We start from the raw sequence: 121,896 nt of genomic DNA, 5'->3' as shown, positions 1-121,896 counted from the left end.
ATGCTGGAAATACTCAGCAGGTCAGGCAGCATCTGTGGGAGGAGAAGAAGCGTCAACAAGACCCTTCAGTCACACAAAGGGTTCTTCGACCTGTCATGTTGACTCTGTTCCTCTTCCCACAGATGTGGCCTCACCTGCTGAGTATTTTCTGTTTTTGTTTTGCTTGTATTCTGTTTGGAAGTGTAACAGAAATGCAAAAGTCTCAGCTTGATCAGAACATTATCATTACTGCTTAATTTCATTTTCATTTGGAGTTTTACATCTTAAAAATAATGGTGATGAGAACTAGAGGGGTGGAGCTAAAATTTTTCATGACTTGGTGAGGGAATCTGTTATTTAATTCATAGTGGACTAGTGGAAGTGAGCAAGCTCTCTACTTATTGATTCTAGGTCAGTCAGTTACTTCAGTTCTGCTTTCAGGAACTGCACAATTTTTCCTGTAACTCATCAAGATAACACTTCCGTTACTGTGAAGAAAGTCAACTCATCTCATCTGAAATATTGTGGTTTTCAAGTCAGTAGCTCTTCACCTCCAGCTTAGGCTTGGCATCTCTTCTTAAGAGGCAGGAGTTTAATCGAACTTCAGGACGATGATACGGCGAAAAGCTTCCAATGCTTCGGATAAAGAGAAATGCTTAAAGCCCAAGGTACGTTTGACACTGAAGTATTGCACAATATCCTGGCATGCAGAAGGACAAATATCTTTGCTGTGCGATAGTACTCGGGGATTATCTGTGTGGTAAATGGAAGGCATTGAAAATTCAGGGTGTGGATAGCACAGAGGGCATACCTGAAAATGTGAGTGACACCGCACAGATGTTGCCAAAGGTTAAAGTTCTAAGTTTGGTCAATTACGATTCTGTGAAAGGCAGTATCTTGAAAGCAGTTTGATCAGAATCAGAATCAGGTTTATTATCACTGATTTATATGTCATGTTGTTTTGCATCAGCAGTACAGTGCAAAGACACGAAATTACTAAAAATTACAAAATAAATAAGTAAATAAATATTGCAAAAAAGAAAGGAATAACGAAGTAGTGTTCATGAGTTCATGGACTGTTTAGAAGTTTGATGGCAGAGGGGAACAAGCTGTTCCTAAATCATTGAGTGTGGGTTTTCAGGCCCCTGTACCTCCTCCCCGATGGTAGTGACGAGAAGAGGGTATGTCCCGGACGGTGAGGGTCCTCACTGATGGATGCCACCCTTTTGAGGCACCACCTTTTGAAGATGTTCTCGATGGTGGGGAGGGTTGTGCCCATGATGGAGCTGGCTGAGTCTACAACCCTCTGAAGCTTCTTGCAATCCTGTGCATTTAAGCCTCTGTACCAGGCAGTCATACAGCCAGTCAGAATACCCTCCACTGTACATCTATAGAAGTTTGCAAGACATGCCAAATCTCCTCAAACTCCCAACAAAGTACAGCCACTGGCGTGCCTACTTCGTGATTGCTTCAATGTGTTGGGCCCAGGATAGATCTTCTGAGATGTTGACGCCCAGGAACATGAAGCTGCTCACCCTTTCCACTGCTGACCCCTCAATGAGGACTGGTGTGTGTTCTCCTGATTTCCCCTTCTTGAAGTCCAGAATCAATTCCTTGGCCTTGCTGATGTTGAGTGAGAAGTTCTTGTTGCGACACCACCCACCCAGCTGATCTATCTCACTCCTGTACGCCTTCTCGTTGCCACCTGAGATTCTACCAACAACAGTGTGTCATCGGGAAATTTATAGATGGTGTTTGAGCTGTGCTTAATAGAGAGAGTAGAGCTGTGGGCTAAGCACGCATCCTTGAAGTACGCCTGTGTTAATTGTCAGTGAGGATGAGGAATCCCTGGGAATCCCTGTGATAAGCATGTATGAGATTGGATAGGTGCATTGGGAGCAAATAGGTAGGTGTTTAGACATGGGAACCCTACAATAGGAAGGGAATTGAGTCCACTAGAAATATTCTATGGGAAGGGGTTTAATTCATTTGGGAGGAATTTAGTCTACTGGGATTCTAGGAAGATTTAATTTTACAGGAAGAGATTAATCCATTGGGACTCTGCAGTAGGCAAGGGTTTAGTCCACTGGCACTGTACATTGGGAAGGGAGTTAGCCCTCTGGAAATTTGTAATGAAGAGATCTGTAGTCTTCTGATATTCTGAAGCAGCAAGGGATCACTCAGTGGGAAAAGCTGGGACTGAGAAAATTTTTATGCAGAATCCCTGATGATTCAGTGTGTGCAGGTACCATGTGGACTGTGCTTGAAGCACAGTCAGCAGGCATGGCAATCAAACCTCGACACTTGCTCAAGGCCCCTGATCTCACTGGAGCTAAAATAATGCCATGATTGCCACTCATGGTCGTTTTTCCGTGTGCAGAAGTGAACGTGATTGGAAACAGTTCAGCTGTGAGGATTTCCACAGTCCGATAGCATTCCAGTTTTCACCCTTGACCTCATTCTTCTTGGAAGCTGATTCTTAAAACATGCCTCTCTGACAAGCTTTGGTTAGCTGCCCTAACTCATCAGTGGCTCAGAATCAAGTTTTACAGTGTGTTAGTCTATAAATGCAATTTGTTTGCATCATTTTGACTCATACACATGGACTGAACAAACAGAGGAGGGACAGTAGAGTTCTGGGCCTTTAATCCCTTTAGCCCTGGGAGAGGCAGTGTCTTAAACTTAAGAGAGAACAGAATAGAGGAAGTTGGGGGGGGGGGGGGTGGAGGTGGGGGTCGGAATATGAAATATCCACTGCAAAGGGCGTGTATTTCTTGGAATTGGCCTCAGTTTCCACATGTTCTAATTGCCCAATTCTACCCAGCTCTCTGACCAGCATCCAGTCTGTGCGCAGGGTTGTTTGGAAGTACAGTGTCTGGGATAAATGATGACTGACTGTAACATCAGAACACACCAAATATTAGGTCTCACTGTTAGCTCTCTTGTGAAATTTCCTTCTGCGGTATGAAAGGCTTTGGATGAAGCAATAACTTCAAGTTTTTTACCAGACAGAAGCTGTCTGTACATATTAAGAGATCAGAACAAGGCTCCCATGACCTTTCTTCCCTTTTGCTTTTATGCTTCTTTCCGAGGGGTTTGTATCTCCACTACTAGTTGTGGTGAAAGGTTTGGACGAGCACAATGGTTGATGCAGTTTGGTGCAGGGTTTCAGGGAACACATACCTCGTCGGCAGGTGATGAAAGAGATTGCAGAATTTGAGCAATTTTGTATTGCCATGGCTCTGAACATTGTGTATGAATATGTGCCTGTGTGTGTGTGTGTGTGTGTGTGTGTGTGTGTGTGTGTGTGTGTGCGTGCGCGCGCATGTGTTTCTGTGTGTGTGCGTGTATGTGAATATTTGTCTGCACACATGTATGTGTGTAAAAGTACTTCTGGTGTACGATGTGGGTCTGATTTTCTCTGGAGCTCAGAAAGAAAAGAAGACTATTTATAAGGCACTAAAAGTCACAAGTGAAATACTCTCCACTTGTCTGAATTAATGCAGCTCCAGTAGAATTCAAGATGTTTGACACCATCCAGGACAAAGCAGATTGGCACCCACTCCATCACCCCAAACACACACTCGCTCCATCACCATCATCAACCAAATGTACTGGTTGGGCTCCTCCAACAGCACCTCCCAAACTCACCACCTCCATGACCATGAAGGACAAGGTCAGCAGGCATATGGGACCACCTCCATGGGGGACTCCAAGGGGACTTGAAGGTTCCCCTTCAAGTCACACACGATCCTGATTTGCAAATGTATTGCCGTTCCGTCATTGTTGCCGAGTTTAACTCTTTCACCAGGAAGGCTGTAACAGGTTCAGGATGGTAACTCACCAATACCTCCTCAAGGGCAATAAGTGTTGATCTAACATCATTTTCCTACAGCACACAAAATAGTGGCAAAAGTTGGCCATTTGACCCCTGCCATTCAATATGATCATGGTTGATCTACCCCAGACCTCATCTCCACATGGATGATGTTAAGGGAAGACAGGAGAAGCATATGAGGGAGATGGGAATAAATGATGAGAGGTTAGTGGAAGTTTGAGTGGAGCAGAAAGGCCAGTATGGACTGCTTGGCTGAATGGCCTGTTTATGTGCTATATAGGTTTTGGAGAGGGTGCAGAAGAGGTTCACCAGGATGCTGCCTGGATTAGAGGGCATGTGCTATAAGGAGTGGTTGGATGAACTTGGGTTGTTTTCTCTGGAGCAGCAGAGGCTGAGGGGAGACCTGATAAAAGTTTATAAGATTATGAAAGGCATAGATAGACAGTCAGACATTTCGACCCTGGAAAATACTGGAGGGCATGCAGTTAAGGTGAGAAGGTTGAAGATCGGGGCAGGATTTTTTACACAGAGAGTTGGTGCCTGGAATGCACTGTCGGGGTTAGTGGTGGAGGTAGATATGATAGAGGTGTTTAAGAGGTTCTATTAGAAATATGTGCGGGGCAAGTTTTTACACAGAGAGTGGTGGGTGCCTGGAATGTGTTGCCAGGGGTGGTGATGGAGGCAGGTATGATGGAGGCATTTAAGATACTCTGAGATTATCACATGAATATGCAGAGATTGGAGGAAAATGAACAAGATCAGGACTGGTTGAGATGGGTTAGATAGAGGAAAACTATTGGCAGATGACTTAAGCTCCAAGGCGACAGATTTATAATTTTGGGCCATAAGCTTCAAGGTGGAAGTGAGGAAATTCTTTTTCACTCAGAGAGTAGTAAGGATCAGCAACTGACAGCCTGCAAGGCTGGTGGCAACAGAATCAATCAGGAATTATATGGACAAGAGATAAAGAATGGTGTGGATGGCTGTGGGTCAGAGTGGCAGAATTAGAGTGAGAGGATCATTCTCCCGAGAGCTTGCATTGACTCGATGGGCTGATTGGACTCTTTCTGGGCAGTCACAAGTTGACAAATCTCAGATTTTATGATGCTGTAAATCTGAAACAGAAACAAAATGCTGAAACTATACTGGTATTGATGTTGGTTTATTATTGTCACTTGTGCCGAGGTACAGTGAAAAACTTGTCTTGTATACCGATCGTACAGATCAATTCATTACACAGTGCATTGAGGTAGTACAGGGTAAAACAATAACAGAATGCAGAATGAAGTGTTACAGTTACAGAGAAAGTGCAGTGCAGGTCGACAATAAGGTGCAAGGTCATAACGAGGTAGATTGTGAGGTCAAGAGTCCATCTTATCGTACTAGGGAACCGTTCAATAGTCTTATGACAGTGGGATAGAAGCTGTCCTTGAGCCTGGTGGAATGGAGGACAGTCTGTTCCTGTGTAGAGTTTCCAATAATTCAGGTTGCTGTACATACGTAAGACCTGACTGCAAGATGTTAGCCCTGTTTCTCTTCGCACAGCTGATGGCTGAATGTTGCTGCATGCAAGTGTGATAAATGCGCATCTTTTCACACCAGGTTCTTCAAATTGTTTCACAACCGATGAAGCACATCGCTGTTGTAATATAGGATGATTATCAGCCAGTTTGTTCACAGCAAGCTCTCACCAACAATAATGTGCTGCTAGTTCAGATCACTACTTTTAACAACAGAAACAGAGAATGCCAGGAATATTCAGCAAGTCAGGCAGCATCTGTGCAGGAGAAAAAAAGTTATTATTTGAGGTTGATGGCCCTGAAGGGGATTTACTGCTTTTATTTCAGATTTTCAGAATCTGAAGTTTTTTTTAATAACTTGAGAATAAATATTGTCCAGGAAACTAGAGAAATAAAACTGGAGGACATAGGTTTAAGGTAAAGGGTAAAAGATTTAGAGGGGATCTTAGGGCTGCCTTTTTGACCAGAGAGTGGTGAGTAGCTGGAACACACTGCCTGAGAGAGTGGTGGAAGCAGAGTCACTGACAGCATTTAAGAAGTGGAGACACAAGAGACTGCAGATGCTGGAACCTGGAGCAACAATCCAGAGGAACTCAGTGGGTCGAGCAGCATCTGTGGGAGGAAAGGAATTGTCAGGATGCCATCCCTTTCTCCCAGTTTCTCCAGCTACGCCACATCTGCTCTCAAGATGAGGCCTTCCACTCCGTCCTAATGCAGGGTTTCGACCTGAAACGTCAATAATTCCTTTCCTCGCACAGATGCTGCTCGGCCGCTGAGTTCCTCCAGCAGGTTGTTCGTAGCATTTAAGAAATGTCTGGACTAGCTCCTGAATGGCCATGCTCAAAGGCCACGGACCAAATGCTGGAAGATGGGATTAGTATGATGGGTACCCATTGCTCAGTATGGATGCAGCGGGCTGCATGGCCTGTTTCCATGCTGTATGACTCTAACTTCCCAACTCTTCCACAAAATAGCATTTTTGACATCCCCGGAGAGGAAAACCGGGGTCTTGTGTGGTTCTTCTAACTGTGCCGCACTCTTCCATAGAACCGTAGAACCACAGAACACTACAGCACAGAAAACAGGCCATTCAGCCCTTCTAGTCTGTGCTGAAACTTTATTCCGCTAGTCCCATTGACCTGCACCCAGTCCATAACCCTCCAGACCTCTCCTGTCCATGTATCTATCCAATTTATTCTTAAAACTCAGGAGTGAGCCTGCATTTACCACGTCAGATGGCAGCTCGTTCCACACTTCCACCACTCTCTGAGTGAAGAAGTTCCCCCTAATGTTCCCCCTAAACCTTTCCCCTTTCACCCTAAAGCCATGTCCTCTCGTACTTATCTCTCCTAATCTAGGTGGAAAGAGCCTACTCGCATTTACTCTGTTTATACCCCTCATAATTTTGTAAACCTCTATCAAATCTCCCCTCATTCTTCTGCGCTCCAAGGAATAAAGTCCTAACCTGTTCAATCTTTCCCTGTAACTCAACTCCTGAAGACCCGGCAACGTTCTAGTAAATCTTCCCTACACTCTTTCAATCTTACTGATATCCTTCCTATAGTTAGGTGACTAGAACTGCACATAATACTCCGAATTTGGCCTCATCGATGTCTTATACATCCGAGGCTATCAGCCTGGTCTTCATGCCCTGGTGTGGATTTGAGTCTCAGCAGTTAGAGCGCTACCCTCAGAGCCACCCTACGGCTGATCCTTCCTTGTTGCTCTCTAGTTCTGCACACAGGCACTCAGCTCAGGGACATACAAATTTCATTAACAGCTTAGAAAGTGGATGGTGCTCAGGAGCACTCAAGTCCCACTGTGCATTCGTATTCCCTATTCTGTCCCAAAGTCATCGCAAAACTAAGAAAGAGAGAAGAGCACGGTGAAACTGTCACATCACTCAGCAACATCTTGCATACAGTGGTGTGTGAAGTGGAAACTTATCCGAATGGTAACATCGACATTAGATATATGGAGAATCTGGAGAGTTGGTCCCCTTAGAACACAAAGTTAAGGGGTGGTTGGATGGATGGAGATCTTCAAAAACATGAAGGGCTTTAATAAGAGTAAATGAAGATAAACTCCATCAGTTCACTGAGAAGTCTTAATATAACTAGCATAAAAGTGAGGAGTATTTCATTGTGTGAGTCACGATCCGGAGTATACAGCCTGAAAGGGCAGTGGAAGCAGATTCAATAGGAAATACTTAAACACTTGATGAGGTCATTTAGCCCTTTGTGTCTGAGCCCTGGAACATCTTCCCTTTCAAGTATTTATCCAATCTTCTTTTGGAAGTTCCCGTTGAATCTGCTTCCACTGGTCACTCAGCACATTCCAGATCAAAAAATTCTCCTCAAGCTCCTCTCATTCTTCAGCCAATTAGCTTCAAAACATCTGGAATATTGTGTGCAGTTCCAGTCACCACACTTTGGAAAAGATGTGGTCATGATAGAAAGGGTGTAGAAGAGATTCACAAGGATGTTGCTTGGAATGGACGGTTGTGGTTACAAGGAGAGAGTGGATAGGCTGGGATGTTCTCAGGATCAGGGGTGACCCAGGAGAGGTCTATAAAATAATGAGGGGCATAGAAAGGGTAGACGGTCACAGTCTCTTTTCAGGATATAGGAATCTAGAGATAAGATTTCTTTATTAGTCACATGTACACCAAAACACACAGTGAAATGCATCTTTTTTGCGTAGAGTGTTCTGGGGGGCAGCCCGCAAGTGTCGCCACGCTTCCGGCGCCAACATAAGATGCCCACAACTTCCTAACCCGTACGTCATTTTGGAATGTGGGAGGAAACCGGAGCACCTGGAGGAGACCCACGCAGACACGGGGAGAACGTACAAACTCCTTACAGACAGTGGCCGGAATGGAACCCGGGTCGCAGGCGCTGTAATAGTGTTATGCTAACCGCTACACTACCGTGCCTGCAATCTGAAACTAAAGGGCATAGGTTAAAGAGAGAGGGGAAAGATTTAAGGGAGATCTGTGGGGCAACTTTTTCACCCAGACGGTGGGTGGGTGGGTATGTGGACCGAGCTGCCAGAGGAAGCTCGGCTGCTGAGTTCCTCCAACAGATTGTTTGTAGCATTTAAGAAGTGTCTGGACTAGCTCCTGAATGGCCATGCATAAAGGCCATGGACCAAATGCTGGAAGATGGGATTAGTATGATGGGTACCCATTGCTCAGTATGGACACAGTAGGCTGAATGGCCTGTTGCAGTATGACCTGCAGAGGCAGATACAATCACGGTGTTTAAGAAGCATTTAGGCAGATACATGGACAGGAAAGGGACAGAGGGATGTGAGCCAAATGTAGGAAAATGGTATTAGCATAGATAGGCATCTCGGTCGACATGGACAAGTTGGGCCGAAGGGCCTGTTTCCTTGCTGTACAACTTCATGACTCTAATGTGTTCCTGGACTACTGACCTTCCTGCTGTGGGTGTAACCTCTCTCAATCAACTTTCTTCAAAACCTAAATTGAAACATCATTTTTACAAAACCAACCAGATCAAAACCCCTTTCCTGTTGCTTTGAACGCCACCCACAACATTCTGCCACCAGGTCTGATATTTTTAGTGCTGAGACCTTCCATGATGTAATCGGATGCCACTTAACTACCTATCTGTGCCATCTGATTTCACATAAGACTACGTTGTTCATCGCACTGTCCAGGGAACATATAGAGGCCATTCTATTCCACAAGCCATTGAATAAAGCCACAGGTGATTTAGGTTTCAACCAGCACAATGGCTGGGCAGCAGGTAGAGCTGCTACCTCACAGAGCCAGAGATCCAGTTATTGGTATTGGTATTGGCTTATTATTGTTACATTTATCAAGATAGAGTGAAAAGCTTTTGTCTGTGTGCTATCCAGACAGATCATTGTCAAACATAAGTAAATCGAGGTAGTAGGAAATAAAACAGAATGCAGAACATAGTGCAGTGCAAGTAGACAGATAAAGAGCAAGGGCCACAACCAAGGTAGATTGGAAGATCAAGAGTTTATCTATTAGCACATGAGAGGTTCATTCAAGAGTCTGATAACAGCAGGATAGAAGCTGCCCTTGAGCCTGGTGCTACGTGTTCTCAAGCTTTTATATCTTCTGCCCAACAGGAGAGGGAAGAAGAGAGAATGATCTGGGTGGCAGGGGTCCTTGAGGCAGCAGGAAGTGTAGACAGAGTCAGTAGAGGGGAGGCTGGTTTGCGTGATGGACTGGGCTGCGTTCACAACTCTGCAGTTTGTTGCATTCAAGATTCAATCCTGACCTCAGGTACTGTCTGTGTGGAGCTTGCACATTCTCCTTGTGACTGAATGACTGAGACAAGATGAACCAGTGCAGAAAGAGAGCAATGAGCGGTGTCTATGGACGTGAGAAGTTCCACATCTCTTGCTAAGGGAGGAAGCTCATCGTGTAGACTGATTCACTGATCCCTAGATTAAAATCTACAAGAGAAATCTAGATAGAACACCAAAAAGTCTGCATAAATTATACTTGTGGCACAACGGTGCAGCTCGGAAAGCTGCAGCCTCACAGCTCAGGTTCAATCCTGACCTCGGGAGCTCTCTGTGTGGAGTTTGTATGTTCTCCCTGCGATCACATGTGTTTTCCTGGATGCTTTGGTTTCCTCCCACATCCCAAATACATGCTGGTGGGTTAATTGTAAGTTACCACTAGAGAAAATTTCCCCGAGTGTAGGCAAGCGGCAAAAGAATCAAGGGGATATTGACAGGCATGTGAGAGAGAATAAGTTGCAGGGATACAGGGAAATAAGGAGAGAGGGATGGGGTTGCTCTGCTGGGAGTCAGTATGGACCCAATCGGCTGAATGGTCACCATTTGTGTTGTAATGTAAACCGCCCTGACTCTACAATATTAACACTATGCTATTTTTCCTTATGACATAGACAGAGGCAATTTCAGACCACTGAGCCTATGCCAGCTCACCCAGTGATGTTCCCTGTAATCTATTCTCCCCACATCCCCATCAGCAGCTTTACCCCACAAACCCACTTGGGGCTGGAGTTCCAGACTTCCCCTGGCCCCTGTATGACGTTGGCGTCTAATGTAACCAGCTTGAAAACAAAACATTTGCTTCACTAAATGTGCCCCATGGGAGGAAATCCGCCAACTTTACACTGTCTGCTGTATTGTGACACCAGACCCGCCAATGTGATTGACCCTCTGGAATGCCCCAGAAAGCCATTCAGTTCAATTAGGGATGGGAAAGAAGTTCTGGCCACGGTAGCAGTGCCCAGACCTAAAATAACTAAATAAATAGGTTTTAATCCTTTGTTCTGGACTCTCCAAAAGAAAATAGTTTTTCTTCTGAGTTATTTCAGCTTTTAACCATCTTAAATAGTTGGTAGGTCACCCTCAATCTTTGGGCATGCTCTTTGTCTCCTTATAACTCAAGCCTTTCAGTTCTCATTGCCTGATGTTTACAAGGATGTTGCCAGGACTGGAGGGCTTGAGTTATAAGGGGAGACTAGGTAGGCTGGCTCTGTCTTCCCTGGAGCGAAGGAGGCTGAAGTTCGTAAACTCACGAGGGGCATAAAGAAGGTGGATTCTCACAGTCTTTTTCCCCAGGTAGGAGAGTCTAAAACCTGAGGGCATAGGTTTAAGGTGAGTGGGCCAAGGTTTAAAGAAGCAAATTTTTCACACAGAGAGTGGTGAGTATGTGGGACGAGCTGCCAGAGAAATAGTAGAGGTCGCTACAATTGCAACTTTTAAAAGACACATGGACAGGTACACGCATGGGAAAGGTTTAGAGGGATGTGGGCCAAAGGCGGGGAAATGGGACGAGCTTAGGAAGACACCTTGTTGGACATGGATGAGTTGGGCTGAAGGGCCTGTTTCCATGCTGTTTAACTCTATGACTCTCTGGTTCTATGACCAATGAAATGCTACATTGTTGCTGCTACCATTATTCTAATGAGATATTAAACCAAGGCTCCATTGGCCAATTTTGATGGAACTAAAAGAGACCGCATCATTGTTCAAACAGAGACTAACCCTCCCCATGCTGAACTGACCAATATTTATTCTTCACCAATACATGAAAAAACATAACATCTGGTTCCCTAATGTTAGGCGACACTTGGAGTACCGTGTATAGTTCTGGTCACCACACTACAGGAAGGATATGGTAGCAATAGAGAGAGTGCAGAAGAGATTCACCAGGGTGTTAGCTGGAACGGAGGGCTGTAGCTACAAGGAGAGATTCGATCAGCTGGGTGGGTTTGTACTCACTAGTCCAGCACGCAGAGGGGCAACCTTGTACCGGTTTTTAAGATCATGAGGAGCATAGACAGGATAGATAGTCAGAGTCTTTTAACCAGGGTAGGGGAGTCTATAACTACGGGCATAAGTTTAAGGTGAGAGGGGAGAAGTTCAAAGGAGATCTGAGGGGTATTTTTATTGGTGATTATTACCTAGCAAGCTGCCAGAAGAGGTGGTAGGGACAGACACAATTAACTTGGAGTATTGTGTTCTGGTCGCCTCATTATAGAAAGCATGTGGAAGCTTTAGAGATGGTGCAGAGGAGACTTACCAGGATGCTGCCGGGATTGGAGAGCATGTCCTATGAGGATAGGTTGAGTGAGCTAGGGCTTTTCTCTTTGGAGAGAAGGAGGATGAGATGTGACTTGATAGAGGTCGACAAGATGATAAGAGGCATAGATCGAGTGGACAGTCAGAGACTTTTTCCCATGGCGAAAATGGCTCACATTGAGGGGGCATAATTTTAAGGTGAATGGAGGAAGGTATAAGGGGGATGTCATAGGTAAGTTTTTTTACGCAGAGAGTGGTGGCTGTGTGGAACGCACTGCCGGCAGAGGTGGTGGGGGCAGATACATTAGGGACATTTAAGAGACTCTTAGATAGCCACATGAATGATAGAGAAATGAGAGGGAAGGGTTAACATTTGGGAGGGAAGGGTTAGGTAGGTATTAGAGCAGGATAAAATGTCGGCACAACATTGTGGGCCGAAGGGCCTGTACTCTGCTGTAAATGTTCTATGTTCTATCATATTTAAAAGGCATTTGGACAGGTACTTGGAGTGGAACAGATAGAGGGAGACAGGCCTAATGCAGGAAATGGGATCAGTGTAGATCATCACGGTTGTCATGGACAACATTGTCCGAAGAGCCTTCGAATAATGGCCTTCGAACGGTCTCTTTGAGTCCGAAGAGAGTTTAGTGCTGTACAACTCCATGTGTCTCAGACCTAAGAACGTTAGCTGATAATTAATGTAATGCTGCTTGTGGGAGTTTGCCATCCACTAACTGGGTGCTCAGTGGCTGCACTTTAACGATAATTTTTTGATCCTGAACAATTTTGGGAATTCTGGATATGAGAAAAGGTGTTTCTGTCAGTATAAGCTCCTTCCTTCTGGAACAAGAGAGTTTGTATCTCAGGAAGGTTTTGTTCAAAGTGCTTACCGATGCATTCTGAAAGGGTAATAGTTTTCATTCATAAATAAAAAAACAGAAAATGCTAGATAAACTCAGCAGGTCAGGCAGCATCTGTGAAAAGAGCCAGTAACTCTGTTCCTCTTTCTACAGATGCTGCCTGATCTGCTGTGTTTTCCAGTGTTTTCTGTTTTTATTTATGAATGAAATCTATTACTCTTTCAAAATGCATTGGATCTTTTTTGGATTTTTTTTTCATAGCTTTCTTTAAGTCTCTCTCCCTCTCTCTCTCCCTCTCTCACTCCCTCTCTCTCTCCCTCTCTCTCCCTCTCTCTCCTTCTCTTTCTTTCTCTATCCCTCTTTCTCTCCCCTCTCTCTCTTCCTCTCTTTCCCTCTCTCTCCCTCTTTCTCTCTCTCTCTCTCTCCTTAGTGACGAGACAAGGAAAGATTTCCTCAGAGTGCTTTGAATCTTCAAAATCCTCTAGCCAAGAGGACGCTGGAGGCTCCGTCATTGAGAATATTCGAGCCAGCGACTTGTTGATAGCCATCTAGGGTAGAGGAAGTCAGCTAGAATCCTTGCTCTTGATCATTATCTATCGACAGATGGAGAAAATATTACGTGTGTGAATGCACGGATGATAACAATCATCGAATTATCAAAAATTTACAACAGAAAAGGCCATTTGGCCCATTGTGTCTAAGCTGGTCAACAGTTATCCAACCTAATCTCACCTTCCTGTACTATGAATGTAGTCCTGCAGGTGAGTGTTCTTACAGCACATCCCTCCCTGTGCACCACACCTTCTCCCAAGTACAGTTTCAATGTAGTGAGGGTTTCTGCCTCCACCACTCTTTCAGGGACTGACTGCCAGATGCACTGGGTAAAAATATTTTCTTCATCTCACCTCTAATCCTTTAAATACCAATGTCTTTTGGATCTTGTGCTAAGGGGAATAGGATTTTCATCCTCAGTGTATCTGGGTCCCCATATCCTTACACATCTCAGTTAAGTTTCCCCTCAACCTCCTGTGTTCAAAGGTAATAATCCCATTTCATCTATTCTTTTCTCATGGCTAAACTTTTCTAATCCTGGCCACATCCTTGCAAGTATACTCTGCAGCCTTTCCAGCACAATCAGAACTTTCTTGTGTTTTAATGACCAGGACTGTGCTCGGTGTTTAAGCTGTGGTCTGACTACTGTTCTATACCGTTGCAGCAAAACCTGGCTGCTCTTATATGTGATAGCTCAGTCGATAAAGGAAAGCAAACCATATACTTCTTTCTCTTAACCACCTATTTATCTGTTCACGTACATTCCAAGGTTCCTCTCTTCCTCCACACCATTAGATATCCTCCCATTTACTGTATTCCTTTGCCTGTCAGCTGTAATGTTCACCATAGGCTGCCAATGTTCATTATTCAAGGTCTATGTTGATGACACCAACTACACAGCCTTAGCTTACCTTGCATTTGTACCGATGTTAGATTCTTCAAGCTTTCAAATCTGCAATGTATCTTGCAAGAGACCTCATCAAGGGTCTCTGAAATTCAATCTGGTATTGGTATTGGTATCAGTATTGGTTTGCTTTAGTCACATGCACCGAAATACAATGAAAAGCCTTCGCTTGCATGCAATGCCTACATAAGTACATTGAGGTAGTTAAAAGGAAAACAGAATGTAGAGTTACAATTACAAAGAAAGTGCAGTGCACAAAGATAAAGAAAGTGCAAGGACCACGACGAGGTAGATTGGGAGATTAAGAGTTCACCTTTTTTTGTATAAAAGGTTGATTCAAGAGTCTTATAACAGCAGGATAGAAGCTGTCCTTGAGCCTGGTGGTACGTGCTTTCAGGCTTTTGTATCTCCTGCCTGATGGGAGAGGGGAGAATAGAGAATGAGCGGGGTGGGTGGGGTCTTTGATTATGTTGGCTGCTTTCCTGAGGCAGCAGAAAGTGTAGACAGAGTCCATGGAGTGGAGGCTGGTTTCCGTGATGGACTGGGCTGTGTCCACGTCTCTCTGCAATTTCTTACAGTCTTGGGCAGAGCAGTTGCCAAACCAAGCTGTGATGCATCTGGATAGGATGCTTTCTATGGTGCATCTGTAAAAATTGGTGAGGGTCATTGGGGACATGCTGAATTTCCTTAGGCTTCTGAGGAAGCAGAGGTTAGGGAAAAAAGTGGAGCAATGTGACAGATGTGAAGACTGAGAGCAGGCAGAGACTCGATGGGCTGAATGGCCTCTTTCTACGTTGGGTGAAAAAATACCCAGTGGGAGCACCTTTACTACATGGACTGTGGAGTCTCAATAAGGCAAGTTACTTGCGAGAGCCAAGCTTGTGTATGGAATGATTGGCCTGGACGCCACACAAACAAAAACTTTTCGTTGTATTTCAGTACATGTGACAATAATAAACCAGTAAATCAAAATCAGAATCAGATTTATTATCACTGACTAATATGACATGAAATTTGTTGTTTATGCTGCAGCAGCACAGTGCAAAGACATAAAATTAGTATAAATTACAGAAATAAATAAATAGTGCAAAAGAAAAGGAATAACAACGAAGTAGTGTTCATGGACCATTCAGGAATCTGGTGGAGGGGAAGAAGCTGTTCCTGAATCAATGAGTGTGGGTCTTCAGGCTCCTGTACCTCCTCCCCGATGGTAGTAACGAGAAGAGGGCATGTCCTGGACGGTGAGCATCCGTAGTGATGGATGCCAACTTCTTGAGGTACCGCCTCTTGAAGATATCTTTATTAGTCACATGTATATCAAAACACACAGTGAAATGCATCTTTTGTGAAGAGTGTTCTGGGCACCCAGAGGAAACCCACACAGTCACAGGGAGAACGTACAAACTTCTTACAGACAACAGCCAGAATTGAACCTGGGTTGCCGGCGCTGCAATTGCGTTACACTAACCACTACACTACTGTGCCTGCCATGTCCTCGATGGTGGGGAAGGTTGTGCCCGTGATGGAGCTGGATGAGTCTACAACCCTCTGCAGCCTCTTTTGATCCTGTGCATTGGAGCTTCCATACCAGGCAATGATGCAACCAGTCAGTATGCTCTCCACTGTACATCTGTAGAAATTTGCAAGAGTCTTTGTTGACAGATCAAATCTCCTCATATTCCCAATGGAGTAGAGCCAATACCAATACCAAAGTGAATTTCAGAGACTTGTGAGATACAATAAAGCCTTGCTACCAGCCACAACCTCTCAAAGACAGACAAGAAAATTTGGTGGACCTTCGAGAAGGTACTGTAGTTTTATTAAGATATTATGACGGTAAGAATAGTGACAGATGATATAGAATATGATGTGCTCCACCTTATCAGCCACATGAAGCGCAGACAAGCTGAAGACTATAATCTGCTTACATCAACACCCATCCTGTTGTGGTAGTTGGATGACAGGTTAGAATTTTTTGTACGCAAAACGCAAGCACATGATTTTATAAACCTCTATAAAGTCATCCCTCAGCCTCCTACGCTCCAGGGAAAAAACGTCCCAGCCTGTCCGGCCTCTCTTCATTACACCCTCCAGTCCCAGTAACATCTTCAGGAATCTTTTCTGCTTCCTTTTCAACTTAATGACCTCCTTCCTACAGCTTGGCAACCAGAACTGCACACAGTACTCCAAGTGTGGTCTCACCAAAGCCTTGTGCAGTCTTCAGTTTGAATTAGGCATTGGCTCCATGCTGAGGTGGTGAGGATTATCTCTCTCCCCTCACACCACTCACCTACCCTTGAACTTCTGGGACAGCACGTCCCCTCCCTTCACCTCCTGCCCCCCAGTCCAAGGGGATGGATGAGGGGGCTATGCAAGCACAACAGCAACTTGCATTTATTTTTCTTGGTTCACCTGGCAAAACATCCCAAGCCACTCGCCAGCATAGTCACCGACTATAACTGGCCACCAATCCACATGAAGAGGTATTAAGGCAGGTCATCAAAAGCTTCTCCGAAGGGGAAAGTTTTAAGCAGAAACTTTAATCAGTAGTGGAGAGGTTCCTTGGGTTCGAGCAAACAGTGGGTGTGGTTATTGATAGTTGGATGGTTGAAATCAGGGAATGTACATGAGGTGGGAGCTATAGATACTTCGGGGGTTGGAGAGATGGAGGGAATTAAAGATAAGGGCCATCACTATCACTACAATCTGTTGAACTGAATGGCTGGTGCACAGCGATATGACGTACTCAATCAGTTTCCATTACTCTGGTTCCATCAGATAACCAAACTGCGGCCTCAGAACACTCTACTCTTTCTGCATCCTCTTCAGTTTTCCTTCCTGTTGAGACCGATTCTTGCCACCTAGCCTCACAGGTTGTGCCTAAATAAGCAGAACCAACCTCGCCTTCTTCCCCCCTCCCCCCCTCCCCCCCCCCGCCACCCATCCGCCGCCTTGGAATGGGGCAGGAGGTGAGGGGAAGGTTCAAGGGTCTCAGAAGTTCGAGGGTAGGCGAGTTGTGTGAGGGGAGAGGGATGACCCTCACCACCTCAGATGTCAGCATGGATCCAATGCCTAATTGAAGACTGTACGAGGCTTTGGTGAGACCACACTTGGATTATTGTGTGCAGTTCTGGTTGCCGAGCTGTAGAAAGGAGGTCATTAGGGTCGAAAAAGAAGCAGAAAAGATTCCTGAAGATGTTACCGGGACTGGAGGGTGTAATGAAGAGAGACTGGATAGACTGGGACTTTTTTCCCTGGAGGGTAGGAGGTTGAGTGATGACTTTATAGAGGTTTATAAAATCATGAGAGGCATAGGTAAAATGGATGCTCGCAGTCTTTTTCTGAGGATAAGGGAGTCCAAAACTAGAGGGCATAGGTTTAAGGTGAGAGGGGAAAAATTTTAAAGGGACCTGAGGGGCAACTTTTTCACACAGAGGGTGATTGATACATGAAATAAGCTGCTAGAGGAAGCTGAAGACGTGGGTGGAATTTCAACGTTTACAATACATTTGGACAGCTACATGAGTAGAAAAGACAGAGGGATTTGGGCCAAACACAGGCAAATGGGACTAGCTCAGATAGACACCTTGGTCAGCATTGATGAGTTGGGCTGAAGGGCCTGTTTCCGTGCTGTGTGACACTATGACTCAATGACTGCGTTGGAAGCCCCTCATGACTCAGCCCATGCTGATTGGCTGTTAGTTGTTTGCTGGTCTTTGGTGGTACTTTCATCTGATGATGTAGTTACTACATGTGATGGAGCCTTTGGAATACATCTGCACACAGCTGGCAATCTTAACCCAGTGATATTGTCAACTTACCCAAGGGTAGCTGAGATGTTTCAGGCAAGACCTCCAGAAGATGGGCACCACCCTGGACAGAATTCTTCATCATTTGGGTTACATTTAACATTCTAACACAAATTTAACATAAAGATCTTCTCACCTGTGGCCAAAGTTTTCACCCAGTTGGGGAAGTAGATGTCAGATCCGGTTATTTTTGAATCCGCAGGTTCTTCCAGGAGTCCAAGAATGAGTTGAAAACAACTTGGTGCTTCACAAAGTTTCATTGGAAAAGTTTAAAACAGTCACAGAGCACATGGCACTAGCTTTACTAACAGGAGATGAGCTGAGACAAAGAAACTAAAAATGAGCTGGCGGGGAAGGATGGGGGGAAGGGGGTGAGGCAAGAGAGAGATTAACAAAAAACGACGCCCTTTATACCTGAGATAAAAGGTACTCCTTAGCTAACAATAGTCCAATCAGAAAACCTATTGGATACCTGTGGCAAAACCAACCAATGAGAAAACACATATTCACCTGATGGACAAACCAATAAGCTAGGAAGCAGCCGTTCCTTGTGCAGCCACTTGAGGTGTATTAAACACTATACATGTTAAAAAAGACTACTTAAAACAGTTGAATCCAACATGGACATCATAGAACATGGAACAATACAGCACAGGGATTGGCCCTTCAACCCACAATGTCTACACTGAACACGAAGTTGAATTAAACTAAATCTCTTCTGCCCGCACATGATCCACATCCCTCCATTCTCTGCAGATTCATGTGTCTATATAACAGCCTCTTAAACACCACTATCGTATCTGCTTCCACTACCACCCCTGGCAGCCCGTTCCCGGCACCCACCACTCTGTGTGTAAAAAAAACTTGCCCCACACATCTCCTTAAACCTCTCACCTTAAATGCACGTCCCCTAGTAATTGAAACATGAAAGGGTGGTGGAGGCAGAAGCTCTCCCCACATTTAAGCAGCGCCTGAATGCCTTAACCAACAAGGCTACCACTGGGAGCTGGAATGTGACATCGCTCTCAACAGCACTCTTCAACTAGCCTGACCAAGATGGGCTGAAGACCCTCCTCCTGAGTTGTCCTACAAGGGAATGTTGGACAAGTTGGGCTTGAAGCACAAGAGGTGATGTAACTTAAACATGTAAGATCTTGACACGGTGGATGTTAAGAGGATGTTTTCTGTTGTGAAAGAACCAGGAACTAAAGGATTCTCAACAGAGACAAGTCAAAATTTTTCCTCTCAGAAGCTTGAGAGTTTTTGGAAACCTTGTCCTCAAAAGGAAGGAAGAGTCTTTGAATATTTTTGAGGCAGATGCTTAACAAGGAGGGGGTCAGTTCAAAGGAGATGTGCGGGGCAAGTTTTTTTTTACAGAGAGTGCTGGGTGCCAGGAATGTGCTGCCTGGGGTGGTGTTGGAGGCAAGTACGATAGAGACATTAAGAAGGCTCTTAGATGGACATGAATATGCAGAGATTGGAGGGATATGGACATTGTGTAAGCAGAAGGGATTAATTTAGTCAAATGTTTAAGTACTAGTTTAATTAGTTTGGCACATCATCATGGGCCGAAGGTCCTGTTCCTGTGCTGTATGGTGCTAATCAGAATCAGGTTAATTATCACTGACACATGTCGTGAAATTTGTTGTTTTGCAGCAGCAGTACAGTGCAAAGACATAAAAATTACTCTAAGTTACAACAACAAATAAATAGTGCAAAATAAAGGAATAACAAAGTAGTGTTCATGGGTTCATAGACTTCAGAAATCTGATGGCGGAGGGGAAGAAGCTGTTCCTGAAACAGTGAGTGTAGGTCTTCAGGCTCCTGTACCTCCTCCCCGATGGTAGTAAAGTGAAGAGGGCATGTTCCAGCTGGTGAGGGTTCTTAATGATGGATGCTGCCTTTCTGAGGCACCACCTCTTGAAGATGTCCTCAGTAATGGGGAGGGTTGTGCCCGTGATGGAGCTGGCTGTGTCTACAACCCTCTGCAGCTTCTTTTAATCCTGCACATTGGAGCCTCCATACCAGACAGTGATGCAACCAGTCAGAATGCTCTCCACCATACATCTGTAGAAATTTGTGGGAGTCTTTTGTGACATACCAAATCTCCTCAAACCCCTAACGAAGTAGAGCTGCTGGCATGCCTTCTTCGTGATTGCATCAATGTGTTTTGCCCAGGATAGATCCTCTGAGATGTTGACACTTGGGAACTTGAAGCTGCTCACCCTTTCCACTGCTGGCCCCTCAATAAATACTGGTGTGTGTTCTCCCGACTTCCCCTTCCTAAGTCCACAATCAATTCTTTGGTCTTCCTGACACAGTGCGAAGTTGTTGTTGTGACACCACTCACGACACTACTCAACCAGCTGATCTATCTCACTCCTGTACATCTCCTCGTAGCCATCTGCGATCTTACCAACAACAGCGGTGTCGTTGGTGAATTTATAGATGGCATTTGAGCTGTGCCTAGCCACACAGTCATGAGTGTAGAGAGAGTAGAGCAGTGGGCTAAGCAGGCATCCTTGAGGTGCACCCGTGTTGACTGTCAGTGAGAAGAAGATGTTACTACCAATCCACACTGATTGTGGTCTCCCGATAAGGAAGTCGAGGATCCAGTTGCAGAGGGAGGTATACAGGCCCAAGTTTTGAAGCTTGTTGATTAACACTGAGGGGATGATAGTGTTGAACGCTGAGCTGTAATCGATAAACAGAAGCCTGATGTATGTTTGGCTGTTGTCTAGGTGCTCCAAAGCCGAGTGGAGAGCCAGTGAGATTGCGTCTGCTGTAAACCTATAGACCTATGTTCTATGTTCTAAGGAACAGAGTGAAAGGTTACAAGGAATATGGACTTGCAGTGCAGTCAGCCATGATTTTATTGAATGATAGAACAGATTAAGAAGGTCAGTCTACTCCCACTGCTGATCTGTATATTCTCTGACATGGGATGATTCAAGGATTCTTTACCAAGACAAAATGATGAAGAGAACAAAAGGACTTGTCTGATGTGGCCGGAAACTTGTGTGAAGCAGCAGTCTGTCTCTGACCATTTACGCTGTGCATACATGTAACTCTGTTGTATATGTGATGGATTCGCACATGCTGGACTCAAGCCAGTCCTGCATTCACAGCGCACAACCCTAACCACAGCTTCATTTCATGCTTAGACATTTATAGTTATACACCCACCCGGTCAGTGTATGTGTGGGTGAGGAGAGGAGAGGAGAGGTGGGGCTGATTCACAGGCTTGACATTTTAGTCTTTTTGGCTGTTAAAATGAACTCACACCCTCATCAGTGTACAGATATAGAAAGCCATCAGATGTTGTCACACATCTCCAGAAAAGCCTCGCAGCACATTTCATGGAATGAATTGCTTTGAAATGCGCTGACTTGTCAAAGAGGCAGAGAAATGCATTTATAATTTCCGCAGAAATATCGATTTGAGATGGCTGGAGCAAAGGTATTTATAACGATAGTATAGATCGGGAATAAGAAGAGAAAAGAATCCGTTCAGGGCATTGAGCACATTCTGATGTTGCTCCTTCAACTCGTCAAGTGGACAACCAATGTTATCCGCCCATTCCTGCTTCAATCGCCTTTCTGACATTCACCTATCCCAGGAGGTTTGATAAAGGAGAAATCCAAGTGTGGCAGTCTGTACGGTGTTTGTACGTTCTCCCCGTGATTGCGTGGGTTTCCTCCGGGTGCTCCGGTTTCCTCCCACATTCCAAAAGGCGTATGGGTTAGGAAGTTGTTGACATGCTATGTTGGTGCCGGAAGCGTGGTGACACTTGCGGGCTGCCCCCAGCACATTCTCAGACTGTGTTGGTTGTTAACATAAAAAGACGCATTTCACTGTGTGTTTCGATGTACATGTGACTAATAAATAAATATATACATATAATATTGGCATGGAACAGGGGCAAGAGTATTGGTTGCAAGTTATACTTTCCCACCTACATGCCATCCATTGACTTCAGTGGGGAAGCTTGTTGCTAGTCCTCTCTCAGGACCATGGTGTCGGCACATGGATGATCCCTCCCACCTCCGTGATCCCTCCCACCTCCGTCACCCCCCCACCTGTAAAAGAAGAAGAGACATGTTACCATCTTGTCCCTCAGGATGGCCTGAACCATTTCCATCCTGCGATATCTTGAAAGCACAGTCACTGCTGGAATAGATGAACAGTTCATGTATAGCAAGATTCCGTGGATAGTTGTCGATACTCTTCAAAAGTAATTTTGGGTGAGGGATAAATGTTGGCAGGGACATGGGTGAGAACTCCTGTTGGGTTTCCCAAGGGTGCTCCGGTTTCCTTCCACCTCCTGAAGATGTGTCTGTAGGTTATTTTGTTACTGTAAATGTACCCCAGTATAAGTCCGTGGTGGGAGAATTGGGTTGAGAGTTGATGGGCATGTGAGCGAGAATAGATTTTAGGAAAATTCACCATTTTTCCTTATGATCTATAAAGAGACCATTGAGCACATTCCAGTGTTTCTCCTCCAACTCACCAAATAGACAAGCAATCTTATCCAACAAACAATCTGCTGGAGGAACTCAGTGTAGCATCTGTGAGAGGAAAGCAATTGTCGACATTTTGGGTTGAAACCCTGCATTAGGATCATTTGACCTACCTACTCCATTGACTCTGTGCCATTTCTCAATGCAATCCAATCCTACTCTCTGTTTGCCTTGCTATAACCTGTTCTCTCCCCTATGTCCATTAACACCCCCTGATCCTCTCACCTGTTACCTACACTTGGCGGTAATGTACAGTAGTTAATTAACTTATTGACACATTGTTAGGATGTGGCAAGAAACCAGTTGTTTCAATAAAATATGTCATAAGAAAATATATAAAAATATGAGAGGCTATTTCCTCTGGTGGGAGAATCTAGAATTAAACATCATAGTAACGGGACAAGGTTCCTTCTTCTTGGGCAGTTGCTCAGGATCGCGGATGACTTGCTTCTACTCCAGGTCTGTGGGTTCTTTTTTACTTTTTACAATATTTTTATTAATTCCGCAAAGAAAACACAGAGTACATGAAGCAAAAAGGTAAAAGTACTACTAAATACATTGTGTTAAATCGTACTTGAAATTACAATACTCTATATTAATAATCATACATGATAATTAATTAGTAACGAATAAATTGGAATAATTTTATTATAAAAAAAATCTAAAACCACTACCAAGACTGAAGCTGTTTAATAAGAAAAAGGACAAGGAAAAACCCTTGACACATGGCGAAATCAGCCAATATCTGTACTTGAGCCACCAAATCAAAGGTTTTGAAAATAATTCAAAAAAGTTCCCCGCAGCGTTTGAAAATCTAAGTTAGACTCAGAAATTGAACAGCGGATTTTCTCTAAACTTAGGTATGACCTAACATCCCGTAACCATTGAGCATGAATAGGCAGAGTGACTTCCTTCCATTTAAACATCACAGCCCTCCTGGCTATAAGAGAAATAAAAGCCAGAATGTGTAGATCAGAAGCCTCCAAAGTTATATCTTTTTCTCCAACAATCCCAAATAATGCAGTCAAAGGATTAAGTTTGTGGGTTCCGAGGTGACCAACAAGGCCGATGTGGGAACTGCAGACTCTCCCAGGAAAAGGGCAAGAGCTACCTGACAGGAAGGTGGGCAGGTATTTCGGAAGACACGCACTCCTTCTGTCGTTTAGGTGGGGTTCATTGCCCTTTCAAAGTGGAGTTTGGGTTTTCTTTTCATACTGAGTAGATGTTGCTCATCAACTGTGATGCAGGCATGACAGAGCGAGGTCTTGGTGCGGTGGTAAGGAGGAACAAGGTGACTGGAGACTAGACATGCATATTAATGCACACCCATTGGTGGATGCCAGAATGTAATTGGTAATTGGTTTATTATTGTCACATGTACTGAGATTGTTTTGCATGCCATCTAGACAGGTCATTCCAAACATAAGCACACTAAGGTAGTACGAAAGGAAGAACAATAACAGAATGGAGAATATAGTGTTTCAAAGTGCAGTGCAGGTAGACAAATACGATGCAAGGGCCATAATGAGGTAGATAGAGAGATTGAGAGTTCATCTTGATGCATATGTACGCACTCACTCACTCACACAGGGACCATTGCCCCTCGTCTCCCTCCTCCCTCACTCACCCTCCCCTTAACTCCTCATCCACCCTCATTCTTCCTTGTCCCTCTTTGACCTCCACCTGCAGGCGCCCTCCCCTCCGTCCTTACGCTCACCCACCCAGCACCCAGACCTGGCCATTTGTTGGCCCACGGCTCCCAGTTGCACGCGACCACATTCTCCAGTGCACTCCATCTGCTCACCTGGCTCCTTGCTGCAAATGCCCAGCTGGACTCCTGTCAACATTTCTGCTCCTCCACCCACCCTCTCACCAGGATATAGAAGAAGCCATCTAGCAATGCGTTTGGAATCCTCTACCCCAGAGGGTGTGGAACTCAGTCACTGAGCATATTCAAGGTGGAAGTCAATAAATTCTGGGACACTAATGAAATCAGGGGGATCAGACGGAAATTAGACCTGAGGGTACTGAGAGCCGTGATTTGCTGAGCAGTCTTGAGAGCTGAATGGTTTCTACCTGCTGCTGTTCCTGTGTTATTTCTCTCGTCCTTATTTGAAGCACTTCCAGTACAGGTGCTCCCCAGCCTACAAGTCACCTGACTTATGAAAATCCAACTTGATGCAAATTCTCCTGTAGATTCTTAAAGCATTTTTCAAGCTAGTAATAATGATCAAATAATAATAATCATGGTATTAACGGCTGGGTTAGTTTAATTATGGGTCGTGTTAGGGTGATTATTCAACGAAATGAAAGAATTATAGCAGGTGTATGTAGAGCGACATGGTATGTGTAGCCGGAGAAAATGCACGTTTCTGATGTATGGAGAAATTGGCTTACAGACAGGAGCAGAACCCAGGGACTGCCTGTTTATTGAACCACACTGGTATTGTTCTAAAGAGTAAACTTAATTGACGTTTCATATTCCTATAGTCTCAGTCCATGATATATCCTCGTCACCAGCCAGAGCTGATGCCTATAATATCCCCCCAGTCTTAATTCATGACTCCCTCTGCACTTCCAATCACTCTGCCTACTTCTACATACAGCATCAGATGATCTGTATTATCCTGGCCAGAATAAATGATCACAACACATTTTCTATCCCATGCTGTCCCTGCCCTGGGAGTGTGTGACGGGACAGTGTAGAGGGAGCTTCACTCTGTATCTAACTGTCCCTGCCCTGGGAGTGTGTGATGGGACAGTGTAGAGGGAGCTTCACTCTGTATCTAACTGTCCCTGTCCTGGGAGTGTGTGACGGGACAGTGTAGAGGGAGCTTCACTCTGTATCTAACTGTCCCTGCCCTGGGAGTGTGTGATGGGACAATGTAGAGGGAGCTTCACTCTGTATCTAACTGTCCCTGCCCTGGGAGTGTGTGACGGGACAGTGTAGGGGGAGCTTCACTCTGTATCTAACTGTCCCTGCCCTGAGAACATGTGATAGGACCGTGTAGAGGGAGCTCTTTTATAAGAACATAAGAAATAGGAGCAGAAGGAGGCCATCTTGTCCTTCGAGCCTGCTCCGCCATTCAATGAGATCATGGCTGATCTGGCCATGGACTCAGCTCCACCTACCTGCCTTTTCCCCATAACCCTTAATTCCCCTACTGTGCAAAAATCTATCTAACTGTGTCTTAAATATATTTAATGAGGTCGCCTCTACTGCCTCCCTGGGCAGAGAATTCCACAGATTCACTACTCTCTGGGAAAAGCTGTTCCTCCTCATTTCTGTCCATTGCATTGATCTGTGTTCTTCTACCCTTTTGATGCTGAGGCTGATTAACTAACAAGGAGAATGCTTCAGCCTCCGGTGCTGCATCCACACCCTGACAGGCACGTAAATCACAAATAAATAATTAAAATGCTAATGGCTCCTGGAAGAGATGAAACTCATTAAGGTGGTTTCCAAAATGTGCTGAAGGCACTAAAAGCTAAGCATTATCATTGTTAAAAGAGGAGACTAGAATATATCACAGCAATGTTATAACTGATTCCTTCCTGAAGAGCAAGGCTTGCTTTCATATGAATGGCATCGTTTATCTTTCAACCTTTGCCAACACAACTGATTAGTTTTCCACTTGTCACGTTACTGGTTGTGGGAGCTTGCTGTGCAGAAATTAGCTGCTTATTTTCCCAAGTTAAAGCAAAACCTTAACTTCTGAATTATTTCATGGGCTCAAATTATGCCCAGAAGATTAGAAAGTGCTCAGCAATACAAGTACTTTGTCTCTTTATGAGAAATCTCTAAAAGATCCTGAGGGGTCTTGACAGGATAGATGTGGAGAGGGTGTTTCCTCTTGTGAGGGAATCTAGAACTAGGGGGTCACTGCTGAAAAATAAGGTGTAACTCATTTGAGATAAGAGTATTTTTGTTCAGAGGATCTCTTTGGAACTCCCTTCCTCAATGGGAAGTGTACGCAGGATCTTTGATTGTTTTAAAGTAGATAGATTATTGATAAGCAGAGATGAGGGGTTACTGGAGATTGACAGGAATGTGGAGTTGGAGGTTCCAGGCAGACCAACACCGATATTAGTGAATGATAGGGCAGGATTGAGGGGCTGAGGGGTCTACTCCTGCTCCTAGTTCATGTGTTGGTGAGTGCTCATAAAGAAACCCCTGAAAGTGTGCTCTGTTCATAGGGTCCCCAGGCACGTGTCAGTACTTACAGGGGATTATCTTGTCTGTACTAACGAGGTTCCCAGGAATGTGTCAGTACTTATAAAGGGTCCCCAGGAATGTACCTGTATTTACAGGGGGTCCCCAGGAACATGTCAGTTTTTATAGAGAGTCACCAGGAATGTGCCTATATTTAACAGGGAGTCCCTAGGCATGTGTCAGTATTTATAAAGGGTCCCCAGTTGCATATCTATAGTTACAGGGGGTACCCAGGCACGTGTCAGTGTTTACAGAGAGTCCCCAGGAATGTGTCAGTATTTACAGAAGGTCCTCAGGAATGTGCTATATTTACAGGGGGTCCCCAGACATGTGCTAGTATTTATAAAGGGTCCCCACACATGTGTCTGTATTAACAGGGGGTTCCCACCCATCGGTCTATGCTTACAGAGGTCCCCAGGAATGTGTCAGTATTTTTGAGGTCAGAACGGTTACATAAGAAAGATGAAATGGTATCTAGATTCTGGGCAGCAATGACTCAGGTGTCAATGCTGTTGATCCTAACGCCGTGGGAACGAATTTGAAAACGATTCGGTTGTGGTTGTGGTTAAGGCTTTGTAAAAAGAGGTCACATTGCAGTGTGGCCATGACAGATATGAAGCTGATCCTGAGGCAAAGACTTTGTTTCCCCGTTCATTTCCCAACTTGTTACCCTGAGGTGCTGCCTCTTATAGTGACAAGCCACATGCATTCCCTTGGCCCTTGTTCTAGATGCTGAAGTCTACATGGTGACCATTCAGAGGCTAGTTACTTCTGAAATGATCTGCTGTCAGTGAATGAACACAGTTTTCCAAGAAAGCGGTCGCTCTAAATGTCACCCTATGTGTGAGTAACATCTACAAAGAGTGTGGGCCTTTCAATACGCGTGGAGCAATGGAAATACGGGCTGTTAATGTTACTGAGGTGCAGTACAGACGTGGGGACAAGTCGATGCTCAAAGCAGAGAAGGAGGCCAGTTAATCTGACTTGGAATTCCTTCACAGTCACTTGATACACTTTTGCCACACAGACCACAGCCATTCAAGAATGAGGTTCACCACTACTGCCTTCTCCTGGGCAATTAGGGATAGGTAATAACTTCTCCCACATGCAATAAAAGAACAGACAAAAGCCAAAACCTCTGTGCTTTGCAATGATTGTCATGTATTCTAACTGTGTTGGCTGTAAACAGCACTCAGACATCCAAAAAAACATTTTAGGTGATTTAGAAATATAGTCTTTTTTCTATACTTACTCAGACTACATGACCTGGTAATTGGTAATTGGTTTATTATTGTCACATGTACTGAGATACAGTGAAAAGCTTTTGTTTGCGTGCCTTCCAGACGGATCATTCCATGCATACATCAAGGTAGTACAAAAGGAAAACAATAACCGAATGCGGAATATGGTGTTACAGTTACAGAGAAAGTGCAGTGCAGGCAGACAAATAAAGTGCAAGGGCCATGATGAGGTAGATTGAGAGATCAAGAGTTCACCTTTATCATACAAGAGGTCTGTTCAAGAGTCTTATAACAGTGGGATAGAAGCTGTCCTTGACCATGGTGGTACATGTTCTCAAGCTTTTGTATCTTTTGAGTGATGGAAGGGGATAGAAGAGAGAATGACCAGGGTGCGAGTGGTCCTTGATTATGTTGGCTGCTTTCCTGAGGCAGTGAGAAGTGTAGACAGAGTCCATGGAGGGGAAGCTGGTTTCCGTGATAGACTGGGCTGCGTTCACAACTCTGCAATTTCTTGTCGTCTTGGGCAGTATTTAGAGTTCTTCATTGGTTGTAAACAGCACTGAGACATCCATAAAACATTATAGGTAGTTTAGAAATGTAGCTTTATCCATCTCAAGTTACTCTAGTCTACATGACCGGTGTGGTCTAATTGAACATTGAATGGTTCTAAGTGTGCAAAACTGAAAATTTCTTTCCAGACTGCACTGACATTTGAACAGGATACAGCTCGACTGAGAAATACAAAGGCAAGTAGGGCTGATTGGCCAGATTGGTGGTTTAAGACATTCTTACTGCAAGTCCTCTGATATAGTGTGCTGGAAATACTCAGCTGGTCAGGCAGCATCTGTGGAGAAAATATTTGGACATTGCCACATGGCATTTGAGTCTGGAAGGAGAATGAATAAGCACCATTTGGGCAGAGGAACTCTCTCAATTTTCTGAATCTGGTGGCATTTAATGTTCAACGTCTTGGATTCAGTAGCTAGCCAAATGAGATAGTTTCAATGGAGACACAAGAGACTGCAGATGCTGGAGTCTGGAGCATAAACAAACTGCTGGAGAAACTCAGTGGGTCAGGCAGCATCTGTAGAGGGAAATGAATAGTTGATGTTTTGGGTCAAGACCCTTCACCTGGAACTGGATTGTCATCCATTTCCCTCTACGGGTTCTGCCTGACCCTCTGAGATACTTACATAAACCTCGGTAAATGTGACAGTATCAGCTTGGCACTAGAAAAGTGACTGTGTAAAGATGTGGCATTGTCAACACTTAACTGATTCGGGAAACTAAATCTCCATAACTTACCCTGTCTGACCTATAATGTGACTCAGGTCCATATTGCATGACTGCTTTTCAGGAATACGGTGTTCAGTCTTGACTCCGTGAATCTTAAATTGGAAAATTATGGGGTTGAGTGTCCTTCTAGAGCCTTGAACAGGTCTTCACACTGTGGGAGTGCTGCAGTGTTGGACAGGCCAATGTTGCATGTGATTTCAATACATGGTCCAAGCTGTCCTGGCAGGTTTGTCCAAAACAGCCCTGGCGTTATTTTAAGAAACAGCAATATAGTGTCCTGGGCAATATTTATACCTCGGCCAACACACATAGACAGACCATCTGATCTTTATCAACTGATGAAGGGCCCTGATCATCAGGCCCAGTCCTAACAAAGGGTCTCGATCCAAAACATCAACTGTCCATTTGCCACCACAGATGCTGCCTGACCCATTAACTTCTCCAGCAGTTTGTGTGTTGCTCCAGATTTCCAGCATCTGAAGTCTATCTTGTGTCTGACCTTTGTCACCCTGCCCACTGTAACTTGTTGTGAGAAGGATGGTCATGGCATTATCTACTTTACAACAGTGGCTGCACTTCAAAAATATTTTAACTGGGTCTTAAAATGGGATTTAAAGTCAACTTAAAATCAACCTTGTAAAATGTTCATCTTTTTTTCAAGTTCTTTGATTTTTTAATCCTCCCTCTCTCTGTGATCTCCATCAGTCCTACAAGCCCCTAAAATCTCTGCCCTGCTTCAGCTCCTGATAATCCTCGAATCTGAGATTCCACCGTCAATGGTAGTGTCTTCACCAACAAAGCTGTGAGCTCCAGATTTCCCTCCCTAAGCCTCTCCTTATCTCACCTTCCCTAGAAAACCGTACTTAAAACCTCTTTGCTTCTCCTGCAGTTGCCTTATATGCAATGCCTTGGAACATCTCACCACATTCAGCACTCTTATGCAAATACAAGTGGAAATTTTTTTTTCTGGGAGGTTTCCAGAGAACCAAACCAGAGACACTGGCTCAGTTGACTTGCCACGTCTGTCCAATTTTGGGTGTGACAAAAGTCCTTGGTATCATTTAAGGAAGATGCCAAAAATCTACTCAGCCTACCTAAGAGTCATAGAGTCATACACACTGAGACAGTTCCTTGTCTATGCAGACCATCAACCAGTTACACTAATCCTACATTAATCCTATTTTTTAAAATCTCTTCACATTCCCATCAACTTCCTCCAGATTCTACCACTCAGCTACATATTAGGATAATTTAATGGTGAATAAACCAATCTAGCCACATGTCTTTGGGATGCGGGAGGAGACAGGAGCACTCAGGGTAAATCCACAGGTGGTCACAGGGAGAACGTGCAAACTCCACACAGACTCCACTCGAGGTTGGGATTGAACCTGCGTCTCTGCCACTGTGAGGCAACAGGTCTACTAGTTGCTCTACTCTGCCGCCCTGTCACTTTGGCTAAATTCACGGAACGATAGTTACATAGAGATTCAACACACAAAACCCTGGAGGAACTCAGCGGGTCAGGCAGCATCTGTGGAGGGAAATGGACAGTCGATGTTTCGGGTCAAGACCCTTCATCTGGACTGAAGGATAGAGGAGAGATAGCCGGTATAAAATGGTGGGAGGGAAAGGGTGCAGCAAGAGCTAAGAGGTGATAGGTGGATGGGGTGGCGGGGGGGATGGTGATAGGCCAATAGGAAGGGAGAGTGGGAATAGCGGCAGAAGCTGGGAGGTGATAGGCGGAAGTGATAAAGGTCTGAAGATGATGGAATATGATATGAGAGGAAAGTGGCGCATGGACTAAAGGAAGGGAGGTGGGGAGGGCAGATGGGAACAGTGGGGGGGGGGACGGGAACCAGTGGGAGGAGTGTGTAGATGATGGGCAGATGGAGGAGGGGAAAGAGACAGGGTGATGGGGGGGAGGTGGACCAGGACGAGAGAGAAAAGGGACAGAAGGGGAGCAGTTACTGGAAGTTGGAGAACTCAATGTTCACACCGCCAGCTTGTAGAACACCCAAGCGGAATATGAGGTGCCGTTCCTCCAGTTTGCGTTTAACCTCAACTTGGCAGTGGAGGACGCCAAGGACAGATATGGAAATGGAGAGGGGGATTAAAATGGCTGGCAACCGGCCATGTGTCTCCATTATAAAGAGATTATCAGTTGTAAATATATGACAGGCAAAGACTTACCAGATGCCTAATGTGGGCACATACCACCAGACTTAAGGACAGCTTCTACCCCACTGTGATAAGACTATTGAACGGTTCCCTTATACAATGAGATGGACTCTGACCTCACGATCTACCTTGTTGTGACCTTGCACCTTATTGCACTGCACTTCCTCTGTAGCTGTGACACTTTACTCTGTACTGTTATTGTTTTTACCTGTACTACATCAATGCACTCTGGACGAACTCAATGTAACTGCACTGTGTAATGAATTGACCTGTATGATCGGTTTGTAAGACAAGCTTTTCACTGTACCTCGGTACAAGTGACTATAATAAACCAATACCAATAATAGAGATCTTGGTGAGACAGACGGAATTGTCACTAAGATGTCCTGTTCTCTGCATGGGATTTCATCATCGTGCTTAGCCAGAGGGTTTCTGGCTATATTCTGCTCAACTTATTACATCATTCACAGTCTGGAACATGGAACAGAAGGTTAAAGTTTAAAGACAGATGAAGTAAAATATTTCTGAGCTTTAGTTTCTTCTCTCGTTCCCTTGCTCTGTTGCTCACTGTCTCTAGGTAAGGGCAAGCTGGTGAGAAATGTCCAGCGCAGTTCTTGACCTGGCTTATTGCAATGTGAGTGATTTTCAACATGGAACACTAATTCTCCTGACAAGTGGGTGACTCTATGATTCTAAAATCCATGGCCTCCTTAAAATCTGTCCAGTTAGATATTCTGGCACAGAAAATGCCATAAAACGACTCTAATTAGTAATCAACTTAACCTGCTCTGAAGCCTTGGACATGAGTCAAAGTCAAATTCAAGTTTATTGTCATACACACAAGTCCATGTGTGCACGGGTGCAATGAAAAACTTGCTGCCAGCAGCATCACAGGCACATAGCCTTAGTAACACAACATTCACAAGAAAAACATAAATTAAACATAAATTATACAAAATTATACACGAAAGAACACGATTAGAACAAAAAAGAACAAAGTCCACTGCAGTGCGAAGTGGCCACAGTGTTGCTGTAGTGAGGGAGGGACTAAGATTATGCAGGTTGGTTCAAGAACCAAATGGCTGAAAGGAAGTAGCTGTTCCTGAAACTGGTGGTGTGGGACTTTGATACCCGATGGTAGCTGCGAGAGGATGGCATGGCCCAGATGGTGGGGATTCTTGATGATGGATGTTACCTTTCTGAGGCAGTGCCTCCTGTAGATACTACCGATGGTGCGGAAGGATGTGCCTGTGATGTATTGGGCTGAGTCCAGTACTCTTTGCAGTTTTTTATGTTCTTGATAACCATGATTAAAAGGATTAAGTTATGAGGACAGGGTGTGTGGACTAGGCAGGTAGTCAGTTGATGAAGAAGTTTAGGGTGTGATTTGGTGAGAGAGTTACAGATGGTGATAAGACACAGAAGGAGCCTGGGGAACAGTTCAGAATAAAGAACACACCCTGAAAAATCAAGCCAGTCTAATGAAGCACCTCTTAACACAAAAGGTAGTGGGTATCTGGAACTCCTTTCTTAAAAATAATAAGGTTGGTAAGAGTGGGGCTATCAATTAGAAAATTCAGAACCAAGATAAATAGGTTTTCATTAAACAAGGGATATTAAATTCAGTGGAACCAAGAAGGATGGGTGGAGTTAAGATGTAGACCAACAAATCACTACTTGAATGGCAGAAGACCTGAACAGTCCCACCTTGTTGCTATGCTTCTGGGACATTGTTTCCCTTATCACCAATCAACATTTGATTTCTGGTTGATGTACTTGGAGTTGGGTAGAGCTTTGAAGATAAGCAAGAATGTATCGCAGTGTGGAGAATAATTCACCTGGTGCTCCATGCTTTATAAAGATGAGTCACAAAGTTGTATAGTTATACAGCATGGAAAAAGGCCCTTCGGCCCAACTTGTCATAGAAACATAGAAAACTACAGCACAATTCAGGCCCTTCGGCCCACAAAGTTGTGCCGAACATGTCCCTATCTCAGAAATTACTAGGCTTACCCATAGCCCTCTATTTTCCTAAGGTCCATGTACCTATCCAAAAGTCTCTTAAAAGAGCCTATCTTATCCGCCTCCGCCACCGTTGCTGGCAGCCCATTCCACGCATTCTCTGAGTAAAAAACTTATCCCTGACATCTCCTCTGTACCTACTCCCCAGCATCTTAAACCTGTGTCCCCTTGTGGCAACCATTTCAGCCCTGGGAAAAAGCCTCTGACTATCCACACGATCAATGCCTCTCATCATCTTATACACCTCTGTCAGGTCACCTCTCATCCTTGGTTGCTCCAAGGAGAAAAGGCTGAGTTCACTCAACCCGTTTTCATAAGGCATGCTCCCCAATCCAGGCAACATCCTTGTCCATGCTGACCAAGTTGGCTTCCTGAGCTGCTCCCATTTTGCAGCATTTGGCCCATATCTTTCCTATCCATGTACCTGTCTGAATGTCTTTTAAACATTGTAATTGTACCTGCCTCTACCACCTCCTCCGGCAGCTCGTTCCGTATACCCACCACCCTCTTGGTGAAAATATAGCCACTACCTCAACTGAATCTTCCTCAAGGACATGGGTGTTAAAATTAAACTCTGCTTCTTTCAACTTCCAGGGAAAAAAAACACTGCATCTTAGCCAAAAGTGAGAGCCTCTGTGGGAATTAAATGTCTCCAAACCCAATATGGGTGACTCAGTGGCACAGCTGGCAGAGCCGCTGCCTCACAGCTCCAGTGACCTGGGTTCAATCCTGACCTCCAGAGCTGTCTGTGTGGAGTTTGCACATTCTCCCTGTGACCGTGGGGGCTTTCTCCACGTGCTCCGGTTTCCTCCCACATCCCAAAGATGTGTGGGTTGGTAGGTTAATTGGCCGCTGTAAAATGCTCCTCGTGTGTGGGTGAGTGGTAGACTCTGCGGGGAGTTGATGGGAATGTAAGATAAGATTTCTTTATTAGTCTCATGTACATTGAAACATGCAGTGAAATGCATCTTTTGCGTAGAGTGTTCTGGGGGAACCCCGCAAGTGTCGCCAACATAGCATGCCCACAGCTCCTAACCCGTACGCCTTTGGAATGTGGGAGGAAACCGGAGCACCCGGAGGAAACCCACGCAGACACGGGGGAAACTCCTTACAGACGGCGGCTGGAATTGAACCTGGGTCGCTGACCACTACGCTACCGTGCCTGCACTACTGTACTATGAAGGTGTGGGGAGAATAAAATGGGTTAGGGTAGAATTAGTGTAAAAATGGGTGCTTTATTGTTGGCGTGGACTCAGTGGACCAAAGGGCCAGTTTCTGTGCTGCGTGACACTATGATCTAAATCAGAACAACTCATTGGCCACAGACGATAAAAGAAGAGGTTACATCATAGTCAAAGAATGACTCAATTGGCTTTCCACAGTGAGGGGTCATCAGCATCCAGGGACTGCAACCAACTTACACAACAAGCTCCCACATAAAGCAATGTGCTAAAACCAGATTGATTGATTTCCGTTAGGTTTGGTTATTGAGAGATAAATATTAACTCGGTGCACTGGGGAGGACCTCTTGCTCCTCTTTCCGGTCTCTTACGGGATCTTTTATGTCCAGCAGAGAGAGGACTTGGTAAATTGGTAAATTGGTTTATTATTGTCACTGTACCGAGGTACAGTAAAAAACATTGTTTTGCCTGCCATCCATACAGATCATTTCATCACATCAGTACATCGAGATAGTACAAGGGAAAAACAGTAACAGAGAGCAGAATGTAGTGTTACAGTTACAGAGAAAGTGCAGTGCAGGCAGACAATAAGGTGCAAGGCCATAACGAGGTAGATTGTGAGGTCAAGATTCCATTTTATCACATAAGTGGACCGTTCAGTAGTTTTATAGCAGCGGGATAGAAGCTGTCCTTGAGCCTGGTGGTACACACTTTCAGGCCTTTGTATCTTCTGCCTGGTGGTAGGGGAGAGAAAAGAGAACATCCAGGGTGGGTGGGGTCTTTGATTATGTTGGCTGCTTTACCAAGGCAGCCAGAAGTGCAGACACGTGGGGAATTGGTGTTATGTGCACGAGTCCATACCAATAGTGTGGCATTTCCTTCGTGTCTGAGAGTATTCAGGTTACTTTTTGGTGTCTGTTGTCATGTTTGACTTACTGCTGTGAAATGTAGATTGTTATACCTAAATTTGAAAATACTATCCTAGTGGATAGTGAGCCATGAGTTTTCATATTATGAAGGAGAGACTAAGGGAGCTGGGGCTTTACTCCTTGGAGAGAAAGAGGATGAGAGGAGACATGATAGAGGTGTACAAGATATTGAGAGGAATAGATAGAGTGGACAGCCAGCACCTCTTTCCCAGGGCACCAGTGCTCAATACAAGAGGGCATGTCTTTAAAGTAATGGGGGGGAAGTTCAAGGGAGATATCAGAGGAAGGTTTTTTTACCCAGAGAGTGGTTGGGGCATGGAATGCGCTGCCTGGGGCGGTGGTGGAGGCAGGTATGTTGGTCAAATTCAAGAAATTGTTAGATAAGCATATGGAGGAATTTAAAATAGGGGGATATGTGGGAGGAAGGGGTTAGATAGTCTTAGGGGAGGTTTAAAGGTCAGCACAACATTGTGGGCCGAAGGGCCCATATTGTGCTGTGCTGTTCTATGTTCGATGTTCTACATTAGCATCACAAAAATAACTTTAAATTCCAGGCAATGAAAGAAACATCCTTACATTAGTTATCTCACTATTCAGTTTACCAATCTGTGGTGTGAAGAAGTGACATAGCTGGGACACTTCACTGTGACCCAAAGCCCCCAGATGAACGAGTTAATCAGAATAGTCTGTCAGAGACCCTCAGGTCCTATTTAAGGCATTTCCTTCCCACCAAACCCTGAGGAAATAGCACAAAATTCATTACAGCATCACTCTGCAGTTCTGCTTTCTTTATTTTACTTTGAAACAAAACTTGTGCAACTGTACTTGCAGAGCTTTTTATTGAACCTTAGATCCCACGTTTGAGAGAAGGGGAGTTAAAAGTTTTGGGCTGAGAGCTGGATGTAGCTTTCCTTGTCATCTGCTGGGAAAGTGCTGGGAGTGTGATGTCTGCCCTCTCTCTCTGCTGGGAGTATCTTGTCTCCTCCCTCTCTCTCTCTCTCTCTGGAAGTGTGATGTCTGACTCTCTCTCTGCTGGGAGTATCTTGTCTTCTCCTTCTCTCTCTCTCTCTCTCTCTCTCTCTCTATGGGGATTATCTTGTCTCTCCTCTCTCTCTCTATGGGGATTATCTTGTCTCTCCTCTCTCTCTCTCTCTCTCTCTCTCTCTCTCTCTCTCTCTATGGTTGTGTGATGTCTGTACTCTCTCTGCTGAGAAAGTTCTGGCAGTGGGATATTTGCACTTTCTTTGTTGGGACAATACAGGGAATGGATTTCACTCTGTCTGCTAGACCAGTGCTGGGAGCGGGACGTCAACACTCCCTGATGAGACAGCGCTGGAATGCCTTTCCCTCACTACCTCTGCTGGGGACAGTGTTGTGAGGGGGATGTCCGTACACTCCCTGCTGTGTGCGGTGAATTACCAGCAGTCTCTGTGCTGAGGCAGCACAAGTAATATCTGGACCCTTGCTGACTTCTGCACCTCAAGGTTATCTCTGGACAGCTCCAGGGATGAAATGCTTTTTGATCCAAAATGAGGAATTTGTAAATGAGAAGTTTTACAAATTTAAAGCATGTTTTTTCTGGAAGTATAAGAGATTGCTCATCAAAAATAAAAATAAAAGTAGCAGGCAACATTAGTCTAATATTAGTGGAAGAATAAATACCACAATCTATTATTAAGGACGTACTAATGGAAAGTACTAACGGAAAAGTCTGCAGGGGGTCATTAAAGGGAAATCCTGCTTGAATATATTGGATCAACACACAAAACGCTGGAGGAAGTCAGCGGGTCAGGCAGCATCTGTGGAGGGAAATGGACAGTTGACATTTCAGGTCGAGACCCTTCATCTGGACTGGAAAGAGGGGAGAGAGCCGGTATAAAGAAGTGAGGGGAAGGAGTGGAGCAAGAGCTGGTGGGTCCAGGTGAGAGGGAGGGGGTGATAGGCAGGTGAGTGGGGGGGGGGGGGGGAGAGAGTGGGATTGATGTAAGAAGCTGAGAGGTGATATATGGAAGTGACTGAAGAAGATGGAATGTGATAGGAGAGGACAGTGGACCATGGAATAGAGGGAAGGAGGTGGGGAGGGGAACCGGAGGGAGGAATGTGGGGGTGATGGGCAGATTGAGAGGGTGGAGGAGGGGAGAGAGATGGGCTGATGGGGCCAGTGGGCTAAGGGAAAAATAAGTGGGACAGAGGGGAGCAGTTACCAGAAGTTAGAGAAATCAACGTTGATGCTGTCGGGTTGGAGACTATCAAGATGGAATATGAGGTGCTGTTCCTCTAATCTGTGTCTAGCCTCAATTTGTGTCTCCATTAAATATATTGGAGCTTTCTGAGGATGTAATGAATAAATAGTGGACAACTAATGGATGTGGTGTACTTGGACCTTCAAAAGACTTTGGACAGTTTTCCATATGAGAGGTGAATGCAAAAAATTAGTGCATGGGATTGTGGCTAACATACTGACACGGAATTGGTTGACAGACAGGGAACAAGAGTCGGAATAAATGGTCCTTTTTCCAGGTAGCCAGCCAGTGACTAGTGGGGTGATGCACAATGGTTTAGATAAAGAACTAAGTGTAATATCCAGGCGTCCAGATGAAGGGTCTCGATCAGAAACGTCGACTGTCCATTTCCCTCTGTAGATGCTGCCTTCCTCCAGGGCTTTGTGTGTTGCTTCAGATTCCAGTACCTGCAGTCTCTTGTGTCTCCTGGGTGTAATATCTCCCAGGTTTGCAGACAGCACAAAGTTGGGGAAGGGGAGTTGGGGGTTGGAAGACTGAGGGTGGAATATGAGCTGTGAAGAGGATGCAAAGAAATCCATTGGGATCAAGATCAGTTGAGTGAGTGGGCTAACACATGGCTGGTGTACTGTAACTTGAAGACATGTGAGGTTGTCCACTTTGGTCGGAAAAGCAGAAGATCAACCGCATGGTAGAGTCATAGTTATAGAGTCATACAGCATGGAAACAGGCCCTTCAGCCCAACTGGTCCATGCCAACCAGGATGCCCATCTAAGCTAGTCTTGTCTGTCCGCATTTGAACCATATCCCTCTAAACCTTTCTTATCCATATACCTGTCCAAGTGTCTCACATTCTCCTGCCTTCTTCCCGTAACCCTTAACCCCCTTACCAGTCAAGAACCTATCAATCTCTGCCTTAAATACATCCAATGACTTAGCCTCCACCACCCTCTGTGAATTCCACAGATTCACCACCCTCTGGCTGAAGAAATTCCTTATCTCAGTTCCGAGGGACGTCCCTTTTTTCTGACGCTGTGCCGTTGGATCCTAGGCTCTCCCACTAATGGAAACATCCTCTCCGAGTCCACTCTATCCAGACCTTTCAGTATTCAATAGGTTTCAATGAGATCTCCCCTCATCCTTCTGTGAACTCCATTGACTACAGGCCCAGAGACATCAAACACTCCTCATACATTAAGCCTTTCAAACCTGGGATCATCCTCGTGAACCTCCTCTGGACCCTTTCTAGGGCCAGCACATCCTTCCTTAGATACAGGGTCCAAAATTGCTCACACTATTCCAAACACCGTCTGACCAATGCCTTATAAAGCCCCAGAAGTACATCCTTATTAAAATACTGAAGATACTTAAACAGACTGATCCTTGCTAACCTCTTCACCTTCTTCGATTATGTGATGTATATGGAATGAGCTGCCGGAGGAAGTGATAGAGTCAGGTACATTAACAACGTTTAAAAGACATTTGGACAAGTTCATGAATAGGAAAGGTTTAGAGGGATATGGGCCAAATACAGGCAAATGGGACCAGCTCAGGAAGGCACCTTGGTCAGCCTGGACAAGTTGGGATGAAAGACCTGTTTCCATGCTGTATGACTCTGGCCCTTTGGACTCACTTCCATTCTGGTGATGCGGGTTTTGATGTGGCTGATAAGGCTAATATGGGAGGTACACAGTCTTCCACTGGGCAGGCGGTGTCTTATGGAATGGACAGGTAGGTAGTTTGCAAGGTGGTTCACTCCTTCCACTGCTTACATAGGGCTCTAAGATCTGTGGCAGGCAATGAGAAGCAGGTGCTGAGGTCTGCACTCATAGGGTCCTAAGGCACATACATGAGGTCATGGGTGAAGGTTCTGCATGATGTGGACCACACCTCATCTTCTACTTGCTGACAAACTGGCAGTGAGTTCATTAAGCAGCTCGTGAAGCTGTTCCAGAATCAGAATCAGGTTTATCATCACTGACGTATGTCAGTAAATTTGTTGTTTTGCGGCAGCAGTACAGTGTAAGACATAAAGACATAAGCATTACGATAAATCACAAAAATAAATAAATAGTTTATCCCCCCACCACTTCTCATTTCTTTTTTTCCCTTTTCTTTGGAGCAGACTCGATGGGCTGAATGGCCTACTTCTGCTCCTTTATCTTGTGATCTAGTGCAAAAGAAGAATAACGAGGTAGCGTTCATGGGTTCATGAACCGTTCAGAAATCTGATGGCAGAGGGGAAGGAGCTGTTCCTAAGAAGTTGAGTGTGGGTCTTCAGGCTCCTGTACCTCCTCCCCGATGATAGTAACGTGAAGAGGGCATGTCCCGGATGGTGAGGGTCCTTATTGATGGATGCTGCCTTCTTGAGGCACTGCCTCTTGAAGATGTCATCGATGCCAGGGAAGGTTATGTCTGTGATGGAGCTGGCTGAGTCTACAACCCTCTGCAGCTTCTTGCGATCCTGCACATTGGAGCCTTCATACCAGGCAGTGATGCAACCAGTCAGGATGCTCTCCTCCGTACATCTGTAGAAATTTGCAAGAATCTTTGATGACATGCCGAATCTCCTCAAACTCCTAATGAAGTACAGCCGCTGGCGTGCCTTCTTCGTGATTGCATCAATGTGTTGGGCCCAAGATAGGTCCTCTGAGCTTTTCACGCCCAGGAACTTAAAGCTGCTCACCCTTTCCACCGCTGACCCCTCAATGAAGACTGGTGTGTGTTCTCCTGACTTCCCCTTCCTGAAGTCCACAATTAATTCCTTGGTCTTGCTGACGTTGAGTGTGTGTTTTTTGTTGCGACACCACTCAACCAGCCGATCTATCTGACTCCTGTACACTTTTTCATTGCCATCTGAGATTCTACCAACAACAGTGGTGTCATCGGCAAATTTATGGATGGCGTCTGAGCTGTGGCTAGCCACACAGTCATGAGTTGACCAACACAACTCCTCCATCACAAATCCAGTGGGGACTGGTGGCTCAGTTCTCTCCAGATCTGTCCAATAAGAATGTGTGCAAAGTTTTGTGGAAGAACTTAATGGAGGTCAAGTTGGAGAACGCCCATCAGTTGGATGTTCCTAACAGAATGCTAGCCTCCAGCCCCTCTCAGGAGAGAAGTCTCAGGGCTGTGCCAGCTTCCTGTGGAGATCCTCAGGGATTGCTGGGTTGTCCTCAGGAAACAAGCACTCACGGGCCCTGGAGGAAAGCCTGATATCCTTATCTTAATGCTTAGCAGTCAGAGTTATGCTGCCTAAGTGTGTTGATCTCCACCTTTTAAGATATGCTCTCCCTCTTAGCACCACCCCTATCTGGGAGTCTACCTGGGTCCTGTTGAGGAATCCTGGCCAGCAAACCGGCCAAAAGTCACCATTCGGCTCGGATACTGAAGAAAACTGCTTCAACTGCTTTCCTACAAGGGCCAAGCACTGGCCTTAAATCACTTGGTGGTCTCAATGCTGTGGTACAGGTTAATCATTTTTGGATGTACTGCTAAGGCTTTACAAGGCGTTGTCAGACGTTCTTGTGAGAAATTGTGAGAAATTTTGGGCCCTGTATCTAAGGAAGGATGTGCTGGCCCTGGAGAGGGTCCAGAGGAGGTGCACAAGAATGATCTCAGGAATGAAAGGCTTAACATATAAGGAGCATTTGATGTCCCTGGGACTGTAGTTGATAGAGTTCAGAAGAATGAGGTGGGATCTCATTGAAACCTACCGGATGCTGAAAGGCCTGGATACAGCGGACGTGGAGAAGATGTTTCCATTAGTGGGAGAGTCTAGGATCTGGTTGTTGACCTTCTTGCCATTGGAAACATTTTCCCTTAATCTAGTCTGTCTATTGCTCTTAGAATGTAATAAGTTCCAATGAGACCTCCTCTCATTCTTCTAAACTCCAATATAAACCTAACCAACCCAATCTCTCCCCACATGGCAGTTCTGCCATCCCAGGAGCAAAATAAAACAAGTTGCTAGAGGAAGACAGCAGGTCAGGCAGCATCAGAAGAGGGAAGTGAACGGCTGACTTCAAATGTCAACTGTCCATTTCCCTCCACAGATGCTGCCTGACCCACTGAGTTCCTCCAGCAGCTCATTTTTCTTTTCTGCTTTAGATCCCAGTATCTGCAGTCCTTTGTGTCTGCCATCAGTTGAATAAACCTTTGCTGCCTTCGCTCCAAGACAAGAACGTCCTCCCTCAGATAATGAGGGGTTGCACACCAAACTCCAGGTGGTGTCTCACCAACGCCCTGTTCAGCTGCAGCAAGACATCCTTGCTCCTGTACTCAAATCCTCTTGCAATGAAGATCATTTGCTTCCCTAACTGTGACCTAAATGCTTGCTTTCAGTTCTGGATGTGTAAGGACATCCAAGTGTTGTTACACCGTAGCGTAGCGGTTAGCGTAACGCTATTACAGCATCAGCGACCCAGGTTCAATTCCGCCCGCTGTCTGTAAGGAGTTTGTACGTTCTCCCCATGTCTGCGTGGGTTTCCTCTGGGTGCTCTGGTTTCCTCCCACATTCCAAAGACGTACGGATTAGAAAGTTGTGGGCATGCTATGTTGGCGTTGGAAGCGTGGCGACACTTGTGGGCTGCCCCCAGAACACTCTGCGCAAAAGAAGCATTTCACTGTGTGTTTCAATGCACATGTGACTAATAAAGATATCTTATCTTATCTTACCTCTCCTCGTTCCATGGTTCCTGGGATGTTGCGGTTGTATGAGACATCGGTGAGGCCACATTTGGAATATTGTGTTCAGTTCTGGTCACCCCGCTATAGGAAAGATGACATTGAGCTGGAAAGAATGCAGAGGAGATTTACAAGGTTGTTGCTGGGACTCAAGGGACTGAGTTATAGAGAGAGCTTGAGTAGGCTGGGACTTTATTTATTGGAGCATAGGAGAATGAGGGGTTACATCATAGAGGTGTATAAAATCATGAGGGGCATGGGTAGGGTGAATGCCAGATCTGTACCCAATATTCCTGGCATGGTCTCATCAGGGTTCTACATAAGTGGCTAAGTGGGTGGCACTGTGTCTTGGAACCACAGAGTCACAGGTTCAAGCCTCACTTCAGATAGTTGAAAAAGTTTGATGTACCCCAGTGCAGTACTGTGGGAGTTCTGCGTGACCACAGGCACCTCTTCACAGGGAACTTTAAATTGGGGGCACGTTAACTCCCTCACATGAATTTAAAAGGTCTGAAGGCCACTCTTATGAAGAATATCACCAGGATGGCACAGAGACGCAGAAAGAAGAACAACTACTTCAGAGCGCCAGAGACCCCAGTTCAATCCTGACCTCCGGTGCTGTCTGTGTGGAGTTTGGTTAATGTGGGACGAGTGTGAGTGGGTGGTTGATGGTTGGCAGGGACTCGATGGGTTGAAGGAAAGGTATACACCTATTCTGGGTGGACAATTGTTGAGACCTGACACTGAAGGAACTGTCCTGGGTATCCTACACTTGGGCATGAGTACCCAACAGATTACAGGTGGAAAAAAGCTCTCTCTCTCCCAGCAACTAACATCTTGCCGTTCTGTAAACAGCTCCTCTTCAGATTAATTCAAACCTTAATCTTTTTATCAAGCACAGATAAACAATGAAACCTCATTCACTGGAGGAGCACTGTATACATTCCAATAAATGCACACCGACTTTCTTAAAGGTTGTCATATCACCCCACTTAAGAATTTTTCTACTTAGTGCTTTTGACATAGGATAATGTTTTTTCCTGTCCTGGGAATGTTTGATGGGACAGTGTAGAGGGAGCTTCACTCTGTGTCTAACTGTCCCTGCCCTGGGAGTGTGTGATGGGATGGTCCAGAGAGGCTTTCTTCTGTACCCAGCCCACGCTATCCCTGCCCCGGGAGTGTGTGATGGGACAGTGCAGAGGGAGCTTCACTCTGTATCTAACCATCCCTGCCCTGGGAGTGTGTGACGGGACAGCGTAGAGGGAGCTTCACTCTGTGTCTAACGGTCCCTGCCCTGGGAGTGTGTGACGGGACAGTGTAGAGGGAGCTTCATACTGTATCTAACTCTTGCTGTCTTTGCCTTGGGACTGTTTAATGGTACATTATTGGGGGTGATTACTCTGTATTTAAACTAGTGCTGTCCCTGTCCTGGGAATGTTTGTTGGCACAGTGCACATTTCACTCTCCAACAGATAACATGTAATAATTCTGATTAATTCCTACCAACAGATGCTGAGGGAAGTGAGGTAGAATTAATGGAAATTGTGGAGAGTCCATAAAATGATTGGAATGATTCTTGTGTTTGGATTATGTAGCAAACTGAGGTCCAGATATAAAATGCTGGTTCAATCCCTCATTACTAGCCTACACTTCCTGGGGTCTGCCTTGGTAACTGGGCTGAGAAGATCACCCCTAGATTCCAGCTCCTGATCACTGCTGCTTTCAGTCAAAGATCAGTGAAGATCAGTCTTCAAACTTCAGGGTTCAAGTCTTTGATCCAGAAGCAGAACCTCAAAATCCAGACCGAGAATCTGACTGCTGTACAGAAATCACCGTCACTGTCACTGTTTCAGACATGGGGTCAAGTACCAAAGTCCTTTTGAGTGGGTGTGAAAAATCTGAAGGCACTGTTTACAGGGAACTGGAAGGGAGAGGAGCATTCTCTATTACCACACAGTTCTTCCTTCACCATGAATGCACTTCATATAATCATTGTCGGTTTGTTCCTTGTGGGAGCTTGCTGTGCAGCCATATTCCTGAGATTACGCAGTGACTGTAATGTAAAAGGGGCTGTAAAGTGCTGTGGGAGTGAAAGCTAGGAAAAGGGTGCTTTCAAAATGCAGGTGTCCAGACCTAAAGCAACGAGAAAGCAAAGCCTGCTGGGCAGGAGGTACCGAAGCCTGAAGTCCCACACCACCAGGTTCAGGAACAGCTACTTTCCTACAACCATCAGGTTCTTGAACTGACCTGCACAACCTAACCCTACCTCAGCAACGGGACACTACGGACACCTCTTGCACTAACGTGGACTTATCTCTGATTGTGTCTTATTTTTGCCCTAAGTTCTTGTTCTTGAACAGTCTGTTCTTCTCTGTCTTGTACAATTCATGTATAATTTATCCATAATTTACATTATGTGTGTTGTCTGTATGGTATTGGTATTGGTTTATTATTGTCACTTGTACTGAGGTACAGTGAAAAGCTTGTCTTACAAACTTTGTCTTACAAACCATACAAAAGCTTGTATGTACCTGCCTGTGATGCTGCTGCAAGCAGTTTTCCATTGCACCTGTACCTCACTGTACCAGTGCACATGACAATAAACTCGACTTGACTGTGCATCAGTCTTGGTGTGAGGTGTATTCACTTTTGTAATGTCACAAACATGGAAACCAATTGGTGATTGGCAAGGTCTCAAAACAACATTGCTTTAGTAACCAGATACTTCACTTTAGAATTTTGTTGTCTGGATACAGGGGATAGCTGCTGTACAGTGGCATCATCTTTATCTACCAGACAGAACATTGGTCTAATGCCACACCCTCTCGAGAGCCTCGATTCTAAGGACCTTTGTAGGGGAAAAGCCCAATGATGCTTCCTGTTTGTACTCATTGAGAAGGAAGGAAGAGGTTGCATTTGTTTGGCCCTTTTCCTCATTTCAAGATAGCATCGTGGTGACGTCAAAGGAGCAGGAGGTGATGATAAGCAAAAAAGTGAGCAGCAACTGATCCATAACAGGGGACAATGTCTTCGAGTGGGGGCCAGGAGGGAATTGTTGACCAGTGTTAAAAAAAAGTCTAGAAAAGCTAAAATAAAACCTTGGGGAATTTGGCAAAAATTACCCAGAAGTGTCCACTCCTGTGTTGTTAGCTGCATTTCTCTGAGAAAGTATATCCCATCTTTGTTTGTTGAGTGTGAATATTCCAGATCTGTTCTCTGACTGTGTTCATTCCAACATTGTCCTCTGACAATATTGATTCCTGCCTCATTTTCTGAGAGTGCAGATCCCAGTTTTGTTTTCTCAATAGATTAATGCATTGATACCTTACTGTGTATTTCAGCTCGTTTCTCTTCAGTTTTAGTCTTTGAGAATGCTTGTTTCAGCTTTGTTAGCTGAGAGCGCATACGTTCACTTGTTCTCTCAGACTTTTATCTCTGAGTGTGCACATTGCTCTTTGGCTGTGTCTTTTCCAGATTCATTCTCTGTAAACGTACATTCCAAGTTGGTTCTCTGGGAGTGTATCTCACAGTTTTGCCCTCTAAGATTTTATATTGCAACAGAAAACGAGCTGCTGGAGGAACTCAGCAGATCAGGCAGCATCTGTGGAGGGAAATGGACAGTCAACATTCAGGCTGAGACCCTTCATCTGGGTCATATATACAATTGGTTGTACATTGCAGCTTTGGATTCTTAGAGTGCATATTTTAGCTTTATTCTCTGAGTGTATGTATTCCAGCAAGGTGTATATCCAGACATGTTCTCTGAGAGTGTGTTTATTCTGCGCTAGATATCTGACTGATTGTATTTCAGCTTGCGTTTATGCTTTACTGGGAGTGTGGACACCTTCCTCATTTTGTGTGAATGTGTCGTCCTCTGAGAGTGTATCATTATCTAACTGTGTATCTTGCAGCTTTCTCCACTAAGCATGTACATTCCAACATTATTTTCCCTGTTTCCCAGTTTTCTCTCTTTCTCAGTGTGAAATTCGGGTCACCCCATTACAGGAAGGATATGGAGGCTTTGGGAAGGGTACAGAAGAACTTTATTAGGATGCTGCCTAGATTAGAGGGTATGACATATGAGGAGAGCTTGGACAAACTTGGGTTGTTTTCTGTTGGAGGCTTAGGGGAAGTTTGAGGATGTTTGAGTATATGTCATGAGGATAGGTTGAGTGAGCTGGGGCTTTTCTCTTTGGAGATAAGGAGGATGAGAGGTGACTTGATAGAGGTGCACAAGATGATAAGAGGCATAGATCGAGTGGACAGTCAGAGACTTTTTCCCAGGGCACCAATGGCTAACATGAGGGGGGCATAATTTTAAGGAGATTGGAGGAAGGTATAAGGGGGGTGTCAGGGGTAAGTTTTTTACACAGAGAGTGGTGGGTGCGTGGAATGCACTGCCTGCAGAGGTTGTGGGGGCAGGTACATTAAGGATATTTAAGAGACTCTTAGATAGACACATGAATGATAGAGAATTGGGAAGGAAGGGTTAACAATTTGGGAGGGAAGGGCAAGATAAAATGTCAGCACAACATTGTGGGCTGAAGGGCCCTGTACTGTGCTGTAGTGTTCTCTGTTCTATGTTGTAAGTTTATATGAGAGGCATAAATAGGGTAGACAGCCAGAATCTTTTCCCCAGGGTAGAAATGTCAAATCCTTGAAGACATTCATTTAAGGTAAGAGGGGGAAAGTTTAAAGGAGATGTGTGGGGCAAGTTTTTTACACAGAGAGTGGGTGGTTCCTGGAACGGGCTGCCTGGGTTGGTGGTGGAGGCAGATTTGATGGTGGCATTTAAGAGGCTTTTAGATAGACACATGAACATGCAGGAAATGGAGGGATATGGATCATGTGCAGGCAGAAGAGATTTAGTTTCATTTGGCATCGTGGTTGGGGCAGACATCGGGCCTGTTCCTGTGCTGTACTGTTCTGTGTTCTATGATAGAGGGTCTTAGACCCAAAACACTATTCCTCTTTCCACAGACGCTGCCAGAACATTTTTGTTCAGATTTGTGGCATCTTCTTTTTGTTTGATTTCATTTATGCCAGCGTTGTTCTTTGACACTGTAATTTTCAGCATGGTTCCCTGAGTGAATATATCCTTGCTTTGTGCTGTGAGAGTGTATAACCCATCCTAGTTGTCTGGGAGTATTCTGTCGTCTTTGTTCCCTGGGAGTGCTTATCACAGCTTCGTTCCCTAAAACTGTATATTCTTGCTTTATTATCCATGTTCTTTTTAAAAGTCAGCAACACACAAGATGCTGGAGGAACTCAGCGGGTCAGGCAGCATCTGTGGAGGGAAATGGAGAGTCGTCATCTGGGGCCAAGATCCCATTCTGAATGAAGAGCCTTGACCCGAAACGTCAACTGTCCATTTCCCTCCACAGAGGCTGCCTGACCCGCTGAGTTCCTCCAGCGTTTTGTGTGTTGTTCCAGATTCCAGCATCTGCAGTCTCTTGTGTCTCCATTTTTCAATTATAGCTTTGTTACCTGAAAGTTTTTTTATCCTCTGCAAGTGTATATTCCAAGTTTGTTCTCTGACTTTGTATATTCCTATTCTGCCATTGAGTGTGTATATTTTGATGACTGATCTCTTGTTATTTTACAGCGTGCCAGCAGCTTCGGCAGTTTTGACCGATTCAGACACCATGGAAGCTCGGCCAAACCGGAGGACAAAGCCGAGAGCAGTGTACGTGCCCTCGATGTTGGGTTACAGTCTCGGAGTGCGAGCGGGGCCAGCTGGAGGCAGGAGGACACTGCCCTTCTTCTTCACCAGCTCCTCACCTTCACACCTGGCACACTGCATCTCTCTGGGTGTTTCCGACCCACCTTAAGTGCAACCTCAACCCCCGTTCCTTGTTCCCAAACACCAGCGTACATTTCTCAAGCTGTGCTCTCTTTCTCTGCTTTCCTCTCTCTGTGTCCCTCTTCCCCTGCACTGCAGGATAAGTGTGCGTATCTCTTGGCAGCCTTACGTCTCTCATTATGTTTTCTTCTTGTCTGTCTATCTCTGCCTCTCTCTTTTCCTCCTTCTGTGCTTTCATGACTACAGCCTTTACGCACTGCACTTGTTCACCCAACTTCCATCTCTCTCTGCACTGGCCCTCTGGGTGTGATCACTCACTATTGAAAGTGTTCGCGTGTGGTGTGTGGTGTGTGTGTGTGTGTGTGTGTGTGTGTGTGTGCGCGCGCGTGTGTGTGTGTGTGCGCGTGTTGTGTGTATGTGTGTGCGCGTGTGTGTGTTGCGTGTGTGTATATGCATGTGTGAGTGTGCATGCATGTGCGTATGTACTGTATGTGTGCATGTGTGTGCTTGTATGTGTATTTGTGTATGTGCATGTGTGTGTGTACATACATGTTTCTGTGTGTCTGTCAGTATGTGTGTATTTTCCTGTGTGTTTCTCTACTTCTATGTATCTCTGCCCCTTTTCCTCTCTTTCTTTCCTTTCTGTGTGTCCTTGTCTTTTTTTTAATGTGTGTATAAATGTCTGTATGTGTGTGTTTGTGTACCTGGATTTGTGTGTGTGTGTGTGTGCGCGCATGTGTGTGTATGTACATGTGTATACCTGGGTTTCTGTGTGTGTGTGTGTGTGTGTGTGTGTGTGTGCGCGTGTGTGTACGTGTGTATACCTGGGTTTCTGTGTGTGTGTGTGTGCGTGTGTATACCTGGGTTTCTGTGTGTGTGTGTGCGCACGTGTGTGTGTCCCTCTCCCTCTCTTCACACTGATTTCCTGCCTGTACTTCTACTTCCAAGGTTTAAGTGCCTAATTATTATTGATTTAAATTGTCCACAAAGTATAAAAATGCAGGTGGAGAGAGGTGCTAAATTGCAAGGACTAGCTTGTCTCACCACAATCTTCAACCTTTAGTCACTTAGTTTGTCTGTGGTTTAGAGCCTGATCTCAGCCGTTGCACGGTGAGGTGGTTAGGTGAGCAGAGAACAAAGATCAGCACCAGCCTCAGGACCGAACCTGGGCCCCCCTGGATTACTGATTTACAAAGCGTCGGGCTGGGATTTGGAATTTGGCTCGGCAACCAAGAGAAGGACATGGTGCAGGGATGGTGAGAGGAGGAAGAGAAATTCTTACAGAATCACAAAAAGAGAAGGCTGCTCAGCCCATCACATCTGTGCTGTCCCTTTGAAAGAACACCTCGTTGACCTTGCTCTTCCTGTCCAACACTGGAAATTTTCCTTAATCATTTATCCAATTCCTTTTACACAGCTCCAATTGAATCTGCCTTCATTGCCTTTTTAGACTGTGCATTACAAATTACAGCTCACTACGTAAAACTGCTCTCCTCTCCCCACTGTGCTCCTGGAGACAAACTGTCTGATCTTTGTGTCCTCTGGTCACTTTAATTTATTTAACAGGAATTATCCCAAGAATGAAAAGGCTTAACCTTTGAGGAGCATTTGGTGGTTCTGGGCCTGTACCCCCTGGAGTTTAGAAGGATGACAGGGGGGGGATCTCATTGAAACCTACCAAATACTGAAAAGGCCCTGGATAGAGTGGATGTGGAGAGGATGTTTCCATCAGTAGGAGAGTCTAGGATCCGAGGGCACAGCCTCAGAATAAAGGGATGTCCCTTTGAAACTGGATGAGGAGGAATTTCTTCAGCCAGAGGGCGATGAATCTGTGGAATTCGTTGCTACAGATGGCTGTGGAGGCCAAGTCATTGGGTGTATTTTAAGGCCCTTGATTGGTAAGGGAGGTTAAGGGTTGTGGGGGGGGGGGGGGGGGAAGGCAGGAGAGTGGGGTTGAGAAAAAAATCAGCCATAATTAAATGGTGGAGCAGACTCAGTGGGGCTGAATGGGTCTAATTCTGGTCTTTATCTTATGGCCTCATGGTCTTATTACAAGAGGGTTTGATTATGGAGTAAGGAAGGAAATTATATATGGGCTTGGTGAGACTTCACCTGGAGTATTGTGAACAGTTTTGGTCTCCTTACCTAAACAAAGAATGTCAAAGTCAAAGTCGAGTTTATTGTCAGATGCATAAGTCCACGTGTGCATAGATGCAATGAAAAACTTACTTGCAGCAGCATCACAGGCACATAGCATCACATAAGCAGCATTCACAAGAAAAACATAAATTAAATGCAATTTTTACAAGAAGGAACACCATTAGAACAAAAAAAGTCCATTTTAGTGCAAAGTGGTCATAGTGTTGCTAAACTGGTAGTGATTAGGGTTGTGCCGTGTCGGTTCAAGAACCGAATGGTTGAAGGGAAGTAGCTGTTCCTGAACCTGGTGGTGTGGGACTTCAGGCTTCTGTACCTCCTGCCCGATGGCAACTGCGAGAAGATGGCACGGCCCCGATGGTGGGGATCTTTGATGATGGATGTTGTCCTTCCTGAGGCAGCGCCTCAGAAGTATTTTGCCCGGAGGGAGCGCAGCAACGATTCACTCATCTGGTTCCAACAACGGGAGTTTGCCAGATGAGGAGAGGTTGACCGGGACTGTATAGAAGAATGAGAAGAGGTAGAATCATAGGGTTCCTGGAGCTGTGAGGTAGCGGCTTTACCAGCCTCTCCACTGTTCCACTTGCCTCAACTCTGTAAACGTCAGCAAAGAATATCCAGCCAGCAGAGACTGAAGACGCTGGAATCTGGAGCAACACACAAAACGGACAGCCAAATCCAGATGAAGGGTCTTGACCCAAAACTTCGACTGTCCATTTCCCTCCACAGATGCTGCCTGACCCGCTGAGCTCCCCTGGCATTTCGTGTGCTGCTTATGACAGAATATGTGTTCAACTCACCTGAGAAAGAACAGAACTTAGCTTTTGCAGTAGAGGCAGCATTTCATTGTTCTTGAAGAGCAGGCTCTGTAGGGATGGATAGAGCAGGGGATCAAAAGTAATCCCGTGGGTCTGGATTAGTGGGTGGGGTGGAGCCCTGACCCAGCCACACTGTGCAAGGAGCTCCGCCTGCTGTTAGGTTGTGGGAGGTGCAGCAGGAAACTGGAGAGCAGCTTAAAGGCGTGTCAGCAATCAGAAGGAAAAAAAGAACTGCGCAGGACATTAGGTCAGAAAAAATATAAGAACACAAGAAAAAGTAAAACAGGAGTAGGCCACTCGGCCCCTCAAACCTGTCCCACTATTCAGTATGATTATGGCTGATCTCACTCAGGGCTCATCTCTTTGCCAGTTCCCAGAGCTCTTAATTTCCTGATCATTCTCTGATAAATACCCCAAATGATGTTGATCAAAGAGGGAGATTTAATGTTGTGTCTGAGGAGAGATGAAGAACGTAGAACACAGAACAGTACAGCACAGGAACAGGCCCTTGGGCCCACAATGTTGTCCCGACCACGATGCCAAATTAAATTAAATCTCTTCTGCCTGTACATGATCCATATCCCTCCATCCCCTGTCTGTTCACGTGCCTGTCTAAATGTCTCTTAAACACCAATATCGTGTCTGCCTCCACCACCACCCCTGGCAACCCTTCCCAGGCACCTACCACACGGTGTTAAAAACTTGTCCCGGACATCTCCTTTAAACTTTCCCCCTCTCACCTTAAAGCTGTGTCCTCTAGTATTTGACATTTCATAGAAACATAGAAACATAGAAAACCTACAGCACAATTCAGGCCCTTTGGCCCACAAATCTGTGCCAAACATGTCTCTACCTTAGAGACCCATAGCCCTCTATTTTTCTCAGCTCCATGTACCTATCCAAAAGACTCTTAAAACACCCTATCATATCCGCCTCCACCACCGTTGCCGGCAGCCCATTCCACGCACTCACCACACTCTGAGTAAAAAACTTACCCCTGACATCTCCTCTATACCTACTCCCCAGCACCTTAAACCTATGTCCTCTTGTGGCCACCATTTCAGCCCTGGGGAAAAGCCTCTGACTATCTACCCGATGAATGCCTCTCATTAACTTATATACCTCTAATAGGTCCCCCTTCATCCTCTGTCGCTCCAAGGAGAAAAGGCCGAGTTCCCTCAACCTGCTTTCATAAGGCATGCTCCACAATCCAGGCAGCTTCCTTGTAAATCTCCTCTGCACCCTCTCTATGGCTTCCACATCCTTCCTGTAGTGAGGTGACCAGAACTGAGCACAGTATTCCAAGTAGGGTCTGACCAGGGTCCTATATAGCTGCAGCATTACCTCTCGGCTCCTAATTTCATTTCCACGATCAATGAAGGACAATACAACATATGCCTTCTTAACCACAGAGTCAACCTGTGCAGCTGCTTTGAGCGTCCTATGGATTCGGACCCCAAGATCCCTCTGATCCTCCACACTGCACAGAGTCCTACCGTTAATACTATATTCTGCCATCATATTTGACCTACCAAAATGAACCACTTCATACTTATCTGGGTTGAACTGCATCTGCCGCTTCTCAGCCCAGCTTTGCACCCTGGGAAAAGGATTCTGACTGTCTACCCATTTCCATTCCAAATGAGACTGTGCCTTCAGCTCCAGATTCTGCTGTAGACCAAAACGCCATCAGCGTTTGCCCTGCCAACCACTCTCAGCATCACTTCTCATGGCTGTAAACTCCAGTGAGTATCAGCCAATCTTCCTCAGTATCCAAGTGCAGGTTATTCCCTCATCCCAGGATCCAAGCCAGTGAACCAATGTGCCACTGACTTCATTGCAACTACAGGTTGAAAACTGCACACGCTACTCCAGATGTGTCCTCATCCTCTGCAGCTGAAGCAAGATCCACCCTCAATAAATTGGATTATTGTATGGTTCTGTAATCCTGGGCAGAGCTGCAATCAAACCTGATCACAGGACTCTTAAACCTAGCGCATTTTAAATTCTTTCTTTTTTCCTTTTGACCACCTCCTTTCATCTGCAATTAAAATATAGAGGTTGAGTTTCAATTCCATCCATTATTCCCTCAGCAATTAATCAGTCATTTGATTATCAATGGTGTATAAACCCTAAACACACCAGCATAGACGTCAGATCGGAATATATTTAATTGTCTTTGCTATTCCGATGTTGAAGAGCAGTAGGCACAGCGATTAGGGAGGTAAATGGCCTGTTAGCTTTTATTGTGAGGGAGTTTAGAGATAGGGAGGTATTGTTACACTTGTACAGGGTGTTGATGGGGCCACAACTGGAGTTCAGTGCACACATCTGGTTGGTGATGCCATGAGCTGAGGCTCAGCAGGTAATAATCCATTGCAGAATCCCGCCTACCACTCCAAGTACAGCACTGAGGCAGCGTCTGATCATTGGAGGTGCTGCCTTTCAACCGAGTTCATGGAGTCGTAGAGTCATACAGCAGGGAAACAGGCCCTTCGGCCCAACTCGTCCATGCCGACTGTGTTTCCCAGTGAGTTAGTCCCACCTGCCCGTGTTTGGCCCATAGCCCTCCAGTCAAACTGTTGTCGAACTGAAGCCCTCATTGGCACTCTTAAGCAGATGTGAAAAATTCTATGACATTAAATTCAGTTAATAATCTGACATTAAACAAAATAAACTGATTAGTAACAGTGACCTTAAAGCTACTGGGTTGCTGTAAAAGCCCACCTACTTTACTGATGTCCTTTGAGGGAGGATATCTGGTCTGCCCGATATGGATGTGGTTGATTGTTAAATAGCAGGGGGCAATGACTGTTGGCTTTGCCAGTGACACACAGACCCCCAAATAAAAATAAAAATTTCCAGCATCCAAAGTGTTTTGTTTCTGAATGAATATTTTTGTTGCTCGTTACATCAGAAGGGGATTCACAGAGTGGTTTGGTAAATTGGTTTATTATTGTCACACGTACTGAGGTAGAGTGGAAAACTTTGTTTTGCATGCCATCAATACAGATCATTTCATCACAACAGTGCATTGAGGTAGTACAAGGGAAAACAATAACAGAATGCAGAATATAGTGTTACAGTTACAGAGAAAGTGCAGTGCAGGCAGACAATAAGATGCGAGGCCATAATGAGGTAGATTGTGAGGTCAAGAGTCCAGCTTATCGTACTAAGGGACTGTTCAATAGCTTTATAACAGTGGGATAGAAGCTGTCCTTGAGCCTTGTGGTACGTGCTTTCAGGCTTGTGGTTGATGAGGTGCCAGTCAAGTGGACGGCTTTGTCCTGGGTGACACCAAACTTCTTGAGAGTTTGTTGCACTGAGCCAGGCAAGTGGGCAGTGTTCACTCATGCCCCTGACTTGTGTCTGGTAGATGACATAAAACTAAAGGGCATAGATGTAAGGTGAGGGGTTGGAGATTTAGAGGGGAACTGAGGGGAGAGTTTTTCACACAGAGAGTGGCTGGATTCTGGATTGCACTGTCTTGGGGGGTAAATTAATTGGTAAATTGGTTTATTATTGTCACATGTACTGAGGTACAGTGGGAAACTTTGTTTTACATGCCATCCATACAGATCATTTCATCACATCAGTACATTGAGGCAGTACAAGGGAAAAGCAATAACAGAATGCAGAATATAGTGTTACAGTTACAGAGAAAGCGTAGTGCAGGCAGACAATAAGGTGCAAGGCCATAACGAGGTAGTTTGTGAGGTCAAGAGTCCATCTTATCGTACTAGGGAACTGTTCAATAGTCTTATAACAGCAGGGTAGAAATGGGACAGGTTTGTGGGTCTAATGCTGGGATTTCTGTTCCTGTGCACAGGCGCTCGATTCGGAAGCTGCTGGGGAGAATCCCTCCAAGCCCGGGCAGAACGGCAGTGGCCTTGGGAAAACCATGAGGGCCATCTCCAAAACCATGAAGAAGAAAATGGCGCGCAAGTACATTAAAGCCTTGTCAGAAGAGATGGTGAGTTTTAGCATCGAGACTGTGCCTGTTCCAAACTGGCAGTGGACTGACCACTTATAGAGGTCACATCAACAGTGCCGCTCCCATGACTTGTTAAAAGGCCTAGACAGAGTAGATGTGGCAAGGTTGTTTCCTGTGGTAGGGGAGTCTAGTACAAGAGGGCACGACTTCAGGATTGAAGGGCGCCCATTCAGAACAGAGATGCGGAGAAATTTCTTTAGCCAGAGAGTGGTGAATCTGTGGAATTTGTTGCCACGGGCAGCTGTGGAGGCAAAGTCATTGGGTGTATTTAAGGCAGAGATTGATAGGTATCTGAGTAGCCAGGGCATCAAAGGTTATGGTGAGAAGGCGGGGGAGTGGGGCTAAATGGGAGAATGGATCAGCTCGTGATAGAATGGCGGAGCAGACTCGACGGGCCGAATGGCCAACTTCTACTCCTTTGTCTTATGGTCTTATGGTCTTATGGACTTAAAGTGGTCATCTTTTAATGTAGTTGCTCCTTGTGTGGGGAAGGATAGTGTTGTCCTAATTACTGGTCATCTCTTTTCAAGTCACCCCTTGCTTTTGTGTAGAGACAACAGCTCAACCATACACTTCTCTCTATCTTCAGCACTCTAGTTCCCATTGAAAATGTCTCACTCTGCCACCATCTCCTCTCCATTACTGCAAGGGGTACAAATGAAAGTCTGTAGTGGACATCTGATTTTGCCACTTTGCGTCAGGTCTAACTGCACCACACAAAGCCTGTTCCCATCTCACCAGGACACCCACTATTCCCAGATCGTTGTAGATCTTCTCTCTTCTTCTTGTCATCTAAGCCCCTCTTCCTAACCTCAGTGTCACCCAGAGCAAAGGGCCCACACACCCGTGCCAACACCAAGTCTACTCATTTCCACTCAGTGACACTGTCTTTCCTCATTTGTTCCCTCAAAGCCCTGGTTGTCTACAGATTTAGTTGTTCCAATGACCTTGCCTGCCTCCCTCACCTGCTCTCTAAACTTCATTGGTGCTGGGTGTAAATCCTATGGCAACATCTTACCGCAAGAGCAACAATTCCAAATGGCGGCTCTCCAAGAACAAGAGATGCTGGCCTTGCCGTAATATGCCAATGAATAGTTAATAAACAAAACATTGTGATGATAAGATATCTTTATTAGTCACATGTACATCGAAACACACAGTGAAATGCATCTTTTTGCGTCGAGTGTTCTGGGGGCAGCCCACAAATGTCACCACGCTTCCGGTGCCAACATAGCATGGCCCACAACTTCCTAACCCATACATCTTTGGAATATGGGAGGAAATCAGAGCACCCAGAGGAAACCCACACAGACACGGAGAGAACATACAAACTCCTTACAGACAGCGGCTGAAAGTGAACCCCGGTCGCTGGTGCTGAAAAGCGTTACGCGAACCGCTAGTATAATTTTGTACAAATCTCCAGAGTCCTGGATATGGAGTTTATGGAGAGAGGTCCTTCTTAAGGACAGTCATGGAATTGTTCTCTGATAGTGTTATGGAGTTTAGCAGTTAACACCTAAACAATTCCAGCGATTGTGATATCAGCGAATGTACAAAGCACAAATCTTAAGTTGGATACACAAGAGACTGCAAATGCTGGAAGCTGGAGCATCACACAATCTTATTGAAGAACTCAGTGGGTCAAGCAGCGTATGTGGGGGGGCGGGGGGGGTGGGAGGAACTGTTCACATTTCGGGTTGAAACCCAGGGTCTCGATCCGAAATGTCGACAGTTCCTTTCCCCCCCCACCCACAGATGCTGCTCGACCTGCTGAGTTCCTCCAGCAGATTGTGTGTTGCTCCAGATTGCAGCATCTCTGGCCTCTTGTGCCTTGCATCTTACATCTCACTATGACTCTCCATGTAGGTAACTGTCTAGTGGAGGACGCTGTTGCTGTGTTAGGTCCTCACTGGCCCTTGATCAGAAGAGAAAACCCCAGCTGATTATCATGCTCAATCACATTCCTTTTGAGGTGTTTTGTGGGTTCGAGATAATTTTTATTTATTCATTGCCCAACCCTAGTTGCCCTTGAGAAGATGCTGATGAGACACCTTCTTGAACTGCTGCAGTCCTTCTGGTGCTATTGGAGGGGGTGTAGACAAGAACAATGAAGGAATGACGACACATTTCCAAATAAGAATGGTGTATTGGTATTAGTTTATTATTGTCACTTGTACCGAGGTACAGTGAAAAACTTGTCCTGCATACCGATTGTACAGGTCAATTCATTACACAGTGCAGTTACATTGAGTTAGTACAGAGTGCATTGAGGTAGTACAGGTAAAAACAATAACAGTGCAGAGTAAAGTGTCACAGCTACAGAGAAAGTGCAGTGCAATAAGGTGCAAAGTCACAACAAGGTAGATCGTGAGGTCAGAATCCATCTCTAAGGGAACCGTTCAATAGCCTTATCACAGTGGGGTAGAAGCTGCCCTTAAGTCTGGTGGTACGTGCCCTCAGGCTCCTGTATCTTCTACCCGATGGAAGAGGAGAGAAGAGAGAATGTGTGTTTGGAAGGGTGCCTGCAGTTGGGGCTTTCTGTTCTTTTTCTCCTTTAAGGTAGAAGCTGCGAGTTTGGGAGCTGCTGTTGGTGTTGCCTTGGTGACCAACTGTTTTTGTTGTGTCAGTGCTAGAGTACAATGAAACTGAAACATCCCAGCCAACATCCCATCTCTCTCAGCACAATGCAGCTGCAAATTTCTTCTCTGCTCTGTATAATCTGGTGACCCAGCCACTAGGTTGTACTGACCAGAGCAGAAAATGACAGTGGAATCCAGCAAGACACCAATGTGGCTACAAAAGCAGGTCAGAGGCTGGGAATCCTGCAGCCAGTAACTCTCCTCCTCACTCCCCAAAGCCGGTCCACCATCTACAAGCCTCAAGTCAGGAGGGTGATGGAACACTTTCCACGTGCCTGGATGAGTGCAGCTTCAACAACAACTCAAGAAGTTTGACACCATACATAGCAGGCCACCCACAACCATTCATTCACTCCACCACAGATGCACAGTAGCAGCAGTTTGTACCATCTACAGGACGCACTGCAGCAACTCACCAAGACTCCTCAGACAGCACCTTCCAAACCCACCACCTCTACCAGCTGGAAGGACGAGGGCAGCAAAAGATATCTTTATTAGTCACATGTACATCGAAACACACAGTGAAATATATTTTTTTGCGTAGTGCTCTGGGGGCAGCCCACAAGTGTCACCATGGTTCCGGTGCCAACATAGCATGCCCACAACTTCCTAACCCGTACGTCTTTGGAATGTGGGAGGAAACCGGAGCACCCGGAGGAAACCCACGCAGACATGGGCAGAACGTACAAACTCCTTACAGACAGCGGCGGGAATCGAACCTGGGTCACTGGCGCTGTAAAACGTTATGCTAACTGCTACACTACTGTGCCTGGAACACCACCCCCTGGAAGCTGCCCTCCAAGCCACACACCATCCCGACTTGGAAATATATCGGCGTTCCATCACGGAACGTACTCCCTAACAGCAGTGTGGATACACCCACACCTCAAGGACTGCAGTGGTTCAAGAAGGCAGCTCACCTCCACCGTCTCAAGAACAACTAGGGATGGGCAATTAAAAGCTGGCTCACCTCTTGAATAAAACAAAACTCATCTGCAAAAAGTACTGGTGCTTTAAGCACAACCTTCAACACTCATAGCCAGCACGTGAATTCTATTTGCTTTCTATACAGAGGTCTGGTATGATTGAATAATGCATTTTTTGCACTGGGGGATAGTGCCACATGTTGCGATCTTTTGTGCTGTTGCTTTACACTGGTCTGTGTTGGGTTCTGGTTAAGTATTACCTCAATATTAAAATTCTAGCTATCTTTTCAAATCCCTCACAGTCTCACACCTCTTCTAGCCTTGGAGATTTTTACACTCTCTGGCCTCTTGATCATGCCCCACCTCTGGTGACTGTGGCTATCGATGCCAAGGGTCTCACAGAGACATGCAGCACAGAAGCAGAACATTCCGCCCTCTGAGTCCGCACCAGCCATTGTATCCACTTACAATTTATTGTCCCCAAGTTGCTATCCATTGCCCACAGATTCTGCCACCCATCTACACCCCAGCAGCAACATAAAATGGTCAATTGACATACGAATCTGCATGTCTTTGGAATGTGGGAGAAAACCAGAGGCCCCAATGGTCACAAGGAGGACCTGCAAACTCCACACAGGCAGCACCCGAGGTCAGGATTGAATCCAGGTCACTGGTGCACGGTGGTGTAGCAGTTAGTGTAACGCTATTACAGCACCAGCGACCCGGGTTCAATTCCCGCTGCTGTCTGTAAGGAGTTTGTACGTTCTCCCCCTGTCTGCATGGGTTTCCTCCGGGTGCTCCAGTTTCCTCCCGCATTCCAAAGACGTACGGGTTAGGAAGTTGTGGGCATGCTATGTTGGAACCGGAAGCGTGGCGACACTTGCAGGCTGCCCCCAGTACACTCTACGCAAAGATGCATTTCACTGTGTGTTTCGATGTACATGCGACTAATAAAGAAATCTCTCTTAAGCAGGTCCACTGTGTTGTGCTCTAAGCTCTGATATTCCATCTCTAAACCTTTCTACCTCCCTATCTCAATTATGACCTCTTAAAGCCCATGACTTTGATCAAGACCTTGGTGTCTGCTCCAGTACTTCCTTCTCTGCCCTAGCTTCACTTCTATGTTTGATAACACTTCTGTTAAGCTCCTCAGGAATACGTGAAGGGAAGCTGCGGTTTGGTAAAAATAATGATGTGTCTTTCAGAGTGAGGACAATGCAGATGATCTCTTAAACCAAGCCATTGGAGAGCATGAAACAGAGGGAAGCTGCCTGAGACCCTGTGAATCTATGGAGAGCCTTCAGAGTCTGAACAGTGGGCAGAGTTCATCCAGTAAGTCAAAGGGAGGTTGGTGCCGGGCTCTCAGAGGAGATACGTGGCTAAAGCAGTGGGTAAAGCCCCGAAATTCAAGCAGTAAATAGTGAGCGGTCAAACAGGATCTGTGGAGGGAGAAACAGAGCCAACATTTCAGAGTCATGGAGTCATACAGCAGGGAAACAGGCCCTTAGGCCCAACTCATCCATGCTGACCAACATGCCCCTCAGCTGGTCCCATTTGCCCACATTTGGCCCAGATCTCTCTAAACCTTTCCTATCCATGTACCTGTCCAAATGTCTTGAATGTTGCTTTTGTACCTTCCTCCGGCAGCTCGTCCCATATACCCACCACCCTCTGTGTGAAAAAGTGGCCTCTCATGTCCCCGTTAAACCTTTCCCCTCTCTCCTTAAACCTATGCCATATTATTATCAAGAACTTCAATGGGAATCTTGGTCGGCATGGACCTGTTGGGCTGAAGAACGTGCAGACGTAATAGCTTTACCATCATCTGCAGTTGCTGTTGGAAAAAAACTGAGAGCCAGCAGTTTATGTTTGAAGGTGTTGAGCTCAAGATTGATTCCAAAAAGAGACCAAATTGCAACAATTGTTACAAGTAAAAGCATTGCTCACACTTGCTGACTTTAATACGATCTGAGATGTTGCCACAACACTCTTCAACTTTAGCCTCAACCTATTTGTTACAATTATCCAATGAGTTCTCAGATAATTCACAGGACACTATCATTGCTGAATACCACAGAAAGACACCATCTGCTGACATACCTAATCTTTGAAATTAAATCTCACTTCCTTACCCCATTGCCTTGTAAATTTTTCACATTTAGGTTTTATCTTAATCCAATTCTTTCTTGAAAGTCATCTTCTCCATCTGCTTCAGGAAGCACTTCAGGCAACAGTGAAATATACTTGAGTTTTTATTGTATTTTTATTATTGTAAAAGGACCTCTGCACAGGAGTGTTACCAAACAAACTTCAACACCTGGTCACGTGAGGAGATACTGGGCAGAAGACCAAAGGGATGTTTGGAGAGACAAGTTTTAAGGAGTGTTTTAGAAGGAACTAGAGGGACAGAGGGGTCAAGAGACTTGGATGGGGAATTCTGATCTGGTAAATTGGTGAATTGGTTTATTATTGTCACATGTACCGAGGTACAGTGAAAAACTTGTCTTGCATACCATTCGTACACATCAATTCATTACACAGTGCATTGATGTAGTACAGGGTAAAACAATAACAGAATGCAGAATAAAGTGTCACAGCTGCAGAGATAGTGCAGTGTAGGTACTGTAGACAATAAGGTTCAAGATCATAACGAAGTAGATTGTGGGGTCAAGAGTCCATCTTATTGTACTAGGGGACTGTTCAATAGTCTCATAACAGTGGGCTAGAAGCTGTCCCTGAGCCTGCTGGTACGTGCTTTCAGGCTTTTCTGAGAAGAATAGTACATAGAACATTAGACGTGGGAGCAGGAATGGGCCATTTGTCCTATTACGCCCTGCTCCTGCATACACTCATGACAGGGATGGATAGATATTTGGATATTAAAGGAATCAAAGGGTTTGGGAATAGTGCAGGAAAATGGCACTGAGGTCAGAGAGGTTCAGTGAGAGTTATACAGGGTGTTGGTGAGGCCAGACCTGGAATGCTACAAATAGTTCTGGTCCCCCACAGTTTGTTCTGTGCATTGCCGACATTACTTCAGTGGCTGCACTCCGTACCGTGGAAATCTGCTGCACAGGAGGAGGCCATCAGTTCCACGAATCAACACAACGTGAACACATCGTTCGGCTGCACTCTCATTCTCCATTTCCCCAGTGGATAAAGGTGTTGATGGTGGTCAAAGAAGGTCATTGGGTAGAGAAGCTATTACCTCTGAAGAGGGGGTCCAGAATATAAAGTCATCACAATGCTTGCAAACTCTTTAAATTTTCCCTGATGCCTCCATTAATAAGGGAGGTGGGAAGAGCTGCAGATATAGGAGCAGGAGGAGGCCATCTGGCCCGTCGAGCCTGCTCCACCATTCGATAAGATCATGGCTGATGTGGCCGTGGACTCAGCTCCACCTACCTGCCTTTTCCCCATAACCCTTAATTCCCCGACTACGCAAAAATCTATCTATCTGTGTCTTAAATATATTTAATGAGGTAGCCTCTACTGCTTCCCTGGGAAGGGAATTCCATAGATTCACTACTCTCTAGGAAAAGCAGTTCCTCCTCATTCTCCGTCTTAAATCTACTCCCCTGAATCTCGAGGGTATGTCCCCTAGTTTTAGTCTCACCTACCAGTGGAAACAACTTTACTGCCTCTATCTTATGTATCTCTTTCATAGTTTTATATGTTTCTATAAGATCCCCTCTCATTCTTCTGAATCCCAGCGAGTATATTCCCAGGCAACTCAATCTCTCCTCATAGGCTAACCCACTCATCTCTGGAATCAACCTGGTGAACCTCCTCTGCACTGCCTCCAAAGCCAGTATATCCTTCCTCAAGTAAGGAGACCAGAACTGCACGCAGTACTCCAGGTGTGGCCTCACCAGTACCCTGTACAGTTGCAGCATAACCTCCCTGCTCTTAAACCCAATCCCTCTGGCAATGAAGGCCAACATTCCATTTGCCTTTAGAAGCCATAATGCTTATTTATCTCTTGAGCAGGTGTCATGGCAAGTGCCTCAGATGGACCAAGCAACCGGGACAGTTTCAGGCTGGACGACGAGGTGCCCTACACTGGCCCATTCTGCGGTCGAGCTCAGGTGCACACAGACTTCACACCAAGCCCTTATGATACTGACTCCCTGAAGCTCAAGGTAAGGAGATGCTGGTTGTTTCTTGGTTAGAAGAAAGAAGGCTGTCTCTGTCAGAAGGCTGTGATTTCAAACCTCACTCCAGAAACAAGCTCCAGATTGAGATACATGCCACAGTGCTACTGCACTGTGAGAGGGGTCGCACTTTGGAGGAGTCAGTGTGCCTTTTCGTGTGGATGTTAACAGTCAAACGGGCAGCACAGTGGCCCAGCTAGCAGAGCTGCTGCCACACAACGCCAGCAACCCGGGTTCAGTCCTGACCTCTGGTGCTGTGTGTGTGGAGTTTGTACATTCTCCCTGTGACCAAGATTCTGCCTGGATTCAAGGGTATGAGCTGTAAGGAGAGGTGGGACGAACCTGTTTTTTTTTTTCTCTGGAGCGTCGGAGACTGAGGGGAGACCTGAAAGAAGTTTATAAAATTATGAGAGGCATAGATAGGGTAGACAGTCAGGGTCTTTCTCCCCAGGAATGAAATGTCAGATACTAGAGGACATGTATTTACGGTGAGAGGGGGAAAGTTTAAAGGAGATGTGCGGGGCAGGTTTTTTTTGAACAGAATGGTAGGTGCCTGGAATGTGCTGTCAGGGGTAGTATTGCAAGCAGATACAATAGATGTGATTAAGAAGCTCTTAGATAGGCACATGAATGTGCAGGGAATGGAGGGATATGGATTATGTGCAGGCAGGAGAGATTTAGTTCAATTCAGCATCATGTTCGGCACAGACATTGTGAGCTGAAGGGCCTGTTCGGTGCTGTACTGTTCTACGTTCTATGTTCCATGTTCTATGACTGTGTGGGTTTTCTCTGGGTACCCCTCACTTTCTACCCCTCATTTTCCAATTTCCAGAATGCAATTGGACATGAGATGGTATGTTATCCTCTATTGTAAGTGGGACAGGGTCATGAGGAATTTGGTGAGGTTACACCTTGGTCTACAAAACTATGGAAGGATATCCTTGCCTTAGAGCAGGTCCAACATCAGTACATTAGATTCTTGGAACGAGTGGGTTGTCATCTGAGGAGAGATTGAATAAGATGGGCCTGAACTGTGTGGAGGTTAGAAGAAAGGGAGGTGATCTATTGAAGTGTACAGGATTCTGAGAAAGAATAACAGGTTAAGTGATGAGAGGTGGTTTCCTCAGCCCAGAGGGTGTGGAACCAGGGGTCAGAGTACAGAGGAGAAATATATTCACTCAGAGGGTTCTGAATTTTGAAATTCTTTTCCAGGACTCTGCAGATGCACACAAATAGCATGTTAACGTATGATATTTTAGGCATAAGGCAATTCAAGGATATGGGAAAAGGGAGGGAATGTGAGTTTAATTGGTGGACAATAAACTAACTGAATGGATGACCCACTCATGCTCCTGCTTCTTATGTTGTTGACTAAAATATGGTCCAAGGTTAGACTGCTTGTCCGCACCCCCAGCAGGGATATAGCCCAGAGTGGGAACCCCATGGTAGAATATAAGGAAAATGTTCACAAAGTCATGTTATTTTCTTCACAATCAAACTGTGCCCTGCTCCCCGAGTGGCTCCAATTGTAACGTGCGGTACTCAAGTTCAAGGTTTAGAGAGTATGCATTATGTGGAGAGACTAAAGGAGCTTAGGGCTTTATTCTTTGGAGAGAAGGAGGATGAGAGGAGACATGATAGAGGTGTACAAAATATTAAGAGGAATAGATAGAGTGCACAGCTAGCGCCTCTTTCCCAGGGCACCAATGCTCAATACAAGAGGGCATGGCTTTAAAGTAATGGGTGGAAAGTTCAAGGGGGATATCAGAGGAAGGTTTTCTACCCAGAGAGTGGTTGGGGCGTGGAATGCGCTGCCTGGGGTGGTGGTGGAGGCAGGTGCATTGGTCAAATTCAAGAGATTACTAGATAAGCATAGGGAGGAATTTAAAATAGAGGGATATGTGGGAGAATGGGGTTAGATAGTCTTAGGCGAGGTTTAAAGGTCGGCACAACATTGTGGGCCGAAGGGCCTGTATTGTGCTGTACTGTTCTATGTTCTATGTTCAAGTTCAAGTTTATTGTCGTGGGCATTCATACCCAGGGTATAATTGCCATGAAAAATAGCCTTTTGCAGCAGCAACACAGTACATTGCACACTTTGACAACCACAAATTACATAAACAAGTTAACATAAATTATACATAAATCATCCAACAAAATAAGCAAAAATAAACTTAATGACATCAGTGTAAGTTGAGAGAAATATCCCTTTACTCTTGTTGCTCTATTGCCTCTTTGGGAGGGGGACTAAAATAGACGTCCAAATTATCTGCCTGCTTCAATCAGGAAGATCACTTGGTACCATTCATGGAATTCAGGATCCTGACATCAGCACTAAGCACCAAATCTGAAGACTATCCTGTACCTCTTAAAGGGACAGCAGTCGCAGATTCGGGGAAATGGATAATATTTTTACCGTGAAGACAAAATGAGGAGGAATATCTGGGCCACAGTCACACAGTCAGGTCTGCCATCTCTCCCCACCTCCCCTGCATCATCACTTCCCTACGATAGGATATAAGATAAGATAAGATATCTTTATTAGTCACATGTACATTGAAACACACAGTGAAATGTATCTTTTGCGTAGAGTGTTCTGGTGGCAGCCTGCAAATGTCACCACGCTTCCAGCGCGAACATCTCCTTCGAGGTTTAAAGTGCAAGTCAGTTGGATATCTGGCACTTCCCAGACCTGCAGTAGGAGGAGGGGAGACCACCTGGCCAAGATACCCCCCCCCACCCCATCATCCCTACATCCTATACCCACCCCTTGTCCCCGCCTTCTGCTCAATTCGCATTGGCCTGAGTTCAGGGCTCAAAGGTTAACTTACACCAACTTCTTTCAGAAAGGAGACATCATCAAAATAATCAACAAGTCGACCATGGGCACCTGGACAGGAATGCTCAACGGCAGAGTGGGGAACTTCAAGTTCATTTATGTGGATGTCTTGCCCAACGAAGACAACACACCCAAAAAACTCCGGCCACACAGAAGGAGCACACAGCCAGTCCCGGATTCCCTTCAGGAGTTGTTGGAAAGGATCCAATTGCAGGTCAGTGTGGTGGGATACACTTTTAGTTTTCCTTTGGCATCATAGAGCAGGCTCTCTGCCGTTCTTTGCCTATGCTAGTCATCAAACACACACCTTCACTTATCCTACCTTTTCTCTCGCAGTCCCATCAACTTCTCCCCAACCCCTGATTCTCCTGACACCACTGACACTGCCAGCCATTTGCAGTGGCAAATTAACCTACCATTAATTTAACTCTATCATCCACCTGCCTCTGTCTCCCAACTCCAGCCCTCCCTCCTCTCCCTGACTCGATCTGCCCATCATCCCTCGCCCCCCCCTTCCCCACCACCCCTTGGTCCACCAATCACCTCTGGCCCCTATCTCACCACTTGCCCTCTTTGACTACACAGTGTACTCGTCCATGCCGACCAAGTTGCCTTACGTGAACTCGTCCCATTTGCCAGTACTTGTCCCAAATCCCTCTAAATCTTTCCTTATTCATGCACCTGTCCAAGTGTCTTTTAAATATTTAAATTATGTCTTCTCTTTACACTGGCTATCTCCCTTCTTAATTCTTAATCCTGATGCAAGGTTTTGACCCAAAATGTCAACAACTCCTGTGTGTCGGCAGAGGCTGAGGGGTGATCTGTTGGAAGTGTATAAAATTATGAGGGGCATCGATAGGGTGGACAAGCAATATCTTTTTCCCATTACCGAGCAATCCAATACCAGAGGGCATGCATTTAAGGTGAGAGGGGGTAGGTTCAGAAGAGACGTGAGGGGTACGTTTTTTACTCAGAGAGTGGTGGGTGCTTGGAATGCGTTGCCTGATAGGGTGGTGGAGGCAAATTCATTGGGGGCTTTTAAGAGGGGCTTGAATGGGCACATGAATGAGAGGAAAATGGAGGGATATGGACATTCTGTAGGTAGGAGGGATTAGCTATGTCAGCACAATATTGTGGGTCGAGCAGTATCCTCCCCCCCCACGGATACTGCTCGACCTGTTGAGTTCCTCTAGCAGATTGTTCGTTGTTCCAGATTCCAGTGTCTGCAGTCTCCTGTATCTCCCTCACCGATCATTAATTGCTTGGCGTGTGGGTAAAATCTTGAGCACCCATAGGAAACCCATATGTTTATGAGAAAGTGCAGACTCCACACACACACACACACACACACACACACACACACACACACACACACACACACACACACACACACACACACACACACACACACACACAGCACCCAAGGTCAAGGTCAAACCCAAACTACAGCCACTGTGTGACAGCAGCACTAATCACTGCACCATTGTGCCCTACCTTGCCCAACTTTTCACCTCACCCGAAGGACATTCAAAGCAGCTGATACCTCCCCCCAATCACCCATCGTGAGCTGAGGTGTTTTTTTCTTGTCAGGAGGCATTTCAATCCTGTGGCGATGTGGGGAGGAGTGGGAGTTGGAGCTGAATGTGGAAGTGTATGCCCCCTCACTAAAAAGGTGATCATGCAAAATTTGGCACCGTCAAATAAGGAAGGTGACCAAAAACATTCAAAGTGTAGACTTAAAGGAGTTCTAAGTTGGGAGGACTCTTTGTTGGTATTGGTATTGGTTTATTATTGTCACTTGTACTGAGGTACAGTGAAAAGCTTGTCTTACAAACCGATCGTACAGGTCATTCATTACACAGTACAGTTACATTGAGTCAGTACAGAGTGCATTGATGTAGTACAGGTAAAAACAATAACAGTACAGAGTAAAGTGTCACAGCTACAGAGAAAGTGCAGTGCAATAAGGTGCAAGGTCACAACAAGGTAGATCGTGAGGTCAGAGTCCATCGCATTGTATAAGGGAACCGTTCAATGGTCTTATCACAGTGGGGTTGTCACTCCTTATGTGTAATGGTCTCGCTTCTTTTATTTTCTTGTGCAGGATCTTTATTCCACCTTCCTTCTGAATGGGTACCAGAGTCTGGATGATCTCAAGGATCTCAAGGAGAGTCACCTTATTGAACTTAACGTCACAGACGCAGAGCTTAGAGCAAAGATCTTGACTGCTGCCCAACAGGATTATGACAGTAAAGATGGTAAGGGGAAAGGAGGAGGGTGCGCTTGGTACTTCTGCTTATCTGTGGGTGAATGAATCTTTATACATAATCAGCACAGAGAAGTCCCCATGATCATCAAATGGTTGAGATGGACTATAAAGGCTTGTGAATAACAGGAGGCATCACTGGGGAAGATGTAAACAGCCTTTATGTTGTAGCCATCGTTATTTTTGTAAGTTATCAGCCCCTTTTAGCCAGATCCCTCACCAGTTCATGCATTCAATCTCTCCTGGCATTGAGTCACAAGAGTCACAGAGTTGTATAACACAGAAACAGGCCCTTCGGCCCACCATGTCCATGCTGATCAATTTTCCCATCTACACTAATCCCGTTTGCCTACGTTAGGACCAGATCTTCTAAGAGGCGGTGCCTCCAGAAGGCGGCATCCATCATTAAGGACCCTCACCATCTGGGACATGCCCTCTTGTTACTACCATCGGGGAGAAGGTACAGGGGCCTGAAGAGCCACACTCAACGTTTCAGGAACAGCTTCTTCCCCAACGCCATCAGATTTCTGAACGGTCCATGAACCCATGAATACTTTTCCTTTTTTTTTTGCTCTATTTATTCATTTTTGAAATTCATAGATATTAATGTCTTTGCACTGTACTGCTGTCACAAAACAACACATTCCACATCATATAAGTCAATGATAATAAATCTGATTCTGACATCCTTTTATGCCTTGCCTATTTGAGTATCTGTCTAAATAACTCTGAAATATAATAATTGCATCTGACTGCACAACTTTCTCAAGCACCGATTTCCAGATGTCAAATTTCCTCTCAGATCTTTCCTCTCACCTTTAACCTATGCCTTCTTGTTTTTGATGTCCCTACTATGGGAAAATGACTCTAACTATGTACCCTTTCTATATTTCTCATAATTTTATATACCTCCATAGGTCACCCCCAGTTTCCTTCCTCTCTTCATTCTCTCACAGTCTCTTCTGTCTATGCCTCTTCCCTTTCTCTGCACATTAAAACTTGTTTAATCTCTGACTCCTGATGAATGGTCTCAACCCAAAATGTTGACTGTTTATTTCCCTCCACAGATGCTGCCTGACCCGCTGAGTTCCTCCAGCATCTTGTGTGTTGCTCCAGATTCCAGCATCTGCAGAATCTCTTGTGTTATCTCTAACTTTGCCCACTTCTTATGAAAAGTCATTGATCTGAAACCCTGACTCTGTATCTTTCTCCACAGATGCTGCCTGACCTGCTAAGATTTTCTAGCCATTTCTGTTTTTTATTGGTATTGGTATTGGTTTATTATTGTCACTTGTACTGAGGTAGAGTGAAAAACTTGTCTTACAAACCGATCGTACAGGTAAATTCATTACACAGTGCAGTTACATTGAGTCAGTACAGAGTGCGTTGATGTAGTACAGGTAAAAACAATAACAGTACAGAGTAAAGTGTCATAGCTACAGAGAAGGTGCAGTGCAATAAGGTGCAAGGTCACAACAAGGTAGATAGTGAAGTCATAGTCCATCTCATTGTATAAGGGAATCGTAAAAAATCTTCTGGTTCACTAATGGCCTTCAGAAGAGGAAATATGCCAACCTCACCCACTCTGGTCTGTATGTGACTCATGACTCACTTCATGTGGTTGACTCTATAATGGCCCAGTAAGCCACTCATCTGCAGGTGACTCTCCATCACCTTCTTCAGGGCAATTAGGAAGGAACAACAAATGTTGGCTTTGCTGGTGATATCCAGATCTCATGAAGTGAATAAGTAGACAAAAAATGTAGAACATAAAACATAGAACATAGAACAGTACAGAACAGGCCCTTCGGCCCACAATGTTGTGCCGACGTAGCTAATCCCTCCTACCTACAGAATATCCACATCCTTCCATTTTCCTCTCATTCATGTGCCCATCCAAGCCCCTCTTAAAAGCCCCCAATAAATGTGCCTCCACCAGCCTATCAGGCAACACATTCCAGGCATCCACCACTCTCTCAGTAAAAAACATACCCCTCACGTCTGCTCTGAACCTACCCCCTCTCACCTTAAATGCATGCCCTCTGGTATTGGATTGCTCAATAATGGGAAAAAAGATATTGCTTGTCCACTCTATCTATGCCCTTCATAATTTTATACACTTCCGACAGATCACCCCTCAGCCTCCACTGCTCCAGAGAAAAAAGCCCAAGTTTGTCCAGCCTCTCCTGATAGCACATGCCCTCTAATCCAGGCCACATCCTAGTAAATCTCCTCTGCACCCTCTCTAAAGCCTCGACATCCTTCCTATAGTGAGCTGACCAGAATTGCACGCAATACTCTAAATGCGGCCTAACCAGAGTTCTATGTAGATGGTGGTGGTCTTAGGTCTGGGAAGTGCCTGATTCCACTCTATAAAATGAGCAATGCGATCTCTGTTGAAGCTTTGCTGCCTTTGGCCATTTTCATTTCTTCTTCACCTTGGCCCCAGAGGCAAGACTGTCACTTATTGACTTTGTTGATAAGGTCAGGATTTATTGCCCCATCCCTGATTGCCCCTGAGAAGGTGGTGGTGAGTTGCCTTCTTGAACTGCTGCAGTCTGACTGGTCAACATGCTGCCAAGGTGTCATTGGGAGTTCCAGCATTTAGATCCAGCGGTTGGAAACAAAACAACCAAAGATGCTGGAGATAATAAAAACACGCAGATGCTGCAAATCTGAAATAAAACCAGAAAGTGCTGGAAATACTCAGCAGGTCAGGCAGCATCTAGGGGAAGAGAAACTGAGTTAATGTTTCAGGTTAAAGACTTTTCATCAGAACTTGGAAGGAGACAAAAAAGGAGACACAAGAGACGACAGATGCTGGAAATCTGGAGCAACACACAAAGTGCTGGAGGAACTCAACAGGCAGTATCTGTGGAAAGAAACGGACAGTCGACATTTCAGGTCGAGACCCTTCATCTGGACTGGAAAGAAAGAGGGGAGAGAGCCGGTATAAAGAGGTGGGGGGAAGGGGTGGAGCAAGAGCTGGGAGGTGATAGGTTGAAGTGACAAAGGTCTGAAGAAGATGGAATCCGATAGGAGCGGACAGTGAACCATGGAATAAAGGGAAGGAGGAGGGAGGGAGGAACGTGTGTGTAATGGGCAGATGGAGAGGATGAGGGTGGCGAAAGAGACGAGGTGACGGGAGACGAAAGAAGCTTGTTAAGCTGCAGGGAGATTGGGGGAGGAGGATGTCTCTGATGGGGTGAGACTGGGGTGACAATGGGGATAAGGTGTAAAATGCAAACAGAAAATGCTGAAAATACTCAGTAGGTCAGGCAGCCTCTGTCTTTCCAAGGGAAGATGGTTTATGACTTGGAGACAAATCTGCAGGCGTTGGTGTTCCCCTGCACCCACTGCTCTTGTTTGAGGAGATGGTGGGATTCAGAAGTGGGTCCACCAGCTCTTGCTCCACCCCTTCCCCTCACTTCTTTATACCGGCTCTCTCCCCTCTATCTTCCAGTCCAGATGAAGGGTCTCGACCCGAAACGTCGACTGTCCATTTCCCTCCACAGATGCTGCCTGACCCGCTGAGTTCCTCCAGCATCTTGTGTGTTGCTCCAGATTCCAGCATCTGCGGTCTCTTCTATTATAGAACCCTGAGTTTCTGTACTTCATACAAACAACAGCTCCAATTCATGCTCTAATCAGTCGACTTGCACCAGGAGTCGCAGTCGCTAAGCTTAGAGACACTTACTCCTGCAGAGCTGTGTCTATCAGTACTGACCAAAGCAGAGGAAGTTACGCTGCACCCTGTCAGACCCTTGCCACAAAGTGATGAAATGTCACAATCCAAGAAGACAGAAGTCTTCTACACCAAACTTCTCCTAAAATAGTTGTGTTAGCTTCTAAAGGGTTGAATTCACATTTGTCTAGCACCTTTGAAAGCATCTGAAAGTACTTTGCAATCAGACTCAGGTTTATTATGTTGTGAAATGTGTTGTTTTGCGGCAGCAGTACAGTGCAAAGACATTAAATTACTATAAATTACAAAATAAATAAATAGTGCAAGGAAAGGAATAACAAGGTAGTGTTCATGGGTTCAAGGACTGTTCAGAAATCTGATGGTGGAGGGGAAGAAGCTGTCCTTCAATCATTGAGCATGAGTCTTCAGGCTCCTGTACCTCCTCCCCGATGGTAGTAGTTGTTAGACTGATCATGTGGACAAACACAAGTGGAATATTGTCCCACAGACGGCCAATGACGATAGCTGGACTGTATGCTTATTTAATGATTCTGATCAAGGGATGAATATTGGACCAGGATATCCAAGGAGCTTATCCTCCTCTTTGAAAAAAATGCCTGGAATCTTCCATGCCTGCCTGAGATGGCAAGACTTGGTTTACTATCTCCTATGACCAATGACAACCCCAAATGTGTTGCACTCCCTCAGCAAGGCACAGGACACTCAGCGAAGGACAGATCCCCTACTTTCTGACTCAGAGGCCTTCCCACTGAGCCTTGGCTGAAATGAGACACCCCTGCCTCTTAAATGTAAAGACCATATGACATTGGAGCAGAATTAGGCCATTCAGCCCATCGAATGGCCTAATTCTGCACCAGTTAGGCCAGATTGGAGCCTAGTTGATCATGGCTGATTTATTTTTCCCTCTCAACTCCATTCTCCTGCCTTCTCCCTGTAACCTTTGACACCCTTACTAATCAAGAACCTCCACTTTAGATATACCCAGTGACTTGGTCTCCACAGCCATCTGTGGCAATGTATTCCACAGATTCACTACCCTCTGGCTAAAGAAATTCCTCATCATCTCAGTTCTAAAGGGACGTCCTTCTCTTCTGAGGCTGGTCTTAGACTCTCCCACTACTGGAAACATCCTCTCCACGTCCACTCTATCCACACCTTTCAATATTCGGTAGCTTTCAATGAGATCCCCCCTCATCCTTCTAAACTCTAGTGAATATAGGCCCAGACCCATCAATCACTCCTTATACGTTAATCCTGTCATTCCCAGGATCATTTTTGTAAACCTCCTCTGGACCCTCTCCAATACCAGCAAATCCTTCCTTAGATATGGTGCCCAAAACTGCTCACAATACTCTACATGTGGTCTGATCAACGCCTTATAAAGCCTCAGCATTACATCCTTGCTTTTATATTCTGGTCCTCTTGAAATGAATGCTAACATTGCATTTGCCTTCCTTACTACTGACTCGACCTGCAAGTTAACATTTAGGGAATACTGCACTAGGACTCCCAAGTCCCTTTGCACCTCCGATTTCTGAATTCTCTCCCCATTTTGAAAATATTCTACACCTTTTTTCCTTCTACCAAAGTGCATGACCGTACACTTCCCTACACTGTATTCCATCTGCCACTTCTTTGCCCATTCTCCCAACCTGTCCAAGTCCTTCTGCAGACTCCCTGCTTCCTCAACACTACCTACCCCTCCACCCATCTTTGTATCACAAACTTGGCCACAAAGCTATCAGTTCCACCATCCAGATCATTGACATATAATGTAAAAAGTAGTGGACCCAACAGTGAATCCAACAACTTCTGATAACAAACATTTGTCAATGTCACATTGCAACCGTATAAAACTTTGGTTTCGCCACATTCGGACATTTGTGTGCAGTTCTGGTCGCTCCAATACAGGAAGGATGTGGAAGCTCTGGAGAGGGTGTAGGAAAGATTTACCAGGATGCTGCCTGGATTAGAGGGCATTAGCTATCAGGAGAAGTTGGACAAGTATGGATTGTTTTCTCTGGAGCACTGGAGGGAGAAAGGAGACCTTATAGGAGAGTCATAGATATGGTAGATGCTCAGAGAATTTTTCTGCAAGGCAGAAATGTCAAGTACTGGAGGACATAGCTTTAAGGTGAGAGGGGGACAGTTTAAAGGAGATGTACCTGGTAAGTTTTTTGCATAGAGAGTGGTAGGTGCCTGTGGTGATGGTGGAAACAGACCCAATAGTGATGTGTAAGAGGCTTTTAGACAAGCACATGAGGGATGGAGGAATGTGGATCATGTGCAGGCAGATGGGATTAGTTTAATTTGGCATCATGGTCGGCACAGACATGGTGGGCCGAAGGGTCTGTTCCTGTGCTGTACTGTTCTATGTTCCACTGGCGACAGGATGTTATCAGTTCACAGTTGTCATTAAGAAAGATCTGCTGATTCTGTGAAAGTAGCTGGTAGATAAGAGAATGTTACGGTTAGCGTTAGAGATATATTTATACGCAAACCAACATCCTGTGTGGGGACATGATCCAGTCGTGTCCCCACATTGCTTGTTTAAAATTTAATAACATTGGTCTAGGCATCTAGACAGAAGATTCCTCGTGGCTGAGAGGCCAGACAAATGAGTTGATCTCAAGCCTTCTTGACTGAAGACAGAGAGGAAATGGAGCTTGTTGAAGGAATGAATAATCCTTCTGGGGTATGAAGGGATAGTCAGTTTGGTATAGTTGGGAACATAAGGAGAATGTGGGAGGTGGGTTTGGGATCTGAAGAGAAGATGAGGAGAGGGATTGAAGGATACAAGGAGAAAGTGGGATCTGCAGAGAAGGTGGAGAGATGGTTCTGGGGGAATATGGGCAGAAAGTTGGGGGATTGGGAGATATGGGATTGATGGAAATGGGGAGAAATTGGGAAGTGGGGATTGTAAAATATGGGGATTGCTGGGTGGTGCTATAATTTCTGATTCAAAACACACTGGAAAATGCATGATCTCTCCATGAACAAGTAGTTATCCACAAGCACTGGGAATCTTTACTCAAGTGATTTTCAGGCTAGAATGCCACTTGACTTTTGTGTGTGTGTGTGTGTGTGTGTGTGTGTGTGTGTGTGTGTGTGTGTGTGTGTGTGTGTGTGTGTGTGTGTGTGTGTCCGTCTGTATGTCTCTGTCTCTGTGTGTGTCTGTGTGCTTTGTGTAAAATAGATCAAGGAGAATAACAAGAATAATACTTATGCATTCTTTTTGTTATAGTTCTAAGTGAAGAGGAAGACAAAAATGATCCAACAACTCAGAATCAACACTCTGAACTCAAGAATGACCAGTCACAACTGATGGTTTGCCCCAGAGACTCTGGATGTTATGCTACTTCTGAAATCTCAGACAATGGGAAAGAAGACTTGGATATGGAGAACTTGCCAGAAATGCTTGAAGGTGTCTCCCTTGCAAACTGATTGCAATAGATATAAACACGTTGTACAGACCTGTAGCACTTAATGGGCAGCAGCGGATGCAGTGGGAATTTTCAGTCTTGTGCTATTGCTGTTTACGAGTTTGATTTAAACCTGGTTCCCTTTATTTAATGTAAACATGTACATGCGTGGTTTAAGATTTACCCTGCAATCTCCGGAAAACACGGAAACTTGTCAAAAAAATTTGCAAGTTTGCAAATTATTCCAATTCTGTGAGTCTCCTCTGATAGTTGCACCCTTATATTTGAACTGGGTTAATTTTCTTAATATATCTCAAAAGGAATTGAATAAATAATTGGGAGATTCAGCAGGGAGAGAGCAAAGAATTAGGATGAGTTGGTTACTTTATTCGAAGAGTTGTTATAGGCCTAAAGGGCAAGATTTTGTCCTTTAACCTGAATTCTGTGATTCTCTGGGAGACAGTCATTGGATCCTTTGTCTGCGTGGACAAGTGACTTACGCTGTGCTAAGATTGGTTAATGCTAAATTGGGCTAATTGAATGGCCAAGTGAGCTATTTGTTGGGAAAACTGCCCACGAAGAGGAGGATTGGCCAAAGCTTTAATGGATGTACAACTGGAAGAGCTAAGCTCTGTCGGGTGAAAGAATTCCATGCTACTTAAGTTGTAGTGAGGAGTAATTAATAGCAAGGGGGCCTGTACCACCTGTATGGCACTTTGACGTAACAAAACGTAGTGACTGTGTTTCCAAATTGATCGACATATCTTTTTCCTAGTTTGGGTGCAGACCAGAACAGAGCACATAGGGCAAACAGTACAGTACAGCACAGGAACAGGCTCTTCAGCCCACCATGTCTGTACTGACCATGATGCCAATCTAACTCATCCCATCCGCCAGAAGAGGGAATTGGCACACAGATAAGTCTTAGACCGAGGAAGCTGATAACATGGGCTTCAAATCATATGGTCATGTCTTACTATTTATTCTTCTTAATGGGAAAACTATTTTAATATCAAAGTACTTGCTGAGTGGCATGATATGAAAGATAGGTTGAGTCCAATGCTAGTGGTGGCACAGGGTTGACAGTACTCCTGGAAGTTTGATCTCACTGTCCTTGTCCTCTCACTGATGGCCTGACGTGGCCATTACGCAGGTACCGCACTTTCACCAGCCAATTGGAAGGTGAAGAGATGCTTCATGGCTTGATTGACGTTTTTGTTCCCAAATACGAAACTTTGTCAACAAGCAAACGAGAGTGTTCGGTAAAGTGGTGGAAATATATAATTTTTTTCATTTCCTAATGTCTTTTTATCCTGGATCTTGCTTGAACCAGCATCCCGGAGATTGCTATGGAGATCAAGGACAACCCTCGATGAGATGATGGTGTAGAAGGGGTAAAACGTTCATGGTCTTTTAAGAGCTCGGGATTTTCTCCAGGTATGGAGATGGATTTTCCTCCAAAGGTACTGAATGAAATTTGGAGAACCAGAGATAATTGGATTGTATAAGTTGGGAACAACTCCAGAAAAAGATGTGTAAGAAATGCAACATACACAAAGTGCTGGAGGAACTCAGCAGGTCAGGCAGCATCTATGGAGGGAAATAAACAGTCAATGTTTCGGGTCGAGACCCTTCATCAGGACTGGAGAGGAAGAGGGCAGAAGCCAATGTAGGAGGTGGATGGGTTAGGTCTCATCAGAGAGAGGGACTTGTTGATACTCTGTTTTTTTATAAGTTTTTAAATGGTGTATGCAAAGAAAGCTATTCATTGCATGCATTTTGTTTTGTGTGAGTTGCCTACTCCTCCGTATAGTTTTGATAATGATGACTCGAGGAGATATACCTTATCCCAAGACTGAACATTTTAGGTATAAATATTTATTAGACTTTTCTATCTTAACCTTGTAGATTGGAAGTTACTTTGGCGCTTTTGTATAATAGATGTTTCTTAAATGTTCAATGTGTATTGTTATATTCCATATTTTGGATCTTCAATATGTTGTGATATGTACCGTATTCTTCAAATAAAGTTCAGTGAAAATATGGTAAGATTTTAAAGACTAATCGAGTTTTAAATTTGCAAAGTTTACTAATAAGGTTGTAAACCAACAAGCAATCACCCTGTATCCAGAGCAAAATATGGTGGGGTATGTCACAGAAACAGGCCCTTTGCCTCAACTCATCCATGCCGACCAAGATGTCTATCCGAGCTAGTCCCATTTGCCCGCATTTGACCCATATCCTTCTAAACCTTTCCTATCCATCCACCCGTCCAAATGTCCTTTAGACATTGTAATTGCATCTGCCTCTACAGCTTCCTCTGGCAGCTCATTCCATGTACCCACCACTTTGGAAGAAAGAATAGAAAAACGATGTATGGTTGAAGTGGAGAAAGGCTCCAGAATTCTGCAGTGGAAGCATATGGGTAGGCACTATATAAAACACAGAAGGACAGAATACAGACGCAGCAAGTAGTCATGCAGGTAAATGGACCATTGGCCTTTATTACAAAGGGGTGGAATATAAAATGAAGAACATCTTGTTGCAACTTTACACCTTGGATACTGTGTATAGCTTATTTAAGGATGGATATATTTGTGTGGGAGGCATTTTCAGAGAAGTTTCATTCAGTTAACTCTTGATGGAAGGGTTGTGCTGTGAGGGAAGATTAAACATGTTGGACCTTTACACGTTGTCTAGGAAAAGGACAGGTGAGAGACACACAAGAGACGACAGATGCTGGAGTCTGAAGCAACAAACTGCTGCAGGAGCTCAGCGGGTCAGGCAGCATCTGTGGAGGGAGATGGACAGTCAATGTTTCAGGTTGAGACCCTTCACCTGGACTGAAACAGGAGAGGGGAGATAACCAGTATAAAGAGGTGAGGGGGAGCAAGAGCTGGCAAGCGATAGGTGGATCCAGGTGAGGAGGGGTGATAGGCAGATGGAGGAGGGAAGGGTGGAGATAGCGACAGAGGCTGGGAGGTGATGTATATGATATTGAGGGGTTTTGGTGCCATGAATGTTGTCACTTCATGGGGGAATCCAGAATTGGGGACCATTTCTACAATAAAATTTAAGACAGAGAGGAGGACAACTTCTCTCAGAGCATCATGAATCTTCAGAATTCTGTACCCCAGCGAGCTGTGGAGGTATTATGAATATATTGAAGGTGGAGACAGATTTCAGAGCTGCAGGAGAATCAATATTTTTGGGGAATGGGCATGAAATTGGATCTGAGGCCACAGGCAGATCAGATCAGCAATGACAGAGCAGACTGAAGCAGCCCAAACACCAACTCCTGCTCCTACCAACATTATCAGTGGAAAACCTTTCCTCCGTCACCTTAAACTATTTCAAAACAGCTGCTCTCAGAGTTGCTCAGAAGAAGAAATAAATTATAAGGACAAGAAGAGGTAATTCAGTCCCCTGAACCTGTTCTGCCACTCATTAAGTTTCACAGCTGATCCATATCTCAATTTCACGTACTCATCTTTTCTGAATCCCTTAATAACCTTTGCCCAACAGAAACTTCCAATTCACTTCCAGCCTCAATAATTTTTGTGGAAGAGAGTTCCATTTCCAAGGGACAGGACACAGTTAATGACAAGACCCTAAACGGTGTTGATGGTACAGAGGGATCTTGGGGTCCAAGTCCATACCTCCCTGAAAATGGCTGCACAGGTTGATAGGGTGGTAAAGAAGGCACACAGCATGCTTGCCTTTATTAGTCGAGGCACTGAGGTCAAGAATCAGTAAGTTACATTTCAGCTATATAAAACTCTGGTTAGGCTGCATCTGGAGTATAAGATTTCTTTATTAGTCACATGTACATCGAAACACACAGTGAAATGCATCTTCTGCACAGAGTGTTCTGGGGGCAGCCCGCAAGTGTCGCCACACTTCCGGCACCAACATAGCATGCCCACAACTTCCCAACCTGTACGTCTTTGGAATGTGGAAGGAAACCGGAGCACCCGGAGGAAACCCACGCGGACACGGGGAGAACGTACAAACTCCTTACAGACAGCGGCCGGAATTGAACCCGGGTTGCTGGCGCTGTAATAGTGTTACGCCAACTGCCACACTATCATGCCTGCCCTGTCAGATCATGAGAAGCATAGAGAGACAGCCGGTATCTTTTTTCCAGGGTCTAAATGTCTAGTACTAGAGGGCATGCATTTAAGGTGAGGGGGGTAAGTTCAAATGAGATATTGGGGCATGTTTTTTTACACAGAGAGTGGTGGGTGCCTGGAATGTACTGCCAAAGCTGGTAGTAGAGGCAAATATGATAGAGACACTTAAGAGGATTAGATAGGCACATGAATGTGCAGAGAATGGAGGGATATGGACCATGTGCAGGCAGAAGCGATTAAGTGTAATTAGCTTAATTAGTTTGGCACAACATTGTGGGCTGAAGGGCCTGTTCCTGTGCTCTATTGTTCTATGTTCTATGTACTATGAACAGCAACCGATTTTTGGCAATCGCTCATGCTTCAAGCATATGTTGGAGGATTATTTGACCACGAAGTAAATTGGTAAATTTGTTTATTACTTCCACAAGTACCGAGGTACAGTGAAAAACTTTGTTTTGCATGCCATCCATACAAATCATCACAACAGTGCATTGAGGTAGTACAAGGTAAAACGATAACAGAATGCGGAATAAAGTGTTACAGTTTCAGAGAAAGTGTAGTGCAGGCAGACAATAAGGTGCAAGGTCATAACGAGGTAGGTTGTGAGGTCAAGAGTCCATCTTACTGTACTAGGAGACCATTCAATAGTTTTATAACAGTGGGGAAGAAGCTGTCCTTGAGCCTGGTGGTACATGCTTTCAGGCTTTTGTATCTTCTGCCCGATGGGAGGGGTGACAAGAGAGAATGTCCGGGGTGTGAGGGGTCTTTGATTATGTTAGCTTGTTTCCCAAGGCAACGAGAAGTGTTGACAGAGTCCATGGAGGAGAGGCTGGATTCCATGATGTGCTGAGCTGTGTCCACAACTCTCTGCAGTTTCTTACAGTCTCGGGCAGAGCAGTTGCCGTACCAACCCATGGTGCATCCAGGTAGGATGCTTTCTATGGTGCCTCAACTAAAATTTGTGAGGGTTGAAGGGGACATGCCAAATTTCTTTAGGCTCTTGAGGAAGTAGAGGCGCTGGTAAGCAAACGAGAGGGAATACACTATTGCAAAATTTAGGGGGAAGCTAGAAGATTGGCAAGCTTTCAAAAACCAACAGAAGGCAACTAAAGAAGTAATGAAGGGAGAAAAGATGAAATATGAAAATAAGCTAGCCAATAACATAAAAGAGGATACCAAAAGATTTTTCAGATGTATAAAGAGAAAAAGAGAGGCAAGGGTGAGCATTGGACAACTGGAAAATGACACTGGAGAAGTAGTAACAAAGAAATGGTGGACGAACTGACTAAGTATTTTGCATCAGTCTTCACTGTGGAAGACACCAGCAACATACCAGAAATTCAAGAGAGTCAAGTGGCAGAAGTGAGTGCAGTCACCTTAACTAAGGAGAAGGTGCTTGGGAAGCTGGAAGGTCTAGATAAGTCACCTGGACCAGAGGGACTACACCCCAGGGTTCTGAAAGAGGTAGCTGAAGAGATTGTGCAAGAAATAGATGTGATCTCTCAAGAATCACTAAACACAGGAATGGTTCCAGACGACTGGAAAATTGCAAATTTCACTCCACTCTTTAAGAAAGGATGGAAGCAAAAGATAGGAGATTATAGGCCGCTAGCCTGACTTCAGCGGTTATTAAGAGCTTAGGTTCCATTATTTGGGGTACTTGGAAGCTCATGATAAAATAAGCTGAAGTCAGTATGGTTTCCTTAAGGGGAGATCTTGCCTAACAAATCTGTTGGAATTCTTTGAGGAAGTAAGAATCAGTATAGACAAAGGAAAGTCAGTGGATGTTGTTTACTTGGAATTTCAGCAGGCCTTTGACAAGGTGCCGCACATGAGGCTGCTAAACAAGATAGGAACCCATGGTATTACAGGAAAGGTACCAGCATGGATAGAAGATTGGCTGACTGGCAGAAGGCAAATAGTGGGAATAAAGGGGGCCTTTTCTGGTTGGCTGCTGATGACTAGTGGTGTTCTGCAGGGGTCAGTGTTGGGTCTGCTACTTTTCACATTGTATGTTAATGATCTGGATGACAGAATTGATGGCTTTGTGGCCAAGTTTGCGGATGATGCAAAGATAGGTGGAGGGCAGGTAGTGTTGAGGGAACAGGGAATCTGCAGAAGGACTTGGACAGGTTGGGAGAATGGGCAAAGAAGTGTCAGATGGAATACAGTGTAGGGAAGTGTATGGTCATGCACTTTGGTAGAAGGAATAAAGGGGTAGACTATTTTCTAAATGAGGAGAGAATTCAGAAATTGGAGGTACAAAGGGACTTGGGAGTCCTAGTGTAGGATTCCCTAAAGGTTAACTTGCAGGTTGAGTCGGTAGTAAGGAAGGCAAATGCAATGTTAGCATTCATTTCAAGAGGACTAGAATATAAAAGCAAGGATGTAATGCTAAGGCTTTATAAGGCATTGGTCAGATCACATTTGGAATACTGTGAGCAGTTTTGGGACCCGTATCTAAGGAAGGATGTGCTGGCATTGGAGAGGGTCCAGAGGAGGTTTACGAGAATGATCCTGGGGATGAAAGGGTTAATGTATAAGGCGCATTTGATGGCTCTGGGCCTGTACTCACTGGAGTTGAGAAGGATGAGGGGGGGATCTCATTGAAAGCTACCGAATATTGAAAGGCCTGGATAGAGTAGACATGGAGAGGATGTTTCCAGCAGTGGGAGAGTCTGGGATCAGGGGGCACAGCAGAATAGAAGGACATCCCTTTAGAACAGAGATGAGGGGGAATTTCTTCAGCCAGAGGGTGGTGAATCTGTGGAATACATTGCCACAGACGGCTTTGGAGACCAAGTCTCTGGGTATATTTAAAGCAGAGGTTGAAAGGTTCTTGATTAGTGAGGTGTCAAAGGTTACAGGGAGAAGGCAGGAGAATGGGGTTGAGGGGGAAAAATAAATCAGCCATGATGGAATGGCAGAGCAGACTCAATGGGCTGAATGGCCTAATTCTGCTCCTATGTCTTATGGGCTTATGCCTTTCTTGGTCATGTCGTCGATATGGTTGGACCTGGACAGGCGTTGGTGAAGTGTATCACTTTGTATTTTAGTCCCTTCTCATTATGCCATAGAGTCCCTGGCACTACACTGTCAGAAGCCAGTTATAAATCAGAGTATATTGAAATACTGAGCAGGTCAGGCAGCACTTGGGGAGAGAGAAAAGGGGTTAACAATTTAGACTGATATTTTTGAGTATTCTGAACCAACAATGCTGAGAATTTGAGTCTGAGTTCCAACATTTGAAGGAATGTATTCAATTCAATTTGGAAATATCAAGCTTGTGTCAGAAGGAGTGATGTGAATCTGCTGGAAATTTGCAAAATTCTTCCGATTCACCAATACCTCTTGAAGGAATTAAAGCTGCCATCCTAGCTGGTGTTACCACCTACCCTCACAACAACAGCAATGTGGATTTAAAGATATTTAAAGAGTTCATGTGGTAAAACATCTCAAGGTGCTTCAGAGGAAGGTAATTGAATGAGATTTGGCTGCTAATCAGAGCTTAAAGCATGAGTGAGAGGTGGAGAGCTTTGGGGAGGAGGGTGGTGGGGGATTTCCAGAGTTCAGGGCACATGCAGCTGAAGGAGTGCGGTTGAACCTGAAAGTGAAGCTGCATATATCAGTCGACTCAAGAGGTTTGAGAAGTTAACTCTGGCCTTGTGATAGCAGGATCAGGGCAGGTGCAGGAGGTAGGATCCTGGCATAAGAGCTATATTCAAGGCCGACATTAGCAATGTTCTGGTCTAGTAGGGAGTCAAGGTTGATGGGGAGCAGGCAGTAAAGTGGAGCTGAGGTCAAGTCACATCAACTATGATCTCATTGATTGGTGGAACAAGCTCGGGAGGGGTGGGAGGGTGGTCTGACGTACTCCTGCTTCTATTCCTTACGTCCTTCCACGAACAAAGACCCAACTGATCACCTCCACCACCACACTCATTCCAATGGTTGAACTCGCGCTTACGTTGAACAATTTCTCCTCCAACTCCACTCACGTTCTCCAAGTCAAGCGGTCAGCATAATGCTTTACAGCGGCAGCGACCCGGGTTCAATTCCGGCCGCTGTCTGTAAGGAGATTGCATGTCCTCCCCGTGTCTGCGTGGGTTTCCTATGGATGCTCCGGTTTCCTCCCACATTCCAAAGACGTAAGGGTTAGGAAGTTGTGGGCATGCTATGTTGGCACCAGAAGCGTGGCGACACTTGCGGGCTGCCCCCAGAACACTCTACGCAAAAGGTGCATTTCACAGTGTGTTTCGATGTACATGTGACTAATAAAGATCTTTTCTTATCTTAGAACATAGAACATAGAACACTACAGCACAGTACAGGCCCTTCGGCCCACAACGTTGTGCCGACATTTTGCTCTCCAATCCAGGCAACATTCTGGTAAATCTCCTTTGCACCTTCTCTAAAGCTTCTACATCCTTTCTATAATGAGGTGACCTTATTATGGGAACTCTCCCGAACTCTGCCTGGTTCTTCAAGGGATGCCTGGTTCACTCCTATCCAGTTCCCTTCCTTCAACTCTTTTTCCTTTACATTAATGACTATATTGATGCTCATTCCTGACCTTGCTCAGAACTTAAAAATGTTATCATCTTTGCTACCAATTTCCACTTTGCTCTTACTTTCACAAAGTCCATATTTGATTCTTCCCTTTGACTTCTTGACAACTTGATCTCAAAGGAAACCATTATCTATTATGAGCCCACACACTCCCACAGTTATCTGACTACGCCTCCTCCCTGCTTCCTGTAAGGACACCATTCCATTAACTCAGTTTCTCCATCCCCGTTATATCTGCTCAAATGACAAGGTTTTCCACTTGAGTGCCTTTGAGATGTCCTTGTTTTTCCTTAACCAGGGCCTCCCTTTTGCCATTGCTGACAGGGCACCCAATTATTTCTCTGCTACTTCCTGCATTTCTGTTCCCCTGACTTCCCATTTCACCATACTCTACGTTCATTGAGTCATAGAGTTATACAGCATGGAAACAGACCTTTTGGCCCAACTCGTCCATGCCAACCAAGTTGCCTAACTGAACTAGTTCCATTTGCCTGTGTTTGGCCCATATCCCTCTAAACCTTTCCCATCCATGTACCTGACCAAATGCCTTTCAAATGTCATCATTGTAGCCGTCTCCACCACTTCCTCTGGCAACTTATTCCATATGTTTACCACACTCTGTGTGAAATGGGCTCTGTGTCAAAAAGTTGCCCCTCAGGTCCCTCTTAAATCTTTTCTATCTCATCTAGTTATGGACTCCCCTACCCTGGGGGAAAGGACTTTGGTTCTTCACCTTATCTCTACGCCTCACCATTTTATAAACCTCTGTAATGTCACTCCTCAATCTCCTAAACTCCAGGGAAAAAGTCCCAGCCCATCCTTATAACCCAAGCCCTCCGGTCCCTGTAACGTCCTTGTAAATCTATTTTTACACCCTCTCCAGTAATGACATCAAGGGAAAATTCATCTTCCTTTTCCCTCCTCTTTCAGCTTTCGAACTCCCTGGTTCTCTCTTCCATCTCCATCAGTAACTCCTCTTCTGGCACTTTCCTATGCAACCACCTGCCCTGCTATCTGAAACAGCAATTCACCTGCACTTCTTCTGATTTACATTCAATGCTCCTGATGTGATCTCCCCTGCACTTAGAGGAACCAAACACACATTGGGTGATTCAATCAACACAGGTGGCCTTGAAATTCCATTCACCTGTCATTTTAATTCTCTGTCCCACTTCTACGTTGATCTCTCTGCTTTGATCTTCTGCACTGTTCTGATGAAGTCCAATGTAAGCTCCAAGGACAACACTAGGGGCAGTGCAGACACAAGGGACTGCAGATGCTGGAATCTGGAGCAACAATCTGCTGGAGGAATTCAGGGGGTCGAGCAGCATCTGTGAGGGGAAAGGAATTGTCAATGTTTCAGGTGAAACCCTGTTGTCAAAATTATTTATTACACAACACTAAAGACAATTGTATTTAGACACTAAACATTTGGATAAGAACATGGATAGGAGTGGTTTAGATATGGGCCATATGCAGGCAAACGGGACTGGCTTGCTGGGCATCTTGGTCAGCATTGACGAGTTGGGCTGAAGGGCCTGTTTCCGTGCTGTGTAACTCTATGTAATTTCCACATTAGCTACGTGGCAGCACTTGAAACTCAGTAATGAATTAAACAAGAACCAGCTTTTTTTTCCTTCCACAGATGTTGTTGAATATGCAAACGATCTGCTGGAGGAACTCAGCAGGTCGAGCAGCATCTGTGGGAGGGAAGGAATTGTCGATGTTTCGGATCGAAACCCTGCATCCGGACAAATGCTGCTCAACCCGCTGAGTTCTTCCAACAGATTGTTTGTTGCTTCAGAGTCCAGCATCTGCAGTCTCTTGTTGTTGGATATTTCTGTTTCAATTCTTTTCTTTATTTCTTTTCCCATCTGCCTTTAATTTGCTTGTTTTTAATGTAATTGTTGCCTTGACATGCGTGGTCTCCATTTGCATCACAAAAGTCCATCTGTCCTCTCCACCTTGGTATGGCAACTGCTCTGTCCGAGACTGCAAGAAACCGCAGAGAGTTGTGGACACAGCTCAGCGCATCACGGAAACCAGCCTCCCCTCCATGGACTCTATCTACACTTCTCGCTGACTCAGGAAAGCAGCCAACATAATCAAAAACCCCTCCCAGCCTGGACATTCTCTCTTCTCCCCCCTCTCCCATCAGGAAGAAGATAAAAAAGCCTGAAAGCACGTACCACCAGGCTCAAGGACAGCTTCTATCCCGCTGTTATAAGACCATCGAATGGACCACTTATACGATAACAATGAACTCTTGATCTCTCGATGTACCTCGTAATGGCCTTGCACCTTATTGTCTGCCTGCACTGCACTTTCTCTGTAACTGTAACACTTTATTCCACATTCTGTTATTGTTTTACCTTGTACTACCTCAATGCACATCTGTATGGATGGCATGCAAAACAAAGTTTTTCACTGTACCTTGGTACATGTGACGATAATAAACCAATTTACCAATTCAGCTTACCCCCTCTGAAACTTAAAACATGATGACTTTCTCACATTTCCACTTCCAATGAAGGGTCCTTGACCTGAAAAACTGTCTCTGTTTCTTTCTCTATGGATGTTGCCTCACCTGCTGAGTTTATCCAGCATTTTCTGTTTCTATGGTAAAGCCTCACAATTCAGTAAATAAATAAGGTTGTTTCTCAGAGTGAGATTGGAGGTCTCACTGCAGAAGAATTTTTCTTGCTACTCTTCCTTGACATCACTTGAGGGAATTTTACAGCTGCTGAGATAAAGGGAAATTCCCACAAAAAGAAAACGGAAACAACTTTTCTGACAGGTGAGGCCTCACTTGGAGTACTGTGTACAGTTTTGGTCACCATGTTATCGGAAAGACATGGTTAAATTGGAGAGAGTACAGAGAAGATTCACGAGGATGTTGCCAGGACTAGAGGGCCTGAGTTATAGGGAGAGGTTGGCCAGGCTAGGTCTTTATCCTTTGGAATGTGGGAGAATTAAGGGATGATTCTACAGAAATGTTTAAAATTATGAGAGGCATAGATAAGGTGGACAGTAACAGTCTTTTACCCAGGGTGGGGGAGTCCAAAACTAGCGAGCATAGGTTTAGGATGAGAGAGGAAAGATTTAAAGGGGAATTTTGGGTCAACTTTTTCACACAAAGGGCGGTGGGTATATGGAACGAGCTGCCGGAGGAAGGGGTTGAGGCAGGCACAATAGTATCATACCAAGGAGCACTTGGATAGGTACATGGAGGGGCAGGGCCTGGAACTAATTAAATAAATGTGAACAATCCAGAACTCCTTCTTTTGTGTAAAGAGGTGAGGGGCGGGGGCAAGCTCTGGCAAGCGATAGGTGGATCCAAGTGAGGAGAGGTTGATTGGCAGATGGGGTTAAGTGGGGGACGGACGCGTGGAAATAGCAACAGAGGCCGGGAAGTGATCAGTAAGTCAGTGGTGGGGGGGGGGGGGGAGCAGTTGTGGCAGGGTAGAACAGGAGGAGGGAGAAAGGGACAGGTTACCTGAAGTTGGAGAATTCAATGTTCATTCCGTTGGATTGTAGACTGCCTCAGGTGGAATATGAGGGGCTGCTCCTTCCAGTTTGTGTTCAGCTTCACCCTGGCAACGGAGGAGGCTGAGGACAGAAAGGTTGGTGTTGGAATGGGGAGGGGAATTAAAATGGCTGGCAAACAGGAGCTCCAGACGGCCAGAACAGAGAGCCTGTGCACAACCAGTTTCACTGTGCCCCCCTCCTACCTTGATCAGAGCGTCTTAATCTTGTTAATTGTAAGTCCCCAAGTTGACCAGTCCTTCATCCTTCAGGAATTCTCATTCATTCCAAGTATTAACCATGATCAGGTAAGGATGGGGAGAGTTCTGGGTTTACTCTACTCTGAAGAGCTAATGAAAGTGTTTCAGTCCAACAATGATCTGATGGGGCTGCAAGTATTTGTTAGCCCCTCCCATTCTTTCGTTAGCTCATAGCTCGTTCTTTAGAAATTCATTAGTAAAGCCCTTTGATTTCAGATGGCATTCTGACAAACTGTTCAATTTTGGGTGTCTGTGGGGATGATCACGGTCCTTTTCCCAGGATGGGGGGAGTCTAAAACTAGAAGACATGGATTTAAAGTAAGAGGGGAAATATTTAAAGGGGCAACTTCTTCCACACAGAGGGTGAAAGCATCTACAGGAGGTGCTGCCTCAAGAAGGCAGCATCTATCATCAAGGATCCCCACCATCTTCTCGCTGCTACCATTGGGCAGGAGGTACAGAAGCCTGAGGTCCCACACCACCAGGTTCAGGAACAGCTATTTTCCTACAACCATCAGGTTCTTGAACCGACCTGCACAACCCTAACCCTATCTCAGCAACGGAACAGTATGGACCACCTCTTGTACTGCCATAACTTGTCCCCGATTGTGTATTTTTGCACTGATGTCTTGTTTTGAATGGTCTTTTTCTTCACTGTCTTGTATAATTTATGAATGATTTATGTTCTGTGTGTTGTCTGAATCTACTGCCTGTGATGCTGCTGTAAGCAAGCATTTCATTGTACTTGTGCACATGACAATAAACTCGACTTGACTTGGTTGGTATATGGAACGAGCTGCCAAAGGAATCTCTTGAGGTCAATACAATTACAACATTTAGAAGATATTTGGACAGGTACATGGATAGGAAAGGTTTAGAGGGATATGGGCCAAATGCAGGCAAGTGGGACTAGTTCAGATAGACATCTTGGTCGACATGGACGAGTTGGGCCAAAGGGCCTGCTTCTGTGCTGTATAACTCTACGACTATATATACACCACCTCTCTATTTTAATGTAGGTACAGTTAGACTTGTCCTTGCTGTAAGTTCAGGGACACATCATCGGATATTACAGTGCATTCCCTTCCCCTCACCTCCTTAAACCTGAAGTGTGTGCGATGTTTATCCAATTCTCTTTAGAGTCTGTCATACATTTGAGGTCACAAAACCTCTTGCATAAACAAAACTCTCTTGGTTTGACCTTTGCTAGTTTTTGCCATCTCTAAGCAACATCTACTCACACAAAAATTTAAAGGTGGTTTTTGAACATATGTTCCTTTTGTGGTAAAAACCACATGGTGTCTGAACTTCGGAAGGTGCCACCAGTTTCCTTCCCTCTTCTCACATCCGGCAGTTGGGTTAATTCGAAGACATTTCAGAAAAAGAAATCTAACTGGTCGACACTAATAGATTCCAATTTTATCTAATGAGGAAAGTTGTCTTTATAGAGGGCTTGTTTTGTGAAAGCGTTTCAGGAAAACGAGGGTAAAAAAGGGAGCAAAAGAATGAGAAAAAAAAGAGTGAGGGTAAAAGAGAGAGAGAATGAGATAGAGAAAGAGAGTTTTGGAGACACAAGATGTGGTGATCTAGAGCAGAAAACAAACTGCTCGGGGAGAAACACACGAAATGCTCTGAGAACTCAGCGGGTCGAGCAGCATCTGTGGAGGTAAAGGAATTTTCGACGTTTAGGGTCGAGACCTGGTATCAGGACAGAGAGTGGAGAGGGGAGATAGAGAGGAGAGAGAGAGAGGGGTGAGACAGGGGCCAGTGGGTGATTGGTGGACCAAGGAGGGGTGAGGGATGACGGGCAGATGGAGGCAGGTGTAGGGAGGGTGGAGTTGGGAGAGGGAGGCAAGGTGGAAGCAGACGAGGAAAGGAGAGGCGGATGGAGCCAGGTGGAGGGAGGAAGGATGCAGTTGGAGACAAGAGGCTGGAGGGTGATAAGCAGCAACACAAAGGCCACCAGTGCTGGACTCTGATAGGTAAAGAAGGTGATAATGGGAACCATTAAGGGAGAGATGTCGGGCAGATGGGACCAGATGGAGGAGGGGATCTGGTGGGTGGTGGGTGGATGGAAGCAGGAGAGGGGGCAGGGAATAAAAACGGGTGATGGGGGAGCTGGAGTTCGTGGGAATGGGAAAGGGACCAACAATGGAAGGACAGAGAGAGATTGGAAGGAGAGAGAGAAGGGAACACAAGGGGTTAGGGTTACCTGGGAAATCTGTGTCTGTGGAAAGCTATGGTGTTGTTAGATTCTTGAACCAACCTGCACAACCATAATCACTACAGTTTAGCAACACTAAAACCACCTTGGTCACTTTGCACTAAAATGGACTTTTTTTGTTCTTTCTTGTAAAAATTGTGTATTCTTTATGTTTTTCTTGTGAGTGCTGCTCATCTGATGCTCTGCGCCTGTGATGCTGCTGCAAGTAAGTTTTTCATTGCACCTGTGCACACACGTACTTGTGCATGTGACATTAAACTCGACTTTGACTTTAATATCATTGTTTAACGAGCAAGTAATAAGAAAAGCTCTTCTAACTAAACATGTATATTTATGGCTAATAACATTCAATGAACAGCAGTGGCTGAAACACCACTGTATCAAAAGTCCTGGGACATACTGTACATGGTTCTTAAAGGTATATAAGCACTCAATAAATATTCCAAAAGAGAAAGAGCTTAAGTTTACAAAGGGTGCAACTTTTCATATTTATATTTACTTACACTAGTAAAAGAGGCCATTCAACCCATTGAGTCTATGCTGGCAATCCCAGCAATGCCATTCACCCACTTCATTTGCCTGTAACCTTTTCTCCCTCACCTGATGTCAACAGCCCACAATTTTCCTGCCACCCACCTACACTAAGGAGTAATTTCCAGCAACCAATTAACCTAATAACCAGCATATAAGACCAGAAGATATAGGAGAAGAATTAGGCCATTTGGCCCATTGAATCTGCACCACCATTCAATTATTGCGGTATTTTTTGCAAACCCATTCTCCTGCCTTCTCTCCGTAACCCCTAACCCCCTTACCAATAAAGAACCTGTCAATCTATGCCTTAAATACACTCAATGACTTGGCCTCCACAGCCCTCTGTGGCATCAAATTCCACAGATTCACCGTCCTCTGGCTGAAAAAGTTCCTCCTCATCTCAGTTTTAAAGAGACGTCCCTTTATTCTGAGGCTGTGCCCTCTGATCCTGGAGTCTCCTGCTAATGGAAGCATCTTCTCCACGCCCACTCTATCCAGGCCTTTCTGTGTCCAGTAGGTCACCTGCTTGAGATATGGGAGGAAACCAGAGTACCCGGGGAAACCCATGAAGCCACAGGGAGAACATGCAAACACCACAAAGAGAGCAACAGAAGTAAGGATTGAACTTGGGAGCGTAACATTATTACAGCTCCAGCGACCCGTGTTCAATTCCGGCTGCTGTCTGTAAGGAGTTTGTATATTCTCCCCATGTCTGAGTGGGTTTCCTCTGGGTGCTCCAGTTTCCTCCCACATTCCAAGGATGTACGGGTTAGGAAGTTGTGGGCATGCTATATTGGTGCTGGAAGCGTGGTGACACTTGTGGGCTGCCCCCAGAACACTCTACGCAAAAGATGCATTTTACCGTGCGTTTTGATATACATGTGACTAATAAAGATATCTCTATCTCTAGCACTAATTAATATGCTATTGTGTTGTCCAACAAGGGAGGGCAAATGGGAGAAATGGAAGAATCAATCCTTGAGATAGTAAATGTGTGAATTTTACCTACTTTAAAACTGCTCCTCAGAAACACCATGGTGTTCTGGTGAAATGTTTTCAGCCTGAACTGTGAACACACATTCTCCCTCCTGACCTGTTGAGTCCTTCGTCCCACTTTTACTGGTGAGTTACAACACCTGGAAGCCTGAAAGTTTTGTTTAACTTAGGCTGTGTAATCATATTTGGGGGATCTTGGTTTGTACAGGAACCGGCTTCTGTGTTTGCCAATGTAGTAAAGGCTTCATTTCAAAAACTACCAAGTGAAGCACAGAAAGAGGCCATTTGGCCAATTGAGCTCGTGGCAGAATTCTCTGATTGCCTCCTGCTCCATCAGCCCTTCCCCAAACATTACCCCAGGCCCCTGTAAGTTGTTCCTTTTCAAATTGGTATTGGTATTGGTATTGGTATTGGTTTATTATTGTCACTTGTACTGGGGTACAGTGAAAAACTTGTCTTGCATACCGATCGTACAGGTCAGTTCATTACACAGTTACATTGAGTTAGTACAGAGTGCATTGAGGTAGTACAGGTAAAAACAATAACAGTACAGAGTAAAGTGTCACAGCTACAGAGAAAGTGCAGTGCAATAAGGTGCAAGGTCACAACAAGGTAGATCGTGAGGTCAGAGTCCATCTCATCGTATAAGGGAACCATTCAATAGTCTTATCACAGTGGGGTAGAAGCTGTCCTTGAGCCTGGTGGTACGTGCCCTCTGGCTCCTGTACCTTCTACCCGATGGAATCTGACTCAGTTGATTAATTTAGTTATTCGTTGTTCAGTCTTCTGGGATTACTGGAAAGACCAGAATTCTGGCCCCCCCAATCAGCCTCGAGAAGGTGGCATCAGCCACTGTAGTCCTTCTGGAGAAGGTGCTCCCACTGTGCTGTTGGGAGGTCGGTCCAGGGTTTCGATCCAGGATTTAGTTCTGGGGTGGTGACTGACTTGGAAGGGAACCTGGTGTTCCCGTGGATCTGTTGCCCTTGTCTTTCTTAATGGTGGAACTCGTGGGCTTGGTAGGTCATAGTCACAGAGTTATACAGCCTATCATACCTGTGCCTACCATCAAGTATCCATCTATGCTCATCACATTTCCCTACACATAGTCTGTAGCCTTCTTTGCTTTAGTGATTCAAATGGTGCTGCTGGAGTGTCATGGGTGAATAACTGCATCGCATTCTGTAGATGGTACATGCTGTAGCCATGGTGCACTGGTGGTGGGGGTAATGGATTGGGTGCCAATCAAACAGGCTGCTATTTCTGGACAGCTGTTGAAAGTCACCATAGAATCTGTTGCTTCCAGTTGAGGGTGCATCATAATGACTGATGGAGTTAAAAATGTATTTATCATCTCCCTCGCCCCACTCCAGAACCGGGTCAGTTAACTCAGGTCTGTGTTCACTGGCCCCATGCACCCAACCATCGGAATTGGTTTCTTCCGAACTGCCTCCGCAAAATATTTGTGTACTTCATTAAATCATGATCATACAGCACAGAAATAGGTCCTTCAGTCCATCACGTGCATGCCTATCGTCAAGTATGCTCTCTTACGCTAAAAAATGAACTCTTGATCTCCCTGACTCCCTTATCGTGGCCTTGGCACTTTATTTGTCTACCTGCACTGCACTTTCTCTGTAACTGTAACACTATATTCTGCATTCTGTTTTCCCTCGTACTACCTCGATGTACTTAGGTATGGTATGATCTGTCAAGATGGTATGCAAACAGAAGCTCTTTTTGACATGCAAACAAAAGTATTTTGGTACACGTGACAATAATAAATCAATACCAAGTATGCATTGATGCTAATCCCATTCACCAACACTTTGTCTATTGTCTTCCATGACCTGTTGAAAGTATCCTGACTGGTTGCATCGTGGTCTGGAACAGCAATTCTAATGCGCAGGAATGTAAGAAGCTGCAGAGAGTAGTGGACTCAGCCCAGTACATCACGGGCACATCCCTCCCCACCATCGGTAGTATCTACAGGAGGCGCTGCCTCATGAAGGCAGCATTCATCATCAAAGGTCCCCACCATCCGGGCCATGCCACCTTATCGCATCTGCCATCGGGCAGGAAGTACAGAAGCCTGAAGTCCCACACCACCAGGTTCAAGAACAGTGACTTCCTTTCAACCATTCAGTTCTTGAACCAACTGGGAAAACCCTAATCGCTACAGTTTAGCAAAACTGTGACCACTCTGATCACTTTGCACTAAAATGGACTTCGCTTTTTTTTTGTTCTAATTGTGTTCTTTCTTGTAAAAATTGTGGATAATTTATGTTTAATTTATATTTTTCTTGTGAATGCTGCTTACATGATGCTCTGTGCCTGTGATGCTGCTGCAAGTAAGTTTTTCATTGCACCTGTGCACACATGGACTTGTGCATATGACAATAAACTTGACTTTGACCTGGTGATTCAAATGTCCATCTAGACAGATGTTGTGAGAGTAGCAGCATCCACCACCCCCCCAGCCACTGCATGCCAGATGCTAATCAACCTCTGGGTGAAAGCATTCTTCCTCAAATCCCCTCAGCCTAAGCATGCTCTCAAATTTTGCTCACCCCTGCTATGGGGTATAAAGTATACCACTGTCAATTATATTTATTCCCCTCAATAACCTGTCCTGTTCCAGGAGATCAGCCCCAGCTTCTCCAGGTGTTCTACACAGCTCAGGTCCATCATCTCTCACAACACCTGAGAGAATCCGTCCCGCACTTTGTTCTAAGCCTCGACTCCCACTTGATACGTGTGTGTCAACGTGCGAGTGTTTAGCAGGAGGCCAAGCTGAAGAAAAACAACCACAAGGAGGTTGAGTGTGAAGCAGTGTGGGTTACAGTCACGTTGCAATTTAGATGAGTCTTGTGGGGGCAAGGATGTGGCACTCCACAAAGTAGGGATTTCAATGTTTGCTCGTGTTCCCCTCCTAGTGGCTCCTCAGGGACGTACATCACTGAAAGCTGTTGAAATCCAGCACAACCATCAATGGGATGAGATCAGAATCAGAATCAGATTCAGGTTTATTACCACTGACCTATGTCATGAAATTTGTTGTTTTGCGGCAGCAGTGCAGAGCAATGCATAAAAATCACTATAAATTACAAAATAAATAAATAATGCAAAAAAAGGAATAACAAAGAGGTAGTGTTCATGGGTTCATGGACCATTCAGAAATCTGACGGCGGAGGGGAAGAAGTTGTTCCTAAGTCGAGTGTGTGTGGCTCCTGTACCTCCTCCCCGATGGTGGTAATGAGAGGAGGGCATGTCCCGGATGGTGAGGGTCCTTAATGATGGATGCCGCCTTCTCGAGGCACCACCTCTTGAAGATGTCCTCGATGGCGGGGAGGGTTGTGCCCGTGGTGGGGCTGGTTGAGTCTACAACCCTCTGCAGCCTCTTGCGATCCTATGCATTGGAGCCTCCATACCAGGCTGTGATACAACCAGTCAGAACACTCTCCACTGTACATCTGTAGAAATTTGTAAAAACCTTTGGTGACATAACAAATCTCCTCAAACTCCTAACGATGTAGATTCACTGGTGTGCCTTCTTCATGATTGCACCAATGTTAAAATAAGGCTGAATTGAAGTAGAGTTGGGTCAGACTCTGTAGGATGAGGATACAGGATTATATTGACCTTGGGTGCAGTCAGAAATACTAAGTCAAGAGTTTACATTCCAGGAGAACGGGACGCACAGGAGAAGCCACACTTCAAGTATTGTGTTCAGTTTTGGTCACCCTGCCATAGGAAAGATGTTATTAAAGTGGAAAGAGAGCAGAAAAGATTTACGAGGATGTTGCCAGGATTTGAAGCACTGAGTTATAGAGAGAGGTTTCACAGGCTAGGACTTTATTCCTTGGAGCGTTGGAGACTGAGAGGTGATCTTATGGAGGTGTGTAAAATCATGAGAGGCATAGATAGGGTGAATGCCCTCAGTCTTTTTCCCAGGATTGGGGAATCAAGAACTGGAGGCAATAGGCTTAAGGTGAGTGGGGAACGATTTAATAGGAGCAACTTTTTTACACAAGGATGGTATGTGGAACGAGCTGCCAGAGGAAGTGGTTGAGGCAGGTACAATAACAACTTTTAGTTGGACAGGTACATGGATTGGAAAGGTTTAGAGGGATATGGGCCAAATGCATGCAAATGGGACTAGCTTGGATGGGCATCTTGGTCGACATGGACGAGTTGGGCTGAAGGGCCTGTTTCTATGCTGTATGAGTCTATGACATGGGGTATGGAGTCATGGAGCATTAAGGCAAAGAAACAGGTCCTGTGGCCCAATTCGTTCATGCCATTCTTGTTCAATCCATGCCAGGATCTCTATGTATCACCCGGGCTTCCCTTTATTCCCAGCTAAGTCTAGCAGCATAGCTAAATGGTACAAAGGCACAGTAGTTAGCAACAGCGGGACCTGGGTTCTGTCCCTACCTCCAGGGCCGACTGTGAGGTGTTTGCACATTCTCCCTGTGACCAGGTGAGGGAGCTCCAATTCCCTCCCACATCCCAAAGGCATGCCAGCCGGTGTATTGGTCACTGTAAATCACTCCCGGTGGAGGTAAAACGCAAAGGAATCCAGGGGGAGTTGTTGGGCACGTGGGAGAGGATAAGTTGCAGGAATACAGGGAAATAAGGAGGGGGGATTGCTCTGCTGAGAGCTGGCATAGATTCAATGGAAGGAATGGCCTCCTGTGTTGTAATAAGTAAGTAAACAAATTAAATTCATGGAATCTTTAGAACAGGGGTGGAATTAGAGAACGTCTCCTGAGTCAAGAACTTGGAGGATATGGATACCACAGGAGAAGATCCGGATGCAGATGTATTCAAAGATCCGTGGGATTCCTACTCAGTCAGAGATCCATTATGTGTAGATACAGCCAGGAATCTGTATGGAAAGGATGTAGTCAGGGATCTTCAGGAACCATCTACAGAAAACAATCAAAGATTCAGATGAGGAAAGTAGGGTGCAGACAGTTCCCAGGTGATATAAGGGTAATGTTCCTTGGAACTGCGCCTAAGCCGATTTCACTGTAAGTCAGAAACATCTGTGTTTTCTATTGTAACTCATAAGATAAGATTTCTTTATTAGTCACATGTACATCGAAACACACAGTGAAATACATCTTTTTGCGTGGTGTGTTCTGGGGGCAGCCTGCAAGTGTCGCCACGCTTCCGGCGCCGACATAGCATGCTCACAACTTCCTAACCCGTACGTCTTTGGGATGTGGGAGGAAACCGGAGCATCCGGAGGAAACCCACGCAGACACGGGGAGAACGTACAAACTTCTTACAGACAGTGGCCGGAATTGAACCCGGGTCGCTGGCTCTGTAAAGCGTTATGCTAACCACTACACTGCACGGTCATAGTGTTGCTCATATCATGTCGCTGGAGGTACACCTGCTATAATTCTTTCATTTCATTGAATAACCACTCTAATGCTACCCATAAATAAATTAATAGAATATATACTGTGTTCAGTCATTAATTGATACCATGAATCATTTTATTATTTAGGACTACTAGCTTTAAAAATACTTCAAAAAATGTATGGGAGAATTTGCGTAAAGTTGAATTTCCATAAGTCAGGTCACTCCTAACCTGGGGACCCCCTGTACTGGTTACCTCCCCTCTCCATGCATGCTGCATTAACTATAAATGTGCCGATGACACCTCTGTTGTTGATAGGATCTCAGATGGCAACGAAAAGGTGTACAGGAGTGAGAAAGATCGGCTGGTTGAGAGGTGTCGAAACAACAGCCTCGCACTCAGCATCAGCAAGGCCAAGGGACTGATTGTGGACTTCAGGAAGAGAAAGTCAGGAGAACACGCACCCAGTCCTCATTGAGGGGTCAGCGGCGGAAAGGGCGAGCAGCTTCAAGTTCCTGGGCATCAGCATCTCCGAGGATCTATCCTGGGCCCAACATATTGATGCAATCATGAAGAAGGTATGCCAGCAGCTCTACTTCGTTAGGAGTTTGAGGAGATTTGGTATTGGAATTATAATTGGTTTATTATTGTCACATGTACTAAGGTACAGTGAAAAACTTGTCTTGCATACCGTTCATACAGATCAATTAATTACACAGTGCATTAAGGGAGTACAAGGTAAAACAATAACAGAATGTAGAATAAAGTGTAACAGTTACAGAGAAAGTGCAGTGCAGGTGGATAATAAGGTAAAAGGACATAATGAGTCAGATTGTGAGGTCAAGAGTCCATCTTTGGTATGTCACCACTGACTCTTGCAAATTTCTACAGATGTACGGTGGAGAGCATTCTGACTGGTTGCATCACAGCCTGGTATGGAGGCTCCAATGCACAGGATCGCAAGAGGCTGGAGAGGGTTGTAGAGTCAGCCAGCTCCATCACGGGCACAACCCTCCCAACCAATCGAGGACATGTTCAAGAGGTGGTGCCTTGAGAAGGCAGCATCCATCACCAAGGACCCTCACCATCCGGGTCATGCCCTCTTCTTGTTACTACCATAGGGGAGCAGGTACAAGAGCCTGAAGTCCCACACTCAATGATTCAGGAACAGCTTCTTCCCCTCTGCCATCAGATTTCTGAACGGTCCATGAACCTTTTCATTCTCCTTAAGATAAGATATCTTTATTAGTCACATGTACATCGAAACACACAGTGAAATGCATCTTTTGCATAGAGTGTTCTGGGGGCAGACCGCAAGTGTCGCCACACTTCCGGCACCAACATAGCATGCCCACAACTTCCTAACCTGTACATCTTTGGAATGTGGGAGGAAACCGGAGCACCCGGAGGAAACCCACGCAGACACGGGGACAACGTACAAACTCCTTACAGACAGCGGGCGGAATTGAACTTGGGTCGCTGGAGCTGTAATAACGTCACGCTAACCGCTACACGATTGTGCATGCCCTTTTGCAGTATCTATCTATCTATCTATCTATCTATCTATTTATTTATTTAGTGGCATCGTGATTCTATATAACATAGTGCTGCAATATAACAAATTTCACCTCATGCAAGTCAGTGATAATAAACCTGATTCTGATCCTGACCTGCAGTGTTTCATTCCCACCTGACGGTGTCGCTGCCCCGATTACCGACGTCAGTCAAGGGAGAGTCTCCTCTTGCCCTGCCGGCAACTAAGATCGTCGACAGTCGTCGTTGCCCCGCCTCCGGTGCATGCCGGTCCCTGTAGTCCATAGCGGCGCCGATGTCAGGGGAAGGGGCGGGGCCTGGCGGGTGATGGGACTACAGTTCCCGTGAGGCTGTGCGGCGTCCGGCGAGGGCACCGTCAGCGCTGTGAGGAGAGTGGCGGCGGGGTTGACGCCGGCACTGACGGGGCACCATGGCTGGGGCGATGGCCGTCCTGGGTGAGTGGGCCGCCTGGCCCGGGGGGTGAGGGGGAGTGAGGGGGGGTGAGGGAGGGAGGGAGGGAGGGGGTGAGGGAGGGAGGGAGGGAGGGGGTGAGGGAGGGAGGGAGGGAGGGAGGGGGTGAGGGAGGGAGGGAGGGGGTGAGGGGGTGAGTGAGGGAGGGAGGGGGTGAGGGGGTGAGTGAGGGAGGGAGGGAGGGAGGGACAGTGAGGGAGGGAGGGGGACAGTGAGGGAGGGAGGGACAGTGAGGGAGGGAGGGGGACAGTGAGGGAGGGAGGGAGGGAGGGAGGGGGTGAGGGAGGGAGGGAGGGGGTGAGGGAGGGAGGGAGGGGGTGAGGGAGGGAGGGAGGGGGTGAGGGAGGGAGGGGGTGAGGGGTTGAGGGGGTGAGGGGCTGAGGGAGGGTGTGAGGGAGGGAGGGGATGAGGGAGGGAGGGAGGGGGTGAGGGAGGGAGGGGGTGAGGGAGGGAGGGAGGGAGGGGGTGAGGGAGGGAGGGAGGGAGGGAGGGGGTGAGGGAGGGAGGGAGGGAGGGAGGGGGTGAGGGAGGGAGGGAGGGAGGGGGTGAGGGAGGGGGGGAGGGGGTGAGGGGAGGGAGGGAGGTGAGGGAGGGAGGGGGTGAGGGAGGGGGGGAGGGGGTGAGGGAGGGAGGGGGGGAGGGAGGGGGGGAGGGAGGGAGGGGGGTGAGGGAGGGGGGTAGGGAGGGAGGGGGGTGAGGGAGGGGAGGGAGGGAGGGGAGGGAGGGGAGGGGAGGGAGGGGAGGGGAGGGAGGGAGGGGGTGAGGGAGGGAGGGGGGGAGGGAGGGGGGGAGGGAGGGAGGGGGGGAGGGAGGGGGGAGGAGGGAGGGAGGGGGTGAGGGAGGGAGGGAGGGAAGGAAGGAAGGGGGGTGAGGGAAGGGGGTGAGGGAGGGAGGGAGGGGGGTGAGGGAGGGAGGGAGGTGAGGGGAGGGAGGGAGGGGGGTGAGGGAGGGAGGGGGGAAGGGGAGGGAGGGGGGAAGGGGAGGGGGAGGTGAGGGAGGTGGGGGGAGGGGGAGGTGAGGGAGGGAAGGGGAGGGGAGGGAGGAGGTGAGGGAGGGAGGGGGAGGGGAGGGAGGAGGTGGGGGAGGGGGGGGGGAGGGGGAGGTGAGGGGACGGGAGGGAAGGGGGAGGAGGGGGGAGGGGACGGAAGGGGGAGGAGGGAGGGAGGGGGAGGTGAGGGTGGGGGAGGGGAGGGGGGAGGGGAGGGGGGAGGTGAGGGAAGGGGGAGGTGGGGGAGGGGAGGGGGGAAGGGGAGGTAGGGGAGGGGGAAGGGGAGGTAGGGGAGGGGGAAGGGGAGGTAGGGGAGGGGGAAGGGGGGAGGTGAGGGGAGGGGGGAGGGAAGGGAGGTGGGGGAAGGGGAAGGAGGGAGGTGAGGGAAGGGGAAGGAGGGAGGTGAGGGACGGAGAGGGGAAGGAAGAGGTGGGGGAGGAGAGGAGGTGTAGGGGAGGAGGGTGGAATGTAGGGGTAGGGGGAGGAGGGGGGGAGTGGTGGGGGAAGAAGGGAGGAACACGGCTTCCTGCCAGAGAGCTCCCCCTTTGCCATCTCCTCACTGTTGTCCCTGTTCAGACCATCAGCTGTAGATAGATCATATAAGTAATAATGTAAACTGTACAAGCAATGTAATGTAAGTATTTGCTAGTATTTGTGTCTGGAACGAGCTGCCAGGGTTAGTGGTGGGAGCACATACAACGGTAGCATTTAGACATATGAATATGCAAGGAATGAAGAGATTATGTGTCATTTGCAGGCAGAAGAGGTTTAGTTTAATTTGGCATCATTATTTGTGCAGGCTTTGTGGGATGGATGGCCTGTTCTTGTGCTGTACTATGTTCTATGCTACACTGTTCTGCAAAGTAGTACTTTTTGAAACAAAAAATTATACTCAAAAATGTTGGAAATACTCAGCAGGTCGAACAGCATCCAAGGAGAGAGAAGCAGAGTTAATCTCTCAGGTCTGCAGCTCTACTTCGTTAGGAGTTTGAGGAGATTTGGTACGTCAAAGACTATTGCAAATTTCTATAGATGTACGGTGGAGAGCATTCTAACTGGTTGTATCACAGCCCGGTACGGAGGCTCCAATGCGCAGGATCGCAAGAAGCTGCAGAAGGTTGTAGACTCAGCTAGCTCCATCATGGGCACAACCCTCCCGACCATCGAGGACATGTTCAAGAGGCGGTGCCTCAAGTAGGTGGCATCCATCATTAAGGATCTTCACCATCTGGGACATGCCCCCTTTGTGTTACTACCATTGAGGGGGAGGTACAGGAGCCTGACGACCCACATTCAACGTTTTAGGAATATTTTCCTCTTCACCATCAGATTTCTGAATGGTCCATGAACACTACCTTGTTATTCCTCTTTTGAGTGTGGGTCTTCAGGCTCCTGTACCTCCCCCTCAATGATAGTAACGAGAAGAGGGCATGTCCCGGATGGTAAGGATCCTTCATGATGGATGCTGCCTTCTTGAGGCGCCGCCTTCTTGAGGCACCGCCTCTTGAAGACGTCCTCGATGGTGGGGAGGGTTGTGCCTGTGATGGAGCTGGCTGACTCTGCAACCCTCTGCAGCCTCTTGCGATCCTGTGCATTGGAGCCTCCGTACCAGGCTGTGATGCAACCAGTCAGAATGCTCTCCACCGTATATCTATAGAAATTTGCAATAGTCTTTGACATACCAAATCTCCTCAAACTCCTAATGAAGTAGAGCCACTGGCATGTCTGTTCCTAAAGAACATTACTGAGACCTAGGTTCTTATGCATATAAGTACTACTTTAGGTATTCTGTACATTGTTCTCCAGCTGTTATGTTGTGTTGAACTGTTTGTACTCTTTGTATTCATAAATACACGCTCTAAATATCTATGCATAAAGTAGCATAAAGATACCTTTAAAAATATGCTTGTACGTGGAGGGCTAATACGTGGATGTACATTTTGCACATTATTTTAAATATTTATCCTGCCTGTGTTTGAGGGTGAGTGCTGGATCTGGGTCGGCTGTGGTCCCCACATAGTGGAGTAGTGCACTCATCATGCCTGAGTGCTGAAGGTGACACCGTAAAGGGAGGGACACTGCTGCGGTCGAATTAACCCCACAGGAGAAGAGGGAGAAAATAGAACAGCATGGTGACATTTCTTAAAATAATAACTGAAAGTCTGTATTTCATTGACCCAGGTGATGTGTAATTTAGATACTGGCTATCATGGATATGTAATCTTATCTACAGATCCTTCTCTCTCACTACCCCCTGATAACAAAGCAAATAAGAGGTATTTTTGTCTAGATGCCGTACACTGCGTTTGATGCAAGGGCATGTTTTGATGGTGGGGGATTGTGAAATAAATGATGTGAATATTGACACTAATCTGACTTGAACAAAAACAGTTTGAAGTATAAAAAGACTGTTAGTCAAGGGCATGACCATTTTTACTGGACTGGACCCAAAATGTATCCTCATTTTGGAGTATCAAGCAGCATGTACAAGTGGATAGTGTCCCGTGTTGTCTGTGTCAAGTCTCTGAGCTCTGAATTTAAATTATCTCGAAATAAGTACATCAGGGATGTCAGTATTATTCGTAAGAGAGACCATGAAATTGTCAGATTATTGTAAACACCCAGTCAGCCTTTATGGAAAGAAAACTTTCCATTTCTTATCCACTCTGTTTGACGTATGACTGCAGACCACATCAGCATGGTTGAAATTTGACTCTTGTCTGATTTGGCCTCCTACTTGTGTATCAAAGTCATGCAGTAAAAGATCAGCTGTGACCTTAGCGAGTGCAAGAGGTCAAATGGTTTACTTCTTCCTTTTCTTATGTTCATAAGTGGCAGCCTTTCCAGCAAAGCTCCAATCGTGAAGATGAATTTTATATAAAAAAGCATTTGTGTAATTTCTCCATTACTTGTTGGTCAGCGGAACTTCCTTCTCCTTCAAACTGTTTAGTGGGGTCTTTGAGGAGATACAGTTGAATGCAGTAACACTCTGATAATCCAGCATTCAACTGTTCCGAATTTCAAATGCTTTGCCATCCGACTCGCCTGGTGATGTTTCCCGTGCTCCCTTGAAACTCACTAGGGCCCCGGTTCTTCTACTCCCTTGAAACTCTCCGGAGCCCTGGTTCCTGCACCATTAATTAAAACAAAATTGCAAAGTATGTAGTTCTGACCATTCAAGTGAATATTTTCATAATGTCATGTTATTTCCATTGCATAATATTAGCACATCACCAGTTATTGTTCATTTACCACTTTAAAGCAAATCTTCAAGGTATCTTAACACAGTATTCAACTAGTACACAATGGCAGGAGGACCTTAAACCGTGGTCCTTCCCCATAGAGCATTTTCTGTGGCTGCATCAAGCTTCAGCATTTGGCTTGGCACATAGTGCTGAATCTTTTAGAGTGAGCCAGTTTGTAGGACTCAGTTGTGGACATCACGTTCTGGAACACCAGTGAGTTTTGGACAGCCCAGCTGGCGCCTTTCACCGCATTAATGATTTCCCAGCAGCAGTTGTTACTGCTTCAGTGTGCGACTCTGAACAACCAGCAGAGTCCTGTACGACGTGGCTGTCTGAGATGAACCTCAACCAGTACCTCGACAAGTCATCTGTGTAGAGAGGCTTTAACCTCAGTGCTTCAGTTGTCTGGGGTTTTCACACCTCTTTCCAAGTGCTTTCTGACAGAATCAGCAAAAATGCTCTATGCCACACGCGAGCTAGTCAGAAGAGAGGGGAACAGTCTTGCTTGACTCCATTATTGCTTATCCCTCATTACTCATGAATTGAGTGGCTTTGTGAGCATAGCAGAGGACAGTGGAAAGCCAACATTTCGGTAGGTCTAGAGTCACATTTAGGTCACACTGGTTAAGGACACCAGGTTTTTTTCCCCACAGAACATTGTGAACCATGTGGCTTTGTACGACAATCTGATAAACTCATGCTCTCTGTTACTTAAACTTTTTCTTCCACATTTTTTAAATTAAATACCTGCCATGGTGGAATTCTAACTCGTCTGCAGGCGATTAGTCCAGGCTTTTGTAATCTTCAAGTTTACTGTTGCCACAGTCATACATACACAGGGTATAAATGCCATGAAAATTAGCTTTTTGCAGCAGCACAGTACGTTACAAGACGATTAATAGGAACTCGAGGGGCAACTTTTTTTTACACAAAGGATGGTATGTATGGTAGTGTAGTGGTTAGTGTAATACTATTACAGCGCCAGCGACCCGGGTTCAATTCCCGCCGTTGCCTGTAAGGAGTTTGTACATTCTCCCTGTGTCTGCGTGGGTTTCTTCCTGGTGTTCCTGTTTCATCCCACATTTCACTGTGTGTTTCGATGTACATGTGACTAATAAAGATCTTATCTTATGTTTGTGGAATGAGCTGCCAGAGGAAGTGGTTGAGGCAGATACAATTGCAGCTTTCAAAAGACGGTTGGACAGGTACATGGATAGGAAAGGTTGGATGGGCATCTTGGTTGCATGGACCAATTGGGCCGAAGGGCCTCTTGCTATTGCTGTATGACTCTGTGATGAGGTCAAATGTAACATAAACTTAAATTAACATAGATTATACACAACTTACACAAAGCATAACAACACTAGTGCAAGATTTTAATCCAGTAATTTAACCACCATGCTTTTTGCTTTGTTTCCACAGGCTCCTCCATCCTGGCCCTCCTATTGGCTGGGTACTTGGCACAGCAGTATCTTCCCCCTCCCAAACCGAAAGTGATCGGTGTGGATCTGGGCACCACTTACTGCTCAGTTGGCGTGTTCCAACCTGGCACCGGGAAGGTGGAGGTGATCGCGGACCAAGTTGGGCGGAAGAGTTTGCCGAGTGTGGTGTCGTTCACTGATGGAGCAATATTGGTGGGTTATGATGCTCAGGAAATGGGTGACACCAACCCGCTGAACACTGTGTATGATGCCAAGCGCTTTATAGGGAAAAGCTTCACACCAGAGGAGCTGAGAGATGAAAGCAGCCGGTACCAGTTTAAGGTAATGATGAAGCTGTTTTGTTCACCATTTTTATAGAGCAGGGAAATGGGCCTTTTAGCCCAACTGGCCATTGCTGACCAAGGTGCCCCTTTAAGCTAGTCCCGTTTGCTCACGTTTGGCCTGTATCCGTCTAAACCTTTCCCATCTACGTACCTGCCCAAATGTTGTTATTGTACCCGCCTCTACCTCTTCCTCTGGCAGCTCATTCCATATGCAGACTAACCTCTGTGTGAAGAAGTTGCCCCTCGGGTCCTTTTTAAATCTTTCCCCTTTCACCTTAAACCTATGCCCTCTAGTTTTTGCTTCCCTTTCCCTGGGGGAAAATAACAGTGTGCATTCACCCTACCTATCCCCCTCAATTTTATACACCTCTATAAGGTCATCCCTCAATCTCCTACACTCCAAGGAATAACTAGCTGTCTATTTCTGAAAAAGTTTTTAGCTCATTTCTGCCTATTCTGAACTTTAAAAGAATGTCGGGACTTTTGAAAGTCAACGGAACTGATATAAGTTATCTTTATTAGTCACATGTACATCGAAACACACAGTGAAATGCATCTTTTGCGTAGTGTGTTCTGGCGGCAGACCTCAAGTGTCGCCACGTTTCCAGCGCCAACATAGCATGCCCACAGCTTCCTAACCCGTATGTCTTTGGAATGTGGGAGGAAACCGGAGCACCCAGAGGAAACCCACACAGACACGGGGAGAACGTACAAATTCCTTGCAGACGGTGGCTGGAATTGAACCCGGGTCGCTGGCGCTGCAAGAGTGGTCCCAAGGACGAATGACCTCTGCATATTTGTTCTCCTTAGAGCAGAAGATTTTAAAGGTGCCAAATGAAGGTCCCTTACAGACAGTTGGGGGAATTTACAATAAAGGAAATAGCAGAGAAATTAAACAATGCTTTGTTATCTTCACAGAATTACTTTGCGAAGTAATGATGCAGCTTTACAAAACTCTGGTTCGGCCACACTTAGAGTACTGTGTCCAGTTCAGGTCGCCTCATTATAGGAAGGATGTGGAGGCGTTGGAAAGGGTGCAGAGGAGATTTACCAGGATACTGCCTGGATTAGAGAGTATGGATTATGAGGAGAGACTAAAGGAGCTTAGGGCTTTACTCATTGAAGAGAAGGAGGATGAGGGGAGACATGATAGAGGTATACAAAATATTAAGAAGAAGAGTGGACAGCCAGCGCTTCTTTCCCAGGGCACCAATGCTCAATACAAGAGGGCATGGCTTTAAAGTAATGGGTGGGAAGTTCAAGGGAGACGTCAGAAGGAGGTTTTTCACCCAGAGAGTGTTTGGTGCATGGAATGTGCTGCCTGGGGTGGTGGTGGAGGCTGATACGTTGGTCAAGTTCAAGAGATTGTTAGATAAGCATATGGAGGAATTTAAGATAGAGGGATATGTGGGAGGAAGGGGTTAGATAGTCTTAGGAGTGGTTTGAAGGTTGGCACAACATGGTGGGCTGAAGGGCCTGTATTGTGCTGTATTGTTCTATGGTTAAGAGCAAAAAAACCTGCCAGAAATACCAGAGAACCAAGTTTCTAGCGAGAATGGGGAACTGAAAGAAATCAGTACCAAAAAAAAATTAAAAAAGTTGGTGAAACTGAAAGCCCAAGGACCTGTTGATATATATTTCAAAACTTTGAAAGAGTTGGCTGGAAAGAGAGAGAGTGAACGCTCATCTTGCTAAGTTCTATATATTCTGGAATTGTTCCTGCAAATTGAAGGGTAACAAATGGTACCCTGCCACTTGAGAAAGGAGGGACAGAGAGGCACTGAACTGTTCTCCTAGTGGCAGGAAAAATCCTGAAATCTGCAATGAAGGATATAACAACAGAACATCTAGAAAAGATTTAGCAGAGTCAGTGTGGATTTATGAAATAGTAAGCATGTTTGCCTAATCTGAGTTTTTGAGGATGTGACGAGTAAAATAGATAAGGGGTAACCAGTCGATGTGGTTTCTTTAGATTTTCAGAAGGCTTTTGATGACCTTCCACACAGAGGGGTGGTCAACAAAATTAGGGGACATGGTATTACATTGGTCAACAAGGAAGTATATTATTGCATAGGCTGAGAATTGGTGAATTAGTACTGCTACCACAAAACAACAAATTTTACGTCAATTAAGTCAGTGATAATAAATCTAATTCTGGACGGAAAGCAAGGAGTGGGAATGTAAATGGGTCTGTCTCTGCTTGGCAAGCTATGACCAGTGGGGTACTGCAGTGACAGGTGTGTGAACCAGATGTCGCATCTTCAAGCTTGTGATGCAGAACTGGGTGGGTGTGTGAAAAAGGCAGGAGGGTGTAAGGAGGCTTAAAATGGACAGATAAGCTAACTGGGTAGGCAAGAACTTGGCAGATGGAATATAATGTGAGAAAATGTGAAGTCATCGACAGGAGTGCATGAAACAGAAAGCAGAGTTTTCTTTAAATGCTGAGATATTTAGAAATAATGTATAAAGCAACCTCGGTGTTCTTGTGCACAAATCTCTGAAAGCTAATGTGCAGGTGCAAGGAACAATTAGGTCAAATCCTTCTTCTGTTTATCATTTATCCCGGAGGTCAAAGATTGGCTCGAGCAATGAGCTGGCTCTTAGCTAATGAAATTTAACACAGAACTGTAGTGATTTCTCTTGAAAGGATGAGTTTAGAACTGGCAATATAAAGTATTTAGTGCAATTCTGAAAGGGCTGTTGGAACACTCAGGTATTCCCGTTGTGGATATCAAAAATCAGATTTATTATCACTGAATTGTATGACATGAAATTTATTGTCTCTTGAAGATGTCCTTGATGTTGAAAAAGATGTTCATTAGAGTATTTTCTTTTAAATAATATCTATTGTATCATTGGCTTTCTAAATGGGCACAAGTACAATTCTTAAATGTTTTTAAGTTACTGGTTAGGGCTCAGTTGGGGGATTGTATGCAGTTCTGGGTACCAGAGTTTTTAAAGGGTGTCAGTGACCGTTAGAGGGGACAGAGGAGATTTACCAAAATAAGGGTAAAGGATTCAACTGCAAAAGCTGAGGTTGTTCTCCTGAAACAGAGAGAAAATAATATTGATCAAGTCATGAGTTTTGAATAAACAAGTGAGGTTTTCTTTGGCATGTGGGCAAAGAGGACACAGATTTAATGCAATTCACAATAAATCCAATGAGGATGAAGGAAAATTTTATTTGAAAGCAAGTTGTTGTGATTTGGCATGGAGTTCCTAAGTAATTCAGTGAAAGCAGATGTAACTTAAAAAAAAACTGAATAAAAACTAAAGAACATTTAAAAAAAAAAGCATAGCAGGAGCAACACTTCTTAACTCACATCTGTTATAATGCAACTGGGCAACCTCATGCAGCATCTATCTCCATCTGTCCAGCTTGCATAATACTGGTGGGTTCGGGTCTGTTGTTATACGACACTGGTGGATGGACCTGTTGGTGTACAACATTGGTAGCCAGTGCCGGTGGATGTAAACTTTTCTAAGTGGTTGGACAGGGATGCTTTGAAATTGAATTCGGAATCCTGCACACAGTGATTTGGTATATATTATTTATTATCTATACATGGAGCACACTGTGATATTCTCTGTTTCAGGTGTTATATAATAATGGAAACGCGGAGTTCTCCATTTCTGTAAATGAATCATTCCATGTCACACCTGAGTACATCGGTTCCAGGTTGCTGTTAGAGTTGAAGAAGATGGCGGAGGACTATGTGGGGATGCCCGTAAGCAAGGCTGTCATTTCGGTACCAGCAGACTTCGATGAGAGGCAGAGAAACCACACGGTGAAAGCAGCGCAGCTGGCAGGTAAGCAGGATCCTCTTAGACGTTGCAGTGGCAACTTGCTGAGTTGTTTGCACTTTCCCCAGTGTTATTTTTGCCATGTTTTTAGGTGCTGTAATTTCAAGCTCTGAAGTAATCATATCCATTGGGTCATGTTGGTATCCTAAAAGGGCGGAGTGTCTAATGCCCCTATCAAAGGATGGCATGGGAAGACCAGCCTAGATTAGGAGTTCAGGTCTCCAGAGGGAGCTAGTTCTTTCAGCCTCCATTTTCCAAACCCAACTGACAGACGAGACTGTAGATGCTGGAAATCTGCAGCAACAAACAACTGCTGGAGGAACTCAGTGGGTCAGGCAGCATCTGTGGAGGGAAATGAACAGTCGACATTTTGGGTTGAGACCCTTCATCAGCACTGGCATTCCTGATGACCAGTCCTGATGAAGGGTCTCAACCCAAAATATCAACTATTCATTCCTCCCCATAGATGCTGCCTGACCTGCTGAGTTCCTCCAGCTCTTTTGTGTGTTGCTCGCCATTACCACTGACGGCCTTACCCACAAGACCTAGAACATACAACATTACAGCATAGTACAGGCCCTTCGGCCCACATTGTTGTGCCGACATTTTATCCTGCTCTAAGATCTATCTAACCCTTCCCTCCCACATAGCTCCCCCACCACCTCCCCCCCTCCAGTCATTCATGTGTCTAACCGAGAGTCTCCTGTATTCTAATGTTACATAAAGGGAAACTTTAGCAAGCTGTTCTGAAATCCCATGGTAATACAGTGACTGACATACACAGCAGAACTCTGCAGCAGTGACAGATCTGTACTCACCACCTTCTACACCAGTGTTACCTCATTGATAGACATGTTCACCAAAACTGTATAGTGACTGATTGTATCCAACAGCATTGTGCCCAGAGCATTATATCCCAGCATTATACACATCTGTACCAACCAATGCTGCATCCTAGTGTTATACCATGACAGACCTGTCCACCTATACTGTATGCCAGTGTTATATAATGACAGATCCATCCCCACCAGTACTGTACCACAGTTTTACAATGACAGACCTATCCCCACTGGTATTGTACCACAATTTTACAATGACAGACCAGTCCCCACTGGTACTGTACCACAATTTTACAATATCAGACCTGTCCCCACCATTCTATATTCCAGTGCTATTCAGTGACAGAGCTGTACCATCCCCTGATGTATGGTGAAATTTTCTCTCATGAGAGTTAGATTCAGTTCTAACTTCTATGAGTATTACTGTCATCAAAGTGAGAACTAGTACTACTAAGGAAGGATTACTCAACACTTGTGAAGGGTATGGTTCACAATTGATACTTGTACGAGCAAAATGAGGAATTATCCACAACAAGTCAATTGAAGAATCCTTGCTGAGATACCCAGGGATAGAAATTAGTCTTCAGTCACTAGAACTAGACATAAGAAATAGAAGCAGGTACTGGCAAAGATAATTCGAGGACTGCAATGAAGATCAACACTCTTCACACCTGCTGGGCACCAGCAGCTGAAGACTAATTTCTTACCTAGAAAGTCTAAACTGGGAAGAATAAGATGAATTCTCAAACTATCTACCAAAGAGCCAAAACAGGAGAGTGATTGACACTTTTTTTTGTATCTCTACTTGTAATTCTGAAGGAATAAATCTCCACACTCATTGCATTTAAATTTTCAGTTACCTGAGATTATTTATCATGCTTGAGAAACAAAGGAGTGCTAATGCTGGAATGTAGATGAAAAACACGATGATGCTGGAGGAACTCAGCAGGCCAAGCAGCATCTGTGGAGAAAAGCAGGCACTCAACGTGTTGGGTCAGGACCCTCCTTCAGGACTAATTTGGTCCGTAGTGTTCCGTTGCTGAGGTAGGGGAGGGCTGTGCCCGTGATGGACCAGGCTGTGTCCACTACTCTCTGCAGCCTCTTGTGTTGGAATTGCAGTACCAGGCCATGATGCAGCCAGTCAGGGTACATTCAACAGTGCATCTGTTAGAGTATTTGGTGGTTATCTCTCAACCCCAGCAGCTCTCCGTACCCTTCAATCACTGCTGAAATCAGAAATACAAGAAGCATCCCATTACACTGTGTGCTTTCTTGTGTTCCATGGTGACTGAATCCACAGCCTGATTACCTTTGGAACAGTTAGGGTTAGAAGAGTCATCTACCTGAAGTCTGAAATTTTATTTCTGTGTGTTGACACATTTTACTTTTCAACATCTACTAGTAGCAAGTTGACCGATTTTTGTACCAACACGCCTGGCATCAGTAGTGTGGGGTTCTGTTCTCTGGTGTGGTTAGTCTGGCCGTTTTGTTTTGCAGGGTTGGACATCCTCCGGGTCATTAACGAACCGACTGCAGCAGCCATGGCTTACGGGCTTCACAAGGTGGATGTTTTCAACGTGCTCGTGGTGGACTTGGGGGGTGGCACCTTGGACGTGTCCCTGCTGAACAAGCAGGGAGGAATGTTCTTAACAAGAGCTATGGCAGGTAAAGGAATTATTGCACACAGTTCTGGGCAAACTCACTTTGTATTAATTAAGGGTGCTTCTAAGGAGAGTCTGAAATCCACTGGAGTGTTACCATGGTTCCAAGAATAAAATTACACCGTGGAGTTAGATAACCCAGACTGGAAAAATGGAGATTTAGGGGTGATTGGATTTAGGGTCATTAAAGCCATGGAGGAAATTGATAGGGTGCAGAGAGAGAGACATGTCTGTGGCATGGTAAAATGAGTATAGTCAGGGCTGAACATTGAGGAAGGATTAAGAAACTATTCTTTACAGAAAGGACATAGTTTTGGAACTCATTGCTGCCAGAACAGCAGGTGTTAGATCAGTTATTTAATTTTAATCTGCAAATAATATATTGCTTGCCCGGGTGTTAAGGAATTCTGGGACCAAGTTGAGTGGAGCGAATTACGATACAGATGAGTGTTTATCTCGTGGAATGGTTGAACAGGCTTAAAGAGTTGAATAGTCTCCTAATTCTGTAAGAGTGGTGGTTGAAGGGTGGGGGGGGGGGTGGAATTTAGAGGAGTTTTGTTTCTACAGAGAGCGGTAGGTGTCAAGGAATCAAATACAATAACAACGTTTAAGAGACATTTGGACAGACGTGAACAGGCAGGGAAGTGATGGATACGGAGAGTTAACTCCATTCAATGCAGGCAGATGTGATTAATTAGATTGGCGTGGTCAGCACTGGCGTGGTGGGCTGAAGGGCCTTTTCCTGTGCCGCACTATTCCAAATTGTAAGATGGATCATAGTACCTTAGAATTCATCCACCACTGAGATAAAGGCTCTTCCAAATTCTCCAATGTTTAAAACTGGTCAAGTGGGCAGAAATAAAAAAATTTTGTTGGCTCAGTCTCCAGGAGGGTTGGGAGGCTGGGGGGTTGGAGTGAGGAGACCCACAGTCTGAGATGTTCATTCTGCAAATGAAGCTCCCTCTGGTTTGTCCTGTCAAACACTCCAAGGCAGGTACAGTAGGGGATAGATAAGGAATAAATTTGCTGGGCTATAGGGAAAGAGAAAGGGGAGAGGGATGAGTTGGATAATTCTCTCAAAAGGACCGACACAGATACAATGAACTGAATGGCCTCCCCCTGCACTACATGGTACATAAAATCACGAGGGGCATCCACTGTCTTTTTCCCCAGGGAGGGGGGACCAAAGACTAGGGGGCATATTTTAAGGTGAGAGGGGAAAGATTTAATAGGGTCTTGAGGGGCAACTTGTTCATGCAGAGTGTGGTGCATTTATGGAATGAGCTGCCAGAGGAAGTAGTTGAGGCAGGCACGATAATAACATTTAAAATACATTTGGACAGGTACACATAGGAAAGGTTTAGAGAGATGTGGGCAAATGGGACTAACTTAGGTGGGCACCTTGGTTAGCATGGACAAGTTAGGCTGAAGGGCCTGTGCTGTATGACTCTGATTCTAACCTGATGTGGTTTATTGGCACTAGGGAATAACCAGTTGGGAGGCCAAGACTTCAACCAGCGGTTGCTGAAGTATCTGTTTAATCGGGTATACCAGCGGTTCGGGACTCTGCCATCCAACAAGCGAGATGTGCATCACCTGCGCCAAGCCGTGGAAGCGGCCAAGCTGAACCTGACCCTCACTGACTTGGCACTGATTCGGGTCCCACTCTCACTGCCGGATCCCAGGCAGCCTGGTGAAGCGGCAAGGGACAGTAGAGGGGGAGAGGCTGAAGGCAGCAACCAGGTCGTGTTCGAAGAAACAGTGACCAGAGACCTCTTTGAGGAGCTCAACAGGGACCTGTTTGAGAAGATCCTGGATCCCGTGAAAGAGGTCCTCTCCCACGGCCACCTGGATCGCTACGAGGTGGACGAGATTGTGCTGGTCGGCGGATCCACCCGCATCCCACGGATACGACAAGTTATCCGTGAGTTCTTCGGCAAAGAGCCCAATACCTCCGTGGATCCTGATCTGGCTGTGGTGATTGGTGTTGCCATACAGGCAGGGATCATGGGTGGTTCATGGCCATTGCAGGTCAGTGCCCTGGAAATTCCCAACAGGCACTTACGGAAAACGAACTTCAACTAATGGATTCCTTGCCTCACCACCCACACATTGAAGTTGCTTACAGAGGATCAGAAGTCCGCTTATTGTTGTGGACTGGAGGCGGAAAACGCAGATGAAGTGTTAACACTCTTACCACAATCTTCAGAGTTACCTCCTTGCCTTCTGGTAAATCATTTGGGGAGGTCGGTCATTAATTTTGGAAGCTTTGCCTTATTAGTATTCTGTTGTTTTACCTTCCTCTCTTTTTAAAGCAGTTCTAGTGGCTCTAACTAATACTAGGGCCATATTGCTTGTCACATTGGACAGGTTACCAGATATTACTGCTCACATCAATCTTTACACGCTCTGCTGTTTCCTGGATACCTTTTTAATTGTCACCTCTCGATTCGCTGATAACGCTCAGTGCCAGCGTGCTGCATTCAGTCCAGTCGAGAGGATTGTGGGAATTTTATGGTTTTGGGTCCACCTCCTTATAGTTTCCGCACTTGGCTATTCTGGCCTACACGGTAGTCCAGGCAGCGGGAGTGGAGTTCCTGGCTCTGATTACTCCCCTCTGCAAGGGTAGTCAGATGAAGATGGGATTAGCTTTATCCTGGCAACACTTGCTTATCTGAAGTTGGCCCCACAGAAAGTATGGGACATGTACCCCAAGGATAGCTGGTTCTTGGTGACGGTGAACCGTGCTGAACTTTGGGCAAGACAGTTGGTGGAAAGAATCTTTGGATTTCAGAAAATACCCAATAAATAGTCTGACAAGATGGATGATGAAGGAACTGATTTTTAAAGGAAGCTCTGATAGGATCAAGCATTTCCTCTTTCAGAATCTTCAACCCAGTGAATGTTGGAAATAAAATGAGTGCTTTGACCCAGGACATTTGTTTATTTAGAATGACTTTACTTAAGTGGTGCCGCCAGGCAAACAGAGAACGTATAAATTTATTAAATATATATTTATATGAAATTTTATACATAAAGGAACTTTATGAACTAAATCTTTTTTGTCCTTGGTGCAACATATGTTTTGAAGATCATGAAAATGATTAAATACTTCTGCCCTGTTCTGCCCTGGGGTGTTCAGTCCAGGCAATCTTACTCTGACCTTTTTACTAAATTTAATTCTCGAAAAGGTAAGAAATACTGACATGGTCAGTGTTACTTCTCCCTGGCAGTCAGTTTGCCTTCTTAAACCACTGTGGTTTGTGTTAAGCGGGACATTCCAAAGTATTGTTTCGGTCTGTGAAGAAACGGCTGATGTATTTTCAAATCGGGATAAGTGTGTGGCTCTGAGGGAACTTGGTGGTAGTGCTTCCCCTTGTGTATTGGCAAGTTGGTGTAATGCATTCTAAAGATGGCACATGCCAGTGTGCCGGAGATGGAGAGAGTGAATGGGTTGCCAATTAGCTAAAGTAATATGCTTTATACACTGGAGAATTATTGTTGTTAAGACATTCCTTCCTAGTTATGTTATTTTCCATGAAATAGTGCTGGGTAACTATATGTTTGTGAATGTTCACCTTCCATTCCTTCAGCAGCATTGTTGGACAGACGCTATCAATTGCTGCAGAGCTTTCTATTGGCAGTATTGCCCTTCAGTTTACCATGGGGACTCTGTGCTTCTGTCTTCATATTGGCCAATCATTTTTTTTTGCATGGTTCTTAGTATATACTGCCCTTTTCTTCTAATGTGAGAGGATGCTGAAGGCAGGGATGAGGGGAAAAGCTCCACCAAGACTAACACCATTGCTACTAAGTCATTGAGCATCTCTTGAGGTGAATCACATCCACAGACTAACCTTCATCCCTGATGTTAACGTGACATATTGTGTGACTTGAAGCCAGATAATGTGTGAGATTGTCCATCACATGATATGTGAGCTGCAAATCTTCAAATGATTTGTAAGGCATTGGGGGGGGGGGGGGGGGGGGGTATATTTTGGCTCGTTCTTTCAAACCTCAGGGTTTGTGAAACTGGTTTACTGTTCGATTAATAAAATTGCATATGTGTGTAGCCTACTGTTGAGAAATTTCATTATCTTTGAATTTTCTTTTGTACGTGGGAAGACCTTTGATGTACACTTAAACTATAACTTTGCATAGTTATTATCATTGTGACAGACCCCCTAACTCCCTGCAGCAAAGAATCTGCTCAATGCCGCTGTATATATTCCCCATGAGATTCCTTATGTACCTTATCCGTCAACATGTGCTTCTATTCCTTTCACTCGTTTATCTGCATAATTATATTTTATATTGTTTGCCTCAACCATTCCCCACAGGTTCGAACTGAGATAGTTCCTGCTGAATCCACTTTTTAAACACTGGGATATTTGACTCTCAAGAATGCTTCACTAGCCACAATCTAGAGTAGTATCATCATTTATTTGTGGGAGTCATTTACTCTCTGCACCTGTAATAACCAGTCAAGACTGAAGTTCTTTTGTTCACTGGTTTATTAGGGCATGTGCAAGAAAGCCACCCAGCTACATAGGTCCAGGATGACTTAAAAATTACAACTCGTACAGTGAGTAAGCTTCGGGTGTAATAATTACATGTGACCTGTATCTTCCAATTCTAACACATCATTGATGAGCATTTTCCTGGCCAGTCTTTTAACATTTAATTATTACATTTTGACCTCTAGTGATGAGACGACTCCTTGTCAGTATTCTGATAATAGGAAAACATCCCTTGATCCACAAATCAATCAGCTTTGCAGCCCTTCAAAGTTGGTACCCATCAGAATTGCTGGTATTAGTTGCCACATTTACCTTTTGACCAGATGTGTTGCTAAAGCCATCACCTCTCCCCACATTCCTGCAGAGGTTAATTGCTTCAGGAGAAGGCCTCTGATCTCTTTGTCTCGGAAAAGATTACATATGGAGCCAGCAGATCACTTAAACCCTCATTGATAATCTCCATTTGCTTTTTTCTTATACTCCCAAGGCTTGCTAGCTCAGTTACAGAAACCAGGTCTGACCTGCTTAAAAGGACATGAAGCATGTGTCTTTTTCCAATGTGCTTTACCAGTTCCATTGACATCCCAAGTGTGGTAAGAATAGCCCCCTTCACGTTCATAGAAATTTGCAGCATGAATAAGGCCATTCAGCTCATCATGTCGGTGTTGGCTCTTTGAAGCACTTGGTACATTCCCTGCTTTTCTTTCAGGCAACCTTCCAAGTAGTTATCAATTATTCATTTATATATTTTCTTCTTAAATTTGCTTTCACTGTCCTTTCAGGCTATACAGGAAACGATCTCCAACTTTGTGCTGCTCAGGATCCTTTGCAAGCATGCACATTGAAGTTCTTTGTAGGAAGCTAAAGATTTAATTATTAATTTGGTATCTGAGGTTCCAACAGTGCTGTGAAAGCTGCCATACGGTATCTGTATAAGGGAACATTGTGGTGTATAACTTATTGTACATTATATGAACTGCTGTCATTGACTCTGTGACTCTCTGGACTGGAGAATAAACCAAAATGTGCCTCAACTTGTGAACTGTTTGAACTTGCAACATTCTTTGTCCTCTCTCACCCAGGTGATTTTCTCTCTTGAAGGGTGAGTTACATTCATAGAGCACGGGAACAGGCCTTTCGGCCGAACTAGTCCATGCCTACCAAGAGGCCTTACCATGCTAGCCCCGCTTGCCTGCGTTTGGCCCCATCCCTCTAAACCTACCTGTCCAAATGAATTCAGCGGGTCAGGCAGCATCTATGGAGGGAAATGGGCAGTCGATGTTTTGGGTTGAGACCCTTCATCTGGACTGACCTGACCGCCTGAGTTCCTCCAGCATCTTGTTTGTTGCTCCAGTTTCAGGGAACTGCAGTCTCTTGTGTTTTCTTCTTAAATGTTATAATTTTATCTGTCACTACCGCTTCATTTGGCAGCTCATGGTAGTGGCAGATAAAATCTTTCCGTTCTTTCCCCTCTCACCTTAACCCTGAGCCCTCTAGTTTTAGACTCCCTTACCCTGGGAAAATGACTGCCCACCTTACCTATGCCCTTCATAATTTTATAAGCCTTGATAAGGTCACCCTTTGTTCTCCTTTGTTTCAGGGTATTGATATTGGTTTATTACTGTCACTTGTACCGAGGTACAGTGAAAAAGCTTGTCTTACAAACCCGATCGTCCAGGTCAATTCATTACACAGTGCAGTTACATTGACATAGTACAGGTAAAAACAGTAACAGTACAGAGTAAAGTGTCACAGCTACAGAGAAAGTGCAGTGCAATAAGGTGCAAGGTCACAACAAGGTAGATCGTGAGGTCATAGTCTATCTCATTGTATAAGGGAACCGTTCAATAGTCTTATCACAGTGGGGTAGAAGCTGTCCTTAAGTCTGGTGGTACATGCCCTCAGGCACCTGTATCTTCTACCCGATGGGAGAAGAGAGAATGTCCATAGTGCCAGCCTATCCAATCTCACTTTATATCTCAAGCCCTCTGTTTGTTTTTTGTAAAGCACACATCTTCCCAGAGAGGTGCTGAGAGACAAACAGCTAGGCCCAGAATTGGGTGGGATCTGGACTCAAAAGGTCCTGTGTGCATTGCTTTGTCTGAACCTTGATGGAGGAGGTAGTCTATGCACCTGAGACACAACCAAACTTGAAATGTTTGAGCTGCTCATTCACCAAGATGTGCTGTGGGACAAATAGACTGAAGAAAGCATGTAAGTTTTTGAAAAGGATTGGGATCAGGGATTGCTGTCCTGCTCAAGAATGCGTGGCACTTAAATGTTTCATCAAAATAAAAAAATTCCGATCCTTTTTTTGACTTGTGTGGTTACTTGCCGTCTTGGAACGGATCCATGTGATGGTAGTTAATCCTGTGAGGAACTGTAGGTTATTTTGCCCATTGATTTCCCTCAGCAATTCCATTAGAACTGGTTGATCTGTATCTTAACTCCCTTGGCACTTGCAACAACAATTTACTGTGTGTTGTCTGGAAAGCTTCAGTCGACTCTTGGAGACCACAGCGTGTTGAGGAAAGGTGCCATTCTGTACACACTAACTAGTCTTGCTGACTCTCCTAATGTTTAGATTTTACACCCTCTTGAACTTCCCCACTAATGTGAACAGTTTCTCCATAATATTTCAAACACAGTTGGTCTTTATAAAAGGACCCAAGACTGTAATGCTTTCAATTAAAATATCTCTCTGGTGCAATAGATGGTGCCCTTAGATTGAATGTGGGATTCCTGTTCTTGAACCCTATTGGGTAGCCATTCATCTGGATGAGATAATGAAGTTCACCAAATCAAAGTTTATCATAATTCATTCTTGAGACATGAACATCACTAACCATTTCTTGCCCATCTAAGTGTGGTCAAAATTAATTCAGCCCTCATTGATTTATGAAGATGTTGCCTGGACTTGAGGGACTGAGTTATGGAGAGAGGTTGAGCAGGTTGGGACTTTATTCATTGGAGTGTAAGAGAATGACAGGTGATCTTATAGAAGTGTATAAAATTAAGAAGGGCATAGATTGTGCACATTCACCCTGTCTTTTTCCCAGCGTTGGGGAATCAAGAGCTAGAGGGCATAGGTTTGTGAGAAGGGAAAGATATGATGGGAACCTGAGGGACAACTTTTTCACCCAGACAATATTTAAAAGGTATTTGGACAGGTACATGGATAGGGAAGGTTTAGAGGGATGTAGGCAAATGGGAGTAGCATAGATGGGAATCTTGGTTGGCATGGACCAGTTGGGCTGAAGGGCCTGTTTCCATGCTGTTTGACTCTATGACTCTATCCTAGTTGCCCTTTGAGGACAGTGGTGTTGGTTCACTTCTATGAACTACTACAGCCAGCTTGTTGCGGGGTGGGCTTCAGTCGCTGATGTCTCCACATCAGGATAATGTATCGACTTAAGGGGAACTTCCCAAGATCCTGATGCTCTTTGTCCTAGGTATTGGTGAATTGGTTTATTATTATCACTTGTACCGAGGTACAGTGAAAAACTTGTCTTGCATACCGATCGTACAGGTCAATTCATTACACAGTGCAGTTACATTGAGTTAGTACAGAGTGCATTGATGTAGTACAGGTAAAAACAATAACAGTACAGAGTAAAGTGTCACAGCTACAGAAGAAGTGCAATGCAATAAGGTGCGAGGTCACAACAATGTAGATCGTGAGGTCAGAGTCCATCTCATCATACAAGGGAAACGTTCAATAGTCTTATCACAGTGGGGTAGAAGCTGTCCTTGAATCTGGTGGTACGTGCCCTCAGGCTCCTGTATCTCCTACCCGATGGAAGAGGAGAGAAGAGAGAATGACCCGGGTGGGTGGGGTCTTTGATTATGCTGGCTGCTTCACCAAGGCAGTGAGAGGTAAAGGAGGGGAGGCTGGTGTCTGTGATGCGCTGGGCTGTGTCCACAACTCTCTGCAGTTCCTTGCGGTAGCAAAGATGGCATTGGGAGATGCAACCCAATCACTTGAATATTTGTAAATTGTAAACCCCACCCCTTCTTTTTCTTCCCCCCCCCCCACCAACTCCTTTGTCTTCCTTTATTCCTGAGCCTCCCTTCCCCCTCCTCTCCTCCCCTCCTCCATCCTTTATTCCATGGTCCATTGCCCTCTCCTACCAGATGTTTCCTCCTTCAGCCCCTGGCCTCTTCTACCTATCACCTCTCAGCCTATTACATCTTCTCCCCCTCCCCCACCCACTACCTTCCCCCCTCACCTGGACTCACCTGTCCCCTACCTGCGTGTGCTCCTTCCCATTCCCCCCGCCACCTTATTCTGGCTTCTGCCCTCTTCCTTTCCGGTCCTGATGAAGGGTCTCGGCCCGAAACGTCGACTGTTTATTTCCCTCCACGGATGCTGCCTGACCTGCTGAGTTCCTCCAGCATTTTTTTGTGTATTGCTCCAGATTCCAGCATCTGCAGAATTTCTTGTCTTCATTTGTAAATTATTGACTGATTCAGTGCTGTCTGTTTCGGTGGCAGAGGGTCTTCTATGTTAGCATGTAACTAGAATTTTTCCTGATGCAGATTTCCTGACATCACTCTCTGCAAAAAATTTAGCTGGAATGTTTTATGTTAAATGTTACTAAATACTTTTGAGAAGGTTGGAGGCAGAGGGGAGACATAAGACTGGAGCAACACACACAAAACGCTGGAGGAACTCAACGGGTCAGGCAGCATCTATGGAGGGAAATGGACAGTCGACGTTTCGGGCCGAGACCCTTCATCAGTACTGGAAAGGAAGAGGGGAGAAGCCAGAATAAAAGAGTGTGGAGAAGAACACGGACAGGTAGGCGACAGGTGAATGCAGGCAAGGGGGGGAAAGTGGGAATGATGTGAGAAGTTGGGAGGTGATAGGTGGAAGAGGCAAAGGGCTGACCGAGAAAGAATCTGATAGGAGAGGGCAGTAGACCAGGGAAGGAGGTGGGGAACCAGAGGGAGGAAGGTGTGGGCAATGGGCAGGTCGTGAGGGTGGGGAAGGGGTAAAGGGGCTAGAGGGATAAAGGAAAACAAAAAGGAGTGGAGGTGGGGAAATGGGGGGAGTGGTTACTGGAAGTTAGAGAAATTGGTACTGATGTCGTCAAGTTGGAAACTACCAAGACAGAACATGCGGTGTTCCTCTAGTCTGTGTTTAGCCTCAGCTTGGCAGTAGAGGAGGCCGTGGACAGACATGTCAGTGAGGGAATGGGAAGTGGAATTAATGTGGCTGGCCACCAGGAAATCCTGGCTGTTGCGACGGACGGAGCAAAAGTGCTCGACAAAGTGATTTCCCCCAATCTGCGTCGGGTCTCACCGATGTAGAGGAGGCCGCTCCTGGAGAACCAGATGCAATAAATGACCCTGATGGATTCACGTGTGAAGGACTGCCTCACCTGAAAGGACTGTTTAGGGCCCTGAATGGTGGTGAGGGAGGACAATGTGGCCAAAAATAGATAAAAGTAATTATTTTTGGTAAAATTTTGAATGCAAACTTTTTACTCAAAATTACCAAAACAATTTCTAGTAGATACTAGAAATATTAAGAAAGTCAGATGGAAGCCACGGAGTCATACAGCACGGGAACAGGACCTTCAGCCCAACTTGTCCATTCCGACCAAGATACCCAACTAAGCTAGTCCCACTTGCCCGTGTTTGGCCCATATTCCTCTAAACCTTCTTATCCATGTACATTCAAGAAGGAAGGAACAACAAAAATTCAGGTTAAAGGTTACCTGTTTCCTTTCCCCCGAGGTTCAGTCCTCTGATCTTGAATCACTCCCATTGAGTACAACTGTTGCAGTGTCTGCCCTTTCCTTGGAATCTAAACAGGTTTCTGGCAATGTGCACAAAAGGGTACAGTAGAACATCTTTGGTAAATGCAATGAAATACAAGACCATTTAGGACTCTTACCTTAGAATCAGTTGAACAGTGCGGCAAATTTCATAGAGTTTCAAATACGTAATTTGAAGGAAATAGTCCTGTTCAACACATTAATCACGACTTCAGGAAAGGGGAAGGTGTACATGCACTTGTCTACATCAATGGTGCTGAGGTGGAGAAGGCTGAGAGCTTCAAGTTCCTAGTAGTGAACATCACCGATAGCCTGTCCTGGTCAAATCACATAGACGCCATGGCCAAGAAAGCTCACCAGTGCCTCTACTTCCTCAGGAGGCTAAGGAGATTTTCTATGTCCCCTTTGACACTCACCAACTT

The 121,896-nt window shown here is 45.4% G+C and overlaps 2 protein-coding genes across 2 annotated transcripts; both read left to right on the top strand.

The window, feature by feature from the left end:
* Positions 1-431: 431 nt before the first annotated feature.
* On the top strand, positions 432-77,288 carry LOC127570044 (SAM domain-containing protein SAMSN-1-like). Its single transcript, XM_052015276.1, has 8 exons — positions 432-647; positions 48,135-48,215; positions 55,137-55,280; positions 60,072-60,198; positions 62,857-63,008; positions 65,867-66,073; positions 67,964-68,117; positions 75,076-77,288. The coding sequence occupies exons 1-8, from the start codon at positions 591-593 to the stop codon at positions 75,273-75,275; spliced, it is 1,122 nt and encodes a 373-aa protein (XP_051871236.1). The 5' UTR covers positions 432-590; the 3' UTR covers positions 75,276-77,288.
* Positions 77,289-98,705: 21,417 nt separating this feature from the next.
* hspa13 (heat shock protein 70 family, member 13) lies at positions 98,706-114,227 on the top strand. Its single transcript, XM_052015254.1, has 5 exons — positions 98,706-98,853; positions 104,525-104,865; positions 108,464-108,677; positions 111,008-111,175; positions 112,655-114,227. Exons 1-5 carry the CDS (start codon positions 98,829-98,831, stop codon positions 113,254-113,256), a joined length of 1,350 nt encoding a protein of 449 aa, XP_051871214.1. The 5' UTR covers positions 98,706-98,828; the 3' UTR covers positions 113,257-114,227.
* The last annotated feature ends 7,669 nt before the right edge of the window (positions 114,228-121,896 follow it).

This window comes from Pristis pectinata, chromosome 4 (assembly GCF_009764475.1).
Source record: "Pristis pectinata isolate sPriPec2 chromosome 4, sPriPec2.1.pri, whole genome shotgun sequence".
Classification (NCBI taxonomy): domain Eukaryota; kingdom Metazoa; phylum Chordata; class Chondrichthyes; order Rhinopristiformes; family Pristidae; genus Pristis; species Pristis pectinata.
This window is presented reverse-complemented; position numbering and strand designations above follow the sequence as displayed.

Excerpts from the sequence above, each read along its gene's own strand:
- LOC127570044 (XM_052015276.1), top strand. The coding sequence starts at position 591 with ATGATACGGCGAAAAGCTTCCAATGCTTCGGATAAAGAGAAATGCTTA. Across the intron at positions 648-48,134 it reads AGAAATGCTTAAAGCCCAAG|CGTGCCAGCAGCTTCGGCAG; the intron begins GTACGTTTGACA and ends GTTATTTTACAG. Across the intron at positions 48,216-55,136 it reads AGGACAAAGCCGAGAGCAGT|GCGCTCGATTCGGAAGCTGC; the intron begins GTACGTGCCCTC and ends TCCTGTGCACAG.
- hspa13 (XM_052015254.1), top strand. The coding sequence starts at position 98,829 with ATGGCTGGGGCGATGGCCGTCCTGG. Across the intron at positions 104,866-108,463 it reads GCAGCCGGTACCAGTTTAAG|GTGTTATATAATAATGGAAA; the intron begins GTAATGATGAAG and ends TCTCTGTTTCAG. Across the intron at positions 108,678-111,007 it reads GAAAGCAGCGCAGCTGGCAG|GGTTGGACATCCTCCGGGTC; the intron begins GTAAGCAGGATC and ends TTTGTTTTGCAG.